The following is a 144,179-nucleotide window of genomic DNA, read 5'->3' on the forward strand; positions in this document are numbered from 1 at the left end:
CTTCGGTTATTTACCGCACTTCAAAGGCACCTGCAAAAATCTTTATGAATTAGCACACAAAAGTCTAAAACACCGAATGCGGTATTTTAACGACCAGAATATTTTATCACACAGCCTTTCATGAATTGAGGCCATTACCCTGATTTTTAGAAGCATGCTGATATATCTGTTTTCTGTCTCAGATAATCCGTTCTCTAGTTCTTAATAACTGTGATTTTCCCATTGTCCGCAGTTCAGATTTTGGAGGGAGATCTTTAATCTGAGCTGATCTGAGTTCAAATGAACAGACCATGTGGCATTGGTATAGTGGCGTGAAAAGACTAGGGGCTCGATTAACTAAAGCGTGCTAACACTTAGCACGACAGTCATAAGCCGCTTTGCACGTGATATCATGTGCTAAGTATCATTATCACGTGAAGTCACTGCAGATCACGCGAACGAAATGTAGATCATGAATTATTATTACCGTACTAGCTGACCTAAGCCCGTTTAAAAACTGAACGTGCTCCTGCGGCGCGCACCCATCACGTGCGCATGCCGCGCACGCACCCGTCCGCCCGCCTGTTGGCCCTGTCCACCCCTTGAAGCCGCACGTCACTTCCCCTCAGTGTCTCTGCGCACATGCGCAGTTCGTTATGAGTAGGGACCCACACACACAGGGACACACACGGACACAGAGACACTTAGATATTATTACTGTATACATGTGCTTACATTAACATGTGAGTTAATGTATTATGGCACGTGCAAAGTTTAATGCGCATCGATTTATGTACTGTATACAGTAATAATTCATGATCTACATTCCGTTCGCGTGATCTGCAGTGACTTCACGTGATAATGATACTAAGCATGTGATACATTGCACGTGCAAAACCTTCACACACGTGTTTGCACATGTAAAGCCTTTACACGTGATAACTGAGTTATCACGCTTTGGTGAATCGAGCCCTAGGTGTGAAAGCTGGTCTATTCAGAGGAGAAGATAGTGGGGAAACGTTTTCTGCGTTTATTTAAACATAAACTGACAGTACAGCTGCACTGGAACGATATGGCACTGTTGCGCATTGTTCAGTTCAGGACATGTTGTACTCCTAAAAAGGTTATTTCCCCTTAAAAACCACAACAATTCTCACAAATCAAGCTCCTCCCAATCCTGCCAATAACTCAATTATTTAAAAAATGGAAAAAAAAAATCATTATTTCTCAGTTTTCAGCCATTATATTTTAAAATAATATATGTTACCATAATTAAAACCCACACATTTTATTTGCCCATATGTCCCGGTTATTAAAACGTTTAAAATATTTCCTTAGTACAATTTATGGTGCCAATATTTTATTTGTAAATAAAGGTGCAGTTTTTCAATTTTGCATCCATCACTAATTAGAAGCCCATGATTTGAAAAATAGCATTAATATACCTTTTCGACACATATTTTTAAAAAGTTCAGTCCCTAAGATAACTATGTATTTTTTTATTTGTAATTTTTTTTTAATATGCATATCATTTATTTAGGTAACTATGGGAGAGGGTGGGAGGTAAGGGGTTAATTTTAAATGTAATGGTGGGTCTTTTATTAAAAAAAATGAATGTAGGTGTAATTTTACTATTTGGCCACAAGATGTCCTTGCGCATTATTTTCCCATTAGCGTACTATAAGTACGGTAAACGGGGAGTAATGCGTGGACTTGCTACTCTGGTAGTTGCAATGACGCAGGCATCTCATTGATGCCGGCGATCATTGACACGGGGATTTAGATTAATGAATGGAAACTGCATTCCTATTAATTTATCTCACCACTAACGGGCAGCGGCGAGTACCCGCATGGGAGTGAGCGACTGCCATCCAAAGCCATTGACGAAGCTCCCTGGGCAGGTGCTGAAGTCCTGTGGGACATAGATATACTGTCGCTAACCACATAAATGGTTAATGTATTAGAGAACAAAAATGGGATTTTGAGTATTGTCACACTTTAACCTTTTGGGGACCGACATAGTTTGAATCTACGTCCAGCAGGTGGTGCTGCCGCCCTGACTGAACGTTGATTTAACGTCCGCGCTAACGAACCATCTCAATGCAATCGTGTGCACCGGGGAGGGGAGATTAAGCTGTCATATGACAGCTGACATCTCCCCTCAGTGATCAGCAGCCATCGCGTATGGCTGCTGATCACTATGATCGCCGGCGGATCAAAGTGATCACTTACAGAGCTGCGGCGGTAGGGGGGAAAGAAGGGGATCCACTCACCTTCGTGCCGTTCCCCCGACGATCGGCGCTCCCCTCCGCTTTGGCTGGCATCCCTGCTGGATTTATGCTAAGTGCCGTGTCCCGGCTTGATGATGTCATCAAGCCGCGACCTGGGACTTGGCGTCAGTATGAGCCGGGAAGCCAGCGAGAGTGGAGGTGTCTACAGCTGCTCGTCGCTGGAGCCTGGGAGGTGAGTAAAAGCTGCCATCAATACGGGGGGCACCTGGCCACCCAGGGGGGACCATACCATAGTGCCCACGGTAGGGATCCGGCTGCTTGACCCCCCGAAAACACGCCACCCCCCTCCATGTAAAATGCTGGTCCTTAAGGGGTGGTAGGCAGCTGGTCCCGAAGGGGTTAAAGCACCTGATTAATAACATTTATTTATTTTTACACTTTTTAGAACCAAGAACTGTAAATTATCTGCAAGCCACTAATCTGACTGTAAATAGTGCATACTTATACTGGAGCAGACCGGAGGAGTATCAGAGCGCCTACAGCTACAGAGTGCTGACCAATGTCACCTCATCATCATCCACACTGATAAATGACACAACAGTAACCAGCGAATCAGCTACGGTAATGGGTCTGACCCCAGGAGAGACGTATATCTTCACCGTATATACAGTCGCTGCTGATGGGGTCACTGAATCAGATCCGGTATCTATAGTTACCTGCACAGGTGAGAGCATCTGCCATCCTGCATACACAATACAACTTCTGAGTAGACAGGCACTTGTAAAATAGTCTTGTGATTATTAGTGATGTAACGAACATCAAATTTTGTGTTTGTGAATTCAAATGTTCACAAACCGGCCATTTGCAGTGGGCTGCGCAGACTTTAGCTGTTATCAGTAAAGCCCCCTTACGTTCTAGAAACACCAAATTTGCAAAAACATTTTTCAAAAAGACCTTATAGTTTTTTAGCAAATCGATGATAAAGTTGAAGGAAAAAAGTAGCAAAGTGAATGTGGTAAAATGACAGTGTATTAATTTGGCATTTCTTTATATTTTTGGTTCAGAGTGTGAAAAATATAAAAAAAAATGTGGGGTCCCCCCTCCTGAGCCTTTTTAACCCCTTGTCTCCATGCAGGCTGGGATAGCCAGAATGAGGAGCCTTGGCCGCGTGGGGCTCTGCACCCTGAGCCAAGCTTTCCCTTTACCCCTGAGCCCTTGTGCAATCCATGGACAAGGGGCTCTTGCCCACCTCTGGTGCCCTAGGAGGAGGTGGGGATCAATGACGCCCTGTTGGGTTCATGGTGGCATCTTGGAGTCCCTTTTAAGCAAGGGAACCCCAGATACCAGCCCCCTCCCCAGGAGAAATGAGTATAGAGGTACAAAGTACCCTTTACCCAATCCCTCAAAGAGTTAAATAAAATAAAAACGTAAAGTCCTTTATTATTCTTAATTAACCATAAATACTTACCTTTACATTGTTCTTATGCCAAAATCCTCGGAAATTATCCCACTCCAATATCCTCTATCTTGCAACCTTCATTGAAGATCTCTGCCACACACCGCCACTCCCTGCTCAGTTCTAGCTATATTAAAGGACAACTGTAGTGAGAAAAATATGGAGGCTGCCATACTTCTTTTCTTTTAAACAATACCAGTTGCCTGGCAGCCTTGCTGATCTATTTGACTGGCAGCCCTGCGGATCTATTTCTGAAAAACACCAGAAACTAGCATGCAGCTAATTTTGTCAGATCTGACAATAATGTCAGAAACACCCGATATGCTGCATGCTTGTTCAGGGGCTGTGGCTAAAAGTATAAGAGGATCAACAGGATAGCGAGGCAACTGGTATTGCTTAAAATAGAATAAATATGGCAGCATCCATATACCTCTTTCTTCACTTGTCCTTTAAGTGTAGCTAGAGCAAAAAGCATCTTTGAATTTGGCTCCATGGCTCCCCTTTGGTCTATTAGGAGATCCGGTATGCTTAGTATAGCTAGATCTCTGCCCCTGCGGGGCTCCCGCTCTCCTCCCTGCCCACCGCACCTATTGCACCCACTCACACTGGCACCCTGGAGCACCCATAGCACCCTGATATCGATTTTCTTAATAACTATACAGTATTTTTGAAAAAAATATTTCCCTCTTGTTCCCACTGTCCTTCTTAACATACCCTGCAAATGTGATGTTTCTAGCATGTACAGGGTCTTTGCTATTAACCGCTAGTTGGTGGCCAGTAAATTTAATGTAGAAAATGTAAACGTAAATTTTTATACAAAAAAAATTGTGTTAAATGCGAATGGCGAGCAGCCCAAATTCACCAGGATCTGTCTGCCGGCTAACTGTTTGGGCTATCTCTAGTGATTATTGTGTTTCAGTTCCAGGACAAGCTGCTGCCATCACGGTGAGCAGTTACCAGTCGGTGAATTCTCTGGTGGCGAGCTGGGCGGCTCCAGCAGGAAATGTGGATTATTATAACATTTCTATCACAGGAGATGTGAATAACACAATACAGACAAACACGACATCAGTGACGTTCTCAGGATTGTCCCCGGGCAGAGAATATACAGTCACTGTGCAGACAGTCAGCGGGAGCTGCAGCAATACAGCCTCTCCGGTGACAGAGGCCACATGTGAGTAGGATCAGAGTCATGTGACTTATCCTGATAAAGTTCTATCTTAAAGAGGACCTGAACTCAGAACTTCCTCTCTGCTCTAAAAGATAAGCAACAGCATAATCACCTTTAAAGAAAAAAACAACTCTTTTTTTAAACCCGACAAGCCTGCAGTAAATCTGCAATGTGTCTACTTCCTGCTTTCATGGAAGCAGACCACAGGGTAAACACAGGGTAAGTTAATACCCTGTGTTTACAAATTAGCTGCTCTGCGGTGGCAGAGGAGATTCCTGAGCTGACACAGTTGAGATTGAATTACAGTTGTGATTAGTCACAGATGAGGTGGAATTAGGCTAACATCTCTAAATACATACATTGTGCATTTCTCTGTGTCCTGTGCAAGAGTTAAAGAAGCACTATGGCGAATTTTTTTTTTAATTTTAAATATGTGCAAACATAGACAAATAAGAAGTAGGTTTTCTTCCAGAGTAAAATTACTTTCTCCTATGTTGCTGTCACTTAGGCCTCTTTCACAGTGGGACGTTGCGCTTGATGCGACGTGAAAGTCGCACAACGTGCCCCTAACGCAGCGCATGTAGGTTATGAAATTGGACGTTATTTTGCACTGCATTATGTGTCCTTTGGTGCGCCGTTTTCGTTGCATACTGATGGAACGAAAACGGCGCATGCGTTACATTTAAAAAAAACAAACATTACTGGGCATGTGCAACACACATAACGCAGCAAATGTATTGCTAAACACACAGCATGCAGCACTTCCTAAATATTGCTACACGTTACACACAACGCAACGTGTGCACTGTGAATGTCGCACAGACTTTGTACTGCTGGGCGTTAGTCTAGTTATAATTTTTTATAACGTGCGACTTTAAGTCCCAATGTGAAAGAGGCCTTACAGTAGGTAGTAGAAATCTGACAGAATGACAGGTTTTGGACTAGTCCATCTCTTCAAAGGGGATTCTTATCAAGGCTTTTATTCTTTATAAAGATATTCCCTAAAGATGGGCATACATGGTACAATTTTTTCATCCAATCTTACCAATTCTATGTAGTATAAGATAACTGCCTAAATTATCCTTTCAGTATATTCACTTAATTTACCCTTATACTACATGGAAATGGTAAGATTGTATGAAAAAATTGTACCATGTATGGCCACCATTAAAATAATTTATACAATGATGCTGGCCAGCTTCCCTGCTCACTACACAGTTTTTTGGCAGTTGGACAGAGCAACTGCCATTCACTAAGTGCTTTTGAAAATAAATAAATCCCTGAGAATCACCCCATGAAGAGATGGACTAGTCCAAAACCTGTTGCTTCTGTCAGATTTCTACTATCTACTGTAAGTGACAGAAAAGTAATTTATAGCTAATTTTACTTTGGAAAAAACGTACTTCTTATTAGTTCATGTTTGCACATATTTTACATTTTACAACTTTTCGCCATATTGCCCCTTTAAGGATCCCCTTTAATACCACTGTATATTGCCCTGGATAAGCCAATAATTTTGGGGCTAAACATGCAGAAGTGGGTGTCGGCTTATCCGCCAGTGACAGCCTACGTGTATGGCCCACCTATGCAGCATAGGCATTGGATGCATAGCAGTAACCATAGCTACCTCTCCTGTGGTATGTAGATCTGTATTTTGGTGTGCAGCCTAATATCTACTTCAGCACGTTGCGATCCGCCACAGGGTCACTCTAACTTCTGTTGTTTAGCATAACTTTATAATCCTCTTATTCTTTTTGGCAGACCCCTCCCCACCAGGAAACATCACTTTTGACACTGTTGGTAGCGACAGGATCAGCTTATCTTGGGGAGATCCAGGAAACATGAACGGTGTGATAAGGACATACGGTGTAGCCTTTGGGAGTTTGTCTGTGATAAATAACGCCATTGTTCAGACCATTCTGGATTCTGTTAGCTCTTACTTCAGCTGGACTACATCAGATAATACAAGTGTCACCCTTCAGAATCTGACATCCGGGACCAATTACACCATTGTCGTGGTGACAGTCGGAGTCCGGGGGTACTGGAGCATGCCTGTGAGCAGAAATGTCTTCACAAGTAAGTCTGTTTTGTATTTATACTTTCTTTGTGCCTTATTTTCCTTGTGAAAGGAGATCCAATTGTACCTGCCCATACTTCTGTATCATTCTGACATGTTTTACTCCTAAAATTAACCACTTACCCAACACAGGTTATTTCCCCTTAAAAAACACAGCAATTTTCACAAATCAAGCTCCTCCCATTCATTTGCCAATAACTTTATCACTACTTAACAGGCCAAATTGATTTATATATTGTTTTTTGCAGGACAAACTAGGCTTTCTTTGGGTAGTACTTTTTGTTAAGAAATATTTTTTTTTCCTCTATGTATTTTAAAGGTAATTAGGAAAAAAATGTAAAAGTAATTAATTCTCAGTTTTCAGACATTATAGTTTAAAAATGAAAAAGTGGTACTAGGGTTACAACCCACCCACACATTGTATTTACCCATTTGTCCCAGTTAACGTTTAAATGATGTCCATAGTGCAGCGTATGGTGACAATATTTTATTTGGAAATAAAGGTGTATTTTCCGTCATTTAGCTGCTAATTGATAAGTTTGGCTTTACCAACCAATATTATCAGATTGTTTTGGAAGCGTAATAAACTGTAAACATGGCAGAAAAGTTCCTGCTGTATCCAGGAGGAAAGCAAATAACTTTATCTCCTTTTTCTCATAATTACTTAATTAGGAGTCAATCTGATCATTTGTCCTGCATCAGGCAATGATATCACTGAGCTTCAGTGAGGTGTAAATATGCAGTCAAATGACATCAGAACAGTCTTATAGTGTTGCATATTAATCTTTTACTGTGTTTAATACATTAGAGCAGAAATTTGATTGTGTAGTCACACTTTAAAGCACCTGATTAATAACAGTTTATTTATTTTTACACATTTTAGAACCAAGAACTGTAAATAATCTGCAAGCCACTAATCTGACTGTAAATAGTGCGTTCTTATACTGGAGTAGACCAGACGAGTATCAGAGCGCCTACAGCTACAGAGTGCTGACCAATGTCACCTCCTCATCCTCCACACTGATAAATGACACAACAGTGACTAGCGAATCAGCTACAGTAATGGGTCTGACCCCAGGAGAGACGTATACCTTCACTGTATATACAGTCGCTGCTGATGGGGTCACTGAATCAGATCCGGTATCCATAGTTACCTGCACAGGTGAGGGCATCTGCCATCCTGCATCAACAATACAACTTCTGAATAGACACGTTTGTGTGAAATGCGTTCTTCTGATTATTGTGTTTCAGTTCCAGGACAAACTGCCGCCATCACGGTGAGCAGTTACCAGTCGGTGAATTCTCTGGTGGCGAGATGGGCGGCTCCAGCAGGAAAAGTGGATTATTATAACATTTCTATCACAGGAGATGTGAATAACACAATACAGACAAACACGACATCAGTGGCGTTCTCAGGATTGTCCCCGGGCAGAGAATATACAGTCACTGTGCAGACAGTCAGTGGGAGCTGCAGCAATACAGCCTCTCCGGTGACGGAGGCCACATGTGAGTAGAATCAGAGTCATGTGACTCATCCTGATACTATTCTGGCTTAAAGCGGACCTGAACTCAGAACTTCCTCTCTGCTCTAAAAGATAAGCAACAGCATAATCACCTTTAAAGAAAAAAACAACTCTTTTTTTAAACCCGACGAGCCTGCAGTAAATCTGCAATGTGTCTACTTCCTGCTTTCATGGAAGCAGACCACAGGGTAAACACAGGGTAAGTTAATACCCTGTGTTTACAAATTAGCTGCTCTGCGGTGGCAGAGGAGATTCCTGAGCTGACACAGTTGAGATTGAATTACAGTTGTGATTAGTCACAGATGAGGTGGAATTAGGCTAACATCTCTAAATACATACATTGTGCATTTCTCTGTGTCCTGTGCAAGAGTTAAAGAAGCACTATGGCGATTTTTTTTTTAAATTTTAAATATGTGCAAACATAGACAAATAAGAAGTAGGTTTTTTTCCAGAGTAAAATTACTTTCTCCTATGTTGCTGTCACTTAGGCCTCTTTCACAGTGGGACGTTGCGCTTGATGTGACGTGAAAGTCGCACAACGTGCCCCTAACGCAGCGCATGTAGGTTATGAAGTTGGACGTTATTTTGCACTGCGTTATGTGTCATTTGGTGCGCCGTTTTCGTTGCATACTGATGGAACGAAAACGGCGCATGCGTTACATTTAAAAAAAAAAAAAAAAACATTACTGGGCATGTGCAACACACATAACGCAGCAAATGTATTGCTAAACGCACAGCATGCAGCACTTCCTAAATATTGCTACACGTTACACACAACGCAACGTGTGCACTGTGAATGTCGCACAGACTTTGTACTGCTGGGCGTTAGTCTAGTTATAATTTTTTATAACGTGCGACTTTAAGTCCCAATGTGAAAGAGGCCTTACAGTAGGTAGTAGAAATCTGACAGAATGACAGGTTTTGGACTAGTCCATCTCTTCATAGGGGATTCTCAGCAAGGCTTTTATTCTTTATAAAGATATTCCCTAAAAGAATTTATACAATGATGCTGGCCAGCTTCCCTGCTCACTACACAGTTTTTTGGCAGTTGGACAGAGCAACTGCCATTCACTAAGTGCTTTTGAAAATAAATAAATCCCTGAGAATCACCCCATGAAGAGATGGACTAGTCCAAAACCTGTTGCTTCTGTCAGATTTCTACTATCTACTGTAAGTGACAGAAAAGTAATTTATAGCTAATTTTACTTTGGAAAAAACGTACTTCTTATTAGTTCATGTTTGCACATATTTTACATTTTACAACTTTTCGCCATATTGCCCCTTTAAGGATCCACTTTAATACCACTGTATATTGCCCTGGGTAAGCCAATAATTTTGGGGCTAAACATGCAGAAGGGGGTGTCGGTTTATCCGCCAGTGACAGCCTACGTGTATGGCCCACCTATGCAGCATAGGCATTGGAAGCATACCAGTAACCATAGCAACCTCTCCCGTGGTATGTAGATCTGTATTTTGGTGTGCAGCCTAATATCTACTTCAGCACGTTGCGATCCGCCACAGGGTCACTCTAACTTCTGTTGTTTAGCATAACTTTATAATCCTCTTATTCTTTTTGGCAGACCCCTCCCCACCAGGAAACATCACTTTTGACACTGTTGGTAGCGACAGCATCAGCTTATCTTGGGGAGATCCAGGAAACATGAACGGTGTGATAAGGACATATGGTGTAGCCTTTGGGAGTTTGTCTGTGATAAATAACGCCATTGTTCAGACCATTCTGGATTCTGTTAGCTCTTACTTCAGCTGGACTACATCAGATAATACAAGTGTCACCCTTCAGAATCTGACATCCGGGACCAATTACACCATTGTCGTGGTGACAGTCGGAGTCCGGGGATACTGGAGCATTCCTGTGAGCAGAAATGTCTTCACAAGTAAGACTGTTTTGTATTTATACTTTCTTTGTGACTTATTTTTCTTGTGAAAGGAGATCCAATTGTACCTGTCCATACTTCTGTATCATTCTAACATGTTTTACTCCTAAAATTAACCACTTACCCAACACAGGTTATTTCCCCTTAAAAAACACAGCAATTTTCACAAATCAAGCTCGTCCCATTCATTTGCCAATAACTTTATCACTACTTAACAGGCCAAATTGATTTATATATTGTTTTTTGCAGGACAAACTAGGCTTTCTTTGGGTAGTACTTTTTGTTAAGAAATATTTTTTTTCCTCTATGTATTTTAAAGGTAATTAGGAAAAAAAATTAAAAGTAATTAATTCTCAGTTTTCAGACATTATAGTTTAAAAATGAAAAAGTGGTACTAGGGTTACAACCCACCCACACATTGTATTTACCCATTTGTCTCAGTTAACGTTTAAATGATGTCCATAGTGCAGCGTATGGTGACAATATTTTATTTGGAAATAAAGGTGTATTTTCCGTCATTTAGCTGCTAATTGATAAGTTTGGCTTTACCAACCAATATTATCAGATTGTTTTGGAAGCGTAATAAACTGTAAACATGGCAGAAAAGTTCCTGCTGTATCCAGGAGGAAAGCAAATAACTTTATCTCCTTTTTCTCATAATTACTTAATTAGGAGTCAATCTGATCATTTGTCCTGCATCAGGCAATGATATCACTGAGCTTCAGTGAGGTGTAAATATGCAGTCAAATGACATCAGAACAGTCTTATAGTGTTTCATATTAATCTTTTACTGTGTTTAATACATTAGAGCAGAAATTTGATTGTGCAGTCACACTTTAAAGCACCTGATTAATAACAGTTTATTTATTTTTACACTTTTTAGAACCAAGAACTGTAAATTATCTGCAAGCCACTAATCTGACTGTAAATAGTGCGTACTTATACTGGAGCAGACCGGAGGAGTATCAGAGCGCCTACAGCTACAGAGTGCTGACCAATATCACCTCCTCATCCTCCACACTGATAAATGACACAACAGTGACCAGCGAATCAGCTACGGTAATGGGTCTGACCCCAGGAGAGACGTATATCTTCACTGTATATACAGTCGCTGCTGATGGGGTCACTGAATCAGATCCGGTATCTATAGTTACCTGCACAGGTGAGGGCATCTGCCATCCTGCATACACAATACAGCTTCTGAATAGACACGTGTGTGTGAAATGCGTTCTTCTGATTATTGTGTTTCAGTTCCAGGACAAGCTGCCGCCATCACGGTGAGCAGTTACCAGTCGGTGAACTCTCTGGTGGCGAGCTGGGCGGCTCCAGCAGGAAAAGTGGATTATTATAACATTTCTATCACAGGAGATGTGAATAACACAATACAGACAAACACGACATCAGTGACGTTCTCAGGATTGTCCCCAGGCAGAGAATATACAGTCACTGTGCAGACAGTCAGTGGGAGCTGCAGCAATACAGCCTCTCCGGTGACGGAGGCCACATGTGAGTAGAATCAGAGTCATGTGACTTATCCTGATACTGTTCTGTCTTAAAGCGGACCTGAACTCAGAACTTCCTCTCTGCTCTAAAAGATAAGCAACAGCATAATCGCCTAAAGAAAAACATTTCCTTGTTACAGCTGATACAAATCCTGCAATAAATCTGCAGTGTGTCTACTTCCTGCTTGCATGGAAGCAGACACTGTGTTAACATCCTGTGTTGACAAATTAGCTGCTCTGCTGTGGCAGCCATCTGACAGCTGAGAAAGTAAATTACAACTTGTTATTAGTCACAAATGAGTGGGAATGAAGCTACGCTCTCTAAATACCAACAGGGTGCATTTCTCTATATTTTCCTTCTGTCATGCAAGAGTTCAGGTCCATTTTAATACCACTGTATATTGCCCTGGATAAGCTGATATGTTTGTAGTGAATTCTGGGGCTAAACATGCAGAAGGGGGTGTCGGCTTATCCGCCAGTGACATCCTATGTGCATGGCCCACCTATGCAGTATAGGCATTGGAAGCATACCAGTAACCATAGCTACCTCTCCTGTGGTTCCTAGATCTCTATTTTGGTGTGCAGCCTAATGATGATCGTAATCAACAAATTAAGATTTAGCTAAATTTCGCGTAAATTTTCACAATTACGCTTATACGTAATTACGATTTGAAAATTCAGTTGATTTTGTCTAGATATTTGTAATTTTGCATAACATTTCGCGAAATTTCACGTAATTTCTTGCTGACTTCAGCAGTGAATAGCAAAGTTCCCATACATGCTATTGACTCCAAGATTGCTACAGATGTTAAAGAGAATTGTGGGTAAGTAAAAAAAAATAAAAATTCAAAAAGACCTTGTAGTGTTTGAGAAACTCGATTTTAAAAATGCAAGTAAGAAATGGTTTTTAAACTTAGAAAAACAACAGTTTAAAAACCATTTTTCTTTGCATTTTTAAAATCGAGTTTCTCAAACACTACAAGGTCTTTTTGAAAAATTCCTTTTTTAACTTATACCCACTATTCTGCTGAACATATGTAGCAATTTTGGTAGCAATAGCATAGATGGGGTTTTGCTATTTAATTAACTACTTTCACCTCCTGGACGTAGAAGCTACGTCCAGGAGGCCATGTGCGCTCCCGCGGCCGATTGCGTGCGTGCACGCACGCTCCCGGCAGAAGATCGTTAGCCCAGGAATCAATAAATCGGCCCATGGTGCCCGATCACTAATTGCTCTCCCCCGCAGAAAAAGCGACAGCTTCTCTTGGAAGCCTTGCTTTTTCTGCCTCTTGCGTCCCCCTACGTCACTCTGAGCATAACATGTCATGTAAACAAACCTAAGATTGCCGTCTTGTGGCAAAAAAGTAAATCTACATCTACATTAAAAAAAATAAAAATAAACATATATTTACATTAAAAAAATTACTATTTACATCCCACCCTCCCAAAAATACCCAAATTAAATGTTTAATATTAATAATAAAAAAACATTAAAATAAAAAAAACACAAGTATTTACCTAAGGGTCTAAACTTTTTAAATATCTATGTAAAGATGAAATATTTCTATTTTTTTTTTATTTTTTTATTATAAGCATGTAAATAGTGATGGATGCAAAATGGAAAAAAAATGCACTTTTATTTCCAAATAAAATATTGTTGCCATACATTGTGATAGGGACATAATTTAAACAGTGTAATAACCGGGACAAATGGGCAAATACAATACGTGTGTTTTAATTATGGAGGCATGTATTATTTCAAAACTATAATGGCCGAAAACTGAGAAATAATGAATTTTTTCAGTTTTTTTCTTATTTTTACTGTTAAAATGCATTTACAGTAAGGTAGCTCTTAGCAAAAATGTACCACCCAAAGAAAGCCCAATTGGTGGCAGAAAAAACAAGATATAGATCAGTTCATTGTGATAAGTAGTGATAAAGTTATAGGCTAATGAATGGGAGGTGAACATTGCTCGGATGCATAAAGTGAAAACGACTGAGGGCTGAAGTAGTTAAGCACAAAATTATGCAAAATTTTGAAATACTACTATTATATACAAAATTAATTACGATTTTCTCTGAAATTTTGCATTATGATTATGATGTGTAATCGCGAATTTGTATGCAAAATTTCACATGTGTGAAATTTCGACCCACCACTGGTGGAGCCTAATATCTACTTCGAAAAGGCAGTATGGAGCTAGTGGATGCCCCTTGGATGCGATCTGGCCCCCACAGTCTGGACTTGGCTGCTCCCGATAAAACCACTGTAGTAAAAGAAGAAAAGAGAGGGGCGCTCTGAGTCCGTTGCACTGCTGGACTGTGCTCTAATAGGACAGGTCTCACCTGTTTGTGGTGGGGCTTGCACAGCGTACACAGCCCAGATCAGCCTTGTCCCTCTTAGCCGAGCCGGGGACTGAGCTCTAACGCGGGGCGGAAGTGACGTCACTCGCTCCAGGAAGTAGTAGGTCAGTTGCCGGGTAACGCCAGACAGCTCAATACGGAGCTTCTGGCCTTGTGCAATATATATTGCTGAACAGGAAACTTCACGGAAGTGAAGGTAGATAGACTTGGATATGATAGGAATATAAAATTTTATTAAAACAACGCGTTTCGCGGAGATAATTTTATATTCCTATCATATCCAAGTCTATCTACCTTCACTTCCGTGAAGTTTCCTGTTCAGCAATATATATTGCACAAGGCCAAGAGGGACAAGGCTGATCTGGGCTGTGTACGCTGTGCAAGCCCCACCACAAACAGGTGAGACCTGTCCTATTAGAGCACAGTCCAGCAGTGCAACGGACTCAGAGCGCCCCTCTCTTTTCTTCTTCTAATATCTACTTCAGCACGTTGCGATCCACCACAGGGTCACTTTACCTTCTGCTGTTTAACATAACTTTATAATCCTCTTATTCTTTTTGGCAGACCCCTCCCCATCAGGAAACATCACTTTTGACACTGTTGGTAGCGACAGCATCAGCTTATCTTGGGGAGATCCAGGAAACATGAACGGTGTGATAAGGACATACGGTGTAGCCTTTGGGAGTTTGTCTGCGATAAATAACGCCAGTGTTCAGACCATGCTGGATTCTGTTAGCTCTTACTTCAGCTGGACTACATCAGATAATACAAGTGTTCACCCTTCAGAATCTGACATCCGGGACCAATTACACCATTGTCGTGGTGACAGTCGGAGTCCGGGGGTACTGGAGCATTCCTGTGAGCAGAAATGTCTTCACAAGTAAGTCTGTTTTGTATTTACCGGTATACTTTCTTTGTGCTTTGTTTTCCTTGTGAAAGGAGATCCAATTGTACCTGTCCATACTTCTGTATCGTTCTTGACAAGTTGTACTTCTAAAATTAACCACTTACCTACCACAGGTTATTTCCCTTTAAAAAACACAGCATTTTTCACAAATCAAGCTCCTCCCGTTCATTTGCCAATAACTTTATCGCTACTTAACACGCCAAAATGATTTATATATTGTTTTTTGCAGGACAAACTAGGCTTTCTTTGGGTAGTACTTTTTGTTAATAGTTTTTAGCTCTTTGTATTTTACAGGTAATGAGGAAAAAAATGAAAAAAGTAATTAATTCTCAGTTTTCAGACATTATAGTTCAAAAATGAAAAAGTGTTACTAGGGTTACAACCCACATTGTATTTACCCATTTGTCTCAGTTATAACGTTTAAACGATGTCCATAGTGCAATGTATGGTGACAATATTTTATTTGGAAATAATGGTGTATTTTCCATCATTTAGCTGCTAATTGACAAGTTTGGCTTTGCCAACCAGTATTATCAGATTGTGTTGGAAGTGTAATAAACTGTGTAAACAAGGCAGAAAAATATCCAGGGGGAAAGCAGATAACTTCATTTCCTTTATTTGCTCATAATTACTTAAGAGTCAATCTGATCACTTGTCATGCATCAGGCAATGATATCATTTAGCTTCAGTGAGGTGTAAATATGCAGTCAAATGACATCAGAGCTGTCTTATAGTGCTTCATATTCTTTTTTTTTTTTTTTTACTGTTTAATGCATTAGAGCAAAAATTTGATCACACTTTAAAGAGACACTGAAGCGAAAAAAAAATATGATATAGTGAATTGGTTGTGTACTATGGATAATTACTAGAAGATTAGCAGCAAAGAAAATATTCTCATACTTTTATTTTCAGGTATATAGTGTTTTTTCTAACATTGCATCATTCTATATTATGTGCAGATTACACAACACTCAGCATTCAAAATGAGTCTTTCAGAGCAGTCTGTGAAGTAATGACCTCTCCTCTAGCAGAGGAAAAGTAAATAGTCCAGGAACAGTTGAGATAATAAAAGTCAGATAACAGCCCTCTCCAGACTAACTTAGTCGGAGAGCTTGATGGCTTGTTTGCATAGAGATAACAACTGGAGTTTCTCAACTCTTCGTGTACTGGAAACAATTACACTGATGTATCTGATCTTAATGTTTTATTTCTTAGCTGTGCTACATACAAATCATAATATCATCATTTTTTTTTTCGCTTCAGTGTCTCTTTAAAGCACCTGTTTAATAAGTTTAATTATTTTTACACGTTTTAGAACCCAGAACTGTAAATTATCTGCAAGCCACTAATCTGACTGTAAATAGTGCGTTCTTATACTGGAGCAGACCGGAGGAGTATCAGAGTGCCTACAGCTACAGAGTGCTGACCAATGTCACCTCCTCATCCTCCACACTGATAAATGACACAACAGTGACCAGCGAATCAGCTACGGTAATGGGTCTGACCCCAGGAGAGACGTATATCTTCACTGTATATACAGTCGCTGCTGATGGGGTCACTGAATCAGATCCGGTATCCATAGTTACCTGCACAGGTGAGGGCATCTGCCATCCTGCATACACAATACAACTTCTGAATAGACACGTTTGTGTGAAATGCATTCTTCTGATTATTGTGTTTCAGTTCCAGGACAAGCTGCCGCCATCACGGTGAGCAGTTACCAGTCGGTGAATTCTCTGGTGGCGAGCTGGGCGGCTCCAGCAGGAAAAGTGGATTATTATAACATTTCTATCACAGGAGATGTGAATAACACAATACAGACAAACACGACATCAGTGAGGTTCTCAGGATTGTCCCCAGGCAGAGAATATACAGTCACTGTGCAGACAGTCAGTGGGAGCTGCAGCAATACAGCCTCTCCGGTGACAGAGGCCACATGTGAGTAGAATCAGAGTCATGTGACTGATCCTGATACTATTCTGGCTTACAGCGGACCTGAACTCAGAACTTCCTCTCTGCTCTAAAAGATAAGCAACAGTATAATAACCGTTAAAGAAAAACATTTCCTTTTTACAACTGATACAAATCCTGCAATAAATCTGCAGTGTGTCTACCTACTGCTTTCATGGAAGCAGACATATTGTTAACATCCTGGGTTTACAAATTAGTTGCAATGTGGTGGCAGAGGAGATTCCTGAGCTGACACAGCTGAGATCAAATTACAGTTGTGATTAGTCATAGATGAGTGGGAATTAGGCTAACCTCTCTAAATACATACATGGTGCATTTCTCTGTATTTTTCTCTGTCCTTTGCAAGAGTTCAGTTCCACTTTAATCCCACTGTATATCAGTGCTGCTCGGATACCCCTTTTCAAAATCCAGATCAGATATCCGATTTCAAAATTTTCCAATCCGGATCGGATATCCGACCTCAGTATCCGGGCGGATTCGGATATCCAGATAAAAAAAAGGAAGTGGTCTTTAAATTGCTTTAAAATGTTTTTTTTAGGGTAAATGAGGCATGTAGCATTATTTTTTAAAGGGGAACACTAATTGATGATGCGGGGACTTAAAATCCCCTCCCCCCAAACAAAAAATGGCTGTCAATTAACATCAGGACTAGGTTCCAGTCAGCGGTCGTGCAGCCCACATTGTGTCCAAAGTCCAACCGCACAACTGGGACATGACAGTTTTAAGCCAAGACCCCTCCAAAAATTATGCAGCAATTGTGTTTTGGGTTAAATATAGGTGGTATCAGTGGCCTGTGGCTCCCTGGCGGTGGGAGCTGCACAGGCAGCAGGGGCAGGGCAATGCAGCAGCAGCAGGTGTAACGTGTACCAGGAGAATGCTGGACTTGGCACGTGTCAAGTGGCACGACCTACATGCCAAGTGCCACGTCCAACCTCACAACTAGGACATGACAGTTTTCAGCCAAGACACCACCAAAAAATTAAGCAGTAATTGTGTTTTGGGTTAAATATAGGTGGTATCAGTGGCCTGTGGCACCCTGGTCTGGCGGTGGGAGCTGCACAGGCAGCAGGAGCAGGGCATTGCAGCAGCAGCAGGTGTTATGTGTGCCAGGAGCATGCCAGATGTGGCACTTGGCACATGTCACTTGGCATGTGTCAAGTGGCACTTGGCACGTGTCACTTGGCAAGTGACACGTGCCAAGTGACACGTGACACGTGCCAAGTGCTAAGTGACAGTCAGACAGCAGAGGAGAAGACACTAGTGCACACTAACTGTCACACTGGCACTGCTCACAGCACAACGGTTCTGTAAAAAAGCTAACAGTAGTACTACTACTCTAACAACTACTAGCACTGACTGCAATACTACAGTACTCACTACACAATAACACAGTAACTCTATCCCCTAATCCCTAAGCTAACCTATACTGTAGCTAGCTAAGGCTAATAGCTGGCCAGCAGGCAGCAGCTGGCCTGTGCACAGCACACACTCAGACACATAGCAGCTGCCTGCAGCACACACTCTGACTGTCACACAATGACATCAAGCTAATTAATGATTTAACAATAGTGTAGTGATAGTGAAGGGGTTAATCACTGAACAGCTTTCGGTTTATCACTGTGTACAGCCCTTGCTAGGCCAGCAGCTCTGACTGTCTCTGACTGTCACACAATGACTGTCACACAATGACATAAAGCTAATTAACGATTTAACAATAGTGTAGTGATAGTGAAGGAGGTGTTAATCACTGAACAGTTTTAGATTTATTACTGTGTACAGCCCTTGCTAGGCCAGCAGCACTGGAGCATGTCTCTCAGTGAGCATTCCCAAGCTAGGATAAAAAGTCTCATCATGGCAGCCCTCCTTATTATACAGGGGGGCTGGCCAGTGTTCCTTTCTGTGATTTGGTGCCAGGGTTTAGGCTGGGAGCCCTCTGATTGGCTCAATAAGGTCAGGTGGGGCTGGCCAGGGTTCCCCTCTGTAATTGGTTGCTAGGGCTTCTGCTGGGAGCCATCTGATTGGCTCCAGGACGTCATCTCCTTAGTTACAGTATTTCAGATCCGGATATCCGCTAATATCCGTGGATATCCGCATTATGCGACCAAATATCCGTAGATAGCTATCCGGATTTGGGCCCAGGTATTCGGAATCCGAATCCAGTCGAATAGCTGGAAAAAAGGTCGGATATCCGGGTTACCCGGATATCCGGAATCTGGATGAGCAGCACTGCTGTATATTGCCCTGGATAAGCGGTTATTTTTGTACCGAATTCTGGGGCTAAATATGCGGAAGGGGGCGTCGGCTTATCCACAAGTGACAGCCTATGTGCATGGCCCACCTATGCCGAATAGGCATTAGAAGCATACCAGTAACCATAGCTACCTCTCCCGTGGTTCCCAGATCTCTATTTTGGTGTGCAGCCTAATATCTACTTCAGCATGTTGCAATCCGCCACAGGGCCACTTTAACTTCTGTTGTTTATCATAAATTTATAATCCTCTTATTCTTTTTGGCAGACCCCTCCCCATCAGGAAACATCACTTTTGACACTGTTGGTAGCGACAGAATCAGCTTATCTTGGGGAGATCCAGGAAACATGAACGGTGTGATAAGGACATACGGTGTAGCCTTTGGGAGTTTGTCTGCGATAAATAACGCCAGTGTTCAGACCATGCTGGATTCCGTTAGCTCTTACTTCAGCTGGACTACATTAAATAATACAAGTGTCACCCTTCAGAATCTGACATCCGGGACCAATTACACCATTGTCGTGGTGACAGTCGGAGTCCGGGGGTACTGGAGCATGCCTGTGAGCAGAAATGTCTTCACAAGTAAGGCTGTTTTGTATTTACCGGTATACTTTCTTTGTGCCTTGTTTTCCTTGTGAAAGGAGATCCAATTGTGCCTGTCCTACTTCTGTATCGTTCTTGACATGTTGTACTCCTAAAATTAACCACTTACCTACCACAGGTTATTTCCCCTTAAAAAAAACACAGCATTTTTCACAAATCAAGGTCCTCCCGTTCATTTGCCAATAACTTTATCGCTACTTAACACACCAAAATGATCTATATATTGTTTTTTGCAGGACAAACTAGGCTTTCTTTGTGTAGTACTTTTTGTTAAGACATATTTTTACCTCTATGTACTGTATTTTAAAGGTAATTCGAAAAAAAAATGAAAAAGTAAAGAATTCTCTGTTTTCAGCCTTTATAGTTTAAAAATAAAAAAGTGGTACTATGGATACAACCCACACATTTTATGTGCCCATTTGTCCTAATTATAATGTTTAAATTATGTCCCTAGTGCAGTGTATGGTGACAAAATTTTATTTGGAAATAAAGGCGTAATTTACGTCATTTAGCTGCTAATCGGTAAGCTTCGCTTTTGCCAACCAGCATTATCAGATTGCTTTGGAAACGTAATAAACTGTAAACAAGGCAAAAAAGTTCCTCCTGTATCCAGGGGAAAGCAGATTACTTAATTTACTTTATTTGCTCACAATTACTTAATTAGGAGTCAATCTGATCAGGCAATGATATCAGTTAGCTTTAGTGAGGTGTTAATATGCAGTCAAATGACATCAGAGCAGTCTTAGGGCTTGATTCACAAAGCGGTGCTAACCTACTTAGAACGTCTAAAGTCATTAGACGTGCTAACCAGGGTGCAAAGTAGGTTAGCACCAGATTTCTCAATCAGTTCGCGCGATAAGTAGTGCAAAGTCCTATGCGTGCGCTAAGTCCCATAGGCTTTAATGGGCACTTCGCGCGGACTGCCCTGCGCACTGTGCGGTGCGCGCATAAAGTTTTACGTGTGTAAAGTTTGCACGCGAAAAGCTCGTTTAGACGTGCTAAGGGGGTTTTCACAGGCGTGCTAACAGTTAGCACCGCTTTGTGAATCGAGCCCTTATAGTGTTTCATTTTCATTTCTACACTGTTTTATACATTAGAGCAGAAATTTGATTTTGAGTGTAGTCACACTTTAAATCACCTAATAGTTTATTTATTTTTACACTTTTTAGAACCAAGAACTGTAAATTATCTGCAAGCCACTAATCTGACTGTAAATAGTGCATACTTATACTGGAGCAGACCAGAGGAGTATCAGAGCGCCTACAGATACAGAGTGCTGACCAATGTCACCTCATCCTCCACACTGATAAATGACACAACAGTGACCAGCGAATCAGCTACAGTAATGGGCCTGACCCCAGGAGAGACGTATACCTTCACTGTATATACAGTCGCTGCTGATGGGGTCACTGAATCAGATCCGGTATCTATAGTTACCTGCACAGGTGAGAGCATCTGCCATCCTGCATCAACAATACAACTTCTGAATACACATGTGTGTGTGAAATGCGTTCTTCTGATTATTGTGTTTCAGTTCCAGGACAAGCTGCCGCCATCACGGTGAACAGTTACCAGTCGGTGAATTCTCTGGTGGCGAGCTGGGCGGCTCCAGCAGGAAAAGTGGATTATTATATTGTGGTGGTAACAGGAGATGTGAATAGCACAATACAGACCAGCGATACAGGAGTGAACATCACTGGATTATCCCCAGGAAGGGAATACGCAATCACTGTGCAGACAGTCAGTGGGAACTGCAGCAATAATGCCTCTCCGGTGAAAGACGCCACATGTGAGTAGCATTGGAGTCAGGTGACTTATGGAGATCTCTGGGAATTCCCCCATATATTGATGAGAATCCATTTGTAGTCTTGTCCACCACTCTGTGAAGCACACCTGAACTCGATGAAAATTTGCCATAACTGGGGTTTCTTTAGTGTCCTCATGAACTGCATGGCCCCTCAGCATCACCAGCCTTCTCTCCATGTTAGAGATAGCCCCCTCTCCTGGTCACTATTGAAAGGTTCATGTTCTGTCCACCAATGTGTGCCCCCCCCCCCCCCCCCCATTGCTGTGTGCATAAGCCTCGGCCGGTAGTTCACTGGGCAAGTATGGCTATGAATGTTTCCAAACTGCACACCAAGAACGTTCTTGGCCTCAGATAATCTGTTCAGACATTTAGCATCACAATCAAGGAAGGCTTACAGAATGTACATAGCATGAGATCTGTTTCAACGGGGTCTAGTCAGAGCTTTGAATGGGAGGCATCGCTTCAACACCAAGAGAGGCCAGCAAAGGGGCCACACAGTTTATGGTGACATAGTAAGGAGGCTTTTTGTCCCTTTCAGGCCCTTACACACTCCTAGGAGTTCTGGTTCGGCATGAGCTTGTTGGGCAATCTGTAACTTTACGTGTCAGGAGGCACGTGGTCAGGGACATGCAGATGTGTGGCCAGCACAAGTGGAGCCATGGCCCTGATTAGTGGAGAAGCTGCCATGGTTCATAGAGCTCTATTTGAGCAAGCAGCATTACATCAATGTTGCTATCCTCCACAGGGTCACTTTAACTTCTGTTGTTTAACACATAACCTTCAATCATCTTATTATTTTTGGCAGATCCCTCCCCACCAGGAAACATCACTTTTGACACTGTTGGCAGCGACAGCATCAGCTTATCTTGGGGAGATCCAGGAAACATGAACGGTGTGATAAGGACATACGGTGTAGCCTTTGGGAGTTTGTCTGCGATAATTAACGCCAGTGTTCAGACCATGCTGGATTCCAATAGTTCTTACTTCAGTTGGATTACATCATATAATACAAGTGTCACCCTTCAGAATCTGACATCGGGGACCAATTACACCATTGTCGTGGTGACACTCGGAGTCCGGGGGTACTGGAGCATTCCTGTGAGCAGAAATGTCTTCACAAGTAAGTCTGTTTGTATTTATACTTTCTTTTTTTTTCCATGTGAAAGGAGATCCAGTTGTACTTATTTATCAGCATGTCTTTACCAACCTTTTACTTCTAGCATAAGGCTTAAAAAGAACCTAAGTCGGTCACTAACTATGATTAATAAAAAGCGTACTACCTGATCCTGGGGGATTGGCTGGATCAGGTAGCATCCAATTCCACCTCTCCCTGCTGCTCCTATGTGCTGCAGTCTTCTACTTTCGTTTTTGTGACCTTTGGGGTGACGACGCTGCAAATGCAGCTCTGTGCTCTCCTCTGAGAGCACAGAGTGGTGATTGGCATGGAGGGGGCGGGGGAGAGGCGAGGAGCAGGCAGAGGAGAGCCAGTGAGAGGCTCTTAGAGGTGGGGAAGGAGCGTTATGCAGCAGTCCCTTTGCACAAAGGGACACCCCTTCCTCATTACTCTGTCTACAAGCTCCTTGTCCCCAGACACAGAGGTGGGCTACAGGGGAACCTGTCACCGGACCGGAGGTCACACGGAGGAATGTCCTTCAGGTGGGAACAGAGGCTGTGTACCTTTTTTGTAGTAAAAAATGCTATAGGTACACTTTAAGGGCTCCTTACCAATAGACACGCTTTAACCTAGAGGCTGCAAGTGCCTCCAAGGTCACTCCTGGAATGATGTAAAGCACACCGCGTTGCCACTGGTGCAATCCAGGCTTTCACTGATAAACAGACACTTTCCATACAATGAAATGGGACTTTGAAATGCACCAAAAGTCACACAGAAAAAGCCATAGAAAGTGTGCATGATTCCTGTGCAATTTGTGATTTCTAGCTGAAACCCACCTTTATTGGGTACGCATGTTGCCAGTACAGCAGCTTCTTCAGGTATACAAGATCAGGCTCTGTACCAGTGTTTGGGTATAGTGCCTCTTAAACATTAGGTGATCTGGCCATGTCAAAAAGCCAAGTCATTTACCCAATAAAGCCTTTTCTAAAAAGTCTGTGGCTGGTAGTCTAAGGGCTGGTTCAGACGGGCGTTTTTGTGGCGTTTAACGCGGCGTTTCAGAAGCAGCGTTTTTTGGGATCTACTGCCATCCCATGCAAGTAAATGGGAGAGTTTAGAGCTGGCTTTTGCAGGCTTTCATGAAAGCCTGGCAGTAGATCCCGGCGTTGCGTCTAGTCTCGAAAGCAACATGCTGCTTTCAGAGACGGTAAACGCCAGGAAACAATAGCAGAGACCAGAACTGCTAGCCTTGAATGCTTCCCAAAAGCCTTTAAAAGCTAGCTTTAAAACGCTGGCATTTAAACGCTGGCGTTTGAACGCAATGCCAAGCAAAAGCTCAGCAGACGCCCGTGTGAACCAGCCCTTACGGTATGTACGGTGCTCCATCAAGACAGGATAACACCATCTGACCGTTATTGGCAATGATTGTTTCTGGGCCACAACGGGGTCCCCTTTGTGAAGGCACAGAACAGATCAAATAAATACTATTCAATGAGGCAGTAAAAGTACGACTCCCAGTATTCAGTACGACCTTCTGTGAAATTTTGGACTTTTGGATTGCTACTAGTCCAGCCCCTGCATCCACACTGTTTAAGGTCCTTATACATGTTTTTGAGGTTTTTAGAAATGACAGTCGACTAGCTGCCTCTTTAGCTGTTACTGTTTCCTTACTTCATGTGTTTATTTCTTTCTTGCCCTCATAACAGTCATTTCACACATTGGGCTTGATTCACAAAGCGGTGCAAACACTTTGCACGCCTGTGAAAACCCCTTTATCACGCCTAAACTCAGTTTAGGCATGATAAGAAGAAACTCGCGCAAACTTTTGCGCGCGCTACCACGCACGCGCGCGCGCAGCGGCCCCCGCTTCGCGCGAAGCTCCCATTAAGCCCTATGGGACTGTACGCGCGGAAACTTCGCGCGAGTTAGAGCACAAAGCGGTGATAACTTTGCTGGTGCAAAGGTTATCACGCCTAAAGTCTTTTAGGCGTGATAACTGAGTTATCACCGCTTTGTGAATCGAGCCCCTTGCCTACTCCCTAATTACACATTTGCATGTTTTTAAAATGGGTAACACTGTCTGTGTGCAATGAAAGAGTACCTACAGTGACATATGCATTATAGTAACCCCTAATGTAACACAGGTGTGGTGATTAAAAGGCTAATAACTTAACTGTTCACCATGAAACATACATTACCCACTTCCCAACTAGTTTTTTCCCCTTAAAAACCAGAGCACTTTTCACATCACACTCCTCCAATTTATTTACCATTAACTTTGTCGCTACTTATCGCAACAAAATGATCTATATATTGGTTGGGAGTTGTTTTGCCACAAATTCGGCTTTCTTTGGGTGGTACTTTTTTTAATAATATTTTTGTTTGCATTTTAAAAAGAAAAAGGAGAAAAACAAATGAAAAAAAATCATTCTTTCTTAGCTTTCTGTCATTATTGCTTTAAAATAAATTGTGCTATTGTAGATAAAACCATCTAAACCCAATTATTACAAAATTTAAATTATGTCCCCAGTACAATGTATGGTGATAATATTTAATTTTGAAAGTATAGCTGGCATTTTTATACTATATAAATAATTACAAGCCATTATTTACAAAAATAACAGTAATATGACATACATACTAAAAAGAATCCCTACGGTATCGGTTAATGTATTTTTTTTTAACAATGATATTATTTTAAGTTTCTCATTGTGGTAACTATGGGGTAAGGGGGTAAGAGGGGTTAATAACTAATAACTAATAAAATGTATTTATTTTTATATATAATAATGTATGTTGGTGTATTTTTACTTTTTGGCCACAAGGTGGTGCCATACTTAAAGTGGTCTGAAAGCCAGCATTTCTACTTTGCTCTAAAAGATTCCTCATATCTTGAAAGTTACTATCCCAGAAAAAAAAACTATAGCAGAACATCACTGAAATGATTAAACAAAGCACTTTCTCCTGCTATTCAGCTTCAAATCTGCATCCAAACTTGAGATAACAGTATCTTTTTTACTTGTTAAAGGGAACCAGAGAGGAAGGATAGGGAAAAATAGCAAAAGGTTTTATACATACCTGGGGTTTCCTCCAGCCCCATAAGCACGGATCGCTCCCACGCCGCAAACCTCCGCTTCCTGTATCGCCGGTACTGGGCCCCGTCACTTCCGGCGGATGCGGGCAATTGTTCGCATCACAGGGGCTCCCTCCATACCCTTACGCATGCGGCTGCGCAGTATGCAGCCGCACGCTTAGGTATATGGAGGGAGCCCGTGTGATGCGGACAATTGGCCGCGTCCGCCGGCCGACTGGCCGACTCGCGGCAATGACGGGACCCGGTACCGGCGGATCCAGGCAGCGGAGGACGGCGGCGTGGGAACGGTCCAGGCTTATGGGGCTGGAGGAAGCCCCAGGTATGTATAAAACCTTTCCCCCAACGTCTCTGGTTCCCTTTAAACACAAATGTATCAACACTGAAATGTAAACAAACACTGAGAAACTGTCTCTGTTTCAGGCACACACAGTGTTCAGAATAGCTCATTAGAAGATTTTAATATATACAGGATCTTCTCAAAAAATTAGCATATTGTGATAAAGTTCATTATTTTCTGTAATGTACTGATAAACATTAGACTTTCATATATTTTAGATTCAAATACACACAACTGAAGTAGTTCAAGCCTTTTATTGTTTTAATATTGATGATTTTGGCATACAGCTCATGAAAACCCAAAATTCCTATCTCAAAAAATTAGCATATTTCATCCGACCAATAAAAGAAAAGTGTTTTTAAAACAAAAAAAAAAGTCAACCTTCAAATAATTATGTTCAGTTATGCACTCAATACTTGGTCGGGAATCCTTTTGCAGAAATGACTGCTTCAATGCGGCGTGGCATGGAGGCAATCAGCCTGTGGCACTGCTCAGGTGTTATGGAGGCCCAGGATGCTTCGATAGCGGCCCTAAGCTCATCCAGAGTGTTGGGTCTTGCGTCTCTCAACTTTCTCTTCACAATATCCCACAGATTCTCTATGGGGTTCAGGTCAGGAGAGTTGGCAGGCCAACTGAGCACAGTAATACCATGGTCAGTAAACCATTTACCAGTGGTTTTGGCACTGTGAGCAGGTGCCAGGTCGTGCTGAAAAATTAAATTTTCATCTCCTGATCGGAGATCGCCGAAGGCGATCGAAGCGGGCGGGGGGATGCCGCTGAGCAGCGGCTATCATGTAGCGAGCCCTGGGCTCGCTACATGATTTAAAAAAAACAAAACAAAAAAAAAACTGCTACGCTGCCTCCTGGCGGAATTGTTTATACCGCCAGGAGCAGGGCCGTGCAGAGGGTCCTTAAGTGGGGGGTGCTCAAATTTAAAAAAGGGGCCTGGCAACGTCTCCCCCCACATGCCCCCCTCCTCGTTTCTGGCTAGGGGGGTATTGGTTGTCATGTGGGTGCTGAATGCAGATGCTGGATGCCATGTGGGTTCTGGGTGTGAGTACACAGTGTCATGTGGGTGCTGGCTATGGTTGGGTATCGAGTGTCATGCAGGTGTTGATTGCAAGTACTTAGTGCCATGTAAGATCTGGGTGCATGTACTGTGCTGAATTGGGTGCTGAATATTGGTGGGATTGTTGTGGGTGCAGGGGGTGGGAGATCACTGTGGGTACTGCTATGAATGGCATAGTTAATGCTAGGGGAGGTAGAGGTTAGTGTGGTTTCTGGGGGAGGTAGAGCTCAGTGTGGGTGCTGGGGGAAGGGTAGGTACTGTGGGTGCTGGGGGGAGTAACTGCCAGTGCTGTAGAAGGTAGAGGTCAGTATGAGTGCTGGAGGAAAGGGAGGTCACTGTGGGTCCTTTGGGGAAAGTCACTGTGAGTCTTGGGGGAGGTAGAGGTCATTGTGGGTGCTGGAGGAAGGGGAGGTCCCTTGGGTGCTGCTGTGAATGGCATAGTTGCTGCTAAGGGAGGAAGAGGTCAGTGTGGGTGCTGGGGGAAGGGTAATTCACTGTAGGCATTGTGGAAGTAAGAGATCAGTATGGGTGCTGGAGGAAGAGGAGGTGAATATGGGTGCTGGGATAGTCAGTGTAGTTACTGGAGGAGGGAGTGGATGCTGGGTGTTGGGAGAGGATATTGTGGGCACTGGCAATGGGAGAGATCACTGTAGGTGCTGCTTTTGGGATGGGAGGTCCCTGTGGGTGCTGCAGGGAACAGGAGGGTAGCCACTGGGGGAGTGAAAGGTCACTGTGGGTGCTAGGTGATGGGAGATATCACTGTGGGTACTGGGGGGGGGGAGAGATCAGTATGGGTCTTAGGTGGAGGGAGAAGTCACTGTGAGTGCTAGGTGGATGGAGAGGTCACTGTGGGTGCTGGGGGAGGGAGAGGTTACTTTGGGTGCTAGGTGGAGGAAGAGGTCACTGTGGGTGCTAGATGGAGGGAACGGTCACTGTGGGTGCTAGGTGGAGGGAGAGGTCACTGTGGGTGCTAGGTGGAGGGAGAGGTCACTGTGGGTGCTAGGTGATGGGAGATATCACTGTGGGTACTGGGGAGGGCGAGGTCAGTATGGGTCCGAGGTGGAGGGAGAAGTCACTGTGGGTGCTAGGGAGGGAGTGGTCACTGTGGGAGGGGTAGGTTAGTGTGGGTGCTGGGGTAGGGAGGATCACTGCTAGAGCTGGGGAGGGAGAGGTCACTGGGTGCTAGGTAAAGGGAGAGGTCACTGTGGGTGCTAGGGGAGGGAGAGGTCACTGTGGGTACTAGGTGGATGGAGAGCTCACTGTGGGTGCTAGGAGTGGGAGTGGTCACTGTGGGTACTAGGTGGAGGGAGAGGTCGCTATTAGAGTTGGGCCGAACCTCCGATTTTAGGTTCGCGAACCTGGTTCGCAAACTTCCGCGGAAGGTTCGGCTCGCGTTAAAGTTCGCAAACCGCAATAGACTTCGAAGGGGATGCGAACTTTGAAAAAAAAAATAATTATGCTGGCCACAAAAGTGATGGAAAAGATGTTTCAAGGGGTCTAACACCTGGAGGGGGGCATGGCGGAGTGGGATACATGCCAAAAGTCCCGGGGAAAAATCTGGATTTGACGCAAAGCAGCGTTTTAAGGGCAGAAATCACATTGAATGCTAAATGACAGGCCTAAAGTGCTTTCAAACATCTTGCATGTGTATACATCAATCAGGTAGTGTAATTAAGGTACTGCTTCACACTGACACACCAAACTCACCGTGTAACGCACCGCAAACAGCTGTTTGTGTAGTGACGGCCGTGCTGGACTGGTGCGCACCATGGCGAGAGTGCAGGTTTTGGTGGCTTTACAGCCCATATGGTCGCCTGGCTGATGTAGCTGAATGACAGAACAGTGACTGTCCAGCTGATCAAATTTGGTCTGACCACAATGAGGCAACGACCTTATTATCGTGGGTGTGCCCCCCGAGACACTCATCTAGGCGCCGGTCATTGCTTCATTGTGATACGCAAGCCCCTTCACCACGGCAAGGTAATGATCACGAAGGGGAATGGGCGCATGTACATGCCTTTTCTTTTGTTGTTGCAGCTGCCCGCAGTGCAGCCAGAAAAATTAGGCAGTCATGTACACGCACCAGAAAAATTATTACAGCGGCCGCTGCTAGCAGTGGCCTAAAAAATTCAGCAATCCGCCTGGAGTCCCGGACCCTGTTGGTGGTGGCGGAGAAGGTAGTCAAGTGGCCTGCAGGCAGACATGCTGTGTGGAGGGACTGGGAGCGACTTAGTCTTCTTGGGGCAGGCCAGGCAGCCAGTCACACGGCGTGCAGGCAGAGATGCTGTGTGTGCGGGGACTGACTTAGTCTTGGGGCGGGCAGCAGCCCTCCGGGATCCATGCCTCATTCATTTTGATAAAGGTGAGGTACTTAACACTTTTGTGACTTAGGCGACTTCTCTTCTCTGTGACAATGCCTCCAGCTGCGCTGAAGGTCCTTTCTGACAGGACGCTTGCGGCAGGGCAGGAGAGAAGTTGGATGGCAAATTGGGACAGCTCTGGCCACAGGTCAAGCCTGCGCACCAAGTAGTTCAAGGGTTCCTCATCGCTGTTCACAGCAGTGTCTACATCCACACTTAAGGCCAGGTAGTCGGCTACCTGCCGTTCCAGGCATTGGTGGAGGGTGGATCCGGAAGGGCTACGGCGAGGCGTTGGACTAAAGAACGTCCGCATGTCCGACATCACCATGAGATCGCTGGAGCGTCCTGTCTTTGACTGCGTGGACACGGGAGGAGGATTAGTGGCAGTGGTACCTTGCTGGCGTTGTGCCGTCACATCACCCTTAAAGGCATTGTAAAGCATAGTTGACAGCTGGTTCTGCATGTGCTGCATCCTTTCCACCTTCCGGTGAGTTGGTAACAGGTCCGCCACTTTGTGCCTGTACCGAGGGTCTAGTAGTGTGGCCACCCAGTTCAGCTCATTCCCCTTGAGGTTTTTTATACGGGGGTCCCTCAACAGGCAGGACAGCATAAAAGACGACATCTGCACAAAGTCGGATCCAGTACCCTCCATCTCCTCTTGCTCTTCCTCAGTGACGTCAGGTAAGTCAACCTCCTCCCCCCAGCCGCGAACAATACCACGGGAAGGTTGAGCAGCACAAGCCCCTTGCGATGCCTGCTGAGGTTGTTCTCCTGCCGCTGTCCCCTCCTCCTCCTCCTCCTCCTCCTCCCCCAAAGAAACACCTTGCTCATCATCCTCTGAGTCTGACTCGTCTTCTGCACACGACTTCTCTTCTTCCTCCTCCTCCCCCCTCTGTGCTGCCGCAGGTGTTGAGGAAACAGCTGGGTCTGATGAAAATTGGTCCCATGCCTGTTCCTGCCGTAACGGTTCCTGGTCACGCTCATTCACAGCTTCATCCGCCACTCTACGCACAGCACGCTCCAAGAAATAAGCGTAGGGAATTAAGTCGCTGATGGTGCCCTCACTGCGGCTCACCAGGTTGGTCACCTCCTCAAACGGCCGCATGAGCCTGCATGCATTTTCCATCAGTGTCCAGTTGTCGGGCCAGAACATCCCCATCTTCCCAGACTGTTTCATTCTACTGTAGTTGTAGAGGTAGTGGGTCACGGCTTTCTTCTGTTCTAGCAGGCGGGAGAACATGAGCAGGGTCGAGTTCCAGCGAGTCGGGCTATCGCAAATGAGGCGTCTCACCGGCATGTTGTTTTTGCGCTGAATTTCCGCAAAGCGTGCCATGGCTGTGTAAGACCGCCTCAAATGCCCACAGAACTTCCTGGCCTGCTTCAGGACATTCGCTAAGCCAGGGTACTTTGCCACAAATCTTTGAACCACTAGATTCATGACATGTGCCATGCAGGGTATGTGTGTCAGCTTCCCCATATGCAAAGTGGCAAGCAGATTGCTGCCGTTGTCGCACACCACGTTGCCTATCTCCAGGTGGTGCGGGGTCAGCCACTCATCCACCTGTTTCTTAAGAGCAGCCAGGAGAGCTGCTCCAGTGTGACTCTCCGCTTTGAGACAAGACATGTCTAAGATGGCGTGACACCGTCTTACCTGGCATGCAGCATAGGCCCTGCGGAGCTGGGGCTGTGTAGCTGGAGAGGAGAACTGCCACTCAGCCAAGGAGGAGGAGGACAGCGAAGAGCATGTAGCAGGAGGAGAGGAGGTGGCAGGAGGCCTGCCTGCAAGCCGTGGAGGTGTCACAATTTGGTCCGCTGCGCCCTGCTTGCCATCGTTCACCACCAGGTTCACCCAATGGGCTGTGTAGGTAATGTAGCGGCCCTGCCCGTGCTTGGCAGACCAGGCATCCGTGGTCAGGTGTACCCTTGACCCAACGCTCTTCGTAAGAGATGACACCACTTGCCTCTCAACTTCACGGTGCAGTTGGGGTATGGCCTTTCTCGAAAAATAATTGCGGCCTGGCATCTTCCACTGCGGTGTTCCGATGGCCACAAATTTACGGAAGGCCTCAGAGTCCACCAGCCGGTATGGTAACAGCTGCCAAGCTAACAGTTCCGCCACGCCAGCTGTCAGACGCCGGGCAAGGGGGTGACTGGCCGAAATTGGCTTCTTCCGCTCAAACATTTCCTTCACGGACACCTGACTGCTGCTGTGGGCAGAGGAGCAGGAACCGCTCAAGGGCAGAGGCGGAGTGGAGGAGGGTGCCTGTGAAGGTGGAAGGGAGAAAGCGGCAGAAGCAGATAATGCACCTGATGGAGGAGGAAGAGGAGAAGGAGGGTGGCTTTGCTTTTGTGTGCTGCTGCTGCTTTTGCTCAGGTGGCCATCCCATTGCTGTTTGTGCCTTTTCTCCAGGTGCCTTCGTAAGGCACTTGTCCCTACGTGAGTGTTGGCCTTTCCACGGCTCAATTTTTGTTGGCAGAGCGAACAGATGGCTTTGGTCCGATCTGAGGCACACACATTAAAAAATTTCCACACCGCTGAGCCACCCTGGGATGTGGGCACTATGGGGACCGTCACCTCAGCAGCTGATGCTGAAGGGCAAGTTGGCTGGCTGTACATAGGTGGCGATACATGGTGCCGGACTCTGCCACCAGCTGTTTCTGACGAAGAGCTGCCCCAGCTTCTTTCAGCAACTTCTCTCCTCCTACTACTCTCTGACTCCCCCTCTGAACTGTCCCCCTCTTCATCTCCTCTATTGGGAACATACAGAGGATCCCTATCATCGTCATCATCGTAATCATCCTGCCCAGCTTCGCTTGCCTCAGACAAATCCAAACATGCACCATCAGTAGGTCCTTCATCCTCCTTACACGTTACATCCATAGTGTTGCCGGGTAACTCAAATATATGAGCTGGTGAAAATTCATCTGGCTGTAACAACAATGGCTGTGCATCAGTGATTTCAACACTAAATAATTCTTGCGAAGTGTCAAATGCAGCGGAAGTGGTGCTAGTAGTAGCGCTGGTGGCTGAGCAAGATGAGGTGTTCTGTGTCGCTAAATACTCAACCACGTCCTGACAATCTTGGGAGGTGATGGGACGTGCCTTCTTCCGAGCACTGTACTGTGGGCCAGGTCCACACGAAATTACATTTACACGACCTCGCGCAGATCTGCCGGGTGGCCTTCCTCTGGCTCTGGCACTACCTCTTCCTCTACCTGTTTTGTCCATATCGGGTATGCACGGAGTGGTATATCACACTGCGTGCACTCACGTAGGTAGGTGGGTTCACTTAACTGCACAGGTATGCGCACTGATGAGGTGGGTTCACTGAACAGAACAGGTATACAGTGGCGGGTTCACAGAACAGGTATGCAGTGGCAGGTTCACTGAACACAACAGGTATGCAGTGGCGGGTTCACTGAACAGGTATACAGTGGCGGGTCCACTGAACAGAACAGGTATACAGTGGCGGGTCCACTAAACAGAACAGGTATACAGTGGCGGGTTCACTAAACAGAACAGGTATACAGTGGCGGGTTCACAGAACAGGTATGCAGTGGCAGGTTCACTGAACACAACAGGTATGCAGTGGCGGGTTCACTGAACAGGTATACAGTGGCGGGTCCACTGAACAGAACAGGTATGCAGTGGCGGGTTCACTAAACAGAACTGGTATACAGTGGCGGGTTCACTAAACAGAACAGGTATACAGTGGCGGGTTCACAGAACAGGTATGCAGTGGCAGGTTCACTGAACACAACAGGTATGCAGTGGCGGGTTCACTGAACAGGTATACAGTGGCGGGTCCACTGAACAGAACAGGTATGCAGTGGCGGGTTCACTGAACAGGTATACAGTGGCGGGTCCACTGAACAGAACAGGTATGCAGTGGCGGGTTCACTAAACAGAACAGGTATACAGTGGCGGGTTCACTAAACAGAACAGGTATACAGTGGCGGGTTCACAGAACAGGTATGCAGTGGCAGGTTCACTGAACACAACAGGTATGCAGTGGCGGGTTCACTGAACAGGTATACAGTGGCGGGTCCACTGAACAGAACAGGTATGCAGTGGCGGGTCCACTGAACAGAACAGGTATGCAGTGGCGGGTTCACTAAACAGAACAGGTATACAGTGGCGGGTTCACTAAACAGAACAGGTATACAGTGGCGGGTTCACAGAACAGGTATGCAGTGGCAGGTTCACTGAACACAACAGGTATGCAGTGGCGGGTTCACTGAACAGGTATACAGTGGCGGGTCCACTGAACAGAACAGGTATGCAGTGGCGGGTTCACTAAACAGAACAGGTATACAGTGGCGGGTTCACTAAACAGAACAGGTATACAGTGGCGGGTTCACAGAACAGGTATGCAGTGGCAGGTTCACTGAACACAACAGGTATGCAGTGGCGGGTTCACTGAACAGGTATACAGTGGCGGGTCCACTGAACAGAACAGGTATGCAGTGGCGGGTTCACTGAACAGGTATACAGTGGCGGGTCCACTGAACACAACAGGTATGCAGTGGCGGGTTCACTGAACAGGTATACAGTGGCGGGTCTACTGAACAGAACAGGTATGCAGTGGCGGGTTCACTGAACAGGTATACAGTGGCGAGTCCACTGAACAGAACAGGTATGCAGTGGCGGGTTCACTAAACAGAACAGGTATACAGTGGCGGGTTCACTAAACAGAACAGGTATACAGTGGCGGGTTCACTAAACAGAACAGGTATACAGTGGCGGGTTCACTGAACAGGTATACAGTGGCGGGTCCACTGAACAGAACAGGTATGCAGTGGCGGGTTCACTGAACAGGTATGCAGTGGTGGGTTCACAGAACAGGTATGCAGTGGTGGGTTCACAGCACAGGTATGCAGTGGTGGGTTCAATGAACAGGTATACAGCGGCGGGTCCACTGAACAGAACAGGTATGCAGTGGCAGGTTCACTGAACAGGTATGCAGTGGTGGGTTCACAGCACAGGTATGCAGTGGTGGGTTCACAGAACAGGTATGCCGTGGTGGGTTCACAGCACAGGTATGCAGTGGTGGGTTCAATGAACAGGTATACAGTGGCGGGTCCACTGAACAGAACAGGTATGCAGTGGCAGGTTCACTGAACAGGTATGCAGTGGTGGGTTCACAGCACAGGTATGCAGTGGTGGGTTCACTGAACAGGTATGCAGTGGTGGGTTCACAGCACAGGTATGCAGTGGTGGGTTCACAGCACAGGTATGCAGTGGTGGGTTCACAGCACAGGTATGCAGTGGTGGGTTCACAGAACAGGTATGCAGCCAGACAGGAACAAGTTAAGCCTAACTAATCTTTCCCTGAGAGACAGTCTGCAGCAGCTCGCCCTACTCTTACTAACGCAGGCAGCACACGAGTGACCGTAATGGCCGCCGCTGCCTGCCTTATATAAGGGGGGGTGGGGCTCCAGGGGCTAGTGTAGCCTAATTGGCTACACTGGGCCTGCTGACTGTGATGTAGAGGGTCAAAGTTGACCCTCCATGTGCATTATGGGGCGAACCGAACTTCCACAAAGGTTCGCCTGCGGGACGCGAACGCGAACCACTGAAGTTCGCATGGAACCGTTCGCAGGCGAACCGTTCGGCCCAACTCTAGTCGCTATGGGTGCTGGGGGAGGTAGAGGTCAGTATGGGTCCTAGGTGGAGGGAGAGGTCAGTATGCCACACTTGGATTCCTGTCTAGGCCTCTTCACTTGAAAGTGTCCCAGGCGGAGGCGGAGCTTCCCGCGGGTGGGCGGGGCTTATCGCGGGCGGGGGCGGAGCTTATTTTGCGCAGCGAGAGGGGCCTTTTTTGAAGATTTTAAGGGGGGGGGTGCCTGGGCACCCAGAGCACCCCCCTCTGCACGTGCCTGGCCAGGAGAGTTAAACCCTGTGCCCCATCTGCAAAATTGCCTTGTCATTTTTTGGCCAAAGCCTCACTGAAGTCCGGAGCTTGGTGGTCACCCCGACCTTGACATACATACTGAATTAAAAAGATGCATTGATGTGTGTTCGTAACAATGTTTAATATTGTGAATTTTCATTTTTGAGCACCAGTTTAATAATAGTTTTCCTTTTTAGAACGCAGAACTGTTAAGAATCTGCGAGTGTCTAATCGGACTTCCAGTAGCGCGTATTTATACTGGAGCAGACCAGACGAGTATCAGAGCGCCTACAGCTACAGAGTGCTGACCAATATCACCTCATCCTCCACACTGATAAATGACACAACAGTGACCAGCGAATCAGCTGCGGTAATGGGTCTGACCCCAGGAGAGACGTATACCTTCACTGTATATACAGTCGCTGCTGATGGGGTCACTGAATCAGATCCGGTATCTATAGTTACCTGCACTGGTGAGAGCATCTGCCATCCGGCATACACAATACAACTTCTGAATAGACACGTTTGTGTGAAATGCGTTCTTCTGATTATTGTGTTTCAGTTCCAGGACAAGCTGCCGCCATCACGGTGAGCAGTTACCAGTCGGTGAATTCTCTGGTGGCGAGCTGGGCGGCTCCAGCAGGAAAAGTGGAGTATTATAACATTTCTATCACAGGAGATGTGAATAACACAATACAGACAAACACGACATCAGTGAGGTTCTCAGGATTGTCCCCGGGCAGAGAATATACAGTCACTGTGCAGACAGTCAGTGGGAGCTGCAGCAGTACTGTCACCATGGTGACAGAGGCCACATGTGAGTAGGATCAGAGTCATGTGACTAATCCTAATCAGTGTTCTCACCAGAATTTATTTCCAGCTGGGTGGCATGAAAAAGTAGCCAGGTGGGGCGCAACTGAGGGAATGCAAAGTCGGTGCTCCTCTGCTTACAGCATAGGAGGAGGATAATGCGGCGAGCCGATGACAGCCTGGTGCTCACCAAAATTAGCCGGGTGCAGCACCCGACTAAAAGAGCCTGGGCACAACACTGCTGATACTATTCTGTCTTAAAGCAATACCACGGTGGGGTGAAAATACAGTAAGCTTTTACTAATTTGGGGCTACTTCCAGCCCCCTGTAGTGACAATCCCTCAAAGTCCTCCCTATCCCCTTCATTGATCCACGTTCGGCTCTGGTAAAGTCTGTGTGTTGGCTGCGACATGCACTACTACACAAGCACTGAACCGGCAGCGCCTGTACACTTAAGTGCGCTCCCACAGCCGGTGCACTTGCACAATCCACCAATACTCATTACTGCACTTGCCCAATATACTTCCAATGATGGTAGCATGTTTAAAGAGGTGCACCAGGGGGGTCATCAAGTGCGCCACCCAAGCAACATGCGGACTTTTCCAGTGATAAAAGGGGATCAACAAAAGGGGTCAAGAGGACCCCGAGGGACCTTCAACACTACAATATTTTGGCTTTAACCGTGTCACATGCCAATTTACAGCATGGCTGGGACAAAGTTCTCCAGCACTAGAGCCGGAGATCTCGAGTTGTGTCGCCACATGAATTGTGCATGCCCCAATATAGGAAGCAAAAGTGCATAGATTATTAGGAAGACCCCCGCCCAGTTTAGGTGCATCATCTTCAGCCGCTTTCTCCCTTGCACCTTCACAATCACAGCCTCCCTCCTCCACTCCGCCTCTCACCTTGGGCAGTTCCTGCTCCTCTGCCCACAGCAGCAGCCAGGTGTCCGTTAAGGAAATCTTTAAGTGGAAGAGGCCAATGTATGCCAGTCACCCCGTTGCCTGGCATCTGTAAGCTGGCTTGGCGGAACTGTTAGCTCGCCAGCTGTTACCATACCAGCTGGTGGACTCTGAGGCCTTCCAAAAATTTGTGGCGATTGGGACACCGCAGTGGAAGATATCAGGCCGGAATTATTTTTCTAAAAACGTGATACCCAAATTGTACTGTGATGTTGAAAGGCAAATGGTGTCATCTCTGGCACACAGCGTTGGGTCAAGGGTCCATCTGACCACGGATGCCTGGTCTGCAAAGCACGGTCAGGGCAGTTACATTACTTATACAGCACATTGGGTCAACCTGGTGACTGCTGGCCTACTGCCACCTCCTCTCCTTCTCCTGCTACATCCTCTTTGCTGTCATCCTTCTCCTCTTTGGCTGAGTGGCAGTGCGACTCTAGTGGTGCTGCAATCTCCTCTCCAACGACACACTCCCAGCTCCCCAGGGCCTATGCTGCATGCCAGGTACGACCGTGTCACGCCATCTTGGACATGTCTTGCCTCAAAGCCGAGAGTCACACTGGAGCAGCACTCCTGGCTGCTCTGAACAAACAGGTGGATCAGTGGCTGACCCCACGCCAACTGGAGATCAGCCATCTCTTGTCGGCTTTGAGTTTGGGAAATTTGACACAGGGTACCTGCATGGCACATGTGCTGAATCTTATAATCCAAAGATTTGTGTGTAAGTACCCAGGCTTACAGGAGGTCCTGAAGCAGTCCAGGAAGATGTGTGGGCATTGCAGGCATTCCTACACGGCCAAGGCATGTATGAATATTCAGCACAGAAACAACTTGCCGGAGAGGTGCTTGATTTGGGATAGCCCGACTCGCTGGAATTCAATGCTCCTCATGTTTGACCGCCTGCTACAACAGGAGAAAGCTGTCAACGAGTATCTGTACAGCTATGCTCCAAGGTCATGCTCTGGGGAGCTGGGCATTTTCTGGCCGAAGTACTGGATACTCATGCATAATGCCTGCAGGCTCATGCGTCCGTTTGAGGAGGTGACAAACCTGGTGAGTCGTAGTGAAGACGCCATCAGCGACTACATCCCATATGCATCCCATATGCGTGAACAGGAAGAGGAGGAAGAGTTGTTGGAAACATCACGACCAGAATCAGATTTGTCATCAACACCTGCAGCAGCACAGATGAGGGGGGAGGAGAAGAAGCAGTCATCTGGGGAAGAGGAGTCAAATGAGGAAGGTGGTTCTTTTGAGGAGGATGTGGAAGAACAACCGCAGCAGGTGTCACAGGGGGCAGCGGTGTAACCAGAAGTCCCCAGGCCCCCCTGCAAGAATTTAAGCGGGCCCCCCCCCTGGGGTCTGCTCATGGCCGTTTTGGGGGGGGGCAGGAGGGGTCACAGCATGAGGGGAGAGCTTTGCATATCAGCGGGGAGGGGGGAAGGTCCCCCCCTCCCTCACCTCGGGCTCTCCCCTCCTGCATCTGTCGAAGTGGCAGCACCGGCGACAGCTATAATTACCTCCATTCACCAAGGAGGTCTCCGATCTGCAAGGGCTTCACATTACTTCCTGTTTTAACAGGAAGTAATGTGAAGCCCTTGCAAATCGGAGACCACCGTGGTGAATGGAGGTAATTATAGCTGCCCCTTAGATAGATGCAGGAGGAGAGTGCAGAGGGGAGAGCCCGAGGTGAGAGAGGGGCGGAACTGCCCCCCTCCCCGCTGATGTGCAACGCTCTCCCCTAATGCTGTGACCCCTCCTGCCCCCCAAAACGGCCATGAGTGGGCCCCAAGGGGGGCCCCGGGCCCCCCCACGGGGCAGGGGCTGCTTCCCCTATTGTTAAGCCAGTGGCAGGGGGCTTGTGCTGCTCACCTTTCCCGTAGTATTGTTTGTGGCTGGGGGAGGAGGAGAACTTACCTGACATCACTGAGGAAGAACAAGAGGAGATGGTTAGTAGGTCAGCATCCCACTTTGTGCAGATGGGGTCTTTCATGCTGTCCAGCCTGTTGAGGGACCCCTGTATAAAAAAAATCAAGGGGAATGACCTGTACTGGGTGGCAACGCTACTAGACCCTCGGTATAAGCACAAAGTGGCGAAGATGTTACCAAATTACCAAAATGCAGAAAGGATGCAGCACTTGCACAACAAGTTGGCAAGTATGCTTTACAGTGCGTTTAAGGGTGATGTCACAGCAGAACGGAATAAAGGTGCCACTGCCAGTAATCTTCCTCCTTCTCCCATGTCCACGCAGGAAAGGACAGGATGCTCTAGCGATCTCATGGTAATGTCGGACATGCGGACATTCTTTAGTCCATCACCTCACCTTAGCCCTTCTGGATCCACCCTCCACCAACGCCTCGACCGGCAGGTAGCCGACTACCTGGCCTTAAAGGAATACTGTAGGGGGTCGGGGGAAAATGAGTTGAACTTACCCGGGGCTTCTAATGGTCCCCCGCAGACATCCTGTACCCGGACAGCCACTCACCAATGCTCCGGCCCCGCCTCTGGTTCACTTCTGGAATTTCAGACTTTAAAGTCTGAAAACCACTGTGCCTGCGTTGCCGTGTTCTCGCTCCCGCTGATGTCACCAGGAGTGTATTTTGCAGGCCCAGTATGGTCTGTGCCTGCGCAGTACGCTTCTGGTGATATCAGCGGTAGCGAGGACACGGCAACGCAGGCACAGTGGTTTTCAGACTTTAAAGTCTGAAATTCCAGAAGTGAACTGGAGGCGGGGCCGGAGCCTCAGTGAGTGGCTGTGCGAGCACAGGACATCTGCGAGGGACCATTAGAAGCCCCGGGTAAGTTCAACTCATTTTCCCCCGACCCCCTACAGTATTCCTTTAAGTGCGGATACAGACACTCTAAGCAGCGATGAACCCCTGGACTACTGGGTGCACAGGCTTGACCTGTGGCCAGAGCTGTCACAATTTGCCATCCAACTTCTGGCTTGCCCTGCCTCAAGTGTCCTGTCAGAAAGGACCTTTAGTGCAGCTGGAGGCATTGTCAGAGAGAAGAGAAGTCGCCTAGGTCAAAAAAGTGTTCAGTACCTCACCTTTATCAAAATGAATGAGGCATGTATCCCAGAGGGCTACTGCCTGCCCGAAGACTAAGTCAGTCCCCACACACAGCATCTCTGCCTGCACGCCGTGTGACTGCCTGCCCAAAGACTAAGTCGGTCCACACACAGCATCTCTGCCTGCGGGCCGCTTGACTGCCTTCTCCGCCACCACCAACAGGGTCAAGGACGCCAGGTGGATTCCTGAATTTTTAAGGCCGCTGCTAGCAGCGGCCGCTAACACAAAGAATAATTTTTCTGGTGCGTGTACATGCCTAATTTTTCTGGCTGCACTGCGGCTGCAACAACAAAAAAAAGGTATGTACAGGTATCAATTCCCCTTCGTGATCGTTACCTTGCCACGGTGAAGGGCCTTGCGTATCACAATGAAGCAATGATTGAGTGTGTTGGGGGGCACACCCAAGAAAATAAGGTTGTTGCTTCATTGTGGGTAGACCAAATTTGATCAGCTGGACAGTCACTGTTGTTCTGTCATTGAGCTACCTCAGCCTGACCATATGGGCTTGAACACCGACATCGCATGCACACAGCCATCGTGCACACCAGTCCAGCATGGCCATCACTACACAAACAGCTGTTTGCCGTGCATTACACAGTGAGTTTGGTCTGTCAGTGTGAAGCAGTACACTAATTACACTACCTGCTGATCCATGTCTACACACGCAAGATGTTTTTACGCACTTTTTGCCTCCAATTTAGGAATGCAATGTGATTTCTGCTCTTTAGGGATTATAACCCTGCTGTGCGTCAAATCCGTAATTTTCCCCGGGACTTTTGGCATGTATCCCACTTCGCCATGCCCCCCTCCAGGTGTTAGACCCCTTGAAACATCTCTTCCATCACTTTTGTGGGCAGAAACAGTGTTTGTAGTTTTTCAAGTTTGCCTGCCCATTGAAGTCTATTGCAGTTCGCCGAGTTTGCCGGTTCGCGAACTTTTGCGGAAGTTCACGTTACGGTTCGTGAACCCAAAATCTGAGGTTCAAGCCATCTTTAGTTGTAACACACTAGATTTGGCTCTTGGTGCAGGCTCTTCTGTTTTGGTAAGTTACAGCCTACCACGTCTCTCAAGTTCTTTTATTTGCCTATTTACAGATCCTTCATCACCAGGAAACATCAGTATTGATTCGGTTGGAACGGAGAATATCACATTATCATGGAGAGATCCAGTAGACATGGCTGGAGTGACTAAATCCTATAACATAATTTATTACTGGAATTATTCTACATCCACCATAGTGACAAGTAAGGCAGCCATTGTCACCCTTCAGGGCCTGTTGTCTGGCACTCTTTATACCGTTAGTGTGGTGACAGTTGGAGTCCGGGGGTATCAGAGTGCATCCGTGAGTCGGTCTGTATTCACAAGTAAGTTCTTAAAAATGTGTAAGTACTTTATCTTTGGAATCTTCTGAAACTGGTATACATTTTTACCAGCAAGGATTGGCTCTCATTTTGCACCTCTGGGATCAGTTTTTTTTTAGTTTAACACGTTGATAATTTAAACTCACATTATTGCTTTGAAGGTTCACTGAAGATCAGCCAACTCAAATATATAACGGTAGGTATCAAGGTATGTGATAAGGTAGGTAGCAAGGTATGGACCGTAGAATTTAAATTTGGAATTCTTGTTTGTGTGTGTGTTTTTTTTTTTTTTTTTAATACAGGCTCAGAAAATGTCATAAAAGAAGAATTTTCAAAAGCACAAGTCAATATAAAATAAAATCATAAGTGATATAAATAACGCATTATACAATACAATGTACAAAAAAAAAAAAACCAGTAACAACTCCTACAATCCTTTGCATATGAAAAAATCAAACACTGACATGCTAATAAACATTTGTTCAAAAGACAGCAAGCAATGGGCAGCGCTCACAGGCTGCAAGTGAAGTGAAAGCTCCAGAGATATGCCCAGCCCCTTGGGGCTAAATACACACCTTGAATACAAATCAGATGCAAATTATGTGCTAACACTAATCTAAATTCTAAAATTATTTGAATGCAAGCTGACACCCCTGGAGGCAGCTAGCCTGAAGTATACTTAAGTTTTGTACAGCAGAAGGAAATGGCAGCGCTTCCAAACAGACGCTGCACCTGAATAAACATTAAAACATTTACAATTCATTTTACTAAACTTACACTTCCAATAAAAATATATCGAGAAATATTCTAAAACCGTGTATATATTGTACATAGTTGTGTCTACTACTTTAAAAAATATATTTTTTAAACAAGTTATTACAATGTGCAACTGAAAAAGAAAAATGTTTGTGTGTGCGTATTGCTAAGGTAAGCATTCATTTTTATTTATGGTAAAAATATAATAATTATGTATGGCTATATACTGTATATCTATTCTCTAGTATGTGTAGAAAAGACAACACATCTAGGATGGATAAGCTTTCTTTTTATCTAGGTTGTTTGTCCCTTACATGAACTCATCGTAACTATAAAATTATACCGTACTTCTGAAATCTGCAGCATCTGCTGGATACCTGTGGGTAAGTATCTTAATATTGTATCTTAATATTTTTATTATTCCTATCTGTTCCTTCTTTCCCACCTCTTTTTCTCTCTCCTCTGTTTCTGTTTTTTGGTAACATATTTCTTTCTTTGCTGTTTTCTAGACATTTATGGTAAGCCCTAGGTCGCTCTCTCCAGGTTAGCAATCATTTTCATTACAAGCGCAGTTACTGGTTGCATGTATCTGTAGACACACAAGAACCCATAAATAACACCCTGTTCAGGTTTCTGTGCATTCTCATGGTCCCTACGCTACACAGTTCAGTATCCAAGTACTAGACATGCCACAGAGGATAAGTATGACAACAGATCTGATAATCAGGCTATCGTATGTCACTTACAAAATGGAGGCCTCATAACCAGGGTGTAACAATAGACCCTGCAAGGGATGCAGCCGCAGGGGGGCCAAGAAGCCACAGGGGGCCCCGTCCTGAGAGACTGACAACTAAGGGCACTGAGCGAAAAAACAAACCTTTCTGCTCTCTGCACAATTGTTTTAATAACCGCATCTGCTCAGCCATTGATAGGAAATCATACAAAGTTTTCCAGACAAAGATTTGTAGACAGTCCCTATTCAGTGTTCAGCAGTGTACAGAGTGTTCTACCCCTCTCCAAGGGTTGTATACTGTAGTGATGCATTCAGTGCTTCATTGTGGACTATTTTTATCTGTGTGCACAACATAATTGAATAAATTTGGTTCTCTGTTTACCTGTACAGAAAGAGGGGGGTTTCTGGTGGGAGGTTTGGCGGAAAGGGGTCCCATCCAAAGTTTTGCAGGGGAAAGGGGGGGCAGCGATTGCTAGTTACACCCCTGCTTATAAGCTATTAAAAAAAAAATATATATATAGGCAAGTTACTGGATACGTTTGGTTAGCCATATAGTAACAGTTCATACTGTATATACTGGAGGCGACAGAGATCAGCACAAACTGCAGCTAGTTTACTTCCAGTACAAGCGCAGAGTAACCGCTTATATACTGTAGATGCTAGTTAAGTATGCTAAACTAGAGGTAACACCAATAATGCAAAAATACTGCATCACTGGTCAGTGCGCCATGAGGAGACATTTTAAGGACAGCTTAGAGTAAAGTACACTTGTATGTTAAAGTGTTCCTGAGACGGTGGAACAAGATGAAATTTACTTACCTGGGGCTTCTTCTAGCCCCCTGTAGTCTTAAGGCCCCGTTCACACTGCACGCGTTTCCAGCCGCGTTTTGGAAACGCGTGCAGGTGGCCGACACGCATGACATCAGACAGTGCATAGAGTGCACTGTCTGATATTCACACTGCATGCGTTCCGGACCTGTGCGGTCCGGGAACGCATGCTGCACGCATTTTTTGCCAAAACGCGTGGCTGTCCCATTCACTTTTCAGTGATGGGATCAGCCACGCAACGCATACAAACGCGGATGGCGTGCGTTTGTACGCGTTGCGTTCCGCATGCGTGGCCGTCCGTGTTTGTAATGTGAACGGGGCCTTACATTCCTCGATGTCCTCCGGGTCACCGCAATAAAGTCATAGGATACTGCACATGCATTGTTCTTGCTTGTGCTACCATAGCCAGGAGCATGCTGCTTATGCACAATTTGCATATGCTGGTAACTGTGCATGTGCAGAATGCTCCTGGCCATGGGGGCATGATCAACAAGTTGCGTTGACAGGACAGTGGAAGCTCAGTAGCCCATGAAGCAAAATTTGTGGCTTACAGCAAGACAATGGGGAGGACCTGGAGGACACAGAGGGACCTGAAAGGCTATGGGGAGGGGCTAGAAGAGGCCCCGGGTAAGTAAATGTCATCTTGTTCCCCCGTCTCAGGTTTACTTTAACCACTTCCCGACCGCCGTATATACAATTGGCGGCCGGGAAGTGCACCCCGCAAGGACCGCCGTATAGACAAATGGCGGCGGTCCTTGTAGGGGCATGGGCGGAGCGATCGCGTCATCCGTGACGCGATCCTCCGCCTCCGCCTGGCGCCGCTCACCCGCCGCAACATCCCACCGGCCATACGGAAGCGCCGGCGGGATGTTAACCCGACGATCGCCGCATACAAAGTGTATAATACACTTTGTAATGTTCACAAAGTGTATTATACAGGCTGCCTCCTGCCCTGGTGGTCCCAGTGTCCGAGGGACCACCAGGGCAGGCTGCAGCCACCCTAGTCTGCACCAAGCACACTGATTCCCCCCCCCCCCCCCTGCCCCAGATCGCCCACAGCACCCATCAGACCCCCCCCTGCCCACCCCCCAGACTCCTGTTTGCACCCAATCACCCCCCTAATCACCCATCAATCACTCCCTGTCACTATCTGTCAACACTATTTTTTTTATCCCCCCCCCCTGCCCCCTGCTCCCTCCTGATCACCCCCCCACCCCTCAGATTCTCCCCAGACCCCCCCCCCCCCCCATGTACTGTATGCATCTATCCCCCCTGATCACCTGTCGATCACCTGTCAATCACCTGTCAATCACCCATCAATCACCCCCTGTCACTGCCACCCATCAATCAGCCCCTAACCTGCCCCTTGCGGGCAATCTGATCACCCCCCCACACCAATAGATCGCCCGCAGATCCGACATCAGATCACCTCCCAAATCCATTGTTTACATCTATTCTCTCCTCTAAACACCCACTAATTACCCATCAATCACCCCCTATCACCACCTGTCACTTTTACCTATCAGATTAGACCCTAATCTGCCCCTTGCGGGCACCCAATCACCCGCCCACACGCTCAGATTGCCCTCTGACCCCCCCTTATCAATTCACCAGTGCATTAATTACATCTGTTCTTCCCTGTAATAACCCACTGATCACCTGTCAATCACCTGCCAATCACCTATCACCCATCAATCACCCCCTGTCACCCCCTGTCACTGCCACCCATCAATCAGCCCCTAACCTGCCCCTTGCGGGCAATCTGATCACCCACCCACACCATTAGATCGCCCGCAAACCCGCCGTCAGATTACCTCCCAAATGTATTGTTTACATCTGTTATCTTCTCTAAACACCCACTAATTACCCATCAATCACCCATCAATCACCCCCTATCACCACCTGTCACTGTTACCTATCAGATCAGACCCTAATCTGCCCCTTGCGGGCACCCAATCACCCGCCCACACGCTCAGATTGCCCTCAGACCCCCCCCCCCCATATCAATTCGCCAGTGCATTAATTACATCTGTCCTTCCCTGTAATAACCCACTGATCACCTGTCAATCACCTGCCAATCATCTATCACCCATCAATCACCCATCAATCACCCCCTGTCACTGCCACACAACAATCAGCCCCTAACCTGCCCCTTGCGGGCAATCTGATCACCCACCCACACCAATAGATCGCCCGCAGATCCGACATCAGATCACCACCCAAACGCAGCGTTTACATCTATTCTCTCCTCTAAACACCCACTAATTACCCATCAATCACCCATCAATCACCCCCTATCAACACCTGTCACTGTTACCCATCAGATCAGACCCTAATCTGTCCCTTGCGGGCACTCAATCACCCGCCTACATGCTCAGATTGCCCTCAGACCCCCCCCTTATCAATTCGCCAGTGCAATATTTACATCTGTTCTCCCCTGTAATAACCCACTGATTACCTGTCAATCACCTATCAATCACCCATCAATCACCACCTGTCACTGCCACCCATCAATCACCCCCTGTCACTGCCACCCATCAATCACCCCCTGTCACTGCCACCCATCAATCAGCCCCTAACCTGCCCCTTGCGGGCAATCTGATCACCCACCCACACCAATAGATCGCCCGCAGATCCGACGTCCGATCACCTCCCAAGTGCAGTGTTTACATCTGTTCTCTACCCTAAACACCCACTAATTACCCATCAATCAACTCCTGTCACTGCTACCTATCAGATTAGACCCCTATCTGCCCCTAGGGCACTCAATCACCTGCCCACACCCTCAGAATGCCCTCAGACCCCAGCCCTGATCACCTCGCCAGTGCATTGCTTGCATCTATTCCCCCCTCTAATCACACCTTGAGACACCCATCAATCACCTCCTGTCACCCCCTAGCACACCTACCCATCAGATCAGGCCCTAATTTGCCCCGTGTGGGCTCCTGATCACTCGGCCAAACCCTCAGATCCCCCTCAGACCCCCTTCCGATCACCTCCCCAGTGCATTGATTGCATCTATTTTCCCCTCTAACCATCCCCTGAGACACCCATCAATCACCTCCTGTCACCCCCCTAGCACTCCTATCCATCAGATCAGGCCCAATACAACCTGTCATCTAAAAGGCCACCCTGCTTATGACCGGTTCCACAAAATTCGCCCCCTCATAGACCACCTGTCATCAAAATTTGCAGATGCTTATACCCCTGAACAGTCATTTTGAGACATTTGGTTTCCAGACTACTCACGGTTTTGGGCCCGTAAAATGCCAGGGCGGTATAGAAACCCCACAAGTGACCCCATTTTAGAAAAAAAGACACCCCAAGGTATTCTGTTAGTTGTATGACGAGTTCATAGAAGATTTTATTTTTTGTCAAAAGTTAGCGGAAATTGATTTTTATTGGTTTTTGTTCACAAAGTGTCATTTTTCACTAACTTGTGACAAAAAATAAAATTTTCTATGAACTCGCCATACACCTAACGGAATACCTTGGGGTGTCTTCTTTCTAAAATGGGGTCACTTGTGGGGTTCCTATACTGCCCTGGCATTTTAGGGGCCCTAAACTGCGAGGAGTAGTCTAGAAAACAAATGCCTCAAAATGACCTGTGAATAGGACGTTGGGCCCCTTAGCGCACCTAGGCTGCAAAAAAGTGTCACACATGTGGTACCGCCGTACTCAGGAAAAGTAGTATAATGTGTTTTGGGGTGTATTTTTACACATACCCATGCTGGGTGGGAGAAATTTCTATGTAAATGGACAATTGTGTGTAAAAAAAAATCAAACAATTGTCATTTACAGAGATATTTCTCCCACTTAGCATGGGTATGTGTAAAAATACACCCCAAAACACATTATACTACTTCTCCTGAGTACGGCGGTACCACATGTGTGGCACTTTTTTACACCCTAAGTACGCTAAGGGGCCCAAAGTCCAATGAGTACCTTTAGGATTTCACAGGTCATTTTGCGACATTTGGTTTCAAGACTACTCCTCACGGTTTAGGGCCCCTAAAATGCCAGGGCAGTATAGGAACCCCACAAATTACCCCATTCTAGAAAGAAGACACCCAAAGGTATTCCGTTAGGAGTATGGCGAGTTCATAGAAGATTTTATTTTTTGTCACAAGTTAGCGGAAAATGACACTTTGTGAAAAAAAACAATTAAAATCAATTTCCGCTAAGTTGTGACAAGAAAATAAAAACTTCTATGAACTCACCATACTCCTAACGGAATACCTTGGGGTGTCTTCTTTCTAAAATGGAGTCATTAGTGGGGTTCCTATACTGCCCTGGCATTTTAGGGGCCCTAAACCGTGAGGAGTAGTCTTGAAACAAAAATGACCTGTGAAATCCTAAAGGTACTCATTGGACTTTGGGCCTCTTAGCGCAGTTAGGGTGCAAAAAAGTGCCACACATGTGGTATCGCCGTACTCGGGAGAAGTAGTACAATGTGTTTTGAGGTGTATTTTTACACATACCCATGCTAGGTGGGAGAAATACCTCTGTAAATGACAATCTTTTGATTTTTTTTACACACAATTGTCCATTTACAGAGTTATTTCTCCCACCCAGCATGGGTATGTGTAAAAATACACCCCAAAACACATTGTACTACTTCTCCCGAGTACGGCGATACCACATGTGTGGCACTTTTTTGCACCCTAACTGCGCTAAGGGGCCCAAAGTCCAATGAGTACCTTTAGGATTTCACAGGTCATTTTGAGAAATTTTGTTTCAAGACTACTCCTCACGGTTTAGGGCCCCTAAAATGCCAGGACAGTATAGGAACCCCACAAATGACTCCATTTTAGAAAGAAGACACCCCAAGGTATTCTGTTAGTAGTACGGTGAGTTCATAAAAGATTTTATTTTTTGTCACAAGTTAGCGGAAATTGATTTTAATTGTGTTTTTTCACAAAGTGTCATTTTAACTTGTGACAAAAAATAAAATCTTCTATGAACTCACCATACTCCTAACGGAATACCTTGGGGTGTCTTCTTTCTAAAATGGGGTCATTTGTGGGGTTCCTATACTGTCCTGGCATTTTAGGGGCCCTAAACCGTGAGGAGTAGTCTTGAAACAAAATTTCTCAAAATGACCTGTGAAATCTGTAAATGGACAATTGTGTGTAAAAAAAATTAAAAAATTGTCATTTACAGAGATATTTCTCCCACCCAGCATGGGTATGTGTAAAAATACACCCCAAAACACATTATACTACTTCTCCTGAGTACGGCAATACCACATGTGTGGCACTTTTTTGCAGCCTAACTGCGCTAAGGGGCCCAAAGTCCAATGAGCACCTTTAGGCTTTACAGGGGTGCTTACAAATTAGCACCCCCCAAAATGCGAGGACAGTAAATACACCCCACAAATGACCCCATTTTGGAAAGTAGACACTTCAAGGTATTCAGAGAGGGGCATGGTGAGTCCGTGGCAGATTTCATTTTTTTTGTCGCAAGTTAGAAGAAATGGAAACTTTTTTTTTTTTTTGTCACAAAGTGTCATTTTCCGCTTACTTGTGACAAAAATTAATATCTTCTATGAACTCACTATGCCTCTCAGTGAATACTTTGGGATGTCTTCTTTCCAAAATGGGGTCATTTGGGGGGTATTTATACTATCCTGGAATTCTAGCCCCTCATGAAACATGTCAGGTGGTCAGAAAAGTCATAGATGCTTGAAAATGGGAAAATTCACTTTTTGCACCATAGTTTGTAAACGCTATAACTTTTACCCAAACCAATAAATATACACTGAATGTTTTTTTTTAATCAAAAACATGTTTGTCCACATTTTTCGCGCTGCATGTATACAGAAATTTTACTTTATTTGAAAAATGTCAGCACAGAAAGTTAAAAAAATCATTTTTTTGCCAAAATTCATGTCTTTTTTGATGAATATAATAAAAAGTAAAAATCGCAGGAGCAATCAAATAGCACCAAAAGAAAGCTTTATTAGTGACAAGAAAAGGAGCCAAAATTCATTTAGGTGGTAGGTTGTATGAGCGAGCAATAAACCGTGAAAGCTGCAGTGGTCTGAATGGAAAAAAAGTGGCCGGTCCTTAAGGGGTAGAAAGCCCTAGGTCCTCAAGTGGTTAAGCACTGACTACATAGATATCAGCTGAGATCTATTAAAGAGAACCTGAGGTGGGTTCTAACAATGCTTTCAGCACTCAGAGGCTTAGTCTGCTTATACTGCCCAGCCTCTGTTGCTATCTCAATCCCCCTAAGTTCCCCCCACGCTCTGCAATGCCCCCATAAATCATTAGCCGAGCTAGCGACACACAGCATGTCGCAGCCAGATGTTTACATCTGAAGCTGTCAGTCTCGGCGCTCCCCCGCCTCCTCCATAGCTCCAGTCCCCGCCCACGTCCAATCAGCGGGGAGGGAAGGGACGTGGGCGGGCAGGGCCGGGCCGACAGAGGCTCCAGCCTCAGGGCACAGTGTAGGAGGGGGCGCACAACTCAGCTATCATCATTACCCTATTGTGTTTGAAGCAAAGAGAAATAAGGAAAGGTGATACATGGCAGTGACTGCAAGCCAGATAACTAGAGATTAAGGTGTTGGGGGCCCTGGGGCACCTCTAAATCTAATAGCAATCAGTGTGTAACGGCCGGGGTGGGAGGGATGTAGGGGTGCACTTTGGTGTCTCAGCCTCGGGTGTTGAAGGACCTTATCCCGGGTCTGCGGGCGGGTACCGGAGCTATGGAGGAGGCGAGGGAGCGCCGAGACTGACAGCTGCAGATGTAAACAGCCGGCTGCGACACGCTTCGTGTTGACAGCTCGGCTGATGATTTATGGGAGGTAAGCAGAGCGCAGGGGGAACTTAGGGGGGATCTGGATAGCAACAGAGGCTGGGCTGTATAGGCAGACCCAGCCTCTGTATGCTGATAGCATTGTCAGAACCCACCTCGGGTTCTCTTTAACCTGCTGGGCGGTCTGGACGAGCACAGCTCGTCCAGTACCGCCGGAGGCTGCCGCTCAGGCCCTGCTGGGCCGATTTGGCTGAAATAAAAAGCAGCACACGCAGCCGGCACTTTGCCAGCCGCGTGTGCTGCCTGATCGCCGCCGCTCTGCGGCGATTCGCCGCGAGCAGCGGCGAAAGAGGGCCCCCCTAGCCGCCTGAGCCCTGCGCAGCCGGAACAAAAAGTTCCGGCCAGCGCTAAGGGCTGGATCGGAGGCGGCTGACGTCACGACGTCGGCTGACGTCGATGACGTCACTCCGCTCGTCGCTATGGCGACGATATAAGCAAAACAAGGAAGGCCGCTCATTGCGGCCTTCCTTGTTTATTCTGGGCGCCGGAGGCGATCGGAAGATCGCCTCCGGAGCGCCCTCTAGTGGGCTTTCATGCAGCCAACTTTCAGTTGGCTGCATGAAATAGTTTTTTTTTTATTAAAAAAAAACCCTCCCGCAGCCTCCCTGGCGATCTTAATAGAACGCCAGGCAGGTTAAAATACTTCAGGGCTGTTTCTGAGTAACACTAATGTTATGCGATCATCTGTATTCAACTACTTATCATTACTGTCTTTAGTTCATATTTATAGTTGTAACATTTCAAATAGCCAAATATTAGCTCAACCCCACCACACATGCATGACCAGAGCAGAGTACATCAGAGGTTGCCACCAATCAGAGCAAGGATTGGATTGAGCCTCCTGCATACACATGCCTACCACTAGAATATGCTATGAGGGTGACAAGCACCAGTAATCGCAGGCTAGTGTAGTGTAGTGTAGGACCTGCCCTAAAAGAGTCTACCTTGGCGTGGTGGGCAGGCTTAAAATCCAATGGGCTGAAATGTTTCCTTGGTATGAATGAGAAGTACCATATTTTTCCAGGATGCCACAGGGGGATAGAAGTGGATGTAGTGAGGCACACAGGAAATCATAGGGGGACCAGATGGGATGCAGGAGGACGCCACAAGGGAACAGAAGGGGACACACAGGAGAACAGGAAAGGACACAGTGGGACAGAATGGGAAACAGTGGGGCTCACAGGATACAGCGGGACAGAAGGGGACACATGGTTGACAGAAGGGGACACGGGACGACACATTATATATATATATATATATATATATATATATATATATATATATATATATATATATATATATATATATATATTTTATCCCTGGTTTTTGCCCTCTAAACCTAGGTGTGTCTTATATCCCGAAAAATACGGTACTTTATCTTAATTTTGAACCATTGGATTAACCAAAGGACTCTTTAGCCCCTGTGCAATTACCTTTTTCCTCCTGAACTTTCTACTAGATGCGATTTTCAAACTTTGTCAATAAAATGCCTTTTATGCTTCCAACAAGCAAGAAAATACACAAAATCATTTTCATAGAACCTTTTCACCTACTTTTGGTCATTTTTAATTGCAGAATGCTGAAAAGTATTTTAAAGAGAAGATGAAATATTAGTCCTTCTGCAATTCAATTTTTCTCTTAGAAGATAATTTTTTTCTCTTCTGTTTAAAATAACTGTTTAGCTCTGCAATTGAAAAAGTACCAAAAAGCAGATGAAAAAGTTCCGTCAAAATTATTCAATTAAAGGGGCACTACAGCGAAAAACTGTAAAATGTAAAATATGTGCAAACATATACAAATAAGAAGTATGTATTTTCCAGAGTAAAATGAGCCATAAATTACTTTTCTCCTATGTTGCTGTCACTTACAGTAGATAGTAGAAATCTGACAGAAGTGACAGGTTTTGGACTAGACCATCTCTTCATAGGGGATTCTCAGCTAGGCTTTTATTCTCTATAAAAATATTCCCTAAAAAAAGATTTAAATAATGATGCTGGCCAGCCTCCCTGCTCACTACACAGTTTTTTGGCAGTTGGACAGAGCAACTGCCATTCACTAAAAGCTTCTGAAAATAAATATATCCCCGAGAATCCCCTATAAAGAAATGGACTAGTCCAAAACCTGTCACTTCTGTCAGCTTTCTACGTACCTACTGTAAGTGACAGCAACACAGGAGACAAGTAATTTATGCCTCATTTTACTATGGAAAAAATGTATTTCTTATTTGTATATGTTTGCACATATTTTACATTTTACAGTGGTTCGCTGTAGTGCCCCTTTAAGTATTTTTTTATTTTATTGATCAAGTGTAACAATACCACCTAGGAGAAAACTTAGTCAATTCACTTTTTCTGCGAAGGGCTATCTTTTAGGAGAAAAAGCTAACTGAATAAGTGTCTTCATCTAAGACGAATCCGACAGGATAACATCAGGGAGGGCCCAATAGAAAGCACACAGGTTATAATAGGACTTCAACTTTTCTACTCCTTCCTCTGTAGCCTGTAAAAGTCTGATTCTGTTGGTGGGCTCTGATCCCTGCTGCCATGGGTGTGTTTTTTTAAAACTTATTTATATTATACAGTGGGATGCGAAAGTTTGGGCAATCTTATTAATGTCATGATTTTCCTGTATAAATCGTTGGTTGTTACGATAAAAAATGTCAGGTAAATATATCATATAGGAGACACCCACAGTGATATTTGAGAAATGAAATGAAGTTTATTGCATTTACAGAAAGTGAACAATAAGTGTTTAAACAAAATTAGGCAACATGTTGTAATTTTATTGATTCCAAAACCTGGAACTCAAGTTAACTTTGTAAGCTCAGTGACCCTGACCTACATACACAGGTGAAACCAATTATAAGAGAGTATTTAAAGAGAAACTCCAACCAAGAATTGAACTTTATCCCAATCAGTAGCTGATACCCCCTTTTACATGAGAAAGAGAATGCTTTTCACAAACAGACCATCAGGGGGCGCTGTGTGACTAATTTTGTGCTGAAACCCCTCCCACAAGAGGCTCTGAATACCGCGGTACTCCTGGCAAACTGCCACAATGTAACAATGTTCACAGACAGGAAATGGCTGTTTAAAGCTGTCTGTAACAGCCAGAGCAGCTAGAAACAGCTCCATAACTTGCCCACAGTAACAATGTCACCATGTAATACATGTCAGAATGTGAATCTGGGAGAGGAAATATTTTACAATGAGCAAACACTGACTAAATCATTTATACATAATTATTGTAAAAATGAAGCACTTTTTTTTATTAAATTATTTTCACTGGAGTTCCTCTTTAAGGGGGTCAATTGTAAGTTCCCCTCTTTTACATTTCTCTGAAGAGTAGCAACATGGTGGGTCTCAAAACAACTCTCGAATAACCTTAAGACAAATATTGTTCACCATCATGGTTTAGGGGAAGGATACAGAAAGCTGTCTCAGAGATTTCAGCTGTCTGTTTCCACAGTTAGGAACATAATCAGGAAATGGAAGTCCACAGGCTCAGTTCAAGTTAAGGCTCAAAGTGGCAGACCAAGAAAAATCTTTAATAAGCAGAAGCAAAGAATGGTGTGAACAATCAGAGTCAACCCACAGACCAGCACCAAAGACCTACAACATCATCTTGCTGCAGATGAATTCACTGTGCATCGTTCAATCATTCAGCGCACTTTACACAAGGAGATGCTGTATGCAGAAGAAGCCTTTTCTCCGCCGACAGCACAAACAGAGCCACTTGAGCTATGCTAAAACACATTTGGACAAGCCAGCTTCGTTTTGGAATAAGGTGCTGTGGACTGCTGAAACTAAAATGGAGTTATTTAGGCATCACAAGGGACATTATGCATGGAGGAAAAACACAGCATTCCAAGAAAAACACCTGCTACCTACAGTAAAATGTGGTGGTCCCATCATGCTGTGGGGCTGTGTGGCCAGTGCAGGGACTGGAAGTTTGTCAAAGTTGAGGGACACATTAATTCCACTTAGTATCAGCAGATTCTGGAGACCAATGTGCAGAAATCAGTGACAAAGCTTAAGCCACGCAGGGGTTGTATCTTTCAACAAGACAACGACCCTAAACACTGCTCAAAATCCACTAAGGCATTCATGCAGAGTAACAAGTACAATGTTCTGGAATGGCCATCTCAGTTCCCTGACCTGAATTAAATTAAAAAATCTGTGGTGTGAGTTAGAGAGCTGTTCATGCTCGGAAGCCATCAAACCTGAATGAACTAGAGATGTTTTTTAAAGAGGAATGGTCCAAAATACCTTCAACCACAATCCAGACTCTCATTGGAACCTACAAGAAGCGTTTAGAGGCTGTCATTTCTGCAAAAGGAGGATCTGCTAAATATTGATTTCATTTCTTTTTTGTGGTGCCCAAATTTATGCACCTGCCTAATTTTGTTTAAACAATTATTGCGCACTTTCTGTAAATCCAATAAACTTCATTTCACTTCTCAAATATCACTGTGTGTCTCTCCTATATGATATATTTAACTGACATTTATCGTAACCACCAACGATTAATACAGGAAAATCATGAAAATTAACAATTTTTTTAAAATTTTTATTACACCCCTCCCTTCCTCCCCCCCGCCAGCCAATCACACTGATCAGCTCTCATAGGCATCAGCCTATGACAGCCGATCGTTCCTGAGCCTCCCAGGGGGATGGCCGAGTGACACGGCTGTGCCCAGTACAGTTCTGCCGTAGACCGCAGTGCTGTACAATGTAAATAGACAGTGGTTTTGCCATCTAACAGTCTGCTAGCGGCTTGTAGACCGATGACAGAGCTGAGCTCCATCATTCCAGCAGGGATGCGCGCTCATTGGTGCATGCGATCTCCAGCAAAACATGCCCCAGCAGTTCACGCCAATTAGCGTTGAGCTGTCCTAGGGCTGCCAGCTTGCGACCGCCAATTGGCATTAGGCTGTCGCAAAGTGGTTAAGTGACAAGACTATATGCTCTGTACGGTGCTGCGCAAGATGTTTTCACTATATAAATATTGAATACTCTAATCTAAAAATGAATCCTGATTGGTTTACAGTAACTTTGTGAAATACAATTTTTCTGAATAATTCAAAAACAAATGCACTCCACTACCAAAGCAGTGATCCGCACAGACTCTTACAGAACACTGGTCAGGCCCGGCCGTCACTTTAGAATTGTGGCAAAAAGTGCATAAAGGTGGCCATACACTGGCCCGATTCCCGGCCGTTTCGACAGCAGATTCGATCCTGGGATCGAATCTGCTGCCAATCGTTCGCGGTAAACGCCGCCGACGATCCGATTTCCTCCCGAAATCGGATCAATCCGTCGATCGCGCCGTGCGGGAAATTACCCTCGATCGCCCGCGGTTAAGTGCGCGTCGCTAGCGGTGGCCGATCCGATGAAAAATACATTACCTGATGCGGGCTCCCGGGCGTCTTCTCCGCATCTTCTCAGCGCTGCACCCGCTCCATCCCGGCGCTTCCTGTGTCACTGCAGTGACCAGGAAGTTCAAATAGAGGGCGCTCTATTTGAACTTCCTGGTCACGGAGTGACACAGGAAGCGCCGGGATGGAGCGGGTGCAGCGCCGAGAAGATGCAGAGAAGACGCCCGGGAGCCTGCATCAGGTAATGTATACGGGGGGGGGGGGGGGGGGGACAGGCGGCAGGAGCAGCTGAACAGATTGTGATCGGTTTCAGGCTGAAATCGATTCACAATCTGTTTGCAGTAAAGGCAGCCATACGATCCCTCTCTGATCAGATTCGATCAGATAGGGATCTGTCAGCTGGTCGATCTGATGGCACATCGACCAGTGTATGGCTGCCTTAAGTGTCAAAGCTGCAGTAAGATAGCGATCTCTCTGAGAGGGGGTGATATTTTCTCAGCTAAGTGACACATTTATAAATGTGGGGAAGCAAAATACGGTAAAAAAGCACAGCAGTCCATATGTGACATAACGCATGGTGCAAAGTCCTGCTGTATAATATTCCTGGCATCATACTCATCCCATCATATGACCAACCTCTACTTTAACCAGCAGGCAGAATCCCGATTACCCTAGTAAAATACAGTAGGAACTACCACTACTAATCAGTTACCTGGCTTCACTGGCGTATCTAGAGAGGTGCAGGCTTGGCTTTTGCCATGGGTGCCACTGCCTTGCTTGCTCCTGTGCTGCACTGCCATGCCTGCTGCCCTGTCACTCAGATCAGATTACTTCTGAGGAACATGGGTACTCAATTTATGTTTATATTTATCTTGGTGCACCTGCCTATTTAATTTGTTTATCATAAGGCACCTGACTTCTTGAGTAAGAGGGGAACGTCAGTGTTAGAATGGAGTACAGAAAGGGAATAAAAATAAATTTCCACAAAAGTAACTTTGGCAATATAACAGGCAACCATAACACATGTACGAGAGAAAGGATTCGGAGGGGAAAGGGGCTCTTTCAGTGTTTGCCATAGGTGTAATATTACCTAGGTATACCGCTGTCTGGCTTCCTAACCTCTTAAGGAAACATGTAACCCAAGATCAAGGTACAACAAAAAATGGTGAAAATAAAGGTTCACTGCATGCATATTCTGGCGTATAAGACTACTTTTTAACCCAGGAAAATCTCAAAAGTTGGGGGTCATCTTATACGCCGGGGGTCGTCTTATAGGGCGGGTGCTGAAACTTCTGAGCTGGACTGGAGAATCTGCAGCTGCCACATACGGTGGGGGGAGCTCAAAAACACCCGCGGCCGCATTTGCCCCCCCATATGCAGCTACCGTATGAAAGCAGCAAGGGCGGTGCTGTACAAGTATGGTAGAAGAAAATCCACTCACCAGGATTCCTGGAAAGAAGTGACATAACGCGGTCCCATTGACGAGGTGAGGGGGCACCTCACCAGGAAGGTGTTAGTGAAGGGCGGAGCAAGCCGCAGGCGTCCGGGATGCCCGGGGCATGGGAATAAAAAGAGAAAGAGCTGCGATATGCCCAGAAAAACGCGCCTTTTTCACCCTTCTGGCCTGCCCTTGTATCCTAATACCGTAACTCCTTCTCTGCCTCCCAGATCTCACTCCTGAGGACTAGTGAAGCGGCGCAGGCGCACATGTGCAAGATCTGAGGGGCAGAGAATGAGGTAAATAGGATACAAGGGCGGGGCCAGAAGGGTGAAAGAGGTGTGTTTGCGCTACCGATCTGATAGTCTTGGAGACATGGATAGCTATACACTACCGAACAGAGGAGTACCAGGGAAATAAAATTATACACTTGGCGTCCAGAAGGACATAGCCCTATAGGTACAAATAGTAAAACTGATAAATTTACTCTATCACTATAACGTAATAATTGCATACATGAGTACCACAATCTGAGTACTCTCCTGTGTGGGTCTCAATTCTATATCTGCTGTCCGGGTGTGGGGGTCTTTGCTCATCCCCCTTATAACATAGCATACGATAGCTAGGTGTAGCTATCCCACACTCCTGTGACTGCTGTCCCCACACAGATAGGCAGTTTGTAGCTGAGACAATGGATGTTATCTGCTAAGCTAAGTGCGCTAGCTGGTGCAACCACCTAAAGTCCGGTCCCCCTGTACAAACTGCATTTAGAAAAAAATAATTCTTCGCAAAATGTACCACCCAAAAAAAGCCTAAATTGGTGGTGGAAAAAGAAGATATAGATCAATTCATTGTGATAATCAGTGATAAAGTTAAATGAATGGGAGGTGAAAATTGCTCGAATGCATAAGGTGAAAAATACCCATGGGCTGAAATGGTGAAGTCCTTCACTGAATGAAGGAAATTTTCTGAGTATCCATCATTATCCCCCCTTCCCCAATCACACATACACAATAACAAGTGAAGTAAAAATGATTTATTTTTTTATGTCAAACTGTAAGGAGAAAATCTACATGACAGCCATAAATAGCAGACAGTGGAAACAGGACACAGAACAATCTTGACATTATTTACACTTCATTAGTGTGTAGGAAATACAGTATATATACCACACAGCAGGTGTCACCTCGATGACAAAGTGCAATGCCTAGTACACACGATACAATGTCCCATCAGCGTGATGGTCAAATCTATTATTTACGACAACTCCGATCTGATCCCTGATTTCTGATCGATTTTGTATAAATTAGAAGTGATCTGAAAACCAATCAGAAAATACATTGGGGATCAGATCGGACCTGTTGGAAATAATTGAATCGACCGTCAATCAGACAGAAAATCGCATTGTGTGTACTAAGCATTATAGAATGGTCATTGAGATGCTAATGATTCGGATTCCAATTTATGTTTTTGAAAAAAAAAACACCCTTTTTAAATTAAAAAAAATAGCAGCAGTAATCAGAGACCACCAAAAATCATCCTTCAGTGGCAAGAAAGGAGTTAAAAGTCATTTGCGTGCTAAGTTGTAAGGCCGAGCAATTAAAGTTGTGCAGTGCTGTATTCGCCTGGTCACTTGGGGCCGGTGATCCTCAAGAAGTTAAAAGAGGGACAGTCAGCCACAAAATCAAATTCCATTTACGCACTGCACTGTGTTCATTATGCAGCCTGGAACCTCACCCTGCATTGCAAGCTCTCCAATCTATTCCGAAATGTTTGTGCTTTAATAAATCTTATCTGTCAGCCTGGCTCTATTGTGGCCATCGTCAAACAGTGAGAGAGGGAAACTTGTCACCACTCCTCCCCTGCTCCTCACTGATTGACTGAGGGAAGCTCAGTGTGATAAGGCTAAAAATCTGGTCTTGCTGAGCTCACGTTTACAAAGCAAGCAGCTATGACAGAGCAGATTCTTGGAGAGAAAAAAAACGTTTGTAAGGGAGGAAATTACATCAGAATTAGCTTCAGTCAGAGGGAATCAAGATTGAAAATATAACAGAATTCTATTTACTATATAAAATTCACTGAAATCAAACAGAGAGAGAGAGAGAGAGAGAGAGAGAGAGAGAGAGAGAGGGGGGGGGGGGGGGAGAGAGAAAGAGAGAGAGAGAGAGAGAGAGAGAGAGAGAGAGAGAGAAAGAGAGAGAGAGAGAAAGATATTTACATGTGAAACTGTGAACTAGCCCTGAGAGGTAAATATTCCGGAACCTGAAGTGGCTAATCGTATGTAATCTGGAAGCGGACGAGTGCAATGCAGCGGCTGGTTCATTCGCTAGTTCGGAGGTTTTGCGAGCCTGAGTCCCCAGGGTTAATTTATTAGATCCAATAGCTGCAAAAGGTTTAGCTAGCACTAGGCCGGCTACCTATACCAGCTAGCATAGTGGTCGCTAAACCTTTTGCAGCCATTGGAGCTAATAAATTAACCATGAGGACTCCTGAGGCTAGTGAGCGGTATATGCCCGACACAGTGTCAGGCATACCGCTCAGGAGGTTAAATCATTAACATCTATTTGACCATCCTTAGTGCGTAGCTACAGTGACGTGAATAGTACAATGTACCCTGTAGAATACTGCAGAAAAACGTCAGCGCTATATAAACAAAATTCTGGCCTCGAATCTGGAAACTATGTGTGGTAAAAAAAAAAAAATATTTATGGCAGGAAAATAACACAATTGCTATTTTCGGTTTTCTTTTTGTTGTTGTTTTTTTTAGCAATTCAGATTTTTCCGCATTTCCAAACATACGGAATATGCTGTAAAAGCGCTTGTTTCTGCAGTAAGCATGAAACAATAATGGTCTTTAATGCTCACACCAATCTGAATAACTACAAATACCTTCTGTTTTAAGAAGGCAAACTTTTGTTTTGTTTAACATCTTAGCAAGGAGGCTTTTTGGTCTGGTTCAGCCCCTACACACTTCTGGGAGTTCTGGTTCACCATGAGCTTACTAGGTAGTCTGTAACTGTCTTCCACAAGTAAGGGTAGTCTTTGGAAGGTGATTTTATTGTTTTTTTTTATTATGCAGCAACCAATGGAAGGTATATTTATAGGCATCCCCTATAAAAAAAAAATCCAGTAAATATTTGGAGTTTGACTTCTACTATTATTTTCCTTTACGCAGCTGAAATAGGAATTCCACTATAACAGGAATAGGAACTCCACTAAAAACTGCAAAATGCACTCAAATGGATTTTACCACCAGGTTCAGGTAGGTCTTAAACTGATCGGTAAATGATGTGCCAACATGCCCCCTAATTTCCATAAGAATAGTAAAATATTACGAAATACTGCACATTTCATGGCTTAAATTTACTGCATGCAGTAAATTATGATTAAAATCTAACAGAACAGCAAACAGCTTGTACCCCATACGGTTAAATACAGTGTATGCGGTAAAATGGACGCGAACCATACCAGAATTGAGGCCAATATATAAATTGCACAACCACTGCTTCATGAACATTCTAACAAACCGCGTTATAGTCCAATATTACCCCTTGCCACCTAAACAGCTGAATATTTTAACAAATCTACTTTAAGTTTTCTGGATACCCCAGCTGAAATTAGGCACAATGTGAAGAAGGAGTCTTCACATGGACCGTGGGGTTGTCATGAAAAGTAATTTCGTTGTGTTACACAATGACAATAAAGTGAATTGAATTGAATTCTATTGTTAGTTAGGTAACTGCTACCGGGTTATTCTTTAAAGCAGAAATAAGGCAGAATCAAAGTGAGGTAATCGCAAGTGGCCAATCAGCAATCATCTTTCATTTGTCAGTGTTTCCCATTGTAACAACTTTCCTCTCCCTGATCTACAGACTTAAAATGTATTAGAGGTGGCGGCATCTACATACCTATATATAGATACAGGAAGCATTTCTGATGCTGAAAGCAGGATATAGAATGTAAAAGTGGCTATCCTGAATGATTTACTGCATTGGTGTACCTCTACTTACAGGAGGTTAAAATGTCCTAATTGGGGCATTTAAAAAAAAAAAATGCAAAATTATGGAAGAATTGCATTATTAAACATAACCCCATTATAAATTGTAAGATATCAATATCGATATCAATTTACCACCAGAGCATGAAGTGGGCGGTCTCTTGTGCTGACTGCCCACCCACAATTCCACTTGTCTCAAAGGCACAGGATCCTCCCACAAGTCCAGGGTGTTCCAAGCTGGAAGTTTCCTCTGGCCCTATTTAGCATTTATTTTTCAGATAACTAATACCCCGACATTGTTTTTCTGATTGATTTCAATTAGGAAAGGAACCACAGCAGGAGAGCATGTTTGGCAACAGATATGGGGTGTTTCCCTTTAAGCTGTAAGATCAGATAAGGCACATAAACCTGAGGACGAGTTTATTGTAGAATAGTTCTGAAGGAAACCTGAGTGATATAAACTGCACATAATCACAGGCTACGTTCATAGAAAACTGCATGGGAAAACATATGTATTCCAGGGATATACCCTGGAGAATGGTATGCAGACCTGGACTGTAAGAGTGTTGGAGGAAGTTCCTCAGTGTCAAGAGACAGTCCCTCCCTTTTGACCTTTCAAGCCGCTCTATTGGTCCTTTAAGGAGATGGGAAGCTTCTCAATTTAATTACCGCTCTCTCTGGAATTAATGAACATTTAGATTTGGAGTTTTAGCTATAGATAGCCCCCATGACATCATCATTCATCGTATTCTTGATTTCTATAATGTGAAAGTGCTTCAGAGTTGCTAAAGGTTAGAAATAAGGCCACCAGGAACACACAAGTTCACTTCATCAGAATTTAGAACCTGCAACTAGAAAGCTTTGCTGGAAAAGTGTGATTATCCCTGCAGAGTACTGCTCTGTCCTGCAGAGGCTCCTCACCCCTGAGGGTGGCGCTGTAGATCAGGCACAGAAGCCGGTTCTGTACAGTTAGAGTTTTAGCTGTTGCTGAAGGCTGTGTATGGAGGAGGCACTTTTCCGGAGGGCTTCAGACACCGTCTCATCCTGCTGCAGAATCTGGGGGTTCCCAAACACCCCTCCACTCCCCAGTGTGCACGGCAGGCTTAAAAACACCTCGTCCTGGATGCCGAAAAAACCCTGAAATACCACAAAGAGCAACAAAAACGAAATGACTAAACCAGCGCTAGAAAGAACAGAAGCAAATTCACTAAGGCAATGCAAATATTGGCAATACAAAAGTACGGATGATTAACGAGATGCAGAAAATTTGAAGCTGATGCAAATTTTATTAAAATGTATTACAACTCAGAACTATTAACACTTTCATGACCATCCCTAATTATTTCAACAGTACATTTTTATCAACCATTATACCTAATAATACCATATACACATCTGTAGGCTGTTAGAACGCATTTGTTCCTATATCTATATCAAAATAGATCTAAGTTTACCTTCAACATCGGGGTTTCCCAGCAATATCAGATGTGTCTGTGGATATTGATATGTGTAAAGGTGGCCACTAATGGTCCAATTTCTAGCTAAAAATTGTTCGAGTGATCAGAAATTGTGATCGGAAGAAAAATCGTTCACTACACCATCAACAAACCAATCTTTGCTTACTATCTATCACAACTAATCAAGCAAATCCAAATTTTGGTTTGACAAAAATCCAATCGGACGACTATTTTTATAATTGTACATAATCGATTGTGACCTTCAACTGAGATTCTTTTCAACCAATCCGATCAGAATTGTGTGACCACTCAAACAATTTTTTGCTAGAAGTTGGACCATTAGTGGCCACCTTAAGGGGGGGGGGGGGGGGGTAGAGGAGGAAAATTGAGGAGTTGTGTGCATCCCCAAGCATCATGTTAGTGTTACTCTGTCTTTCTCAATGACACACATTGAGTCCCCAACCCCTCCTCAATGGCGTATATTGGCTGCCCCACCCCTCCTCGATGGCGCATATTGGCTACCCCACCCCTCCTCAATGACACACATTAGCTGCCCCACCCTTCCTCAATGACGCACATTGGCTGCCGCACCCCTCCTCAATGACACACATTGGCTGCCGCACCCCTCCTCAAAGACATACATTAACTGCGCCACCACTCCTCAATGACATATATTGGTTCCCCTCGCTCTCACAATGGTGCAGGGGGTGTGGCAGAAGTTCCTAAACAGTCTAGCAGACCAGGCGTGCCCCACAATATGACACTTCCACCCGGCATGATAGTAATTAGAAAGGAAAGAACATAACAGTAGCAATTTATAACATGGAAACACACAATACTACTGGACATCGGCATACAGCATCCAGTTACCTTAGCAAAGGAAGAGACAGAATGAGTCTTCTTTTTATTTTGTACAATGGTGTCTGTGAGGTCAGCGACGGACAGACCGATGGACCATGACCTCTGACCTTTCCCTTTCATGACCTCCAGGGTTCTGAAGAATGAGAAATAAAAGGTATTACAATATGAATTGAGACTGTGTAAAGAGGCCAGGCTCCAGGATCGGTCCTCCTCCCTCCATCCCATCTAACATAAGTGGTGCTCCCTATAATCTCCCCTTAGAATTACTGGGACCGAAGGGGTGTGTATGCATGCGTGTGGGGGTGGAGTCACCACATCAATACAGCAACCCAGCTTCCTGTGATAAACACCTGTAAGGGGTTGCTGCATTCACACCACCCGCCCCTTACTTTTACTACTGATTGGAGGACAGGCATGGCTATTGTAGTCACTAGTTGGTTGGGGGTTGTAATGATGTGTAGTGGCAATGGGGTTGATACACATAAAAGTGGTAATACTAGTGTACACACTGTGCAGGATTCAATAACTTGACCACCCCAGAGTTCAACTAAAAGCATTAGGAACTTTCTGTCATGCTGCCCCTACCATGTGGAATACCTTGCCAAACTTAATCAAGACATCTCCAAACCTGGACACATTTAAAATAAAAAAAACTGAAAAGCCATCTTTTTAGTATGGCATTTATGTTCACAACATTTCCCCTGTACACATCACTATGTACTGATCTGAGACAAGCTTATGCACTTTGGGTCCTAAGGGAGAAAAGCGCTTTACAAATGTTTCGTTGTTGTACTTCGGCCTGCAGTATCGAGAGTTACGGTATTAGCGTAACTCGCGGTACACAAATAGTGTGACCACTGCCACGGTAATGAGCGCACCAATGGGAGCTACACAGGTTTTTTTGGAATGCAACATGAGGGGTGAAGTTGGGACAGTGCTGATCAGAAGTGCTTCAGACGGTCTAGCCATATGACGGTCTCAGTTAAAATGGTCAATGAAATGCAAAATTTTCCAGAACTTCATTTTGGCATGATGGTAGTCCATAGACTGCGGATCACCTTTGATGATCGGCAAGCAGCACTAGTGTTTGGCAAAGGATTGGTAAGCAATGCCGGTGTGTTTCTCTTAGTGCCCACCTGGTTGGGCCATTATTGACCCTTGCATGGTTGGCTCTACGCTAGAAGGCACACTGACCGAGCGTTTCACGGACACTTACCTGCAGGCCAGCTGCTCCTGGAAGATCTTTGGATATAATTTTGCTGTTGGCTGGTGATTATTTGCAGCATCCGCATCGCTCCAAGCAGCCACTGAAAAATAAATGAGCATGAAAATAAGATTTGAGGGTCAGATTAACTCTAACTAAACCAATGGCTACTATACAGTAGAAGCCCAATGATAGTCATTCAAAGAGGTCCTTAAGAGATCGTTCAGGTGATGGTTTTAGGAATGACCACAGCCTCTTCTGTTCTACAGTGGAACAAGGGAGGGAAGGGATGTGTTTGAGGTTCCTGACCACTAAGCAATGTCTGAGGACATCTGTAGAGCCACTAGAATATATGACCAGGACTGTGGAGTCTATACAAAATCCTCCGATGGACTCCTCAGTTTATTAAACCACCGACTCAGAGTATCCAAAATTGCTCCCTTGCAAGGTTATGGAGTGGGTATAAAAATCATCCGACTCCAACTCCTCAGTTTCTGAAACCACCGACTCAAACTCCAGGTACCCAAGATTGCTCAGAGTCCTCGACTCCACAGCCCTGAGTATGACACAGTCTTTCTATGTCCTAGAGCTAAAATGTATGAACTACTTTTTTAATCTATCCCTTGCAGTGAGAAGTCGTTCTCTGCTAGGAAAGTATTTCATCAGTGAAGGTTAAGAAGTAGTCTAACTAGGTCACGACTGGAGAGAAAGGCTCGACTCCCATTTGGAACGGAGGAAACCGGCTTTTTGGGTTCAGACCAGTTCAGTTTCACTCCACACTGTTTTCTCGTCCCGTTTGGATCTGGAGCGGATGAGTTTCCCTTATAGGTTTCTAGGGCAAACGCACCCGCTACCTGGTAAAAATGCAGGTTGGGACTTTACGCTGCGATTAAAGGAAGGTACAAAGCGGATCTGCTAAAAGTAGCAAGTGGAAGCACAAGCTATTTTTAATATTAGATCTGTTTGCATGTCCGTTACTGCCTTACCAAAAACTTACCAAACGGGTACATTTTTGGTACGCATGGGAACCGAGCCTGCTTGTTAACTATTTCAGGTAGAAAAAAAAAAAATGAATAAAAAGGAACATAGCCTAGCTCTCTGTATGATTGGCACTGTACATACACATCACCTTAGGTACACTTTAACCACTTTACCACCAGCGGTGCGTATATCTTTGCTCCTTTTTACACCCTTTGCCCACCAGGAGCGTAGATATACGCACCTCCCGTCGCTACCGCCGCTGTCCACGCTCCCGCTCGCTTGTGCACGCCACTGGCCTCTCGCCCGGAGATCAATGAACGGGAAAAACCGTTCCCGTTCGTTGATCTCAGCCCCCCAGCAATGATCGGCTGCTTCTATGAGAAGCAGCGCGGTCATTGTGAAAAAAAAAAAAAAGTTTCCCAGCCTAAGTGTACTTCCGACGCTTACAGGTCGCATGGACAAAAAATTACTGTGGCCATCTTGTGGTCAAATAGTAAAACTACATCCAAAACATTTTTCATATACAAGTACATACTTTTACACTATAAATTAACTCATTACCTCCTACACTCCCCAATTTATTTTTTTTATAATAAAAAGAAAGAAAAAATACAACAAAAACAAAAAAAATACAAAAATAGTTACCTTAGGGACTGAACTTTTTAAATATTTATGTCAAGAGGGTATAACACTGTTACTTTATAAACTATGGGCTTGTAATTAGGGATGAACGCAAAACTGAAAAAAAATGCACCTTTATCTCCAAATAAAATATTGGCGCCAAACATTGTGATAGGGACATAATTTAAACGGTGTAATAACCGGGACAAATGGGCAAATAAATTGCATGGATTTTAATTACAGTTGCATGTATTATTTAAAAACTATAAAGGCCGAAAACTGAAAAATGATGATTTTTTTCCCCACATTTTTTTTCCTATTTTCCCATTAAAACACATTTAGAATAAAATAATTCTTGGCATAATGTCCCACCTAAAGAAAGCCTAATTGGTGGCGAAAAAAACAAGATATAGTTCATTTCATTGCGATAAGTAATAATAAAGTTATAGACAAATGAATGGAAGGAGCCCTGAAAGGTGGAAATTGCTCTGGTGCTCAAGGGGTAAAACCCCTCAGTGGTGAAATTCCTATCGTTCCACAAATGTGAGTCAGGAGTACAGATGGTCAATGAAATGCTTAGATTTTCAGTTTGCATGAAAATGTAATGCCAACTGTTTGCAGCTTGGAAAGGCACTTCCTGTCAATTTGAATTGGTTCAGTTTTAAGCTGCACCCGACCACCAGCCATAGATGCAATCATTATTTATGTGAGCCTAAAACCTGGTACAAAATATAAAAAAGAAACACAGAGAGCCCAATATAGTGTAGTATGTATTGGAAACCGTGGATAAATGTAAGTGTGAGCTGAATATACTCACAAACATGGGTTACCTCTTAGGCAACCACTGTAGATGCAGGTGAGGAGATTAGACCTGTCCTCACTCAGGATTAAGATGTCGCTCTCTGTAGATCAGGAAAGTAGGGGTAGGTCACCCCTCCACCAGGGGTGGACACAGTATTATCTAGGGATGGGACGACGAATCCGGCGAATCCACGAATCCCTCGAATATTGGGAAATATTCGAGATTCGTGGATTTGAATCCCGACGCCATTTTCCACTTTACGAATCCGCCGAAACCCGATGCTGCATCGCCGCGCATCCGCCGCTCGCACTCGTCCTCCTCCGCCCGCCCGCATACTTTGTATCAACTCACCTGTCCAGTGGAGCGCAGAGCGGCAGACCTCTCGCTGACTTCCTGGTTCCCTCTAGTGACGGCTTTTACAATGACGTCATCAGTAAAAGCCGATCCGGCCACTAGAGGGAACCGAGAAGTAACGACGAGGTCTGACGCTCTGCGCTCCACTGGACATGTGAGTTGATACTTATGCAGGGGTGAGCGAGGAGGCACGGGGGACGGAGGAGGCCGTGGGGGTGAGTGGAGGAGGCACGGGGGGGAGCGACACCTACCTACCACTATACCTACCTGCCTGCCACTATACCTACCTACCTACAGGCCCCTATACCTACCTAAAGGCCCCCTATACGTACCTACCTACCTACCGGGCACTATACCTACCTAAAGGCCCCCTATACTACCTACCTACCTACCGGCCACTATACCTACCTACAGGCCCCTATACCTACCTAAAGGCCCCCTATATGTACCTACCTACCTAAAGGCCCCTATACCTACCTACAGGCCTCTATACCTACCTACCTACCTACAGGCCCCCTATACCTACTTACCTAAAGGCCCCTATACCTACCTACCTACATACCTACCTATACTTAAGGCCCTATACCCTGCTACCTATACTGAAGGTCCCTTTACCTACCTACCTACCACTATACCTACCTACAGGCCACTATACCTACCTAAAGGCCCCCTATACGTACCTACCTACCTACCTACCTACAGGCCCCTATACCTACCTACCTACCTAAAGGCCCCTATACGTACCTACCTACCTACCTAAAGGCCCCCTATACGTGCCTACCTACCTAAAGGCCCCTATACCTACCTACCTAAAGGCCCCTATACCTACCTACCTACATACCTACCTATACTTAAGGCCCTATACCCTGCTACATATACTGAAGGTCCCTTTAACTACCTACCTACCTACCTACCACTATACCCACCTACCGGCCACTATACCTACCTACCTACAGGCCACTATACCTACCTAAAGGCCCCCTATACGTACCTACCTACCTACCTAAAGGCCCCTATACCTACCTACCTAATGGCCCCTATACCTACCTACATACCTACCTATACTTAAGGCCCTATACCCTGCTACCTATACTGAAGGTCCCTTTACCTACCTAAAGGCCCCTATACCTACCTATACTTAAGGCCTCTATATACCCTGTTACCTACACTGAAGGCCCATATACCCTGCTACCTATACTGAAGGCCCATATACCCTGCTACCTATACTGAAGGCCCATATACCTTTCTACCTATACTGCAGGCCCCTATACCTTGCTACCTATACTGAAAGCTACCAATATTGAAGGCACCCATACCTAGCTAGCTATACTGAAGGCACCTTTACCTCGCTACCTATACTGTGGGCAACTATACCACGGATCGTACAATTCGTATGTGCAGGATTCGTTAGATTCGGGATTCGAAAGGTTCGAGATATTAAAAAACCTTTTTAGATTCGGATCCGGATTTGGATTCGAAGAAATTGTGGATTCGTCCCATCCCTAGTATTATCGTAAGAGAACAGAGGCGCCAGCAGGATAAAAGGTAATAAAAATTTTAAAATTTGCTGGGAGGCAGTGGTGGACTTACCTCCGGAAAGCAGACTCAAAATACTGTCTGAATTAAACAAATACATTTATTATTGGTACCCCAAAAGATGCAACGCGTTTCGCAGGCACAGCCCGCTTCATCAGGCAACAAGATAGGGGACAAACAGTAGCTCGTCAGTAGCACGAATAGCGCCTCTGACTCACAGAGGCGCTATTCGTCCTACTGACGAGCTACTGTTTGTCCCCTATCTTGTTGCCTGATGAAGCGGGCTGTGCCTGCGAAACGCGTTGCATCTTTTGGGGTACCAATAATAAATGTATTTGTTTAATTCAGACAGTATTTTGAGTCTGCTTTCCGGAGGTAAGTCCACCACTGCCTCCCAGCAAATTTTAAAATTTTTACTACCTTTTATCCTGCTGGCGCCTCTGTTCTCTTACGATAAAACCTGGTACACACTTCCAATTTTTATTGGCCAATCACTGGTCAACTTCACTACTTTCATGTAGTATGAGGGCCAACACATTTTGAATACAGGTAGTCCCAGACTTACAAACGGCCCGCAGTTACAAATGGCATGGATTCTGTTTCCATGGGAACAAGTAAAAAGAAATGTTTCAAATTGGACTTGTAGTTTGAGAAAATTGATTTAAAAACATTCTAAGAAAAAATGGTTTTTAAACTTATATAAGCAGGTACAGGGGGCAGAGGTGACACAGAGGGGGACACTGGAGGCACAGGGGGCAGAGGTGACACAGAGGGGGACACTGGAGGCACAGGGGGCAGAGGTGACACAGAGGGGGACACTAGAGGCACAGAGGAGGCACAGGGGGCAGAGGTGACACAGAGGGGGACACTGGAGGTACAGGGGGCAGAGGTGACAGAGGGGGACACTGGAGGCACAGGGGGCAGAGGTGACACAGAGGCGTACACTGGAGGCACAGAGGTGGTACAGGGGGCCGAGGTGACACAGATGGGGACACTGGAGGCACAGAGGAGGTACAGGTGGCAGAGGTGACACAGAGGGGGACACTAGAGGCACAGAGGAGGTACAGGGGACAGAGATTGCACAGTGTTCTGACTTAAGTACAGATTCAGGTTAACAAACCAACCTACAGTCCCTATCTCGTTCGTTAACCGGGGACTGCCTGTACTACAAACAGATTGTATAGGTAAGCTCTCATACAACTTCGAGGTGGGAAAACTGGATGTGTGTACCAGGCTTAAAGGACGACTGAACTGTGAAGTATATGGAGGCTGCTATATGTTTCCTTTGAAACAATACGAGTTGCCTGGCAGCCCTGCTGATATATTTGGCTGCAGTAGTGTCTAATTCACACCAGAAACAAGCATGCAGCTAATCTTGTCAGATCTGACAATAATGTCAGAAACAGCTGATATGCTGCATGCTTGTTCGGGGTCTATGGGTAAAAGAATTAGAGGCAGAGGATCAGCAGGAGAGCCAGGCAACTGGTATTGCTTAAAAGGAAATAAATATGGATGCCTCCATATCCTTCTCACTTCAATTGTCTTTTAACACTGGGAAGGCACATGAAACTGTGCTATGCTGCCCCACGATAAGTAGCCTCGTTTCTGACAGGTCCTCCTTAGCAGCAGGCAGCGATCGGGAGACTCGGACACCCCCCGCTGCAGCATGCACATCCTACACACCCCAGTCAATAATACAGACCCCATAATATGCTCCAACAAGCAGACCTAAGCATGTTTAAAAACGGGCTTTAGGCCACAACCGACCCTTCCCCTCCCATCCGTGATCACCGCTGCTGCCGGCCTAATGTCAGCCCGAATAGGCGTGTCTCCGCTCCACACCCCGCCCTTCCTCCTGTTCCAACAGCTGTCCCTGCTACACATGTGCAGAACGTTGCAGCAAGGACACAGGGACAGGAGTACGCAAGGACACTTGCAGATTATTGTATAGGATAAACCCCTGATGAGTTTGGGTGTGTCTAGCTCAGGCCTTACCTTTACTCTCGCCCTGCTCCCCAACGATCCATCCGGTCTGCGCCTCCTCCGGAGAATTGGTCACCGTCTGGATGATGTGCTGGAACCGTGCCGAATCCAGGTTACATCCGATCCCCATGACCTGCCGGTGCGGCAATCCGCTGAGCTTCCAGGCCACGCAAGTCATGATCTCCACTAAAAAACGTGAATAAAAGCAAACTGGTACCACTGGTGCAGCTCGGGGAGGGACAGAGTTCGATTAGGAGTTGGGGGCAAGCTTCTAATTCTTGATGCAGAAGGTTTTACAGTATAATCTCTTCATAGTAAACATTCGGGTATAGTAAATTAAATGTCCAGGTTCTGGCCAAGCCCCATAAGTATATGGGAGTAACGCCTGGTATAGTAAACCTGCTTATTGGCCCCTGCGGTAGTCTTGATCCGGCTATAGTGGAAAGTGGGTGGGCTCATGTGTCAGTCAGAGAGCCATGAGCCCTGGTCGGGCTGGTAGCCACTTGTGTCCTGCTCACTATCTGCACACTACTCTGGGCTTACATAAGCATGAACGAGCTAGAAACTGCAAGCTGCATCTACAGGTGGGATCTGTGCTTACCGTTTAAGCTGCTGCCTGATTACTGAGGGAATTGTCTGTCATCTGTGACTTACTTGTGCGTGGCTGCAACACTACAGTATTCACTACAGTAACACTACAGTAGTAGTAGCTAGCCAATTGTGCAGAAAGTAGGAAACTCAGCATCACTGGCTCTGCAAGGCCACACACAGCCAGAGGAATATGCCTTTTTCAATAAGTAAAATGACAGTTATTTAGGTTGAATGACATACGTCCATCGAGTTCAACCAGAAAACAAAGTACACCAGCCTGCTCCCTCACAGATGTGCCAAAACGTTTAAGAGGTGGTCCTGCTACAGCGGCTTGGCATTGAATACGATTATTTAACTTGTCATCAATGAGTACTCCTAAGTCCTTCACGTTTACTGTATATCTCCATCTGAATTCTGTTTATTTTGTATGGTGCTAGACCATTGGTACGTCCAAAATGCATGACTTTACATTTGTCAACATTGAATTTCATCTGCCATGTATGTGCCCATATAGCCATCCTATCCAGATCCTGTTGCAATATAACACTATCTTCCTGAGAGTTGATGATTCTGCACAATTTTGTATCATCTGCGAAAATAGCACCATTGCTTTCTACTGCATCTACTAGGTCATTAATAAATAAATTGAAGAGCACTGGACCCAGTACAGACCCCTGTGGGACCCCACTGCTAACAGTCTCCCATTTTGAATAAGATCCATTGACCACAACGCTTTGTTTCTGTCCATTAGCCAGTCCCCTATCCATGCACACAGACTCTTCCCCAGTCCTTGCATCCTCAACTTTTGCACCAGACTTTTGTGGGGAACAGTGTCGAAGGGCTTTGCAAAGTCTAAGTATATCACATCTACAGCATTCCCAATATCTACATTAGCGTTCACGACCTCATAAACGCTGACCATGTTAGTCAAACAGAACCTGTCTTTAGTAAACCCATGGTGATGCTGAAAAAAAAATATTTTCTGCTATGAAGTAGTCTTGTGTAATATCTCTTAGTAATCCCTCAAATAGTTTGCACACAACTGACGTTAAGCTTACAGGTCTATAATTTCCCAGATCTGATTTTTTTTTTTACATACAATAAAACCAGCCCCATGGTCTCCCCAGGTCAGGCCCACCTGCCGGTCCCCACAGAGGTAATAAAACATCAGAGAAACTGCATACACTGCATAACATGGAATAATTAAGGTCAGAGATCAGATATCAATATGGAACAAAGATAACCATTTCCTCCAGATCTTATGAAACTTCTTAACCAATCCTCTACCTTCATACACATTCTTATATATAGGTAGGTTCTTTATGAATAACCCATTTCAGATCTGATATGGTTGGTGCTGCTGGATTTTTCCAGGCCAGTGCCACAGCTTGTCTAGCATAAAACAACGGGGCTAGGTAGAGCTTTTTTTCTCACTAAGCGAGACATCACCAATGTGGTTCAGCAGAAGCCTGGCCACACTTGTATATGGAACGTGAGAGCCAACCACAGCCACCAAAAACATCATGGACCCGAGGCCAGAAGGAGCAAATCTCTGGGTGCTCCCAAAAGATGAACTCTGCATCCCCAGCCCCGCCTCTCCAGCAGGCATCAGAGACACCAAGGTTCATGTGAGACAACCGGCGGGGAGTTAAGGTAAGTTCTGTAAAGATACTTCAGGGCACTCAATCTATGACTAGCTGCTATAGGCACTTTATTAAAATCAAAGACAATACCCTCACAGTCCGTTACTGAAAGCTTAGGGAAATCACATTGCCATGCCCTAGGAGGTTTTTGGAATGGGGCAGTCATGTGTGCGAGCAATAGGGCATACAGCTGAGATGGGACATCCGTTAGCCCAGATTGCATCATTGACATCTCAGCTGCATTGGATTGGAGCACCACCGGGTGAAGTCAAAATTGGGGAGCATAGACAGTGCTGTTGGAGGTACCTAAATTAGGGAGGAAGTACTGAGCCTTGAATGCACTGAATGAGAGCAAGTCATCACGTCCCACTATACCCTGAAGCTTAAAGATCCCACTATCTGCCCAGAAAGAGGGGTCAGGAAAAGATGTGAATTCTTTAAGACTAGCATTATTCCAGAGGGGGGTATGTGGGGAACATTGCATGCATACCTATGAATCGACCTCTGGAAGATTTGGGCGCAGGATAAAGCCGATATATGGCCTACCCTGCTTCTGCACAAGTCCCGGCGGCTAATTACTATTCCCTCTCCAGGTCGTGGTTGATGGTGGGCGAATGATGTAATTTGCTCCCAGCCATTGCTGGCAGCCGATTTACAGCATTTTAAGTAATTTGACCTCCGTCTTTTGACAGAGCCCAAATTACTCACTGAGTGCGTTATAGCCGTAATACCTATTACATCCTATAGTGGTGACTTCTGCGCCAAAATCTCCTGCGCTGTTTTAACAGCGTTCACCGTTGGTTAACATCAGATACGGAGTAATCAACCATCACCCATAACTGAGTAGTACTTTTCAACAGCAGCGTCAGGGAGGGCAACACGTTAGGACCTCGGAATGGGAGCGCAGACAATGCCAGGTTGGAGCCAAGTATGGAAGCCTCTAGTCCCTTGGCGGGATCATAGGCAGAATGTGAGAGCCACCAATATACCGTCTGAAGTACCGCTACCCAGTAATAGAGCCTGAAGTAGGGAAGAGTGATAGCCTCCCTTATCTACAGGAAGTTGCAGATTAGCCAACGCTATACGCCGAGTAAACGGCCCTCAAATAAAAAGACCAACCATCCTATTTAAAACGGAAGCAGGCCGGCAGGAGCATCAGGGTATTCCAAAAAAGATACAAAAGCTTAAAGTGAACCAGAGACAAAGCACCCTCATGTATTTTACCATATAGATCAGTGGGAACATTAGAGAAAACACCTACCCTGCTTTCTGTTTCATCCTTCACTGCTCAGCCTGCTTGTTATCAGCCCTGATAAAATCCCAGACTAAGCATTCAGTCTGGCTTTGCTATAATGACTCAGCTATAATGATTCCCGAGCAGAGCCAGCAGGGGGCAGGCTTGGACTTGAAAAGACATAAGAGAACACAGACTGAGCTATAAATATTCCTGAGCAAAGCCAGACTGAATGCTCAGTCAGGGATTTTATCAGGGCTGATTAGAAGCAAGCTGTGCAGTGCAGAATTAAACAGAAAGCAAGGTAGGTGTTTAATGTTCACACTGATATATATGGTAAAATACATGAGGGTGCTTCGTCTCTGGCTCCCTTTAAAGCGGATCCGAGATGAAAAACTAACTATAACAAGTAACTCGTCTATATATCTTATCTAAAGTTTAGATAGTTTACACAGCATATCTAGCTGCAAACAGCTTCAACAATTTATGATTATTTGTTCGTGTTACGACAGCAGCCATGTTGTTTGTAAACATTACACACAGGCAATCTTATCTGCATCTTCAGCACTCTGCCTCTGAAATCTCTGGCTAGTAATACCTCCCCCTCCTCCTGCCCAGACTGAGCTCCCATGAGCCCTTGCTACTGTCCGAAAATCCAAGGCACTCTGAAAATTTGTGGACGAGGCTTGTTTAGTTTATAGGGAATTAGAATATTAAAACAAAAAAGTATTTGGCTTGAGGAATGCCCTATATACTATAGGAAAGGGACACAATTATGCAATGAGTAAACGTTCATCTCGGATCCACTTTAAGCCCCATCTACACGATACAATTTTTTGTGCGATTCGATCGCTATTCTATTTTAAACCCGATTAAATCCGACATGCCCGATCGGGATTCGATCAGTAGTGTAATCGATCTGCCATTGCTTTGTAATGACATTCGACCACACAATCAAATCGAATCGAATCCCGATCGGACATGTCGAATTTAGACAGGATGCACATATTGATCAAACTGGTCAGACCAATAAGAGATAAGGGAAGAGTATCCCAAGCTCTTAATTTAAGTTTTGATATGGTCCTTTAGAAGCATAAGATTCAACTCATAATATGATGTGGCCTGTGAGGATACCTCCACTCTGAGGTACTTAAGTTGACTCACAATCTGCAGTGGGGTGGTCAAAGAGGGGGGGGGGGGGTCTAAAGGTAGAAGCAGTGATTTAGACCAGATAATATTCAAACCCAGAGATCAAATCAAGGGCGGCCATCAAGAATGAATATGGGTCAGCCAAGTATAATAATAAAAAATCATCGGCATATACCTTCTCCTCCAACCCGGAGATGTGAAGACCAATGATGTCCATGCTGGCTCTTAGGGGCTCCATCACCAATGCCAAGAGCGCAAGGGAGAGAGGGCACCCCTGACGGGTAACCCGTCCCAAGGAAAAGAAAGGGGGAGATCCTGCCACCTGCCCCCACTCTGGCTTTGTGAATGCAATAAAGAGCTTGAATGCATGCAATGAATTTGTCTCCAAAGCAACATTTCTTGAGGACCTCCCAGAGGTATGTCCACTTGACAGTGTCAAATGCCTTTTTGGCATCAAGGGAGGCGATGACTTTAGAGCCGGCATTGACATACCAAGTGGACAAATTCAACATAAGTCTCCGTAGGTTGAGATCACCTCCTTTCCCCGGGATAAAGCCAGATTGATCCCTGTGGACCAAGGACACAATAACCCTGTTAAAGAGACACTGAAGCGAAAAAAAAAAAATATGATATAATGAATTGGTTGTGTACTAGGAATAATTACTAGAAGATTAGTAGCAAAGAAAATATTCTCATATTTTTATTTTCAGGTATATAGTGTTTTTTCTAACATTGCATCATTCTATAATATGGGCGGATTACACAACATTCAGCATTCAAAATGAATCTTTCAGAGCAGTCTGAACTAATGACCTCTCCTCTGGCAGCGAAAAAGAAAACAGTTGAGATAATAAAAGTCAGATAACAGCCCTCTCCACAGAGCTTAATGGCTTGTTTGCATAGAGATAACAACTGGAGTTTCTTAACTCTTCCTGTACTGGAAACAATTAGACTGATGTATCTGATCTTAATGTTTTATTTCTTAGCTGTACTACACATACAAATCATAATTTCATAATTATTTTTTTCGCTTCAGTGTCTCTTTAAGGAGCATGGCCAAGAAGTTTCTCCTTACCAGGCTGGGAGGCGATGATGAGCACACTGTCTGGGCAGTGATAGGCCAGTGTCGGCACAATACCACGTAACAGTTCCACGTTACTCTGCAGAACCTCCAAGTACGACCGCGAACTGCTCCAGGCATTCACTGTCACAATGATGGCTTTAGAGCCAGAGGCCGTAGACAAGTCTAAAAAACACAATAAAAACACATCTGAAAAAGTTTTTGTAGAGTGATTACTACAGAATTATAGTATTCAGCGCTAAGGATTAGATTTGAAAAAAAAAAATAAAAAAATCAGATAATGTAAAAAAATAAATAAATAAAATAAAATTTACACATGGCAATACTTCAAGTTTCCCACTCAAAGCCAGCAGAGGGAGTCCTGTGTAAAAACAAGGCTCTAACACTACCATAGCTATCCCACCAGAAACTAAACCCAAACCCCAGGTCAATAGGGGTAAAAGTCTGGGAACTGGTTTGGCTCCTCTGGAGGGCTACTATATAGCAGTGAATTAACCAAATGGTACAGGAAGCCCTCCACATCTTTGGAGAATACAAAAGCCCCATACCCACCTCATGATTTTGTCCACGATTCTTCCAACAACTGGCAATTTTTTAAACGACGAGCGATCATTTCCAGGATCTCACAATGCGAGTACAGGCGCTCGATTGGGCGAACAACACTTTGCGATGCGCAGCAATAACAAATGTCATAGCTGATCGGTTCTTTAAGATCCCTGACAACTCCCGTGCAAAGTGCTGCAAGCTTCAAAATCTTGTTTGCGCTCGTCGTGTGTCCCCGCGAGCAGGAAGATGGATCGGGGTCCGGAGGCGTCACTGTGAGGTTCCCCGATCCATCATTAGGCGAGTATTTAGCATTAGGCTGTATGTTTTTCTGTGCGTTTTCTGTTTAGGAAAACTGAGAGCCAATAAAAATCAATAGGCTAGTTCACTCTTTAAAGAGACTCCGTAACAAAAATTTAATCCGGTTTTCTTCCATCCTACAAGTTCCAAAATCTATTCTAATGTGCTCTGGCTTACTGCAGCACGTTCTACTATCACCATCTCTGTAATAAATCAACTTATCTCTCTCTTGTCAGACTTGTCAGCCTGTGTCTGGAAGGCTGCCAAGTTCTTCAGTGTTTTGGTTCTGTGATGCATCTCCCCCCTCCAGGCCCCTCTCTGCACACTGCCTGTGTGTTATTTAGATTAGTGCAGCTTCTCTCTGCTCTATTATCTTTTACAAGCTGGATAAATCCTCCTCTGAGATGGCTGGGCTTTCACATACTGAAGAATTACATACAGGCAGAGCTGTCTGCACTCTGCAGAAAGAAACAGCCTGACACTTCAGTGGAAGATAGCTGCAGGGGGAAAGAAACACACAAATGATCTATTGAGATTAAAAAGGAAGGCTGTATACAGCCTGCTTGTGTATTGATGTATTTTCTATGTGTACATCAACCTACTTCCTGTTTTGGTGGCCATTTTGTTTGTTTACAAACAAACTTTTTAAAACTGTTTTTAACCACTTTTAATGCGACGGGGAGCGGCGAAATTGTGACAGAGGGTAATAGGAGATGTCCCCTAACGCACTGGTATGTTTACTTTAGTGCGATTTTAACAATACAGATTCTCTTTAATGTGTTTTGCACGTGTAGTAGAAAAAAACTGACATCAACGCAGCACTGTCAGAAAAACGCATGCAGAAAACTGATAGACAAGTATGTATCCAGAAACTGGAGACATGTTTACAGCTATGCGGGCAATATTTGCGGTATAGTCTTCAAAATTACCTATGCCCTATACTAGGCTTATTGGCCTTTTGTAACAAGGGAAGCAAAAAAAAGCAATCTGGCCTTGAACGGTAGTGTTAATAAGGTTCACCTTAAGATATTTTCTGAGATCTTAAGTAAAAATAGAGTGATAAGGTAAACAATTGTATCTATCATCAAACTCATGCTGAGTTTTGAGGCTAGAGTTATCTAAAATTGTTGTTTTCTCTCAGCTCATTGACAAAGTCTGTCCCATGTCTCAGCAAGCTAAAATATATGAACTGTTGCCCTTTTTTTTGTATCTATCCCCAGCTCAAAGAAGCCCAGTTCTCTGCAAGGAAAGTTTTTTTTTTAAATTCCCTACCAGTTATCGGAAGCTACAATCCTACTGTTACATTTTTTGTATACTCATGCGCTGCCCCACAGCCCTTTCTTCTCTGCCCCCACTTTGCCCTCTCACCTGTGTTTGTCATCATCACGCATCAGGCCGACCCACTTTGGCTGGCTTGTTGATTGGGCTATTGTTGGGGGCGAGGCTGAGCTGTGTGTCCGTTGCGGACGTTAGTGCGCATGCGTACGCGTGCGCGTTGCTTGACGCGTACGTAATTACGCATGCGTGCGCGCACGTGACTGATGACGCTGCCCTATAAGGAGCTTCGGGCAGCACATGACTCCAGCCACGCCTCCCTTCGAAAAAGCCGGTAGACCCGGCGAAACATGTCAGGGCTGCCGGCGTGGTGCTAGCACCTGTCTGCCTCTGTCCCGCTGCCCTTCCACTCTCCGCATCCACCCTCTGCTGGCCTGAGGCATCTCCACGATCTCCACTTGGATGGCCATTGGCTTCCTGCCTACATGGGACTCTGCTCTGACCATCATAGCCTGCTACACCAGCACACTGGACTGGATTCCTCTACCAACTAAAAGTCACTCCCCCAGCCTTGGGCTTCTACACATGGGGTTGAGAGACCAGACAGCCGTCAGGAGCTAACTGGACTCCGCATTGCTGTACCAGGATCGGGTATAGTATTGCTTATGCTCTATGCCACTTTTCTGATTTGTGCTTGCTGAAACTTGCATTTCATCTGTCCATGCTGGCTATGCTGCTTCATTGAACAGTTTGTCTGCAGATGCTATATTGGCTTCCTGGTCTTTGCTGAATATACTGACCTACTTTGCCCCTGTCATCTGTGCCGGCCTGCCAAACTGCTACTTTCCCATTGTCTCCATTTTTGATGCACTGTGTTTGCCTAGGCCTATTTTTTACATGATGTTTGGGATCCCTGATCACATTAGGTGGTCTTAGGCAGCGGTGTGTTTGATGTTTGATTGGTTGCTGAGCGTTGTCTCTTGGCAGTTTACATTGGTGCTTTTTAATATGCTTAATTATAATATTAATAAATTTTGTAATTTTTCACTTTAGTTTTTGATTTTTTTGTGATTTATGACATACGCTCCCCAGCCCCCCTTTTTTCCTTTACATTTAAGCTACAATCCAAATGCATCCCAACTGGAGAGAAACTGTCAGTTGCATGGCTAAATGGAAATTCTTTCAGGCAGAGAAACAAAATAAAAAGAACACGGCACATGATTGCTTGCTACTGTGCATACACATGTCTATCTCATGTCACTTATGGTTCCCTTTAAATACAGTATCAAATGATAACATAAATGATACACGAGCAACAAGCAGAAGCAAGCCCCAACACACCCCCCCCCCCCTTCATCTTTACCTTTGCTGACTTGCAAATTCGGGATACAGAAGATGTCCAGGTCCATGGCTCCTCCTCCTTTAGATCCACCATCACTGATGTCCAGGAGCACCAGTTTGTCGGCCGCCCTCTAGACAAACAACAACAAGTCCTGAGGAATAAGCAGGATTCACAACCAGAGGGGGATTCATGCTGCTACTGAGAACCGCCCCCCAAGGTGCATCGTTTATGGCCTGATTCACAGTGGACACCCAACCGCAACGAGCTGCCAAACATCAAAAACTCTGTCCAAGTAAACGAAGCTGCAGAGCGCCACTTTAGGGAGATTAAAGCACAAGATAAAAAAAAAAAAAGATCCCCACTATATTTTTTTTCAATACAATCTACAAACATAGTAGTCTTAAAGTGTACCTGAATTGGAAATAAAGGCATTTATGTAAAAAGGGAGCCGAAAAATGTGGGCGCAAGGTGAAGCCAAAAAAACAGCTCACCCTGCTATTCCAAATTTCCCAGCAGCGTACAGTCTTGGCCAAAAGTTTTGAGGCTGTCAAAAATATTAGTTTCCACAAAGTTTGCTGCTAAACTGCTTTCAGATCTTTGTTTCAATTGTTTATGTGATGTACTGAAATATAATTATAAGCACTTCATACGTTTCAAAGGCTTTTATTGACAATAACATGAGATTTATGCAAAGAGTCAGTATTTGCAGTGTTGGCCCTTCTTTTTCAGGACTTCTGCAATTCGACTGGGCATGCTCTCAATCAACTTCTGGGCCAAATCCTGAATGATAACCCATTCTTTCATAATCACTTCTTTGAGTTTCTCAGAGTTCGTTGGTTTTTGTTTGTCCACTCGCCTCTTGAGGAATGACCACAACTTCTTAATGGGATCTGGAGAGTTTCCAAGCCATGGACCCAAATTTCAACGTTTTGGTCCCCGAGTCACTTAGTTATCACTTTTGCCTTATGGCACGGTGCTCCATCGTGCTGGAAAATGTATTGTTCTTCACCAAACTGTTGTTGGAAGAAGTTGCTGTTGGAGGGTGTTTTGGTACCATTCTTTATTCATAGCTGTGTTTTTTGGCAAAACTGTGAGACAGCCCACTCCCTTGGATGAGAAGCAACCCCACACATGAATGGTCTCGGGATGCTTTACTGTTGGCAAGACACAGGACTGATGGTAGCGCTCACCTTTTCTTCTCCTGACCAGCCTTTTTCCAGATGCCCCAAACAATCGGAAAGGGGCTTCATCGGAGAATATGACTTTGCCCCAGTCCTCAGCAGTCCATTCACTATACTTTCTGCAGAAGATCAATCTGTCCCTGATGGTTTTTTGGGAAAGAAGTGGCTTCTTTGCTGCCCTTCTTGTGACCAGGCCATCTTCCAAAAGTCTTGGCCTCACTGTACATGCAGATGCGCTCACACCTGCCTGTTGCTATTCCTGAGCAACCTCTGCACTAATTGCACTTCAATCACGCAGCAGACTCCTCTGTAGAAGACAATCCTGGCACTTGCTGGACTTTCTTGGACGCCCTGAAGCCTTCTTAACAAGAATTAAACCTCTTTCCTTGAAGTTCTTGATGATCCTATAAATTGTTGATTTAGGTGCAATCTTAGTAGCCACAATATCCTTGCCTGTGAAGCCATTTTTATGCAACGCAATGATGGCTGCATGCATTTCTTTGCTGGTCACCATGGTTAACAATGGAAGATCAATGATTTCAAGCATCACCCTCCTTTTAACATGTCAAGTCTGCCATTCTAACCCAATCAGCCTGACATAATGATCTCCAGCCTTGTGCTCGTCAACATTCTCACCTGAGTTAACAAGACGATTCCTGAAATGATCTCAGCAGATCCTTTAATGACAGCAATGAAATGCAGTGGAAAAGTTTTTTTTCGGGGGATTCAGTTCATTTTCATGGCAAAGAAGGACTATGCAATTCATCTGAACACTCTTCATAACCTTCTGGAGTACATGCAAATTGCTATTATAAAAACTTAAGCACCAACTTTTCTAATTTCCAAAATGTTTGACAGTCTCAAAACTTTTGACCAGGACTGTAGATTACTATTCCCCTGCCCTGTAGCATAGATTATTATTCCTCCCCGCCATGGACTCAGGGGAAAGATGCAATCCATCCGCCAGCTATTGCCGGCAGCTGAATAACGCCATTTTTTTTCGTACTGTGGGCACAGTCTTTTGCCAGCACCCAAATTACCCTCTGAGCGCCGCTTTAGCCATAATTTCCATTACAGCGTATGGTGGCGCCAAATGTCCGGAGCCCTTTATACCTGTCTCAGAAAAAAGTGCCCTAAATGAGTATTTACCCTGGTAGCCCCCCTCGTCTCCAATTCACCACCACTGGGTTGCCCTGAATCTTATTGACAAGGGCTTTAAGTGGTGCACACGGCTGCGCAGCCATCTGTGAACGATGGTGGCGACACTGCACAGGAGGCCTCGCACCTCTCAGGCTCTGCCATTTCCGCTCAGTATAAGATACTCTGTGCCACTGCGCAGGCGGGAGTGCGGCTGCGAACTTCCAGAGGTTCCAGCTCTGGATTGGTGGTCGGGAGGACGATGTGGGAAGTTTCTGTAGGATCCATGGGCTTTCCTCTACCGAGGTAAGTGTGTGCAGATCTTACAGGTTTAATTTAACTAATTAGCAACTTCAATAGTTATCTCGTTTGAGATAAGTGCACTATTTTGACTTCAGTCGGCAGAACTTGTGCTGTAAATTCCTGGAATGCTTTGATCTCTCTCTGCTAGCAGAAAATATAGAAACTGAAAGCAGAAGTTCTCTGCTATTGTCTCACACTGCCCCTAATGACAAGTGGTAAATGCACATTACAGCAGTACTAATTAGAAGCAGGGAAATGTAACAAATAATAAAAAAAGCGCTAAAATAATTTGGCCTGGAGCACTTGCAAGCCTGTAAATAAAATTGGCTGCTAAAGGGTTAAAAGGACAATTTGAGTGTAAACAGTAGAGATGATCAAACTGAAATTAAGAATTATAATTTGCATGCAAATTGCGGTTTGGAATTGGGCCAAAGTGCACTTGATGATTTTGACTGGTCAAGTTCCAAGCGCAGTACAATTTGCAAGAAATTTTCCAGAAATATTTGCATGCCACTGACCGTCCCTAGCTGGAAGTGTTGACCTGGTTATAAATAACCCAATTAAAAAAACAAACAAAGAATAGACTTTTACAATGTATGGATTCTTATTTGCTTATCCGTAGAGGCTTCTGGAGAGGTCTGTTTATGGTGGAGTTGCAGACAATTCTCAATTGTATGAATACAGACTATCTGCTGTACATCTCCATGAAAGCCAACCACTCCTGCAATTCACTTGTTGGCCACAAGATGCCGCTCTTACACAGGCTCAAAAAACAACACTGCCGACTACATACAACCTACTGCTCTCTACAGCCCTACACCTGCTCATTCATATATCTTATCCGCCAATCACATAGCAGCTGTGCAATGCATACATTCAAGTAGATTTAGATCATGAGCTTAAGTTAATGTTCACATCAAACACTTAAAAAAAAAAAGATTATTTTTCTAACTGTGGCATTATGTTTGTTTGTGCCATGTAGGCAGGTCTGAGTATTTCTGTAGGGCCCCAAAAAGTGACAAACGACAAACAGAAATTACAAAATGCAGATTCCTAGCTTCGCTAGCTACCATTGTCCCCCAAGTCCCTCTGCTCTTTTTTAATTGCCCCCGATCGCCGCCGTTATATGTACCCCCACGATCCCGCGATGGCGCAGCCTCTCCAATCAGCTCTAGGCTTCGCTATGGGGAGGATCGGGATTGCGCATGATGTCATGTCTGATTGTCGCCATAGTGACGACTGAAGCTCGTTGGGGAGGCTGCGGCTCTCGCGGGATAGCGGCTAGGTAACGTATAGGGGTGGCGATTGGGGGGGGGGGATCAGAAAGGTGCGGGGGGACTTGGGGGACAATGGTAGCTAGCCTAGTGCTAGCTACAAAGGCTAAAACAAAAATCCCTCCCGCGGACGCAGCCTCAGAAACTGCGTACCGCCAGGAGGGTTAAAGGTCAGCCAAATCGCCAGGACACTGGGAGGTATAGGAGAAGACCGGCGGCTGACTGCGAGGAACGAGAGGTGCGGTAAGTATCGACTTTTAACCCCCCAAGCACTGCATCTTCCATTTTTATCACAGCCTTTCAGCTTTGGTATCCTTTAAGTAGGATTTGTATTTACCTTAGCAGATATCGCTAGTAAACAGGCCAGAGCCAAATCTCCCCCTCCTATGACTGCGACTTTGCCTCGGCTCGGAGTACTTACTTCTACGCTGGCGACTCCTGCAAAAAGAAGTATAAACACCTAAATGCTAAAATACATTATAATTAAATTGTTTGGAAAAATACTAAAAAGTATATAGCATTAGGGACAGAAATAGTTAAAGACTATAGATGCCCAGTCATGGTGCAATATCAGAATAATCTGATCGAAAATCAAATCATTCACTAAAGGTGCGTACACACGCACTACTAAAGAGAACGACCCTGGGCGGTCGTTCTCCCGACAGTAATGCGTGTGTACAGTCTGTCTGCAGACTGATAAGGCTGTTTCTGAACGATCCAATCGCTCGTCCCCGCGGGCACTTCCTTCTCAGCGCTTATCAGTGCTTCGTTTTTGCCTATTGTCTGATCGCCTGCGGGGATCAGGCCAGGAATCGATACACTCGGTGATCGGACATGTCGGAAATGATCAATCGAGCCATCAGCGGCTCGATTGATAAGAAGAATCTGGGCCATGTATGCCCAGCTTTAGGCTCACATAGAAAATAAATGTACACCCAATAAGAAAACAAGTTTGTTGTTAGGAGTTATTATGATGTGGTTTATCTATTGCAGCACAGGAAACATTCTTATTTCAACATAAAAGTAAACAAGACACAGAACATTTATAAATAGATATCACGCTTTTCTCCAGGCTGAATCAAACCACTTCAGAGATGCAGCCACTTAGGGTGCACTCCACGGGCGACCAGGATCCTTAGGGAATCTTGCCCAAAGACTCCTGTTTAACCTACTGGCTTGATCTGGGATTCGAACCCCCGGGTCTAACGCTAAAAACCTACACCAAAGCCAACAGCCTTACCAGTACATAATCCAAGAGTACAAGCATAATTTAGGTTAAGGGCGATAGTTGTGGGATAGTGATGAGGGTGCCATACGAGAGATTTGCAGAGATGAGCAGCAGATGAGAAGTGGTGGAAGGATCAACTGTAGAGATTTGCAGAGATGAGCAGCAGATGAGAAGTGGTGGAAGGATCAACTGTAGAGATCTGCAGAGAGGAGTAGCACATGAGGAGTGGTGGGAGGAGCAAGTGTAGAGATTGGCAGAGAGGAGTAGCACATGAGGAGTGGTGGAAGGAGCCAGTGTAGAGACTGGCAGAGAGGAGCAGCACATGTGGAGCCAGTGTAGGGATTGGCAGAGAGGAGCAGCACATGTGGAGCCAGTGTAGGGATTGGCAGAGAGGAGCAGCACATAAAGAGTAGTGAAAAGGATAGTTTCTCACTATCCTCTGCTTAGCTGCAGCATTCTTGATGGGCAGCAGAAGCGAGAATTTTGTTATTAGGAGCCCCAGGTAAGAGCATAGGACAATAATCCATGCAGGAGATTATGAGGTCGTGTTAGGAAGGAGTCAAGTGTTTTTTAGGCACAGTCATAATAGGTTTGACAAGAAGATGGCTGACATCTCATGGAAAGTTAGTCTTACCGTCAGTGACCTTAGAGATGTAAGACAGCAACTCCCTCTGTCTGTCCACCTCGGCGGCAGAGAGAGAATACAGTGGAAGCTCCTCCTCAAACTTTGACACCATCTCTTTGATCAGACCAAGGATTGTGGATTTGGGCTAAAAAAATAAAAAGTGAAAGTCACATTCAGGCTTGAAATGGTGAGGGCCACCATATCTTCTGCCATCCGTAAATGCCAGTACACCTATGCTTTTCACATTGTTCCTTGCAGCTCGTTATTTAAAGTGATTTGAAACTTAGCATTTCCCCCTTGCTCTAAAAGGATTATTTACATCATAGAATCTACTACCACAAAAAAAAGTTGTAACAGAACAGCATTTAAACAGTTAAACACAGCACTTTGTTCTTCAGTGGAAAGTTCCTTGCTTTAGTGAAAAGCTTCTGGCCACATCCGAGGAGGTGATAACATTATCTTTTGTTTACATTCCTTTGTCAGATACATTTAGCAAACATTAGCAAACTGCCGAAACTGAGCCGATAAGCAGAGAGAGCTGAGAAGTGATCACTTGACAGATTGTAATATATAAATACAGCAGCTAAGCAGTAAAGCTTTCAGAGCAGATAATCTGTACTTTGGGAATTTGTAGACAGATAATATTACTTGTGCACAAAAGGAAAAGGTGGGGGCAAAGCTGGCGCTGGACACCTGCTCCCCCTCCCTCTCCTGCTGCTCCCGACCCCTCCTTAAGAAAGTCCGGATCCCCCTGCTGCTAATGCCTTACATAATACACACTGCAGATCAGCTCTGCCGACAGCTAATCTATAACAGCGCTGTCCTACACACAGATCACTTCCTGCACATGGCGGTGTTTGCTAGACTACATTAACTGCCTTCACCGTTGATCTGCGGTATGAATTATGCAGGGCCCAAGCAGCAGGGGATCCAGAGTTTAGGGTTTCAATTTTGTGAGCGTTTAGGGAGGTTTTCAAAATGCTAGCGATTTCCCCAAACGCTCAGCTAATGTTAATGGATGGGCCAAATACCACTGGAACAATTACGATATCCAAAATTGCAAACGCAGAACATGCAGCATTTTTAGCGATTAGCGTTTCTGCAATGTAAAGTATATAAACGCTGGCATAATCATTTGTCAAAACCTACACAGTGCGATTTGCTGGCGTTTTTAAATTACTGCACACTGTAAAAAAAAATAAAATTAATTAAAAGGACCAATCAGAAATAAAAACTATTTGCTACACAATCGCTGGCAAAACGCTTACACTTTTTAAAATCGCTACCGAAATCGCCAGAAAACGCTCATGAAATAGCTTACAAAACGCTCATTAAAAACTCTGGCAATTGCAATTAGCGATAGCGCTTTGTAGTGGGTTCCAGGCCTTAAAGGGAACCTGAAGCGAGTAAAATTATTTAAAATAAACACACGACGTAGCTGCAAATGAATATTACATACTTACCTCGCTGTCAGTTCCTCTCAGAAGCGCACCATTTTCTTCTTACAATGATCCCTTCCAGTTCTGACAACATTTTGGCAGAACTGAAATATAACAGTTGCTGTCAGTTATATAATCAGCAGCTGTCAGTTACAACTAAATGTGCAAGGTAATCTCCATGTGTCCCTATGGCTTAAAGTGTACCTAAAGACAAAAAAAAAAAAAAAAAAAAAAGAGATTAACTCACCTGGGGCTTCCCTCAGCCCCCTGCAGACGATCGGTGCCCTCGCAGCTCCGGTCCGATGCTTCTGGACCCGCCGGCAACGACTTCCGGTTTCGCCGTCACCGGCCGACAGGCATGGTCATGGACAGGCAAGGCATCACTCGCGTTCCCATGCCTGTCGGCCGGCGACGGCCAAACCGGAAGTGTTCGCTGGCGGGTCCTGGGCCATCGGAGCGGAGCTGCGAGGGCACTGATCGTCTGCAGGGGGCTGAGGGAAGCCCCAGGTGAGTTAATCTCATTTTTTTTTTTGACTTTAGGCTATCTTTAAGTGGGTGATATTACAGTATAACAGTGTGCTGACCTAGAAGCTGTAGAGGGGTAATGGCCATTTTTACAATGGAGGACGGAGAAATCCATTGATAATAGTGGACAAATGGGATGCAGGAGAGGAGAAAGAGATTGAGTAGTAGACTACACAGAAGGCAAGTATGAACGGTGTATGGTTATTTGGACTTTTTATTTTCAGTTCAGGTTCTCTTTAAGGAGGGGGCCAGGAGCAGAGGATTTGCCCCCTTCCTGATTTCTTATTCTTTTGCATGTTTGTCACACTTAAATGTTTCTGCTCATCAAAAAACGTTAACTATTAGTCAAAGATAACATAATTGAACATAAAATGCAGTTTTAAATGATGGTTATTATTTAGTAAGAAAAAAAACTCAAAACCTACATGGCCCTGTGTGAAAAAGAAATTGCCCCCTGAACCTAATAACTGGTTGGGCCACCCTTAGCAGCAATAACTGCAATCAAGCATTTGCGATAACTTGCAACGAGTCTTTTACAGCACTCTGGAGGAATTTTGGCCCACTCATCTTTGCAGAATTGTTGTAATTCAGCTTTATTTGAGGGTTTTCTAGCATGAACCGCCTTTTCAAGGTCATGCCACAACATCTCAATAGGATTCAGGTCAGGACTTTGACTAGGCCACTACAAAGTCTTCATTTTGTTTTTCTTCAGCCATTCAGAAGTGGATTTGCTGGTGTGTTTTGGGTCATTGTCCTGCGGCAGCACCCAAGATCGATTCAGCTTGAGTTGACGAACAGATGGCCGGACATTCTCCTTCAGGATTTTTTGCTAGACAGTAGAATTCATGGTTCCATCTATCACAGCAAGCCTTCCAGGTCCTGAAGCAGCAAAACAACCCCAGACCATCACACTACCACCACATTTTACTGTTGGTATGATGTTCTTTTGCTGAAATGCTGTGTTACTTCTACGCCAGATGTAATGGGACACGCACCTTCCAAAAAGTTCAACTTTTGTCTCGTCGGTCCACAAGGTATTTTCCCCAAAGTCTTGGCAATCATTGAGATGTTTTTTTTAGCAAAATTGAGACGAGCTCAATGTTCTTTTTTAAAAGTGGTTTGTGCCTTGGATATCTGCCATGCAGACCGTTTTTGCCCAGTCTCTTTCTTATGGTGGAGTCGTGAACACTGACCTTAATTGAGGCAAGTGAGGCCTGCAGTTCTTTAGATGTTGTCCTGGGGTCTTTTGTGGCCTCTCGGATGAGTTTTCTCTGCGCTCTTGTGGTAATTTTGGTCGGCCGGCCACTCCTGGGAAGGTTCTTTACTGTTCCATGTTTTTGCCATTTGTGGATAAATGCTCTCATCGTGGATCGCTGGAGTCCCAAAGCTTTAGAAATGGCTTTATAACCTTTACCAGACTGATAGATCTCAATTACTTTTGCTCTTAATTGTTCCTGAATTTCTTTGGATCTTGGCATGATGTCTAGCTTTTGAGGTGCTTTTGGTCTACTTCTCTGTGTCAGATAGCTCCTATTTAGGTGATTTCTTGATTAGAACAGGTGTGGCAGTAATCAGGCCTGGGGGTGACTACAGAAATTGAACTCAGGTGTGATAAACCACAGTTAAGTTATTTTTTAACAAGGGGGGCAATCACTTTTTCACACAGGGCCATGTAGATTTGGGGATTTGTTCTCACTAAATAATAAAAACTATCATTTAAAACTGCATGTTGTGTTCAATTATGTTATCGTTGACTAATAGTTAATGTGTGCGTGTGTGTGTGTTGCAAAAGTATTCAGCCCCCCTAAAGTTTTCCACATTTTGTCATACTACTGCCACAAACATGCATCAATTTTATTGGAATTCCACATGAAAGACCAATACAAAGTGGTGTACACGTGAGAAGTGGAAAGAAAATCATACATCATTCCAAACATTTTTTACAATAAATAAATAATGCAAAGTGGGGTGTGCATAATTATTCGGCCCCCTGAGTCAATACTTTGTAGAACCACCTTTTGCTGCAATTACAGCTGCCAGTCTTTTAGGGTATGTCTCTACCAGCTTTGCACATCTAGAGAATGAAATCCTTGCCCATTCTTCTTTGCAAAACAGCTCCAGCTCAGTCACATTAGATGGACAGCGTTTGTGAACAGCAGTTTTCAGATCTTGCCACAGATTCTCGATTGGATTTAGATCGGGACTTTGACTGGGCCATTCTAACACAAAGATATGTTTTGTTTTAAACACACGCACCTACGTATTTCTATTTAAAGGTCCAGAGCGGGCTAGTAAGCACAGAGGTGCCAAGCCATACTGGGACTTTGAGCTGGTAAGACACATCCACCGATACATTATATGTTTTATTACCTTATTCTCTGATAAGTCTAGACGAGTAACCTTCCTCCTTCTTACCATACTCTCTATACTTTTTCTTTCTCTCACCATATCTCCACCACTACATTGCCCCCCCCCCCCCCTCCCTCCCTTCCTCTTCTCCCCCCGACCCCATCACCCCTGGTCATGTTGATTGTCCTCACTTGATCCATCCACTCTTAATAGCGGCCACTATCATTTCAGCTCCTACCACTCACTCAGAGAACAATAGACCTTATACCAGACTACCTCATACGCTTCCTTCCCTTATCACAAATATACACTTATGTTTACAATGTTGTTTACCATCTTGTAGCATACAGTTGCAGCTCTCTGACATGGTATTTGTCTCTGTCATTTCTTAGTGTGATACTCCTATTGTCTAATGCCTGAAGAAGCGGGATCTATACCCGTGAAACGCGTCGCAGTGTTCCTTGGAGTATGTGAATAAATTATTGTTGTTTACAATTGACAGCATCTTGTCTGTTTGAGGTTGGTTGGTCCACCACCACCGCCTTGATATTTTAAACCTTTTAGTACCTTTTATCCTACTGGCGCCTCTGTACAATGACTTATGTTTTGTTTTAAACCATTCCATTGTTGCCCTGGCTTTATGTTTAGGGTCGTTGTCCTGCTGGAAGGTGAACCTCCGCCCCAGTCTCAAGTCTTTTGCAGATTCCAAGCGGTTTTCTTCTAAGATTGCCCTGTATTTGGCTCCATCCATCTTCCCATCAACTCTGACCAGCTTCCCTGTCCCTGCTGAAGAGACCCCCCCCCCCCCCCCCAGAGTCTGCCACCTGAGCTGTAGATCTCTGCAGCTCGTCCAGAGTCACCATGGGCCTCTTGAATGCATTTCTGATCAGCGCTCTCCTTGTTCAGCCAGTGAGTTTAGGTGGATGGCCTTGTCTTGGTAGGTTTACAGTTCTGCCATACTCCTTTCATTTTTGAATGATCACTTGAACAGTGCTCCGTGGGATGTTCAAGGCTTTGGAAATCTTTTTGTAGCCTAAGCTTGCTTTTAGTTTCTCAATAACTTTATCCCTAACCTGTCTGTTGTGTTCTTTGGACTTCATGGTGTTGTTGCTCCCAATATTCTCTTAGACAACCACTGAGGCTGTCACAGAGCAGCTGTATTTGTAGTGACATTAGATTACACACAGGTGCACTCTATTTAGTCATTAGCACTCAGACCAAAGGGGGCTGAATAATTACGCACACCCCACTTTCCAGTTATTTGTTGTTTGTTTTTTAATTTGTAATGTATGATTTTTGTTCCACTTCTCACATGTACACCACTTTGTATTGGTCTTTCATGTGAAATTCCAATAAAATTGATTCATGTTTGTGGCAGTAATGTGACAAAATGTGGAAAACTTCAAGGGGGCCGAATACTTGCAAGCCACTGTATATCACACACACTTATTTTTTCAATTTCATTATAAAAACATGCAGAATATAGTACTCTCCTCAATGTTATGCTTAGTCACGACCGGTAATACCAGTCAGGTAATGACTCACTGTGTGAAACTGCTGATGGGTTTGGTCATGTGACATTATCTGTGCATGTGGCTGATTGCGTCACACGGTGACACATACCAGCGAAGAAGCAGTAGAGTATTGTACCGTGGTAGCCCTCAGTAAAAGCGAGACGTATGCCAGGGAAGTAGTAATTACTGGAGCAGGAAATAAACACAGTAACTGAAGCTGGAGTCTTTAAAGTGAACCTAAACTAAATGAAAAACAAATAAACAAACAAAAAAAAAAAAAATAACTTACCTGGGGCTTCTACCAGCCCACTGCAGCCACCCTGTGCTTGTGCTGAGAGAAATCAATCCTATAGTCCCCCACTTTCATTTCTGGTGACTTGACTCAGTAAGCCGGTGGCCACTGCACTTACGCCCCTGATCGCGCTCCCGTAGCGGAGAGCACCCTGTGGACGCGCAGTATGAGATTTTCTCATGATGCGCATGCGCAGAATGAGAGGAGCGTGATCGAGGACAGGCATGGCCAGGGCCGCAGTGGCCATTGGCTGGCTGAGACACCAGAAACGAAACTAGCTCTCTGCGGGGGACCAGAGGATTGGTTTGTCCCGGCACGGGCACAGAGCGGCTGCAACAGGCCGGTAGAGTCCCCAGGAAAGATAAACCGTTTTTTTTTTCCATTGAGGCTGCATTTCCACTTGTGCGGTGGGAATCATCGCGGGGGGGGGGGGGGGGGGGGGGGGAAAATCGCATGCAAATTTTCATGCGAATTCGCATGGATGACGATGTATGCGAATTTAACCATGGCAGTGCTGGTGTGATTTTTCATGAAAATTCGCATACCCAAACCGCATGCGAATTTACTATTAAATACATTGTATGCAATTCGCATAGCGGTATGCAAATTCTGATGGCTCTGCCATGCAAATTTTTTCTGCACAGAAAAACGCAAAGGAATCCTGACAAGTGGAAACAGTCCCATTCACTTGTATTGCTATGCGAATTTGCATGCGAATTCGCGATAGTGGAAATGGGCCCTTAGTTTTAACTTCCTTTAGTTTAGGTTCACTTTAAAGTACTACAGACTAAGCCGAGAACATTCTATAGCCTTTCTTGGCACAAGCATTCAGGAATTAAAATACAGCTGAAGTGACCAAAAAGAAAAAAGGAGGTTCGATACTTACCTCAGTACTGGTAGCCTATATGGATGTTCTAGAACCTTCCTGGATCCTTATCAAGCCCCCCCAGTCCAGTACAGGGACCCTCTATACCCATTCCACTCTGTGTGAGTCTCTTCTGGCTGAGCGTGCCTGGGGGGCGAGCGGATCCGGACTGGGCAAGTACAGTCCATCCACAAAGGAAAAAAAACAGCTAGAAGGCGTGGCCTTTCTCTGCGGAGGCTCAAAGAGGATCCTCTGCCCCCAAACCCCCCCTCCCCCCCCCCCCCCCCCCCCCCCCCCACAGCGAGCGAGTTTCGCTTCTGACGACTCGATGGCCACGGCGCCTCCACAGCCCTGGCCGTGCCTGTCCTCGATCATGCTCCTGTCATCCTGCGCATGCGCAGTACAAGGAAAACTCATACTGCGGATGCACAGGATGCTCTCAGCGACGGGAGCGTGATTGGGGGACGCAGGTGCAATGGGCACCGACTCATTAAAGTGAACCTCCAGACTTAAAATCGACTCAGCAGCACTGAAAAGGCTTGGTGTTTCTTTAACAGTTTCACAGCATCAAAACTTTGTTTCTCTTATACAAGCCTCATTTTTAGCTGCACAGAAGAAAACTGCCCAGGCTTTTTTCCCCTGATGCTGTGCAAAGCATGATGGGATTTCTGATGTTGTGGTTCTCGTTCTGCTGTTTTGGTGCAATTTTTTTTTTTTGACATTTTGAATTTGACATTTGAAGCCTAGTGTGTGCAGCTGGGAGGGGTTATCAGGACACAGGACAGTTGGAACTGTGTCTCATGCTCCCTGTCACCTCCTTTCAACCAAAAAGATGGCTGCCCCCATGAATCACAAACATTTGCCTGTTCTTTTAAAACAGGGTGGGTAAAAGATTATATTACCTATCTATTCTAATTAACATAACTAATGTAACTTAATAACAGTAGGTTTGTTTAGGCTTAAGTTCCCCTTTAAGTTGCCAGAAAGGAAAGTGAGACGCTGTGGCGGACCAGAGGATCGGTTTGTCCTGGCACAAGCACAGGGCAGCTGCAGAAGCCGGTAGAAGCCTCAGGTAAGTTTTTTTGTTTTTCATTTAGTTCAGGTTCACTTTAAAGAGGAACTCCAGTGAACATTTTACTGTTGGCAGGTTATGTAGCTGCTGCATGCTTTTTTGGCAGTTGGAAACAGCTGTAACAGCTATTTCCCACAATGCAACAAGGTTCACAGACAGGAAACTGCCCCCCCCCCCCCCCCCCAAAAAAAGTATGTACTTTTCGTGTGGGACGGGTTTCTTGTGGGAGGGGTTTCACCACAATATCAGTCATACAGCGCCAGGGGGGTGGTCTGTATGTGAAAAGGAATAGATTTCTCAAGTAAAAGGGGGTATCAGCTACTGATTGGGATAAAGTTCCATTTTTGGTCGAAGATTCTCTTTAAAGACTCCAGCTTCAGTTACTGTGTTTATTTCCTGCTTCAGTAATTACCTCTCCCCTGGCATACTTCTTGCTTTTAGGCCTTGTTCACATTATAAATCGCCAATGCTTTTTCCAGCGCTGAACATTTTTTTTTTTTAGATTTTTAAAATCGCTTTTCCCTGCACTGTATTAAGCGCTTTCTTAAAGGGGTTCTCTTGCACTAAAAAAAAAAACAAAAAAAATAAACGGCACTTACCTGGGGCTTCTGTTGGCCCCCTGCAGCTGTCATGTCCCGCGCCGTCTTCCTCCGATCACCCGTTCTCCACCGCCGTCACTGGTGTAATTCGTGTAACTAGACTAATAGACGTGCGGCTGCGTGGCCGCGTCAGCAGGAGCTTACTGTGCAGGCGCAGTACAGTAAAACCTCGTACTGCGCAGTAAGCTCCCACTGACACGTGCAGGAGCGAGCACATGCTTGGCCGTGCAGCCGCATTTGTATTCATCTAGTTAGACGTAGAATTACACCGGTGCCGGCGGTGGGGAACGGGTGATCGGAGGAGGACGGCGCAGGACATTCCAGCTGCAGGGGGCCGATAGAAGCCCCAGGTAAGTGGCAGTTTGTTTTTTTTTAAAGTGCAAGAGAACCCCTTTAAGTGATTTTGCAGAGGGATTTTTTTTCTTTCACTTCCTGACGTCATTCAGGAAGTGAACTCTTGTACCCGGAAATTAATAAATACAATGTACTTATTCATGAAAGTGCTCAGCAAAACTCTATACAAATCTCTTTTTCAAGCATTTTGTGATTTCCCTTTACTTTCCATTGAGGCAAATCGCCACAAAAATGGTCCAGGCAGTGCTTTGGTGAGCGGATCGGAAACGAACCACTTATATGTGAATACTCTCATAGGGAATAATTGCACAAGAGCTTTTAGGGCGATTTTGAAAATTGCTGGCGCTTAAAAAAAAAGCCGAACCGATTTCTGGCAGCACTACAGGACAATTACTTGACTCAAATGGTAACGGAACCAACTAGGGGGAATGCGTTACTGGATCGGATCATTTCTAATAGACCAGATAATGTATCAAATGTGCAGGTTCAAGAACATTTGGGAAATAGTGATCACAACATGATAACAATTGATCTGGTGACTGATAGGCCACGGGGCAGCGGGAACACTAAAACTATGAATTTTAGAAAAGCAAAGTTCAATCAAATTAGGCAGGCACTAAGTTTGGTGAACTGGGATAATGTACTACAAGGGGAGGACACTGAAGGGAAATGGCAAGCTTTTAAACTTATTCTCAATCAATATTGTAGTATGTATATCCCATATGGAAACAAAATGTCTAGGAATAAAAAAAGGCCTCTATGGATGAATAGAAAGGTTAGGGATAAAATGAAGAGGAAAAGGAATGCCTATAAGGTCCTAAAACAGGAGGGGACCGAGGCTGCACTAAGCAATTACAAGGAGTGCAATAAAAATTGTAAAAAAGAAATTAGGCTGGCAAAGATTGAAGCTGAAAATCAAATCGCTAGGGATATCAAATCTAACCCAAAAAAGTTTTACAAGTACATCAACTCTAAAAAAAGAAAGGTTGACTGTATAGGACTCCTAAAGGATGAGGGTGGGAACTCAATAGTGGATGACCAAGGTAAGGCAGAGTTATTCAATGCTTTCTTTGCTTCTGTCTTCACAAAAGAAACAGCACTGTTGCAAACTACAGAGGCGGAAGAGTCTCAATCTTCTAACTGTAATATTAAATACTTAACGCAGGAAGAAGTGAAGGAAAGACTAAATAAATTAAAAACAAACAAGGCACCTGGCCCGGATGGCATGCATCCTCGGGTCCTAAGGGAATTAAGTTCAGTTATAGATAAACCCCTTTATCTTATCTTTTGTGACTCTCTTGCAACTGGCAGAGTCTCAGTGGATTGGCGTAAAGCCCATGTTTTACCATTATTTAAAGAGACACTGAAGCGAAAAAAAAATTATGATATTATGATTTGTATGTGTAGTACAGCTAAGAAATAAAACATTAAGATCAGATACATCAGTCTAATTGTTTCCAGTACAGGAAGAGTTAAGAAACTCCAGTTGTTATCTCTATGCAAAAAAGCTATTAACTCTCCGAGTTTAGTCGTCGTCGTGGAGAGGGCTGTTATCTGACTTTTATTATCTCAAGTGTTATTGTACGGTTTACTTTTCCTCTGCTAGAGGAGACTTCATTACTTCACAGACTGCTCTGAAAGACTCATTTTGAATGCTGAGTGTTGTGTAATCTGCACATATTATAGAATAATGCAATGTTAGAAAAAACACTATATACCTGAAAATAAAAGTATGAGAATATTTTATTTGCTGCTAATCTTCTAGTAATTATTCATAGTACACAACCAATTCACTATATCATATTTTTTTTTTCGCTTCAGTGTCTCTTTAAGGAGGGCAAAAAATCAGATCCAGGAAATTATAGACCTGTAAGTTTAACATCAGTTGTATGCAAACTATTTGAGGGGTTACTAAGAGATACTATACATGACTTCATAGTAGAAAATAATCTTATTTCTCAGCATCAACATGGGTTTACTAAAGACAGGTCCTGTTTGACTAACATGCTCAGCTTTTATGAGGTAGTGAATGCTAATATGGATATTGGGAATGCTGTAGATGTGATATACTTGGACTTTGCAAAGGCCTTCGACACTGTTCCCCACAGAAGTCTGGTGCAAACGTTGAGGATGCAAGGACTGGGGAAGAGTTTGTGTGCATGGATAGGGAACTGGCTAATGGACAGAAAACAAAGAGTTGTGGTCAATGGATCCAGTGGCGTAGCAATAGGGGGTGCAGAGGTAGCGACCGCATCGGGGCCCTTGGGCCAGAGGGGCCCCGTGGGGCCCACTCTCAACCACAGAATTAGCTCTCTATTGGTCCTGTGCTGGTAATAATCACTTCTATAGATGCTTTTATTAGTAGTAATCATTAACAAGCTGTTCCCCATCCCTTTCTTGCACTTCTGACACTGGTTGTCTTTGGCAGGTTTTGGTGCGCCATATCAATTGTTATGTATATAGTGCTTGGGGGGGCCCCAATGTAAACCTTGCATCGGGGCCCATAGCTCCTTAGCTACGCCACTGAATGGATCATACTCAAAATGGGAGACTGTTAGCAGTGGGGTCCCACAGGGGTCTGTACTGGGTCCAGTGCTCTTCAATTTATTTATTAATAAGTAGATGCAGTAGTGAGCAATGTTGCTATTTTTGCAGATGATACAAAATTGTGCAGAATCATCAACTCTCAGGAAGATAGTGTCATATTGCAACAGGATCTGGATAGGATGGCTATATGGGCACATACATGGCAGATGAAGTTCAATGTTGACAAATGTAAAGTCATGCATTTTGGTCGTACCAATGGTCTAGCACCATACAAAATAAATGGGATACAGTTGGGGACATCAAACTTGGAGAAGGACTTAGGAGTACTCATCGACAACAAGTTAAATAATCGTACTCAATGCCAAGCCGCTGCAGCTAAAGCAAACAAAATTTTGGGATGCATTAAAAGGGAAATAAAAACTCGAGATGCTAGCATAATATTGACCCTGTTTAACTCTCTAGTAAGGCCACATCTGGAATATAGAATTCAGTTCTGGGCACCACATTACAAAAAAGATATTGCAGTTTTAGAGCAGGTGCAGAGACGAGCTACAAAATTGATACGTGGGATGAAAGGTCTCGCTTACCAAGAAAGGTTAGATAAACTGGGTTTGTTTAGTCTAGAGAAAAGACGCCTTAGAGGAGATCTGATTAACATGTATAAATACATCAGAGGGCAATATAATAGCTTGGCGGATAAGCTTTTTGTCCCTAGGCCTTCTCAAAGGACTAGAGGACATGATCTGCACATGGAGGAAAAACGTTTTAGCCATTTATTTAGGAAAGGGTTCTTTACAGTAAGAGTGATTAAGATGTGGAATGCATTGCCACAGGAAGTCGTTATGGCAAACTCTATACCTGCATTTAAAGGGGGCTTAGATGCTTTCCTTGCGTTGAAAGACATCCATGGCTACAATTACTAGGTTATGCCTAATGATGTTGATCCAGGGATTTTATCTGATAGCCATCTGGAGTCAGGAAGGAATTTTTCCCTTTTGGGGCTAATTGGACCATGCCTTGTGGGGTTTTTTTCGCCTTCCTCTGGATCAACAGGGGTATGTGGGGGACAGGCTGGAGTTGTACTTTGTACTGGTTGAACTCGATAGACGTATGTCTTTTTTCAACCAAAATAACTATGTAACTATGTAACGCCCTAGGTGTGGACAAGCCCTTACTGATGGCTACAAAGGCACAAAGGAAAAAAAGCCAGCTAGAAGGTGAGGAGGGACCCTGAGCTGCAATGGGGGCCCAAGGAGGAGACAGGGAAGCTTCTCCCCACTGGTGAAGTAACCGTCTAATTGTTTATTTATTTCAGTCGTACCTTAACCTTTTCGGGACCGGCCGCCTAACCCCCTTTAAAGAGACACTGAAGCGAGAATAAATCTCGCTTCATTGCTTATATTCAGCAGGGGCATGTGTGCCCCTGCTAAAACGCCGCTATCCCGCAGCTAAATGGGGGTCCCTTACCCCCCACCCCCCCCTGCAAAATCAACGACCAACTTGGTCGTAGATTTTGCTGCTGTTGAGGCAGGGCTAACGGCTGCAGCCCTGCCTCTCAGTGCAGTCTATCAGCGGCGCATCCCCGCCCCTCCCAGCGAAGCGAAGGAAGACAGAGGGGCGGGGGAGAGGCGGAGATACGCGCTGACAGACGCACGTAAGGCATGGCTGTGGCCATTAGCCATGCCTCAATGCGGAAGTGATTCCCCGCTGCACGGAGGGGATTTGGGAGGTAAGGGACCCCCGTTTAGCCGCGGGATAGCGGTGTTTTAGCAGGGGCACACATGCCCCTGCTGAATATAAGCACTGAAGCGAGATTTACTCTCGCTTCAGTGGCTCTTTAAGGACCAGGCATTTTGCGGTGGGGGGGGGGGGTGCACGTTTCGGGGGGGGGGGGGGGTCAGGCGGCCGGATCCCCTCTGTGGCTGGCTGTGCAGTGTCCCCACCCCATGGTGGCAGGTGTCCCCCCCTTTCGCCAGCAGCCATCACCTCACCTTCCAGGCTCCAGCGATGAGCCGCAGTAGCCCCCTCTTCTCCGGCCGGCATCTCCGCTCCTAATGCCGCTTAGTTCCGGGTCACGGCTTGATGACATAATCAAGCCGGGACCCGGAACTAAGCGGCATTAGAAGCGGAGATGCCGGCCAGAACAGAGGGGGGTGCCGATCGTCGCTGGAACGGCAGGGAGGTGAGTGGATCCTCTTCTTTTTCCCCCTGCTGCCGCCGCTGTCAAGGTGATCACTACGATCCGACGGCGATGGCTGCTGATTGCGATGCCATACGCGATGGCTGCTGATCACTCGGGGGAGATGTCAGCTGTCATATGACAGCTTAATCTCCCCCTCCGGGTGTGCACGATTGCGTCGTGAGCGGAAACGGCGGGCCGGCGTAGATCCTACACCGCATCAGGCTAGAACAGCCACAAGTGCGGCGTAGGATCTCATGCACTGACATAATTTGTGGGAGGGGTTTCACAACAAAATCAGCTATACAGCTGATGATCCGTTTGTGAAAAGTAAAATATTTCTCATGGGAAAGGGGGTATCAGCTACTGATTGGGATGAAGTTCAATTCTTGGTCACGGTTTCTCTTTAAGGCTGGCTTTACATATATTGTTTGTGATGCACTGCGATGCTCCTGTCGCAACGCAAATAATGACAAACATATGACCCTGCGTCAGAGTACATCAACAGGTTAATATGCATAGCCCCGCCCCCCGCTCAGTGACACTCCGTGCTGGGCAGGAAGAACGTCACTGGGATTCCCGTCGGTCCACAAATGTGCGCTGCAACGCACTCCAGTCGATGAAATTCCTGTTTCACCCATCGACTCGATACTTCCGTTGCCGATGCAGTCATATGGTAATGTGCTGCTGACTTTGCGGCAATTCAGAAACTTCTGGTACAAAGTGACGCTGCAAGTGTGCAAGGCACCTTTGACTTGCATTGCCGCTGTGTTACCCTGCAGTAAAACAAGGTCATGCAATGCAAGCTTGCAAAGCTAGTGTAAAAGGGGCCTCAATAACACCGGAAGAGAAAAAGACATGGTGGCTGCCATATTTATTTCCTGTTAAACAATACCAATTGCCTGGCAGTCCTGCTGATCTCTTTGGCTGCAGTAGTGTCTGAATCACAACCCTTAAAGAGAACCAGAGATGAAGCACCCTCATGTATTTTACCTTATAAATCAGTGGGAACATGACAGTAAACACCTAATCTGCTCTTTGTTTCATTGTTCTCTGTTTAATCTGACTGTTATCACCTCTGATAAGAATCCCTGACTGAGCACTCAGTCTGGCTTTGCTAAGGAAAGATTATAGCTGAGTCTGTCTTCTCTGGTGTCTTTTCAAGCCCAAGCCTGCCCCCTTGTGGCTCTGCTATAATGACTCAGCTATAATTATTCCCTGCAAAGCCAAACTGAATGCTCAGTCCGGGATTCGTATCACAGCTGATAACAGACACTTTTAGCAGTGAGAATGAAACAGAGAGCAGGGTAGGCGATTTCTCTAATATTCCCACTGATATATATGGTAAAATACATGAGGGTGCTTCGTCTCTGGCTCACTTTAAACAAGCATGCAGCTGATCCGGTCACACTTCAGTCAGAAATGCCTAATGTGCTGCATGCTTGTTCAGGGGCTATGGCAAAATCAGTATGTCAGGCTCCATATTCCTCTCACTTCAGGTTTGGATAACTGACCTGAGTGGGATATGGATGCTGACATTTTTTTTTTTAAACAATGCAGATTGCCTGGCTGTGCTGCTGACCCTCTGCATCTAATACTTTTAGGCATAGCCCCTGAACAAGCATGCAGCAGATCAGGTGTTTCTGACTGAAGTGTGACTGGATTAGCTGTATGCTTGTTTAAAGGGAACCTGAAGCAAGGAAAATTATTTAAAATAAACATGGCTGCAAATAAATATTACATACTAACCTCGCTGTCAGTTACTCTCAGAAGCTCTCCATTTTCTTCTGTCAGTGATCCCATCCAGTTCTGACAATATTTTGTCAGAACTGAAATATACCAGTTGCTGTCAGTTATATATCAGCAGCTGTCAGTTACAACTGAATGTGCAAGGTAATGTCCATGTTTTCCTACGGCTCAAGTGGGGGATATTACAGTATAACAGTGTGCTGACCAGGAAGCTGTTATGGGGTAATGGCCATTTTTTAAAATGGAGGACTGAGAACTCCATTGATCAGAGTGGACAAATGTGACGCAGAAGAGGATAAAGAGATTGAGGAGTAGACTATACAGGAGGTAAGGATGACCTGTGTATGGTTATTTGGACTTTTTTTCAGTTCAGGTTCTCTTTAAGCCAAAGAGACCAGCAGGGCTGCCAGGCAACTGGTATTGTTTAAAAGGCAATACATATGGCAGCCTCCGTATACCTCTCACTGGTTAGTTGTCCTTTATACTTTCTGATAATTTTAATTTGAAAACCTCCACACAGCACACAATTTGCATAAAGGTTATACGCAGGCTGGTACTATTTTAATCCCACTGACCAGAGCAGCAAAAATAGGATATTAAAAAAAAAAATACTCACATGACTCCAGTTCTGAAGATACGGCAAGTATATCCTGCCCTGGGCATCGATGTGTTTGCCCACCCGGATGCCCATGCTTTCTGTTGGTTTCAGGAAGCAGAGAGGGGGAGCGAAGGGGTGCGAGTCCAGGACCCACAGGCAGATCGGGATGTTGTAACTGTTACCTGCAAAACACAAGGCGGTCAGGACAGGATGGCAGCACCGCGGGGGGGAATGTTCTACCAGCAGCAGGCATCAGGCCTCTTTCACATCTGACCGCGTGCAGGAGCTGTTTCCTGCACGTGTCATAAGCCCTGCGGCGTGTCGTCGGGAATCTGCGGTGTGACGCAATCAGCGGCGGTAGCCATTAATTGAACCCAACGAAAAACGCCGGCTCCCGGCGGATCGACAGGTGTGTTGACCGGCAACGCCGGCATCCTGGCGGGTGTGTTGACCGGCAACGCAATTGAAACGCAGCGTCGGGTGTGAAAGGTAAAATGAAAGTCTATGGACTTTCATTTCACCTTGGTTAACGCAAAGAATTGCCTTTGCGTTGAAACGCACGAAAAGGGCTCTGGTGTGAAAGAGCCCTCAGGCCCAACATAAACACAACTCCAGCAATGGCATGTGCGGCGTGCTCCCTCTCCTGGTAGTGCAGCTCCCAAGTCACGACGTGGTTTGAATTCTGCATCACAAGATCATCCCTCCTTAGGGGGGCAGCTGTGGACAGCTCTCCTGGGTGTGGCCATGCTCACAGTGGCGTAGCTAAGGAGCTATGGGCCCTGGTGCAAGTTTTACATTGGGGCCCCCCCAGCAGTCTATAGAGAATAATTGATACGGTGCACCAAAACCTGCCAAGGGCAAACACAGTGTCAAAGTTGAAAGAAGGGGATGGGGGAACAGTTTATTTTTACCATTCAAAGCATCTATGGAAGTGATTATTACCAGCATAGGACCAATAGAGCGCTAATACTGTGGCTAAGGGAGGGCCCCAATACGGTCGCGACCTCTGCAACCCCTATTGCTGTGCCACTGTATATGCTCGTGGGGGGGGGCTGTCTGTGCTGCTGCTCCCCCTTCCCCTGACGGTGCAGATGCAGCACTCCTGGGTGACGAGTGTGCTTGAGGGAACGGCTTTGGCTGCTTCCCTTTCCTGGGGACATAGGAGGCCTACACGTGGTACCTCTATTTAAAAGTAAATCATGTAGTAAATATTTTATGTGGACAACATCCTCTCAGTGGCAGGAAGAGGTAGTGTACAGGTAGTCCCAGACTTATGAACGCTCGACTCACGAACGACCCACCGATACGAACGGCATGGATTCTGTGTACCCATGGGAACAAGCCAAAAAAATGTTTTCAAATTGGACTTGTAGTTTTTGAGAAAAGCGATTTTAAAAAGTTCAAAGAAAAAATGGCTTTTAAACTTGTATAAGTAGGTACAGAGGTGACACTGGAGGCACAGAGGAGGTACAAGGGACAGAGATGGCACAATGTTCCGACTTAAGAACAGATTCAGGTTGACAACAAACCTACAGTCCCCATCTCGTTCGCTAACCGGGGACTACCTGTAATTGGTTTCGGCTCTGCGGATGCAATTGCACAAGTTGTGTCTTTAAAGCAGTATAAAACCCTGACATAATATTCAATAAAACATGTTTTCCTACTTTTTATATGCCATACGGCTATCATATTTGCTTTTGTGCATAAGAAGTATTATTCATTTAGAAATAAGTTTCCAAAGTACACTTTTTTGCTTTGAGAGCTGACTTTGCATATTTTTTCATCTTGACATATAAGCAGAAATACTTCCTGACTGCCTCTCTTTGTTCAGGAGAGTCTGCAGTGTCAGAGAAGTGTTTGTTTACATTCCTCACTTGATACAATTAGGCTGCTTTCACAGTGCGACGTTACAGGCGCACGTTAGAGCAGCCAGTAACGCAGCCCAACTCACAGTAATGTAAAATCAATGGGCTGTTCACAGTGCCCACGTTGCGTTGGAGTATAATGCTGCGTTAAAGTTAATGGGAACCCACCTTAAAAAAAAGAAAAAAGTCAGATAGTCATCTAAGGAGAGGGAAGGCTCGGTCCTAATGAGCCTTCCCTCTCCTCTGCCCGTGCCCGCTCAGGATCCCCCGTAGCAGTATTCGACCGTTTCGGTCAAATACTGCCACTTCCGCCGCCGAAGGGAGGTTTCGGAAGTCTTCGGGAGCACTCGGGCTCCTGAAGACGGGCCTCTCCATACTGCGCATGCGCGAGCGCCCTCTATGACGCACTCGCGCGTGCGCAGTATGCAGCCGCCGGCCTTCGAGAGCCCGAGTGCTCCGAAGTCTTCTGAAGTCCCTGCGGCGGATTTGACTGGAGCATCCACCGGGCACCGGGAGAGGGTAGGCTCATTAGGACTCAGAGCCTTCCCTCTCCTTGAGTATCTGACTTTTTTTGTAAAGATGGGGTTACATTAGCTTTAAATGAAAGTGCAGCGTGCTGTGCGTTATACTCGTATTTGGCTGCGTTCAACTGTTTGCACATACTCCTACTTTTTTTTTTTAAATGTGCCGCAGGCGCAGTTTTCGTTCGATCCGTATGCGTCAAAAAGTACGCATCACGTACGCATCAAGAGACGCAGTGCAATGTAACGTCCAACTTCAAAGCTAATGTGCGTTGCGTTCGGGGCACGTTATGCGACCTTAACATCGCATCCAACGTAACGTCTTAGTGTGAAAGAGCCCTTAAACACAAGATAACATCATCTCTAGTTCCAATGTGTCCACCTTTCCCGGCATTGAGCTTTTCTGTCCTGTGTTTAACCCTTTGAATGCTGTTCTAGTAAAAAAACAAAAATTCTGGTAGTATATAATATGCTGTAAATAAGGTTTTAGAGCAAATAATTGCTGGGTTTCATTCTGCTTTAAATTTGCCGAGAGGCTTTTCTGCAGCCAAAGTCCAGTACAGAGTCCTGACCTGTTCAGATTTTCCGCATGAGCAGATGTTTTGCCCATAACCCCCTAAGGTGGCAGTGCCCCGAGCTCGATGAGAAAATGGTGCAGAGACTGCACTATCCGCTCTGCTCTGAATCGACACCCTTCAACTGGGAGCCGAGACCAATAGTCCCAGGAAGTAGACTGTGAAGAACTGAGACCACAATCTGCTAACAGGAACCTCATCAGGCTCTAAAGGGCCTAGCTTTGCAGGGAGAGGTGAACAGCTGCAGGCAAGCAGAGCTACACAATTGGAGTTTTTCCAAATATTGCCTTTCCAAAGATAAGATAGGGCAGCATAGTGGCGTAGTGGTTAGCGCTCTCGCCTTGCAGCGCTGGGTCCCAGATATATATATTACAGTATACTGCAAGTTTTCATTACTTAGTGCATTATCTGCACTCCAGTCTGGGAATCCAGTCACTCAGCATGTGACAGGCAGCTCCCACCTCCCTCAGCCTCACAGACTGCATCACATAGTCAAGCACACAGAGCCTGCAGGGGGCGTGCATAACTTGTATTCATTACAGCAGAGGCACCCCATTCCTCCTTGGGTTGACAAAGCTTGACAAAGAAAAGATTAGATATATTACAGAGTCAGTGCAACTAGAAAAGGCTGCAGCAAGTAAGACCACATTAGAACAGGTATAGGAACTTATAGGATAAAATAAATTAGGCTGGACATTTTGTTACAGAGTCTCTTTAAAAAGATCCTTCCCACTTGGCTAGCTCCAAGTCAATCATAGTCAGAGGACAACGACAACGGGAAGAATATTTAATAACACCACACAATGAATCGCTCATCAGCCACACATGTCAGAGCAATTCCGAACTTCACTTCGGCCAGAAAAGTCAAAATAAACAAGCAATTACCCTGGAACTTCATCGGGACGGTTCCGGTGAGGTTTAGCAAATCCTTCTGGGATCCGTCTTTGAAAGCTGCGAAAAAGCAGAAATCAGAGGAGTGAGATATCAGCGGACCCCACACACAGCCAGAGATGACATTATACAGAGATCAAGTGAGACTGAAGTGAAGAAAAAAAAAATCAAACATATAATGAATTCTATGTGTAGTATGGATAATTAATAGAAAATTAGTAGCAAAGAAAATAGTCTCATTCCAATTATCAGGTATATAGCTTTTTTAAAACTGCATAATTAGATTGTAAGCTCGCAAGGGCAGGGCTCTCTCCGCCTTTTGTGTCTTGGAAATCACTATACATTTAATTTATCATGTTACTTTTATCACTGTCATTACCAATTCTGTATTTTGTATTATGGATTTTGTATCATTTTGTATTTTGTCACTAATTATGTATCTTGTATATTGGTGCACACCATTGTCTGTATTATGTACCCCATGTTTGTTTCTTACTTTGTACAGCGCCATGGAATATGTTGGCGCTTTATAAATCAATAATAATAATAATTTATAATTCTGTCATATCTGCAATTACAAGCCATCCTCTTTATTTTCATAAACTATAAAATAAGCAGAGCTAATGACCCTTTCAACTTCCCTGCAGTAAAAATCTTATCTAAATCTGTCTCTGTTACTTTGATGTATTAGTGCTCCAGAAAACAGCGACCCAAGTTGGGCCAGAGAGCTCAGAGAAGATCTTTTGCATAGATAACAACAGAAGTTTCTTAAAGAGAACCTGAACTGAAAATAAAAAGTCAAAATAACCATACGCAGGTCATACTTACCTCCTGTATAGTCTACTACTCAATCTCTTTATCCTCTTCTGCGTCCCATTTGTCCACTGTGATCAATTGAATTCTCAGTCCTCTATTTTAAAAATGGCCATTACTCCATAACCGCTTCCTGGTCAGCACACTGTTAAACTGTAATATCACCCACTTGAGCCATAGGGAAACATGGACATTACCTTGCACATTCAGTTGTAACTGACAGCTGTTGATATATAACTGACAGCAACTGGTACATTTTAGTTCTGACAAAATGTTGTCAGAACTGGAAGGGATCACTGTAAGAAGAAAATGGTGAGCTTCTGAGAGGAACTGACGGTGAGGTTAGTATGTAATATTCCTTTACAGCTATATAATGTGTTTATTTTAAATAAAAGTTACTCGTTTCAGGTTCCCTTTAACTCTTCCTGTACTGGAAACAATATGAGACTCATATCTATGCTACTATTGTTTTATTTATTTCTTAGCTGTACTACACATACAAATCATTAGATCACAAGTTTATATTCACTTCAGATTCCCTTTAATTAAAAGGAACACTATCACAAAAAACTAACATTTACAAATGCTTGCGTACACATACATAGAGGAAGAGAAATCTTAGAGCAAATGCACTATAAGTTACTTTTTTCCTAAGTAGCTGCCACTTACAGTAGGTATAATTTGCTCTGAACTCTCCCCGACAGATTTCAAGATAGACTATCTCCTCATGGGAGATTCTCAGGGGTTTTCTAAAGCATTTTCTACATGGCAGAGACATGGTCCCCCTGCCAGAATAGTGGCACACAGGTAAAGAGGCCTGCAGTTGGCTTTGTATAAGTTCCCATGAGGATATGCTTTTGAAAACACTGGGGGGGGGGGGGGGGGAAGAATCCCCCATGGAAAAATGTACTAGTCTAAAACCTGCCAGTAAGAGCTGTCCGATTAATAATACTGGAAGTGCCAAGGAGATGGATTTTTTAAACACCCTGAACCTGGTACATAAGGATCTACCGTGGAAAGTTTTGGGCTACTTTGGATTTGCAGCTGTGCTTATGCGGTCATTGCAGGTATTACCCCTGGGAGATTGCCTAACCCTAACCGGTCACCCTATTGCCAATTCCCTTTCCTAGTACTTATCCTGCCCCCCACCCCTGCTCTCCACTAACATTATTCCCCCTTCCCATGCAACTTACCTTTCCCTATCAGTCCTTTGCCAAAAATATATAAGACAATCAGCTTCTGTCATCCTAGTCCCAGCAGTTATTTCAAGTGTCACTACAAAAAGGATTAAAAACTGGGAAAATTGCTTGGGTGTATAGAAAAAAGAAAAAAACTACCCTACACCATTCAATTTTCATATTAATTGATCAGAAAAATTCACCACTCCCAATCGACTTATAAAGAAAAACAAAAAACGGGAAATACAAAAAAAAAAAAAAAAAAAAAAAAAAAAAAAAAAAAAGCTTTCTATTCTTCGGGATAATCAACCATTTTTGAACTTCAGTAAAACCAGCTCATTTTATTGTATCGTGTGTGGCCAACTTTAGAGCTGTCCTGTAGAGCCTGCAAGGAGGGACTAATGGTAAAAACTCAGTCAGTTAGGTCTTATTCTAATGGGAGGTCATATTCTATTAAACAATTTATCACATAGTTACATAGTTACATAGTTATTTTGGCTGAAAAAAGACATATGTCCATCGAGTTCAACCAGTATAAAGTACAACACCAGCCCGCTCCCTCACATATCCCTGTTGATCCAGAGGAAGGCGAAAAAACCCTTACAAGGCATGGTCCAATTAGCCCCTAAAGGGAAAAATTCCTTCCCGACTCCAGATGGCAATCAGATAAAATCCCTGGATCAACATCATTAGGCATTACCTAGTAATTGTAGCCATGGATGTCTTTCAACGCAAGGAAAGCATCTAAGCCCCCTTTAAATGCAGGTATAGAGTTTGCCATAACGACTTCCTGTGGCAATGCATTCCACATCTTAATCACTCTAACTGTAAAGAACCCTTTCCTAAATAAATGGCTAAAACGTTTTTCCTCCATGCGCAGATCATGTCCTCTAGTCCTTTGAGAAGGCCTAGGGACAAAAAGCTCATCCGCCAAGGTATTATATTGCCCTCTGATGTATTTATACATGTTAATTAGATCCCCTCTAAGGCGTCTTTTCTCTAGACTAAATAAACCCAGTTTATCTAACCTTTCTCGATAAGTGAGACTTTCCATCCCACGCATCAATTTTGTTGCTCGTCTCTGCACCTGCTCTAAAACTGCAATATCTTTTTTGTAATGTGGTGCCCAGAACTGAATTCCATATTCCAGATGTGGCCTTACTAGAGAGTTAAACAGGGGCAATATTATGCTAGCATCTCGAGTTTTTATTTCCCTTTTAATGCATCCCAAAATTTTGTTAGCTTTAGCTGCAGCTGCTTGGCATTGAGTACGATTATTTAACTTGTTGTCAATGAGTACTCCTAAGTCCTTCTCCAAGTTTGATGTCCCCAACTGTATCCCATTTATTTTGTATGGTGCTAGACCATTAGTACGTCCAAAATGCATGACCTTACATTTGTCAACATTGAATTTCATCTGCCATGTATGTGCCCATATAGCCATCCTATCCAGATCCTGTTGCAATATGACACTATCTTCCTGAGAGTTGATGATTCTGCACAATTTTGTATCATCTGCAAAAATAGCAACATTGCTCACTACTGCATCTACTAGGTCATTAATAAATAAATTGAAGAGCACTGGACCCAGAACAGACCCCTGTGGGACCCCACTGCTAACAGTCTCCCATTTTGAGTACGATCTATTGACCACAACTCTTTGTTTTCTGTCCATTAGCCAGTTCCCTATCCATGAACACAGACTCTTCCCCAGTCCTTGCATCCTCAACTTTTGCACCAGACTTTTGTGGGGAACAGTGTCGAAGGCCTTTGCAAAGTCCAAGTATATCACATCTACAGCATTCCCAATATCCATATTAGCATTCACTACCTCATAAAAGCTGAGCATGTTAGTCAAACAGGACCTGTCTTTAGTAAACCCATGTTGATGCTGAGAAATAAGATTATTTTCTACTATGAAGTCATGTATAGTATCTCTTAGCAACCCCTCAAATAGTTTGCATACAACTGATGTTAAACTTACAGGTCTATAGTTTCCTGGATCAGATTTTTTGCCCTTCTTAAATAATGGGAAAACGTGGGCTGTACGCCAATCCATTGGGACTCTGCCAGTTGCAAGAGAGTCACAAAAGATAAGATAAAGGGGTTTATCTATAACTGAACTTAATTCCCTTAGGACCCGAGGATGCATGCCATCCGGGCCAGGTGCCTTGTCTATTTTTAATTTATTTAGTCTTGCCTTCACTTCTTCCTGCGTTAAGTATTTAATATTACAGTTAGAAGATTGAGACTCTTCCGCCTCTGTAGTTTGCAACAGTGCTGTTTCTTTTGTGAAGACAGAAGCAAAGAAAGCATTTAATAACTCTGCCTTACCTTGGTCATCCACCATTGAGTTCCCCCCCTCATCCTTTAGGAGTCCTATACAGTCAACCTTTCTTTTTTTAGAGTTAATGTACTTGTAAAACTTTTTTGGGTTAGATTTGATATCCTTAGCGATTTGTTTTTCAGCTTCAATCTTTGCCTGCCTAATTTCTTTTTTACAATTTTTATTGCACTCCTTATAATTGCTTAGTGCATCCTCAGTCCCCTCCTGTTTTAAGACCTTATAGGCATTCTTTTTCCTCTTCATTTTATCTTTAACCTTTCTATTCATCCATAGAGGCCTTTTTTTATTCCTAGACATTTTGTTTCCATATGGGATATACATACTACAGTATTGATTGAGTATAAGTTTAAAAGCTTGCCATTTCCCTTCAGTGTCTTCCCCTTGTAGTACATTATCCCAGTTCACCAAACTTAGTGCCTGCCTAATTTGAGTGAACTTTGCTTTTCTAAAATTCATAGTTTTAGTGGTCCCGCTGCCCCGTGGCCTATCAGTCACCAGATCAAACGTTATCATGTTGTGATCACTATTTCCCAAATGTTCTTGAACCTGCACATTTGATACATTATCTGGTCTATTAGAAATGATCAGATCCAGTAACGCATTCCCCCTAGTTGGTTCCGTTACCATTTGAGTCAAGTAATTGTCCTGTAGTGCTGCCAGAAATCTGCTGCTTTTACCAGAATGGGTAGCCTCAATACTCCAGTCAATGTCTGGAAAGTTGAAGTCGCCCATAATTATGACCTCATTTTTACCTGCAGCTTTTTCAATCTGCTGTAGTAATCACAGTTCTGCAGGTTCATTAATAAGAGGTGGCCTGTAGCATACCCCAATAAGCAATTGGCAACTTTTATTTCCACCATGAATATTTACCCAAACGGACTCCACATCTTCGCAATCTTCCTCCATCTCATCGTTGAGGACAGCTGTAAGAGAATTCTTAACAAAGAGACAAACCCCTCCACCTTTTTTCCCTGTTCTATCCCTCCTAAACACATTGTATCCTTTTAAATTAGCTATCCAGTCATGGCTTTCATCCATCCATGTCTCGGTTATTCCCACAATGTCATAGCCTTTGTCATTCAGAATGAACTCTAGTTCGTCTATTTTATTTGCAAGGCTCCGAGCATTGGTTACCATGCACTTTATATTTTTACCACCACATTTACCAATTTTGTTTACATGAAATGGGCTACTTGAATTTTTACCAACCTCCTTAATCTTTACACTGTCCCCACCCCCCTCTCCACCCTCCATAATGATAGGTTCCCACTGTCTTTTTACCTCATCTTGTCTACGTATTGAGACTTTATCCTCCCGCCTCCCCGCCGGACCACCCGTGTTGTGTACCTTTTATGGTGCCAGCGTGGGCTCCAATATATTGGGAGAACAACCAGAGCTCTTTGTGAGCGTCTTGGGGAACATGTACATAAAATAAAGGTTTTCAACAGCATAGTGTGTCTAGACCAGGCATGGGCAAACTTGGCCCTCCAGCTGTTAGAGGAGAACTGTAGTGAGAGGTATATGGAGGCTGCCATATTTGTTTTCATTTAAGCAATACCAGTTGCCTGGCTATCCTGCTAATCCTCTGTCTCTAATACTTTCAGCCATAGCCCCTGAACAAGCATACAGCAGATCAGGTGTTTCTGACAATTTTGACCGATATGACAAGATTAGATGCATGCTTGTTTCTGGTGTGTTTCAGACACTTCTTCAGCCAAATAGAACAGCAGGGCTGCCAGGCAACTAGTATTGCCTAAAAGGAAAGAAATATGGCTGCCTCCATATACCTCTCACTACAGTTCTCCATTAAGGAACTACAAATCCCACAATGCATTTGCCTTTATGAGTCATGACTGCGGCTGTCAGACTCCTGCAATGCATTGTGGGACTTGTAGTTCCTCAACAGCTGGAGGGCCAAGTTTGCCCATGCCTGGTCTAGACACTTCTCTCTCTCCTGCATAACTCCTGTGCGGGGGAAGCTAGAATGTGTGGGTTACAAAAGCTGGTTCCGGGGTGGAGGGGCTGTCATAAAACTCTGGAAGTTTCAAAGCTTGAAACAAAGTGGATATATAATATGGGCACCTTACAACCGAAGGGCCTCAACATAGATATAGATCTTAAAGCGGTATTGTCACCATAAAAATCAAATTTCAACAGCAACTGGTCTGAGTGTATTAAGTGATAAAGATGCTAATCCTGCATTCAAAACATGTTCTGCTGTTAGGATTTGGAGTCATCACATACTTTAGGAGCACTTGCCCTAGTGCCAAACAGTTGAATGCTGGGAGTTCTTTTTATCTATAATATATTCCTCCTCTTCCATTTATTTTCCTGCCTAGCTGCTTATCAGACACACCCTCTGATCACTTGTGTTTACAAGCAAGGCTGAGGTGACTCAGTGATTGGAGGATAAGACAGTGCAGTTCCTAGTATACACCTCAGTGGGAGTGTCTGAAGACTCTGGGAGGAGGGCAGCTAATGAATACACAATGAGCAAGAGAAGGGAGGGGGGCAAACAAGAGTCAGGGAGGATATGATGTCAGCATTAGCTTGGCAAGATGGCCACTGCCCTGAATAGGATTTTCTGCTTTTCCTTTATAAAATTCACAGGAATCATTACGTGGATAGCACAATACATCTGTTATGTAAGTAGAAGTAGTATTTATCTACTTATCTATGTGCTTTTTATTTCTAAGTTAGCATGGGTGTCGCTTGTTCTTTAACTGTTTTATTAGCACAGATTAGGGTCCACTTTTGAAAAATGGTCCTTGTGTTATAGTCCCAGTATACCAAAGTGGGATAGTGCATACTGTGTATGTGACTGGCAAAAGAATGCTTACCTATGTGGAGGTGCGGAAGAACATGATCTATTAATTTTAAAATCGGTTGTATTTGTGGGGAGGTTATATCAAAGGGGAGGGGGGGGGGGTGGTGGTGTTATGCTAGGTGCTATAGTTATAGAATAGTTACATTTGCATTAAATTCTCTATTAACTTGTGTTCTCAAATATTTATATGTAAAAGTCCGCAGCTGGAGCTGACAGGCGGGCATAAATACATGTTGCGCCGTCTGCTCCGTAGCCCCTGATAAGTTGCTCAGCAACAAAACTGTTGGGCGGAGCTACGGAACAACGCGAGTGCGTGTGACGTCACCGGATGCGGAACGTCGGATACATGCTACTTTGGATCTAACGGCGGCTCTCTCTCGGCGGTTACTGGCTGTTAAACTATAGCGTAGCCTTATCCTACTATACGGGGTGTTCTTCAGTCTTAGCCCATATTGTGGTGGACACCTACCCTGTAAAGGCCCGCTCTAAGCCCAGCCTTGGACTTCACTGCTCATACCGCTGTATATTTTACTCATGTTTCATACACGCATTAAAAGGGCCCATACACCTAACGATTTTCCCGCCGATATACGGCCGATTCGATCACAGTGATCGAATCGGCTGTGAAATCGCCGCGCACACCGCTGACAGAATAATCGGTTTCTGTCCAAAATCGATTGTTCCCGTCAATCCGTCCGTACGGAAGATTTTTCTCGATCGCCGGCGGGTCGGGAGTGTGTCGATAGCGGCGGTCGAATGCCCGACGCAATACAGCCGGTATACATTACCTGTTCCTACTGTTCCTAGCGCTCTCTACTGTTTAAACTTCCCCTGGACAGGAAGTTCAGTAGCTGCAAGAACGGTCTTGAGCCCGGAGCGGAGAAGAAGACAGCTGGGACCAGGGGACTCGCACCGGCCGGAACAGGTAATGTTGCAGCGGCAGCTTCACAGATTGTGATCGGTTTCAGGCTGAAATCGATTCACAATCTGTTTGCAGTAAAGGTGGCCATACGATCCCTCATTCGATCAGAGAGGGATCTATCTGTTGGTCGATCCTGATGGCAAATCGACCAGTGTATGGCCACCTTAAGGCAGCTAAGTGCATTTGTATAGAGCTATAAAACTTTTTACAATTAAAGTAGATATTTTTACGCGATGTAAGGGTTTTCTTGTTTTTTGGGTGCTACAAGTATGCCATTGACGGATGGATTCCTAGTACCAGAATGAAAGGAGACCTGTCCACACACGTGAGACGGAGATTGGTTCAATTGGCTGTGAGGTGGCCAATACCTCAGAAGCTTACACGGGCCCAGTCTAGGCCGCAGCATTTGGTGAGTGGGGACACGAAGGGGGGGGGGGGGGGCATTGATCCCTAGCAGCGACTATTCCACATTTTACACTGTGATTTCCCCTGTGGAACGGAACCCTAGATTGGCACCTGTTATGAACTTTTAAGAAAATAACTATAGTGTATGCAGCGCCATTTAGAACTGTGATTGAAAGCTTTACACATCAGCAGGGTAGCGCTCCACATCTTGGAATGGATTTATAAAAACTGAGTCTATATTGCTGATATTTTTGTTTGATTGGTAGAGCGCTAAGCTAATTGTTTTTAATTTAGAGCTGTTCCAACCCAATTTAAACCTGTCTGCCTCCCATCCTCTTGTAGACTGTGCATGCAACATATAGAAACCAGAACACTTAACCTCCTTGGCGGTAATCCCGAGCTGAGCTCGGGGTATGCCGCCGGAGGTCGCCGCTCAGGCCCTGCTGGGCCGATTTTCGTTCTGAAAAAAGCAGCACACGCAGCCGGCACTTTGCCAGCCGCGTGTGCTGCCCGATCGCCGCCGCTCCGCGGCGATCCGCCGCGTGCAGCGGCGAAAGAGGGTCCCCCCAGCCGCCCGAGCCCAGCGCAGCCGGAACAAACAGTTCCGGCCGGCGCTAGGGGCTGGATCGGGCGGCTCTGACGTCAGGACGTCGACTGACGTCCATGACGTCACTCCGCTCGTCGCCATGGCGACGAGGAAAGCGAAACAAGATAGGCCGCTCATTGCGGCCTATCTTGTTACTTTCGATTGCCGGAGGCGATCGAAAGTACGCTTCCGGAGCGCCCTCTAGTGGGCTTTCATGCAGCCAACTTTCAGTTGGCTGCATGAAATATTTTTTTTTTAATTAAAAAAAAAACACATTGCAGCCTCCCTGGCAAAATAAATAAACCGCCAGGGAGGTTAATGGAAAGGGGACAAATCACTCATTCCTACAGGCAGTATTGGCCTACAGCCAAATATACACATCCAATCCTGATTGACCAATTCTACAACAACATCTATGAAGTATGAGAGCTTCCCTACACAATCCTTTAAAGTATTCAAAATCTGATGAATCTCATAGTACACGGAGGTGATCAAACTGGCCAATCACGGTGGGATGCGTGTACTTGGCTTTGCACTGATAAAACACAGGTGGTTGGTCTGACCCCATTAATCATAGTTCTCAGTACTTACTGTAAGTATCCATGGAGTAGACAAAGTTGGGGAAGACCTTGTAGACATCTTTCAACTCTTCAGTGGTGAGATCCCGAAACTTGTACTAGGTTTAAAAACAAAAAAAACCTTTATTGTTTATAACTTGTGCAGAGCATGGTACTAGTCTAGTTGACTCAGCAGGAAACCCCATAGGGAAATTCCGCTAATGTGATTGGGTGGACGGCACTGCTAAGTTTCAGATAGGTTGCAGTTAACCACACCCACATTATTTAGCCAATCACAACGCTTCACGCTGTAGAGGATGCTGTGATTGGAGAACTGTTCCCTATAAGGATTTCTGCTGGGTCCCCTAAACTAGACTAGAACCCAGAACTCAGCTTTCAGCACATAAACGCTGTGTCCTGATGCACAAAATGTGCTGCATAACAACCTTTATTTGTTTAGCAATACATATTTAATGATGCCTGCGTGCTTATAAAATAAGATGGGATGGGAAATTAAAGAAACATTCCAGCGACAAAAGTAAGTAGTTCAAATATGAAAGAAAGGCAGGGTACGGAGGGGCAGCAGTGCAGGCAGCAGGGTACGGAGGGGCAGCAGTGCAGGCAGCAGGGTACGGAGGGGCAGCAGTGCAGGCAGCAGGGTACGGAGGGGCAGCAGTGCAGGCAGCAGGGTACGGAGGGCAGCAGTGCAGGCAGCAGGGTACGGAGGGCAGCAGTGCAGGCAGCAGTGCAGGCAGCAGGGCAGGCAGTGTATGGAGGGCAGCAGTGTATCAGTGTATGGAGGGCAGCAGTGTATACATTGTATGGAGGGCAGCAGTGTATGCAGTGTATGGAGGGCAGCAGTGTATGCAGTGTATGGAGGGCAGCAGTGTATGCAGTGTATGGAGGGCAGCAGTGTATGCAGTGTATGGAGGGCAGCAGTGTATGCAGTGTATGGAGGGCAGCAGTGTATGCAGTGTATGGAGGGCAGCAGTGTATGCAGTGTATGGAGGGCAGCAGTGTATGCAGTGTATGGAGGGCAGCAGTGTATGCAGTGTATGGAGGGCAGCAGTGTATGCAGTGTATGGAGGGCAGCAGTGTATGCAGTGTATGGAGGGCAGCAGTGTATGCAGTGTATGGAGGGCAGCAGTGTATGCAGTGTATGCAGTGTATGGAGGGCAGCAGTGTATGCAGTGTATGGAGGGCAGCAGTGTATGCAGTGTATGGAGGGCAGCAGTGTATCAGTGTATGGAGGGCAGCAGTGTATCAGTGTATGGAGGGGCAGCAGTGTATGCAGTGTATGGAGGGGCAGCAGTGTATGCAGTGTATGGAGGGGCAGCAGTGTATGCAGTGTATGGAGGGGCAGCAGTGTATGCAGTGTATGGAGGGGCAGCAGTGTATGCAGTGTATGGAGGGGCAGCAGTGTATGCAGTGTATGGAGGGGCAGCAGTGTATGGAGGGGCAGCAGTGTATGGAGGGGCAGCAGTGTATGGAGGGGCAGCAGTGTATGCAGTGTATGGAGGGGCAGCAGTGCAGGCAGTGTGTGGAGGGGCAGCAGTGCAGGCAGTGTGTGGAGGGGCAGCAGTGCAGGCAGTGTGTGGAGGGGCAGCAGTGCAGGCAGTGTGTGGAGGGGCAGCAGTGCAGGCAGTGTGTGGAGGGGCGGCAGTGTGTGGAGGGGCAGCAGTGCAGGCAGTGTGTGGAGGGGCAGCAGTGCAGGCAGTGTGTGGAGGGGCAGCAGTGCAGGCAGTGTGTGGAGGGGCAGCAGTGCAGGCAGTGTGTGGAGGGGCAGCAGTGTATCAGTGTGTGGAGGGCAGCAGTGTATGCAGTGTATGGAAGGGCAGCAGTGTATGCAGTGTATGGAGGGGCAGCAGTGTATGCAGGGGCAGCAGTGTATGGAGGGGCAGCAGTGCATGCAGTGTATGGAGGGGCAGCAGTGCATGCAGTGTATGGAGGGGCAGCAGTGCAAGCAGTGTATGGAGGGGCAGCAGTGAAAGCAGTGTATGGAGGGGCAGCAGTGCAAGCAGTGCATGGAGGGGCAACAGTGCATGGAGGGGCAACAGTGCATGGAGGGGCAACAGTGCATGGAGGGGCAACAGTGCATGGAGGGGCAACAGTGCATGGAGGGGCAACAGTGCATGGAGGGGCAACAGTGCATGGAGGGGCAACAGTGCAGGCAGTATATGGAGGGGCAACAGTGCAGGCAGTGTATGGAGGGCAGCAGTGCAGGCAGTGTATCAGTGTATGGAGGGCAGCAGTTTATCGAGGGGCAAAAGTGTATGGAGGGGCAGCAGTGCAGGCAGTGTACGGAGGGCAGCAGTGCAGGCAGTGTACGGAGGGCAGCAGTGCAGGCAGTGTACGGAGGACAGCAGTGCACAGAGGGCAGCAGTGCAGGCAGTGTACGGTGGGCAGCAGTGCAGGCAGTGTACAGTGGGCAGCAGTGCAGGCAGTGTACGGTGGGCAGCAGTGCAGGCAGTGTACGGTGGGCAGCAGTGCAGGCAGTGTACGGTGGGCAGCAGTGCAGGCAGTGTACGGTGGGCAGCAGTGCAGGCAGTGTACGGTGGGCAGCAGTGCAGGCAGTGTACGGTGGGCAGCAGTGCAGGCAGTGTACGGTGGGCAGCAGTGCAGGCAGTGTACGGTGGGCAGCAGTGCAGGCAGTGTACGGTGGGCAGCAGTGCAGGCAGTGTACAGTGGGCAGCAGTGCAGGCAGTGTACAGTGGGCAGCAGTGCAGGCAGTGTACGGTGGGCAGCAGTGCAGGCAGTGTACGGTGGGCAGCAGTGCAGGCAGTGTACGGAGGGCAGCAGTGTACGGTGGGCAGCAGTGCAGGCAGTGTACGGTGGGCAGCAGTGCAGGCAGTGTACAGTGGGCAGCAGTGCAGGCAGTGTACGGTGGGCAGCAGTGCAGGCAGTGTACGGTGGGCAGCAGTGCAGGCAGTGTACGGTGGGCAGCAGTGCAGGCAGTGTACGGTGGGCAGCAGTGCAGGCAGTGTACGGTGGGCAGCAGTGCAGGCAGTGTACGGTGGGCAGCAGTGCAGGCAGTGTACGGTGGGCAGCAGTGCAGGCAGTGTACGGTGGGCAGCAGTGCAGGCAGTGTATGGAGGGCAGAGACAATAGAATGATGAGGATTACACTGATGAAAGTTTAGCAGAAGTTGGAGGAAGTTTCCTGGTGGCTGGGTCAGGCACCGAGGGGGTGATGGGTGGTCGCTGTGTGCCTGGCATTACCTTCCCCAGCCGCTGTCTGATGTGCTCCATCTCCTGCTGCTCTCCAGGCTCTTCCTGCTTCCTCCCCGGAGTCCGGAGTAGTGTTGTCCGGATCATGAACGATTCGGATCTTTGATCCGAATCTATTTTATGAGTCGATAATCCGAATCATCAAAATGAGTGATTCGGATCGCAAAAGGGGCGGGGCCATGAGCGACACGCCCCCTCTCAGCGGGCAGCGGGGTCCTGGAAGCAGGGATCGCTCTGTTGGAGTGGAAGCAGCCTTGCACAGGGACAGGTAGATGAGAGAGAGGGGACATGGGTGCCACTGCCAGATATGTGTAGAGCACACATACTGGCTGCAATGTGCTGCTCATTATAGGCTGTCTGTTCCGTAGTGCTGCACAGTGATCACATTGGAAGCTTTTGGCTCAGCACAGCACAGCTCAGTAACTTTGCAGACAGTGTGATTGAAAGGCAATATAATCCTTCTGCACTCGGCACTAAACAGCTGCACTTATCTTCTGGGAATGCTTTCTTTCACTGTGCGACCTTTTCTTTCAAAGTGTACAGAAGAACATATAGGTGAAATGTATGTAAAGCATGTGATTTGCAGCATGTGGGTATTACGTGCAAACATTTCTGCTCGTCCCTCCTCCCTTCTCTGTCAACTCCCTGCCCTCTGTCCATCTTCTCCGCTTCTCTGTGTGTCCACTCCCTCCCCGTCTCCTGTCCACAGACCTGTCCTGCTGTTCATTTCACCCCCGAATGCTTCCGGTAGTAAAATGATCCGAGATTCGGATCAAAGATCCGGATCTCTTCAATGATCCGATTCGAATCATCCGGATCATTGAAAAGATCCGAACTTCCCATCTCTAGTCCGGAGCTCAGGGAGGAGCCGCTCTGCCCTAACTCTGCCCGGCAGCTCGGGCATGCGCGGCGCGTGTGTGCTGCTCCGCTTCTGTGCGCATGCTCAGAACTCCAGCCAACACTACTTGCGCTACCCGGGGTCCGCTGTTCTGACAGGTGCGCTGAGTGCAGCAGCCAGGCGTCACGGGCATGCGCAGTGCGAGCTGTCACAAGCAGCTGCTCACCTCAGATGCTGCTGCCTGACTTTGTAGAGAGTGGCTGCTGCGTGTACTGAAGGAGGGGTAGCAAACTTCTGTTCCATCCCTACTGCGAGTCCTTGGGTCTCCCAAGAGGGCCTAGGGACTCCACATTTGATTGGAAGTTTTAAATAGTTTTTGTGTTGTTTTTAACAGAAATCTCCACTGCAATTAAGAGGAGCTTTGGTGTGTGTGTGTGGGGGGGGAGTTCATTTACTTACCAACATTTATCAGAGACTTAAGCTACGTACACACTTGCGACAACGATCGTTCGTTGTGAACGACGAACTAACTTTTAAATTGACGGAAGAACGACCTAAGTAATGTTACTTTTTAAAAGTGTGTAACGATCTGATCGTTAGAACGAACGTTACATCATGCTTGCGCATAAAAATGAAAAGTTCCATGGAGAAATAGTGAAATGCGCATGTCAAGCTTAGTACGAACGATCGTTTCCAACGATGTACTACTTTTGCAAATGATCGTCTTTGGAAAAAATCAAGATAGATCGTTTGTTTTTAACGATCTAGCTCGTCCGTTGTTAGACTTAATGGTCGTTGGCTCCTTTTTTTAACCACTTAAGCCCGAAGGGTTGAAATTTTTTTACATCCGAACAACTTTCACCCCCCATTCATTTGCCAATAACTTTATCACTACTCATCACAATTAATTGATCTATATCTTGTTTTTTCCGCCACCAATTAGGCTTTCTGTGGGTGGTATATTTTGCTAAGAGCCACTTTACTGTAAATGCATTTTAACAGGAAGAATAAGAAAAAAATGTAAAAAATTCATTATTTCTCAGTTTTCAGCCATTATAGTTTTAAAATAATACATGCCTCCATAATTAAAACTCACGTATTGTATTTGCCCATATGCCCCGGGTATTTCACCGTTAAAATTATGTCCCTATCACAATGTATGGCGACAATATTTTATTTGGAAATAAAGGTGCATTTTTTCCGTTTTGCGTCCATCACTATTTAGAAGCCCATAATTTATTAAATCATATTGATATACTCCTTTGACATGCATATTTAAAAAGTTCAGACCCTTAGGTAACTATTTATGTTTTTTTTTTTTTTTTTATTATTGTAATTTTTTTTTTTTTTAATTTAAACTTGTATGTGGGTATTTTTTGGTGTGGGAGGTAAACAGGTTTTTTTTTAATATATTTATATGTTTAATTTGAATTTTTTTTTTTTCAGGTGTAATTTGCTATTTGGCCACAAGATGGCCAGAATCAAAAAGTCCTGGGAGCGATCGATCTCGCTCCCAGGCAGAAGAAAGGAGCCCAGAGCTCAGAAAAGCCGCAGCATCTGAAGAGACGCTGTCGGCTTCTCCGGGGGGGTCCGATCAGCGAAAGGGATTTATAATCCCTTTCACTGATCGGTGGGCTAGCGGCCAACAGCGGGGGCGCGCACGGGGGGGCCCGCGGGAGCGCGCGCGACCCGCGGGAGTGCGCGCAGCCCAACTGGACGAGAAATCTCGTCCAGTTGGGCTTAAGTGGTTAAATGATCGTCGTTTGAAATGATCGGGGAACGATCGTTTCAAACGACCATAGTCGCATGTGTGTACACACCTTTAGCTTCAGCGTGCCATTAACCTCTTGAGGACTGCAGTGTTAAACCCCCCTAGTGACCAGGCCATTTTATGTAAAATTGGCCACTGCAGCTCTAAGGCCAAGCTGTAGGGCCGCACAACACAGCACACAAGTGATTACCCCCTCCCACTTTTCTCCTTACCAACAGAGCTTTTTGTTGGTGGGGTCTGATCGCTCCCCTCATGTTTATTTATTTATTTTTTTTACAAATATTTTTGTTTATTTTATTTTTTTAATATAAAACCTTTTTCTTTAAAGATTTTCCCTCCCTCCCCCCGCCAGCCTATCACAGTGATCGGCTGTGATAGGCTTCAGCCTATAACCGCCAATCACTTCTAAGTCCCCCCGGGGGTGTAACAATCTCCCGAACAGCGATCACCGCTCGGAGACTGAAGGCGGAGCTCCTCTCTGCCCCTCAAGCAGGAGATGCGCGCGTACCCTGCGCGCAATCTCCTGCAAACTGCTGCCCCAGGACTTTACGCCGATCGGCGTTAGGTGGCCCTGGGGCTGCCGCCGAGGCCACGCCCATTGGCGTGACGCATTCGGCAAGCAGTGAAAGAACAAGCGACACCCATGCTAATCTAGAAATAAAAAACACAAATATAAGTAGATAAATACTACTTCTACTCAGTGATGCTCGGATGTCCCGATCCACGAATCCGGCAACCACAGTCGTTGCCAAAAAAATTCCGCATCCGGCGTTATTGGATCCGGATTTCGATACGCGTCCACGGCACGACGCGGATTTTCATTCGTGAATGACGCAATCACGGCCGGATCCACGGCCGGATCCGGATTTTCTTTTAACGTTAATAGCAAAGCCCCCATATATGCTACAATCCCACAAATTGCATGGATTATCAAGGTGATAAGGGGCTACAACTTCAACAACAAAAATTCCAAAAATATATATTTTTTGTTTGTTTGAGAAAATGGATTTTAAAGTGAAATCAACACTTGAAATAGGGCTATTAATTGGTAATACGTGGTTTTCAACAGGGAAATACACAATAAGCAATCACAGAGGTAAAGGGGAGTCACGGCGCCGCCCCCCCCCCGCTCTCTCCATCTGCCGCCGGGAATGTTGCAATGTTTGTAAGCGTGCAGCTCACGTAAGCCTATGCTTACTGTGGCTGACGCTTCCTGGTGGCTCTCGCGCGAGTCCCGCCCACCCCCTTCTCTTGACGCTGGCTGGCTTTGGCTTGTGTTTGTCGTGAACCCGCCCACCTTCTTCTCACTAATGTCCCTTGCAAGGTGCAGGCGTCTTCTGGCTGGGCTGGCTGTACTTAGTTGGGACTTATATATCAAAACACACGCGCGCTGACACTGGATGTGTCCTGCAAAAGTGAAAAACAGAAAAACGCAAAAAGAACACAAAAGAACACAACCAGCCAATGTCAGCTTAACTGTGTCCGTGTTAGTTACAGCCTCCCCCTGTTCGCCTCCTCCCTTATCAAACACAGATTATAACACAAAGAGGTAGTGCTACTAGGGATCAGCTGTACACCTCAATATCCTTATCCCAGTTGAAACTGGTAATGTGAACCTGACAGCAGTCTCTCAAGCCAGCCTGATTGCTAATTCATAACACTCTCCCTATACCAGTCCATTCAGGCTATGACTAGGAGTAACAACAGTTTCTGAAAGTGACTTGATCGTATGTCTTCAAAAATCCTTCAAATTCCTCCTTTATGGCATTAGATATCCTCCACCACACCCTTTGTGCCAAACTCACCGTCCACCTAGACCCCAGACAGGTCTAGTTACTCCTTGGGACCGTTACCGGGTCGTCCCCCACCTCTCTGGCATACAGGGCCGGTTAAGGCAGCAATGGGGCCCCAGGGCAAAATAAACCTGGGGGGCCCCCCCAACATATACCCCGGAACAAAAATAAGCCCTAGCACATTTTTTGAAGGTTAAATTAATATAATACAGTGTCTTATTTTCGGGGAAAGACGGTAATTTAAAAAAAAAAAAAAATTCCCACACTCTAAACATAAAAAAAAAATTGGGAAAATAGGAAAAAATGCCAGGGATCTTCATACAGCCATATTGCGGCTAAATAGCGATCCCTGGCCAAAGCGGTGCGGCTGCGTATAGACCCCCTGGAAACCCCGTCGGGAAATTTATTGCTCTTTCTTTTGATGCATGTAAAATTACACTACCGTTAGGTTTGCTACTAAAAGTGACATTTACCGCATTTAAAAGTATACTTTTTTTCCTTCTAAACTTTAAAATCGATTTTCTCAAAAACTATAAGGTCTTTTTGAAAAATTGTTTTTTCCTCTTATTCCTAATGATCTCCTTAAAGGGGAACTTCAGCCTAAACAAACATACTGTCATCAAGTTACTTTAGTTATGTTAATTAGAATAGATAGGTAATATAATCTCTTACTCGCCCTGTTTTAAAAGAACAGGCAAATGTTTGTGATTCATGGGGGCTGCCATCTTTGTCATGGGGGCAGCCATCTTTTTGGTTGAAAGGAGGTGACAAGGATCAGGAGACACAGTTCCAACTATCCTGTGTCCAGATTACCCCTCCCAGCTGCACACGCTAGGCTTCAAATGTCAAATTCAAAATGTAAAAAAAAAAAAATTGCACCATAACAGCAGAACGAGAACAACAAAATCAGAAATCCCATCATGCTTTGCACAGCATCAGGGGAAAAAAGCCCGGGCAGTTTTCTTCTGTGCAGCTAAAAATGAGGCTTGTATAAGAGAAACAAAGTTCTGATGCTGTGAAACTGTTAAAGAAACACCAGGCCTTTTCAGTGCTGCTGAGTCGATTTTTAGTCCGAAGGTTCACTTTAACATATCCTGCAAATTTAGGGTTTCTAGCATTTAAGGTGGATTTGCTATTAACCATTGAAGTCGGCAGGTTTTTAAATGTGTATTTTTTTTTCCTTTGAAACTTTAAAATCGATTTTCTCAAAAACTATAAGGCCGATTTGAAATTTTTTTTCCTCTTGTAGCCACTGGGGGCCCCTACAAGCTCTGGGGCCCTCACCCTTGTCCCTCTCTTCAACCGCTTGATTTCTTCTTAATGTATGTTACTGGACTCCCCGAACCTCAATAAAAAGGGCCTGTCATAGCGTAATACTGTATAGCATTTATTACTTTAAAACATAAATTGCACTCACATGTTCCAAGATAAAACCAAAGCACAGAGTTTTTCTTGAGGCGGGCTCTCCCCCACTCGTGTTGGCCGCTGGCAGGCTGGTTACTGTGGTCCCTCCGTGTGCTACACCGTTGGTGCGCGCTCCCCTCCGGCTACACTCCACGTGGGACGCCTGCCGCCCAGTAAACGCTTCCTGCTTGCGTGGTTAGGCTTCGGGGAGTCCAGTAACATACATTAAGAAGAAATCAAGCGGTTGAAGAGAGGGACAAGGGTGATTCATCACTATCTATGCCAGAGAGGTGGGGGACGACCCGGTAACGGTCCCAAGGCGTAACTAGACCTGTCTGGGGTCTAGGTGGACGGTGAGTTTGGCACAAAGGGTGTGGTGGAGGATATCTAATGCCATAAAGGAGGAATTTGAAGGATTTTTGAAGACATATGATCAAGTCACTTTCAGAAACTGTTGTTACTCCTATTCATAGCCTGAATGGACTGGTATAGGTAGAGTGTTATGAATTAGCAATCACGCTGGCTTGAGAGACTGCTGTCAGGTTCACATTACCAGTTTTAACTGGGATAAGGATATTGAGGTGTACAGCTGATCCCTAGTAGCGCTACCTCTTTGTGTTATAAACTTAGTTGGGACTGGTCTGGGCTGGCACCCGCGGCCATTCAAGTGAAGTTACATATTTACAGTGAGTAGTAGCAGTTTATCCTGATTCTTGACAGTCTTTCAGTGACTGCCTGGTTGATTGGTTAAGTTCTGCCTGCAAGCAGCATAGTGTCTGTGACATGTGTATATAGGTGCAGAATGAGTATGTTTGAGGATATAGTATATCATTCATTCTGCACCTATAAACACATGTGACAGATTATTATGCTGCCTGCCTTTAATTTAAATACATTTAAAGTTTGATTAAAAAATGAGTTTAACTTACCTGGAGATTCTTGCCGTCCCCTGGAGTCCTCCAGTGCTGTGCCCACAACGCCGGTCCAAGTCCCTCAGGCCAGCAGCAGTGACCTCTGCAAAGCTGGCCAGCCACATGCCTCCTCATCGTGCTTACGTGGGGCGGGAGCATTCTGTGTATCTGCGGTACATGAAAACTGCTCATGCACAGAGTGCACATAGCTTGCCGACTGGCGGCAACAAGCCAGCTTTGGTGGTCACCACTGCTGGCCAGGAGGACTTGGACCGATGTGTTGTGGGCACAGGAGGACTGCTGGGGGCTGCAAGAAACCACAGGTAAGTTTAACTCATTATTTATTGTTCTGAGCTAAAGTACTGAAACTTCCTTCCCGCCTGCCCCTCATCAATGACCTGCTTAAGTCGAATATTTCGGCTGGGGGACAGGGGGGCGCTAAAGAGAGAGGAAGGTGCTGTGATTTATGTCATAGCACAGCATATTTATTTTACAGCAATGTCAGGGGTACTTTAAGTCTCCCTTTAACTACTTTCGGACCGAGCGAGTGCGAATCTACATCGGGCAGGGGGCGCTGCGGTCCTGACAGGACGTAAACTCTACGTCCCATTGACCGCGCGCCCCTGCCCGTCTCCGCCACTCGGTCCGCTCTGCCCCCGCCGCTCGTTGCTGCCCTGCCGCCTCTATGACGGCAGAGCACTGTGAGCCGGGCAGGAGCCGTTTTCATTGGCTCCTGGCCCTGTCATTCATGTAAGCCGCTCTCATTGGCTTACATGGAGTGACAGGGTCAGGAGCCAATGAAAGTGGCTCCTGACCGGCGCACAGCGCTCTGCCGTCATACCGATGGCAGAGAGAGCAGCCTGCGGCGGAGACAGAGCGGCGTGTTCGTCGAGAGCGGCGGATCATTGAGGCGATTCGTCGGGAAGCGACGCCAGCACCCTCTGGTCCTTAAGGGGGCAGAGGGTGCTGGTCCAGAAAGGGTTAAAGAGGACCTGAACTGCTGTTGCACAGGACAGAAGGAAAACATTGAGAAATGCACCCTGTACGTATTTAGAGAGTCTGTGTAATTCTGTGTAATATAAATATAAAAAGTGTGTAATATAAAAGATTGTTGGTGTCACTTGTTTATAGTTAACTAGCTGATTGCCCGGCGTTGCCCAGGTATGTATTTGGCTGGTGTTGGCTCCGGATGCTTTTTCTAACCCTAACACACAATTACTCAATGACCAAGTTTGTGAACTTTGCGGTCTTTAGTATCAATAATTTGCATTGAAATGCAAAAAATCTGATTGTCTGTTTGTGGCTTCACCCCCTTTTCTGAATTTGAATCCCAGTCACCCAATAACCAACTGTACCAGGTTTGAGGCATGTGCCATTAACAGTGCAAGAATGGCAGCAATTAAATATTCCCATTGAAAAGCAATAGGTGAAGTTTGATTCACTTTTGTAGGCTCCACCCACTTTTCTGACTATTAATCTCAGTCACCCAGTGACCAACTGTGCAAAGTTTGAGAACCCTGCCATTAACAGTGTAAGAATGGCTGCAGTTTACATTTTCCCAGTGAAATATGTATTTGTCTCCACCCACTGATAACCCGGCGTTGCCCAGATATGTATTTGACTGGTGTTGGCTTCGCCCACTTTCTAAGCCTAACGCACAAACACTCAATGACCAAGTTTGTGAGCTTTGGGGTCCTTGGCATCAATAATTTGTATATTCCAATAGAAATTAAACAAATCAGATTGGCTGTTTGTGGCTCCACCCCTATCCAGCATTTGAACCCCAGTCACCCAATGACCAACTGTAGCAGGTTTGAGGCATCTGCTATTACCCATGTAAAAATGGCAGCAATTTAAATATTTCCCTTGAAAATCAACAGGTGAATTTTGATTGGCTATTATAGGCTCCATCCACTTCCCTAAATATTAACCACTTGAGGACCAGGCTATTCTGCACTAATCTGTGCTGCGTGGGCTCTCCAGCCCACAGCACAGATCTGGTTTCAGCCAGGGCAACCAGACTTCCCCCCTTTTTTCCCCACTAGGGGGATGTCCTGCTGGGGGGGTCTGATCGCCGCTGGCTATCTGTGTTTTGCGGGGGGGGCTCCTCAAAGCCCCCCTCCGCAGCGATTTCCGCCCTCCCTCTCCTTCCATCCCTCTCCCTCTTGTTGTGGTCGGCACAGGACGGCGATCTGTCCTGCGCCACCTAAGATAGACTTCAGCTTATCAGATGCCGGCGATCCCCGGCCAATCAGAGGCCGGGGATCGCCAATCTCCTTTAGAGCGCTGCTGCGCAGCAGCGCCGTATGATGTAAACAGCGGGGATTTCTCTCCACCCACTTTTTGTAACCTTGACACACAGTCACTCAATGACCAAGTTTGTGAGCTTTTGGGTTCCTGGCATCAAAATTGTGTGACTGGAAGCAGTTTATCCAGCAAAGAAATCTGGCTGTTTGTGGCTCCACCCCTTAACTGAATTTGAACCCCAGACAGTTAACGACCGACTGTAGCAGGTTTTAGGCCTCTGCCATTAACAGTGTAAGAATGACTGCAGTTTCAATATTCCCCTTGAAAATCAATAGGTGAATTTTGATTGGCTCTTGTAGGTTCCACCTACTTTTCCGAATATTAATCCTAGTCACCCAATGACCAACTGTGCAAAGTTTGAGAACCCTACCAATAACAGTGTAATAAAAGCTGCAGTTTACATTTTCCCATGAAAAAAGTTAGTTGTTTTTGGCTCCACCCACTATTTGTAATCTTGACATACAGCCACTCAATGACCAATTTTATGAGCTTGGGGGTCCTTGGCATCAATAAGTTGCATTTTACCGTTGAAATTAAACAAATCTGATTGACTGTTTTTGGCCCGCTCCCTTCAAAATGTAAACCCCAGTCTCCCAGTGACTGACTGTAGCAGATTTTAGGCCTCTGCCATTAAGAGTGTAAGAATAGCAGCAATGTAAATATTCCCCTTGAAAATCAAAAGGTGAATTTTGATTAGCTGCTGTAGGCTCCACCCACTTTCCTGAATATTAGTCCTAACCATCCAGTGACCAACTGTGTCACCCACCCACGCAGTCTGAGAACCCTGCCAATAACAGAATGGCTGAAATCAATCTAACAAATCTGATTGGCTGTTCGTGGCTCCACCCCTTAAGTGAATTTGGACACCAGTCACCCAATGACTGACTGTATCAAGTTTGAGGCCTCTGCCATTAACAGTGTAAGAATGGTAGCAATGTGAATATTCCTCTTGAAAATCAATAACTAAATTTTGATTGGCTGTTGTAGGCTCCACCCACATTTCTGAATATTCATCCCAGTCACCCAGTGGCCAATTGTGTAAAGTTTGGGAACCCTGCCATGTTAAAAATTTAGTTGTTGGCACCACCCACTTTTTCTAACCTTGACATACAGTCACTCAATTATCAAGTTTATCAGCTTTGGGGTCCATGGTATCAATACTTGGTATATTCCCATTGAAAAATAAACAAATCTGTCTGTTTGTGGCTCCGCCCCCTTTCTGAATTTGAACCCCAGTCACCCAGTGACCAATTGTACCAGGTTTGAGGCATCTGCTATTAACAGTATAAGAGAATGGTAGCAGCTTAAATATTCCCTTTGAAAATCAAATGGTGAATTTTTATTGGCTGTTGTAGGCTCCACCCACCTTCCAAAATCTTAATCTCATTCACCCAGTGACCAACTGTGCAAAGTTTGAGAACCCTGCCATTAACGGTGTAAGAAAGGCAGCAGTTTATATTTTCCCAGTAAAAGTTGGTTTTGGCTCCGCCCACTTTTTGTAACCTTGACACACAGTCACTCAATGGCCAAGTTTGTGAGCTTTCAGGTTCCTGGCATCAAAAATGTGTGATTGGAAGCAGTTTATCCACCAAGGAAATCTGATTGGCTGTTTGTGGCCCTGCCCCTTTAGTGAATTTGAACCCCAGTCACCCAATGTAGCAAGTTTGAAGCCTCTGCCATTAAAAGTGTAAGAATAGCAGCAGTTTAAATATTCCCCTTGAAAATCAATAGGTGAATTTTGATTGGCTGTTGTAGGCTCCACCCACTTTCTTGAATCTTAATTGCATTCACCCAGTGACCAAGTGTGGCAAGTTTGAGAACCCTGCGAGTAACAGTCTAAGAATGGCTGCAGTTTACATTTTCCCATTTAAAATGAATGGCTGAAATTTGATTGGCTGTTTTATGCTCCGCCCACTTTTCCTGGATTTGTAACCTCGGTCCCCAAGTAACCAACTATGCCAAGTGTGGGGACTCTGGCTTGATTACTGTGAGAATGGCAGCCTTTTAAATTTTTTCCATTGACTTGAATTGGTGAAATCTGATTGGGTGTTTGTAGCTCCGCCCAGGTGTGCAGGGGGGACCCGAGACCCCCAGAACGTATCATCCCAGCTTGTAAGGGATCTGTATATCAAGTTTCGTTCAAATCGGTCAAGCCGTTTTAGATTAACAAAAAGAAGTCCTTATTCCTGTCTCACGAAATTGCAAATGCAGCCAACAGACCTGCCCAACTCTTCCGCACGGTTGACAGTCTCTGCAATCCATCTTGCAGGAAATCCAGCATCAGACCTTCACAGGAACTGTGCGAGAAATTTGCCCACTTCTTCTCAGACAAAGTCTCCTCCATACGATCTGCCATTCAATTCACAGCCCCAGAAACCCATGCAGAGCCATGTAACAGGTGCAAAAATAGCCTACCACCATGGTCTGACTTTAAGGTAATCACTGAAAAAGACATCTTGGATATCCTCTCAAACCTTCGCCAGACTACCTGCGATCTGGACCCTGGCCCCACTAAGTTCATGTTGAAATGCCCTGAACTATTTACACCGGCATTCCACAAAATAGTCAACGGCTTCTTACAAGAAGGGTGGTTTCCCTCTACTCTGAAAGAAGCAATCGTCAGGCCTCTACTCAAGAAACCATCCTTAGACCCAGATGCTCTAAACAGCTACAGACCTGTCTCAAACCTCCCCTTTCTGGGAAAAGTTATTGAAAAGGCTGTCTACCTCCAACTTGAAGCCAGGCTCTCCAGAAACAACATCCTTGACCCTCTTCAATCTGGTTTCAGGAAATATCACAGCTGTGAAACAGCCCTCACCCAGATTTGCAATGATCTGCTCATTGCAAGAGACAAGGGTCAATGTTCCATCCTGATTTTGCTCGACCTCTCAGCGGCTTTTGACACAGTCGATCATGAAATCTTACTCAACAGACTACAAGAGTACTGTGGCATAGATGGCATTGTTCTCCGGTGGTTCAACTCCTTCCTGGCTGGCAGAACACAAAGGGTAGCCTTAGGGCCCTTCCTCTCCAACCCTGTACCACTAAAATACGGTGTACCTCAGGGCGCAATATTATCCCCTTTACTGTTCACCATATACATGCTGCCACTTGGAGAAATCATACAAAAACATGGCCTGACATATCATTGCTATGCTGATGACACCCAGCTATATTTGTCATTCAAACCTGATGTCACAGACCCTACTCCACAAATAAACGCATGCTTAGCTGAGCTTCAGGAGTGGATGAATAATAATTGGCTAAAACTTAATGCTGACAAAACTGAGGTTCTTGTTATCGAGGGCCAGGGCTCAACAGCAAAGCAGCTCCAGTCTCAACCAACACCGCTAAGGATAGGGAGCTCAGACCTGAACAACTCAGACTGTGTGCGCAGCCTGGGAGTACTGATTGATGGGAAATTAAGCTTCAGGAATCAAATCTCAGCTGTTGTGAAACATTCCTTCTTTCACCTAAGGAATATTGCAAGGGTTAAACACCTAATTCCTTCAGAGGATCTTCCAACCCTAGTTCATGCCTTCGTCACATCAAGGTTAGACTACTGCAACGTCCTCTACACAGGCCTGCATAAGAAAGACTTACGCCGCCTGCAATTAGTACAGAATGCCGCCGCAAGGCTGTTAACGAGCCAACCCCGCCATTGCCACATAACACCAACCCTGAGCTCACTCCACTGGCTAATGATAAAATGGAGAATTCTGTTTAAGATTGGCTTACTGACATTCAAATCCTTGCACAATCTGGGCCCTGGATACCTGAAGGACTTGTTGCAACTACATCACACCCCCCACAATCTTAGATCAAAAGGACGTAACACCTTGGTCACCCCCAGAGTCCACCTCAAAACCTTTGGAGACAGAGCCTTTTGTCATGCTGCCCCTACACTTTGGAACTCCCTGCCACACCCAATCAGGACAGCCCCATCCCTGGAAGCATTTAAGTCTAAACTGAAAACCTACCTTTTCAGTCTGGCATTCATGAACATCTGACTATCTCCTCTGTAACACAACCCAGCCTGAAACCCTGTATTAATCTGAGACACAGCTATGCGCTTTGAGTCCTATGGGAGAAAAGCGCTTTACAAATGTTATTGTATTGTATTGTATTGTATTGTATTGATCGCGGCACATACACACACGTATACACACACACATACACACACACACACACACACACACACATATACATCCGATTTTATATATATAGATTAATTAATTAATTAATTTATTGTAGAAAATGTATAAAAAAGAAAAAAGCTTACCCTGTTATTGGGTTTCTTTCTTATTACATTATTGATGAAAAAAGATTCCTACCTCAGATCTCTTCTTCATATATTTCAGCTGTTGGCCAAAAAACAATTCAAATTAACAATGATTTATTGCAAGTTTCAACATGTAACATAGTAACTGGATGCACATAATACTGTATTGTTATGTAAAGTTGTGTATGTCTGTTTTGTTTTCAGGATAACACGTCCACATGATGTTCTCTTATCAGGAGAAGCAGCTTTGTGGAGATACATATTTGTATGTGTTGTTGATGTGTCATTGCAATCGATGTATGTAAATACATTTTTTTATCCACAAACTTTCACTCTATTCATGGTATGTTCTTACACAGACAGCAGTCAATTGTAACAACTACATACCATGTATGTTATGATTATTGTTACATTACTAGATTTTAATGTGTTTGTTGCAATAGGTCCTTTTTCTTTACATTTCAAAATTGTGGCTCAATACTTCTATGCTGTATAACTGACATCTTCAGAGCATTTTTACATTGTGTTTAGTGCCTTCAACTATACACATACCTCCCCACGATAACTTGCACTATAAGTCATTACAAATGTGCTGCCATACACAGACAAGTTGTAAATGAAATATTCCCTTTATTGTTACATGTGTGAAGAACCAGGGCCGGCCTTAGGTTTCACAGCGCCCTGAGCGAAACCTGATTTTTGTGCCCCCTTCCTCTTCATCCGTTTCCCACGTGCATATACACGCACGCACGCACGTACGTACACACACACACAGGCCCATATGTAATTCACCTCTTCTCCTGAGATATCTCCTAGGACAGTGGTTCCCAACCTTTTTGACATCGTGACACATCACGCCAAATGCTCAGATCCCTGTGACACGTCACATATGTAATAGGGAAAATACTATTAATAACCGCAAATGGATAGAAAGAGTGCATTATCCTGAATATACTTAAAAATGAAGGCTAGAACCTTTCAGGAATATTAATAAAAACAGTCAGTGGGACAGTTAGCCGCCTCCCCCCATTTAGAATGATAGCACAGCACTGACAATTTGCACCATGCGTTATACCCACAGTGCGCCCCCCCCCAAAAAAAAAAAAACGCCCTCAGTCTCAGTATAGGTAGGTAGCCAGGTATAGGTGCCCCCAGTATAGGATCTCATGTGTAGGTGCCCTCAATATAGGTTGCCAAGCATTGGTGCCCCAGTATAGGAAGTCAGTTGAAGGTCTCCATCCCCCCCATAAGTAGCCAGGCATAGGTGCCTCCATCATAGGTAGCCAGGTGTTGGTGCCCTTAGTAAAGGTAGCCAGCTATAGGTGCCCTCAGTATAGGAAATCAGGTGTAGGTGCCCTCAGTATAGGCAACCAGCTATAGGCGCCCCCTTGGAAGCTGGCGCCCTGAGCGACCGCTCCGGTTGCTCATATCAAAGGCCGGCTATGTGAAGAACAATGATCTTCAATGATAAGTGTAGTGAGAGGTCTATGGAATGGTTTTATAAATGTATGCAAGAAATAATAGTAGCCTTTTAGGCGTGGTTCATTTTGCACATACATTAATGTTAGGATAAAAAAGTTATTAATAGGCAGCTATATTCCAAAATTATTGCTTACGATCACAACTCCTAACCTCATGTTGTGTGTGGCTTGTGATGTTAAAGGAAAACAATCAATTACCACAATATAATTAACTGTTATTGCTTTAACCACTTGAGGACCTAGGGCTTTACCCCCCTTAAGGACCGGCCACTTTTTTTCCATTCAGACCACTGCAGCTTTCACGGTTTATTGCTCGCTCATACAACCTACCACCTAAATGAATTTTGGCTCCTTTTCTTGTCACTAATAAAGCTTTCTTTTGATGCTATTTGATTGCTCCTGCGATTTTTACTTTTTATTATATTCATCAAAAAAGACATGAATTTTGGCAAAAAAATGATTTTTTTAACTTTCTGTGCTGACAGTTTTCAAATAAAGTAAAATTTCTGTATACATGCAGCGCGAAAAATGTGGACAAACATGTTTTTGATAAAAAAAAAACCATTCAGTGTATATTTATTGGTTTGGGTAAAAGTTATAGCGTTTACAAACTATGGTGCCAAAAGTGAATTTTCCCATTTTCAAGCATCTCTGACTTTTCTGACCCCCTGTCATGTTTCATGAGGGGCTAGAATTCCAGGATAGTATAAATACCCCCCAAATGACCCCATTTTGGAAAGAAGACATCCCAAAGTATTCACTGAGAGGCATAGTGAGTTCATAGAAGATATTATTTTTTGTCACAAGTAAGCGGAAAATGACACTTTGTGAGGAAAAAAAAAAAAAAAAAAAGTTTCCATTTCTTCTAACTTGCGACAAAAAAAAATGAAATCTGCCACGGACTCACCATGCCCCTCTCTGAATACCTTGAAGGGTCTACTTTCCAAAATGGGATCATTTGTGGGGTGTGTTTACTGTCCTGACATTTTGGGGGGTGCTAAATTGTAAGCACCCCTGTAAAGCCTAAAGGTGCTCATTGGACTTTGGACCCCTTAGCGCAGTTAGGCTGCAAAAAAGTGCCACACATGTGGTATTGCCGTACTCAGGAGAAGTAGTATAATGTGTTTTGGGGTGTATTTTTACACATACCCATGCTGGGTGGGAGAAATATCTCTGTAAATGACAATTTGTTAATTTTTTTTACACACAATTGTCCATTTACAGAGATATTTCTCCCACTCAGCATGGGTATGTGTAAAAATACACCACAAAACACATTATACTACTTCTCCTGAGTACGGCGATACCACATGTGTGGCACTTTTTTGCACCCTAACTGCGCTAAAGGGCCCAAAGTCCAATGAGTACCTTTAGGATTTCACAGGTCATTTTGAGAAATTTCGTTTCAAGACTACTCCTCACGGTTTAGGGCCCCTAAAATGCCAGGGCAGTATAGGAACCCCACAAATGACCCCATTTTAGAAAGAAGACACCCCAAGGTATTCCGTTAGTAGTATGGCGAGTTCATAGAAGATTTTATTTTTTGTCACAAGTTAGCGGAAAATGACACTTTGTGAAAAAACACAATTAAAATCAATTTCCGCTAACTTTTGACAAAAAATAAAATCTTCTATGAACTCACCATACTCCTAACGGAATACCTTGGGGTGTCTTCTTTCTAAAATGGGGTCATTTGTGGGGTTCCTATACTGCCCTGGCATTTTAGGGGCCCTAAACCGTGAGGAGTAGTCTTGAAACCAAATGTCGCAAAATGACCTGTGAAATCCTAAAGGTACTCATTGGACTTTGGGCCCTTTAGCGCAGTTAGGGTGCAAAAAAGTGCCACACATGTGGTATCGCCATACTCGGGAGAAGTAGTACAATGTGTTTTGGGGTGTATTTTTACACATACCCATGCTGGGTGGGAGAAATACCTCTGTAAATGGACAATTGTGTGTAAAAAAATCAAAAGATTGTCATTTACAGAGGTATTTCTCCCACCCAGCATGGGTATGTGTAAAAATACACCCCAAAACACATTGTACTACTTCTCCCGAGTACGGCGATACCACATGTGTGGCACTTTTTTGCACCCTAACTGCACTAAGGGGCCCAAAGTCCAATGAGTACCTTTAGGATTTCACAGGTCATTTTTGTTTCAAGACTACTCCTCACGGTTTAGGGCCCCTAAAATGCCAGGGCAGTATAGGAACCCCACTAATGACCCCATTTTAGAAAGAAGACACCCCAAGGTATTCCGTTAGGAGTATGGTGAGTTCATAGAAGTTTTTATTTTTTTGTCACAAGTTAGCGGAAATTGATTTTAATAGTTTTTTTTCACAAAGTGTCATTTTCCGCTAACTTGTGACAAAAAATAAAATCTTCTATGAACTCACCATACTCCGTACGGAATACCTTTGGGTGTCTTCTTTCTAGAATGGGGTCATTTGTGGGGTTCCTATACTGCCCTGGCATTTTAGGGGCCCTAAACCGTGAGGAGTAGTCTTGAAACCAAATGTCGCAAAATGACCTGTGAAATCCTAAAGGTACTCATTGGACTTTGGGCCCCTTAGCGTACTTAGGGTGTAAAAAAGTGCCACACATGTGGTACCGCTGTACTCAGGAGAAGTAGTATAATGCGTTTTGGGGTGTATTTTTACACATACCCATGCTAAGTGGGAGAAATATCTCTGTAAATGACAATTGTTTGATTTTTTTACACACAATTGTCCATTTACATAGAAATTTCTCCCACCCAGCATGGGTATGTGTAAAAATACACCCCAAAACACATTATACTACTTTTCCTGAGTACGGCGGTACCACATGTGTGACACTTTTTTGCAGCCTAGGTGCGCTAAGGGGCCCAACGTCCTATTCACAGGTCATTTTGAAGCATTTGTTTTCTAGACTACTCCTCGCGGTTTAGGGCCCCTAAAATGCCAGGGCAGTATAGGAACCCCACAAGTGACCCCATTTTAGAAAGAAGACACCCCAAGGTATTCCGTTAGGTGTATGGCGAGTTCATAGAAGATTTTATTTTTTGTCACAAGTTAGTGAAAAATGACACTTTGTGAAAAAAAACCAATAAAAATTAATTTCCGCTAACTTTTGACAAAAAATTAAATCTTCTATGAACTCGTCATACACCTAACATAATACCTTGGGGTGTCTTTTTTTTCTAAAATGGGGTCACTTGTGGGGTTCCTATACCGCCCTGGCATTTTACAGGCTCAAAACCGTGAGTAGTCTGGAAACCAAATGTCTCAAAATGACTGTTCAGGGGTATAAGCATCTGCAAATTTTGATGACAGGTGGTCTATGAGGGGGCGAATTTTGTGGAACCGGTCATAAGCAGGGTGGCCTTTTAGATGACAGGTTGTATTGGGCCTGATCTGATGGATAGGAGTGCTAGGGGGGTGACAGGAGGTGATTGATGGGTGTCTCAGGGGGTGGTTAGAGGGGAAAATAGATGCAATCCATGCACTGGGGAGGTGATCGGAAGGGGGTCTGAGGGTTTGGCCGAGTGATCAGGAGCCCACACGGGGCAAATTGGGGCCTGATCTGATGGGTAGGTGTGCTAGGGGGTGACAGGAGGTGATTGATGGGTGTCTCAAGGTGTGATTAGAGGGGGGAATGGATGCAAGCAATGCACTGGCGAGGTGATCAGGGCTGGGGTCTGAGGGCATTCTGAGGGTGTGGGCGGGTGATTGAGTGCCCTAGGGGCAGATAGGGGTCTAATCTGATAGGTAGCAGTGACAGGGGGTGATTGATGGGTAATTAGTGGGTGTTTAGGGTAGAGAATAGATGGAAACACTGCGCTTGGGTGGTGATCTGATGTCGGATCTGCGGGCGATCTATTGGTGTGGGTGGGTGATCAGTTTGCCCGCAAGGGGCAGGTTAGGGGCTGATTGATGGGTGGCAGTGACAGCGGGTGATTGATGGGTGGCAGTGACAGGGGGTGATTGATGGGTGGCAGTGACAGGGGGTGATTGATGGGTGATTGATAGGTGATTGACAGGTAATCAGTGGGTTATTACAGGGGAGAACAGATGTAAATATTGTACTGGCGAATTGATAAGGGGGGGTCTGAGGGCAATCTGAGCGTGTAGGCGGGCGATTGGGTGCCCGCAAGGGGCAGATTAGGGTCTGATCTGATAGGTAACAGTGACAGGTGGTGATAGGGAGTGATTGATGGGTGATTGATGGGTAATTAGTGGGTGTTTAGAGGAGAGAATAGATGGAAACACTGCGCTTGGGTGGTGATCTGATGTCGGATCTGCGGGCGATCTATTGGTGTGGGTGGGTGATCAGATTGCCCGCAAGGGGCAGGTTAGGGGCTGATTGTTGGGTGGCAGTGACAGGGGGTGATTGATGGGTGATAGGTGATTGGCAGGTGATTGACAGGTGATCAGTGGGTTATTACAGGGAAGGACAGATGTAATTAATGCACTGGCGAATTGATAAGGGGGGGGGGGGGGGGGTCTGAGGGCAATCTGAGCGTGTGGGCGGGTGATTGGGTGCCCGCAAGGGGCAGATTAGGGTCTGATCTGATAGGTAACAGTGACAGGTGGTGATAGGGGGTGATTGATGGGTAATTAGTGGGTGTTTAGAGAAGATAACAGATGTAAACGATACATTTGGGAGGTAATCTGACGGCGGGTTTGCGGGCGATCTAATGGTGTGGGTGGGTGATCAGATTGCCCGCAAGGGGCAGGTTAGGGGCTGATTGATGGGTGGCAGTGACAGGGGGTGACAGGGGGTGATTGATGGGTGATAGGTGATTGGCAGGTGATTGACAGGTGATCAGTGGGTTATTACAGGGAAGAACAGATGTAATTAATGCACTGGTGAATTGATAAGGGGGGGTCAGAGGGCAATCTGAGCGTGTGGGCGGGTGATTGGGTGCCCGCAAGGGGCAGATTAGGGTCTGATCTGATAGGTAACAGTGACAGGTGGTGATAGGGGGTGATTGATGGGTAATTAGTGGGTGTTTAGAGAAGATAACAGATGTAAACGATACATTTGGGAGGTAATCTGACGGCGGGTTTGCGGGCGATCTAATGGTGTGGGTGGGTGATCAGATTGCCCGCAAGGGGCAGGTTAGGGGCTGATTGATGGGTGGCAGTGACAGGGGGTGATTGATGGGTGATAGGTGATTGGCAGGTGATTGACAGGTGATCAGTGGGTTATTACAGGGAAGAACAGATGTAATTAATGCACTGGTGAATTGATAAGGGGGGGTCAGAGGGCAATCTGAGCGTGTGGGCGGGTGATTGGGTGCCCGCAAGGGGCAGATTAGGGTCTGATCTGATAGGTAAAAGTGACAAGTGGTGATAGGGGGTGATTGATGGGTGATTGATGGGTAATTAGTGGGTGTTTAGAGGAGAGAATAGATGTAAACAATGGATTTGGGAGGTGATCTGATGTCGGATCTGTGGGCGATCTATTGGTGTGGGGGGGTGATCAGATTGCCCGCAAGGGGCAGGTTAGGGGCTGATTGATGGGTGGCAGTGACAGGGGGTGATTGACGGGTGATTGATGGGTGATTGACGGGTGATTGACAGGTGATTGACAGGTGATTGACAGGTGATCAGGGGGATAGATGCATACAGTAAACAGGGGGGGGTGGTCTGGGGGGGGGGGTCTGGGGAGAATCTGAGGGGTGGGGGGTGATCAGGAGGGGGCAGGGAGCAGGGGGGGGGGGGATAAAAAAAAAATAGCGTTGACAGATAGTGACAGGGAGTGATTGATGGGTGATTAGGGGGGTGATTGGGTGCAAACAGGGGTCTGGGGGGTGGGCAGGGGGGGGGGGGTCTGATGGGTGCTGTGGGCGATCTGGGGCAGGGGGGGGAGAAATCAGTGTGCTTGGGTGCAGACTAGGGTGGCTGCAGCCTGCCCTGGTGGTCCCTCGGACACTGGGACCACCAGGGCAGGAGGCAGCATGTATAATACACTTTGTAAACATTACAAAGTGTATTATACACTTTGTATGCGGCGATCGCGGGGTTAACATCCCGCCGGCGCTTCCGTATAGCCGGCGGGATGTTGCGGCGAGCGAGCGGTGACAGGCGCCGGCGGAGGATCGCGTCACGGATGACGCGATCGCTCCGCCCATGCCCTTAAATGGACCGCCGCCTCTGTGGGTGAGGCCGTCCTGCAGGGCTCCACTTCCCCGCCGCCCCTGTGTAGTGGGCGGTCGGGAAGTGGTTAAAGGTGCATACAAAAACCATGCTACATATACATCTACTTACACTTCACCTGATATGAAGTGAAAATTTCGGATGTCACTCCAACAACACATACATTGTTTAATTACTATGGTATAGTCCGGTCAGTTTGATGCATGACCCGGATATCTGCGGATATCTGAATCCGAAATACTGTAACTAAGGTGATGACGTCCTGGATCAGAGGGCTCCCAGCAGAAGCCCTAGCAACCAATCACAGAAAGGAACACTGGCCAGCCCCACTGTATAATAAGGAGGGCTGCCATGATGAGACAGATCGTTCTGGCTTGCTGAATGCTTCCTGAGAGACATGCTGCAGTGCTGGTGGCCTAGGGAGGGCTGCCTGTATACATGGGCGTAGGGCCTGCGGTCACAGGGGTCGCCGTGGCGACCGGGCCCGCCTCCTAAAGAGGCAAGGGAGGGGCCCGGGGGCCTGGACCCCCCAGGTGTTGAAATCTGGCTCCCGGAGGCAGAGCAGGATCTGCAGCGGAGCAGCCAGTTTCTCCCGGAGGCAGAGCAGGGCTACGGCAAGATGGCTGCCGAAGCCCTGCACTAGAGACTATTTGTGTCTCCAGTACAGGGCTTCGGGCGCCATCTTGCCGTAGCCCTGCACCCTGCCTGTCAGCGAGGGAGAAACTGGCTGCTCCGCTGCATGATCGTCGCTGGAGGAGCTGCAGGAGGGAGGCTGGTTGCACGTCGGGGAGCTCACGTCAGAGGCTGGCCAGGTGAGTGAATTTTTTTTATTTGTACAGGTTTATTTTCTGGTGACTGCCCCCCCACATAGCATTTAATTTTCTGGTGACTGCCCCCACATAACGATTATTTTCTGGTGACTGCCCCCACATAGCAATTATTTTCTGGTGACTGCTCCCACATAACGAATATTTTCTGGTGACTGCTCCCACATAACGATTATTTTCTGGTGACTGCCCCCACATAGAATTTATTTTCTGGTGACTGCTCCCACATAACGATTATTTTCTGGTGACTGCCCCCACATAGCATTTATTTTCTGGTGACTGCTCCCACATAACGATTATTTTCTGGTGACTGCCCCCACATAGCATTTATTTTCTTGTGACTGCCCCCACATAGCATTTATTTTCTGGTGACTGCTCCCACATAACGATTATTTTCTGGTGACTGCCCCCACATAACGATTATTTTCTGGTGACTGCCCCCACATAGCATTTATTTTCTGGTGACTGCTCCCACATAACGATTATTTTCTGGTGACTGCCCCACATAATGATTATTTTCTGGTGACTGCCACCACATAACGATTATTTTCTGGTGACTGCCCCCACATAACGATTATTTTCTGGTGACTGCTCCCCACATAACGATTATTTTCTGGTGACTGCCCCCACATAACGATTATTTTCTGGTGAGTGTCCCCACATAACGATTATTTTCTGGTGACTGCCCCCACATAACGATTATTTTCTGGTGACTGCCCCCACATAACGATTATTTTCTGGTGACTGCCCCCACATAACGATTATTTTCTGGTGACTGCCCCCACATAACGATTATTTTCTGGTGACTGCCCCCACATAACGATTATTTTCTGGTGACTTCCCCCACATAGCGATTATTTTCTGGTGACTGCCCCCACATAGTGATTATTTTCTGGTGACTGCCCCCACATAACGATTTTCTGGTGACTGCCCCCACATAACGATTATTTTCTGGTGACTGCTCTCCACATAATGATTATTTTCTGGTGACTGATCCCACATAACGATTATTTTCTGGTGACTGCCCCTACATAACGATTATTTTCTGGTGACTGCCCCCACATAACGATTATTTTCTGGTGACTGCCCCCACATAACGATTATTTTCTGGTGAATGCCCCCACATTGCGTTTATTTTCTGGTGAATTCCCCCACATTGCGTTTATTTTCTGGTGAATTCCCCCACATTGCGTTTATTTTCTGGTGAATTCCCCCACATTGCGTTTATTTTCTGGTGAATGCCCCCACATTGCGTTTATTTTCTGGTGAATTCCCCCACATTGCGTTTATTTTCTGGTGAATTCCCCCACATTGCGTTTATTTTCTGGTGAATTCCCCCACATTGCGTTTATTTTCTGGTGAATGCTCCCACATTGCGTTTATTTTCTGGTGAATGCTGCGCACATAACGATTATTTTCTGGTGAATGCTGCGCACATAACAATTTTCTGGTAAATGCTGCGCACATAATAATTATTTTCGGGTGAATGCTGCGCACATAACGATTATTTTCCTTCAGACTGGAATCTTGCTACTAATTGCCCTATTTCCTCTGGGTGCTGCGTATGTTTGCAAATTGAACGTGGCACCCATGCTGCTGGAAAGCGGAATTGATATAGCCATGCCATGCACAGCTATGGGGATTTGGATATGTGTGTGCTTCGGGTGTTGCGAGGGGGGGGGGGGGGCTGTTGTTGCCGGGAGGGGGGGGGGGGCACATCCAGATTCCGCATCGGGGCCCAGAGGTTTCTAGCTACGCCACTGTCTGTATACAGTTATAAACCTAAAGCTGTTCATTGATTAACCCCCTCACTACTCTATAGTAATTGTTATTTAGCTTGATTGATTATCTCATAGTGTGACAGTTAGAGTGTGTGCTGCACAGCTGCAGTGCTGTTGCTGGGGCAAGGGCTTTACACAGTGATAAGCTCAGTGATTAACGCCTTCACTATCACTACACTATTGTTAATTCATTAATGTGTTAGTGTGCACTAGTGTCTTCTCCTCTGCTGTCTGACTGTCACTTGGCACGTGTCTCTTCGCACGTGGCACGTGTCACTTGGCACGTGGCACGTGACACGTGCCACTTGGAAAGTGCCACTTGACACGTGCCAAGTGACAAGTGCCACGTGACACTTGGCAAGTGACACGTGCCAAGTGCCAAGTGCCACGTCCGGCGGCAGGCTCCTGGCATACGTTACACCTGCTGCTGCTGCATTGCCCTGCTCCTGCTGCCTGTGCAGCTCCCACCGCCAGGCCAGGGTGCCACAGGCCACTGATACCACCTATATTTAATCCAAAACACAATTGCTGCATAATTTTTTGGAGGTGTCTTGGCTGAAAACTGTCATGTCCCAGTTGTGCGGTTGGACTTTGGACACAATGGCCTCGATTCACAAAGCGGTGATAACCCAGTTATCACGCCTAAAAGACTTTAGGCGTGATGACCTTTTCACCACTGAGTTATCACCGATTTTTCCTGCTCTTCGCGCGAAGTTACCGCGCGTAAGCGCGTTCGCGCGTACGCGCGTAAGAGCGCGCGCAAAGTCCCATAGGGCTTAATGGGAGCTTCGCGCGAAGCGGCGGGTGTTGCGCGCGCACTTACGCGCGTACGCGCGTACGCGCGGCAACTTCGCGCGAGTTTCTTCTTATCATGCCTAAAGTGACTTTAGGCGTGATAAGGGCCTTTTCACCATGGTGCTAACACTTTGCACCGCTTTGTGAATCGAGCCCAATGTGGGCTGCACGACCGCTGACTGGAACCTAGGCCTGATGTTAATTGACAGCCATTTTTTTTTAAGTCCCCACATCATCAATTAGTGTTCCCCTTTGCAAAATAATGATGATACATGCCTCATTTACCCTAAAAACACCTTTTAAAGCTATTTAAAGGGCACTTACGGTTTTTCTATCCAGATATCCGCGTTCACGCGGATATCTAAAAGGCTGGATTCGGATATCTGAACCGGATCTGGATATCTAGTTATCCAGATCTGGATCAATTCGGATTTTAAAAAGCACTATCCAAGCAACACTGATCTACATTACTAATCAGTAGACACTTCCCCGAGGATGTCGTCTGCCTCCCTAGAAACACTGACTCGGCCCTGAGTTACAATATTACCCAGCAAATTTTTCAGATCTGACAAATATAGCAGCTTCTGCTC

The 144,179-nt window shown here is 45.3% G+C and overlaps 3 protein-coding genes across 3 annotated transcripts; 2 read left to right on the top strand and 1 right to left on the bottom strand.

Moving 5' to 3' along the window:
• The first annotated feature begins 7,976 nt into the window (after positions 1 to 7,976).
• Positions 7,977 to 15,403, top strand: LOC137537991 (receptor-type tyrosine-protein phosphatase eta-like). The gene is made up of 7 exons (XM_068259910.1): positions 7,977 to 8,076; positions 8,166 to 8,420; positions 10,018 to 10,332; positions 11,216 to 11,494; positions 11,584 to 11,838; positions 14,763 to 15,078; positions 15,400 to 15,403. Exons 1-7 carry the CDS (start codon positions 7,977 to 7,979, stop codon positions 15,401 to 15,403), a joined length of 1,524 nt encoding a protein of 507 aa, XP_068116011.1.
• Positions 11,805 to 38,677, top strand: LOC137537993 (receptor-type tyrosine-protein phosphatase eta-like). The gene is made up of 12 exons (XM_068259911.1): positions 11,805 to 11,838; positions 14,763 to 15,078; positions 16,421 to 16,699; positions 16,789 to 17,043; positions 19,593 to 19,907; positions 21,098 to 21,373; positions 21,463 to 21,717; positions 22,541 to 22,855; positions 35,798 to 36,073; positions 36,163 to 36,417; positions 37,964 to 38,090; positions 38,389 to 38,677. The coding sequence occupies exons 3-12, from the start codon at positions 16,600 to 16,602 to the stop codon at positions 38,675 to 38,677; spliced, it is 2,463 nt and encodes an 820-aa protein (XP_068116012.1). The 5' UTR covers positions 11,805 to 11,838; positions 14,763 to 15,078; positions 16,421 to 16,599.
• Positions 38,678 to 58,779: 20,102 nt separating this feature from the next.
• On the bottom strand, positions 58,780 to 119,319 carry UEVLD (UEV and lactate/malate dehyrogenase domains). The gene is made up of 12 exons (XM_068261754.1): positions 119,248 to 119,319; positions 116,064 to 116,148; positions 106,389 to 106,454; positions 102,561 to 102,724; positions 86,470 to 86,605; positions 84,945 to 85,045; positions 80,734 to 80,842; positions 77,247 to 77,417; positions 71,567 to 71,740; positions 65,290 to 65,380; positions 64,083 to 64,206; positions 58,780 to 62,892 (listed from the first exon to the last, which is right to left on the bottom strand). The coding sequence occupies exons 1-12, from the start codon at positions 119,275 to 119,277 to the stop codon at positions 62,725 to 62,727; spliced, it is 1,419 nt and encodes a 472-aa protein (XP_068117855.1). The 5' UTR covers positions 119,278 to 119,319; the 3' UTR covers positions 58,780 to 62,724.
• Between the last annotated feature and the right edge of the window lie 24,860 nt (positions 119,320 to 144,179).

This window comes from Hyperolius riggenbachi, chromosome 11, assembly GCF_040937935.1.
Source record: "Hyperolius riggenbachi isolate aHypRig1 chromosome 11, aHypRig1.pri, whole genome shotgun sequence".
Classification (NCBI taxonomy): Eukaryota; Metazoa; Chordata; class Amphibia; order Anura; family Hyperoliidae; genus Hyperolius; species Hyperolius riggenbachi.

What these genes read in the sequence shown, in the direction of transcription:
- LOC137537991 (XM_068259910.1), top strand. Translation starts at nt 7,977, where the DNA reads ATGGGTCTGACCCCAGGAGAGACGTATACCTTCACTGTATATACAGTC. An exon ending in TCCGGTGACGGAGGCCACAT is followed by an intron (nt 8,421 to 10,017) that starts GTGAGTAGAATC and finishes TCTTTTTGGCAG; the next exon opens with ACCCCTCCCCACCAGGAAAC. An exon ending in TCCGGTGACGGAGGCCACAT is followed by an intron (nt 11,839 to 14,762) that starts GTGAGTAGAATC and finishes TCTTTTTGGCAG; the next exon opens with ACCCCTCCCCATCAGGAAAC.
- LOC137537993 (XM_068259911.1), top strand. Translation starts at nt 16,600, where the DNA reads ATGGGTCTGACCCCAGGAGAGACGTATATCTTCACTGTATATACAGTC. An exon ending in TCCGGTGACAGAGGCCACAT is followed by an intron (nt 17,044 to 19,592) that starts GTGAGTAGAATC and finishes TCTTTTTGGCAG; the next exon opens with ACCCCTCCCCATCAGGAAAC. An exon ending in ATCTATAGTTACCTGCACAG is followed by an intron (nt 21,374 to 21,462) that starts GTGAGAGCATCT and finishes ATTGTGTTTCAG; the next exon opens with TTCCAGGACAAGCTGCCGCC.
- UEVLD (XM_068261754.1), bottom strand. Translation starts at nt 119,277, where the DNA reads ATGGAGCACATCAGACAGCGGCTGGGGAAG. An exon ending in CATCTCTAAGGTCACTGACG is followed by an intron (nt 85,046 to 86,469) that starts GTAAGACTAACT and finishes TTCTTTTTGCAG; the next exon opens with GAGTCGCCAGCGTAGAAGTA. An exon ending in TACTAGCGATATCTGCTAAG is followed by an intron (nt 80,843 to 84,944) that starts GTAAATACAAAT and finishes TTGTTTGTCTAG; the next exon opens with AGGGCGGCCGACAAACTGGT.